The sequence below is a fragment of the Scyliorhinus torazame genome, chromosome 17, assembly GCF_047496885.1.
Source record: "Scyliorhinus torazame isolate Kashiwa2021f chromosome 17, sScyTor2.1, whole genome shotgun sequence".
In the NCBI taxonomy this organism is placed as follows: domain Eukaryota; kingdom Metazoa; phylum Chordata; class Chondrichthyes; order Carcharhiniformes; family Scyliorhinidae; genus Scyliorhinus; species Scyliorhinus torazame.
In genome coordinates this window covers 157,581,373-157,725,096 of record NC_092723.1, presented here as the reverse complement: position 1 = coordinate 157,725,096, position 143,724 = coordinate 157,581,373, and the positions used below count along the sequence as shown (strand labels likewise).

The window sequence follows — 143,724 nt, the reverse complement described above, 5'->3', positions numbered from 1 at the left end:
CCCTTATTTAATTGTAATACCGTTACATCTGGTTGCAGCTTCTCCCTCTCAAACTGCAGGATAAATTCTATCATATTGTGGTCACTGCTCCCTAAGGGTTCCTTCACCTTAAGTTCCCTAATCAAGTCTGCCTCATTACACATCACCAAATTCAGAATTCCCTGTTCCCGAGTAGGCTCTTCACAAGCTGCTCCAAAAAAAACATCTTTTAGACATTCCACAAATTCCTTTTCTTGGGATCCACTACCAACCTGATTTTCCCAGTCCACCTGCATATTAAAGTCCCCCATGATTTTTGTAAAAGTGCCTTTTTTACATGCCTTTTCTATCTCCTGATTTATTTTCTGCCCCCCATCCTGACTACTGCTAGGGGGGCTGTACATAACTCCCATCAGGGTCGTTTTACCTTTGCGATTCCTCAACTCTACCAACAGAGATTCCATGCCTTCTGATCCTGTATCGTTCCTTGCTATCGATTTAACTTCATTCCTTATTAACAATGCAACCCACCCCCTTTGCCCATCTGCCTGTCCTTTCGATAGGACATATATCCTTGGATATTTAGATCCCAGCCCTGATCCCCTTGTAGCCACATCTCTGTGATGCCCACAACATCGTACCGGCCAATTTCAATGTGCGCAACAAGCTCACGTACCTTGTTCCGTATACTGCGCGAATTTAGGTACAACACCCTCAATCCTGCATTGACCACCTCCCATTTCACACTCTCCCCTGTCACTGTACCTTGTACTGTGGCCCTTTTTGATTTTTAACTATGGCTTCTCTGCCTTACACTTTCCCCTGACTGCTTTTTGTTTCTTGCCCCGTTTACTTCCCTCCGAATTCCTGCATCGGTTCCCATCCCCCTGGCACATTAGTTCAAACCCTCCCCAACAGCACTAGCAAACAACCCCCCGAGGATATTGGTTCCAGTCCTGCCCAGGTGCAGACCGTCTAGTTTGTACTGGTCCCACCTCCCCCCGAACCGGTTCCAAAGCCCCAGGAATTTGAATCCCTCCCTCTTGCACCATCTCTCGAGCCTTCATCCTATCTATTCTGACATTTCTACTCTGACTAGCTCGTGGCACTGGTAGCAATCCTGAGATTACTATCTTTTGAGGTCCTTTTTAGTTTAACTCCTAACTCTCTGAATTCAGCTCGTAGGACCTCATCCTGTTTTTTACCAATATCGTTGGTGCCTATGTGCACTACGAAAGCTGGCTGTTCACACCCGCCCCCTCCCCCCAGAATGCCCTGCAGCCGCTCCGAGACATCCTTGACCCTTGCACCAGTGAGACAACATATTATCCTGGAGTCTCGATTGCATCCGCAGAACCACCTGTCTATTCCCCTTACGATTGAGTCCCCTATCACTATAGCCCTGCCATTCGTCTTCCTGCCCTCCTGCGCAACAGAGCCAGCCACGGTCCCTGATCCTGGCTGCTGCTGCCTTACCCTGGTGAGCCATCTCCCTCAACAGTATCCAAATTGGTATATCTGTTTTGCAGGGAGATTACCGCAGGGGATACCTGCACTGCCTGCCTTCCTATTCTTGCCCTGTCTTTTGGTCACCCATTTTCTATCTCTCTCAGTAATTTTCACCTGCGGTGTGACCACCTCGCTAAACGTGCTATCCACGACGTCCTCAGCATTGCGGATGCTCCAAAGTGAGTCCATCCGCAGCTCCAGAGCCGTCAGGCGGTCTAACAGGAGCTGCAGTTGGACACACTTCTTGTACATGAAGGACCCAGGGTCAGTGGACATCTCCCTGAACTCCCACATCGTACACGAGGAGCATGACAACGGTTTGGGATCTCCTGCCATGTCTTAACCCTTAGGTTAACTTATACAACTACAATGCCAAAAAACAAAGAATACAAAAAAACAGACAATGAAAAGAAAAACTTCTTACCGGTTACCACTACTTACCAGCAGGTCCTCTCTTGGCCAATCCAATCACAGCCCTCCTGTGGCATCACTCTTCAGTTTCTCTCTGCTCTTTACTGAACTCCCGCTCTTTTCAATCTCTGGCTCCTCTCCCACTTTTAAATCTCCGGCTCCCCTCCCACTTTTAAATCTCCAGCTCCTCTCCCGCTCTTAAATCTCCGGCTCCTCTCCCGCTTTTAAATCTCCGGCTCCTCTCCCGCTTTTAAATCTCCGGCTCCTCTCCCGCTTTTAAATCTCCGGCTCCTCTCCCACTTTTAAATCTCCGGCTCCTCTCCTGCTTTTAAATCTCCGGCTCCTCGCCTGCTTTTAAATCTCCGGCTCCCCTCCCACTTTTAAATCTCCAGCTCCTCTCCCGCTCTTAAATCTCCAGCTCCTCTCCCGTTTTTAAATCTCCGGCTCCTCTCCCGCTTTTAAATCTCCGGCTCCTCTCCCGCTTTTAAATCTCCGGCTCCTCTCCCGCTTTTAAATCTCCGGCTCCTCTCCCGCTTTTAAATCTCCGGCTCCTCTCCCGCTTTTAAATCTCCGGCTCCTCGCCTGCTTTTAAATCTCCGGCTCCCCTCCCACTTTTAAATCTCCAGCTCCTCTCCCGCTCTTAATTCTCCGGCTCCTCTCCCGTTTTTATATCTCCGGTTCCTCTCCCGCTTTTAAATCTCCGGCTCCTCTCCCGCTTTTAAATCTCCGGCTCCTCTCCCGCTTTTAAATCTCCGGCTCCTCGCCTGCTTTTAAATCTCCGGCTCCTCGCCCGCTTTTAAATCTCCGGCTCCTCGCCTGCTTTTAAATCTCCGGCTCCCCTCCCACTTTTAAATCTCCAGCTCCTCTCCCGCTCTTAATTCTCCGGCTCCTCTCCCGTTTTTATATCTCCGGTTCCTCTCCCGCTTTTAAATCTCCGGCTCCTCTCCCGCTTTTAAATCTCCGGCTCCTCTCCCGCTTTTAAATCTCCGGCTCCTCTCCCGCTTTTAAATCTCCGGCTCCTCGCCTGCTTTTAAATCTCCGGCTCCTCTCCCGCTTTTAAATATCCGGCTCCTCTCCCGCTTTTAAATCTCCGGCTCCTCTCCCGCTTTTAAATCTCCGGCTCCTCTCCCGCTTTTAAATCTCCGGCTCCTCTCCCGCTTTTAAATCTCCGGCTCCTCGCCTGCTTTTAAATCTCCGGCTCCTCGCCCGCTTTTAAATCTCCAGCTCCTCTCCCGCTTTTAAATCTCCGGCTCCTCGCCCGCTTTTAAATATCCGGCTCCTCTCCCGCTTTTAAATCTCCGGCTCCTCTCGCGCATTTAAACCTCCGGCTCCTCTCCCGCTTTTAAACCTCCGGCTCCTCTCCCGCTTTTAAACCTCCGGCTCCTCTCCCGCTTTTAAACCTCCGGCTCCTCTCCCGCTTTTAAATCTCCGGCTCCTCCCTCGCCCGCTTTTAAATCTCCGGTTCCTCTTCCGCTTTTAAATCTCCGGCTCCTCTCTCGCTCTTTTAAATCTCCGGCTCCTCTCGCGCTCTTTTAAATCTCCGGCTCCTCTCGCGCTCTTTTAAATCTCCGGCTCCTCTCCCAATTTTAAACCTCCGGCTCCTCTCCCACTTTTAAATCTCCGGCTCCTCTCGCGCTCTTTTAAATCTCCGTCTCCTCTCCCACTTTTAAATCTCCGGCTCCTCTCCCGCTTTTAAATCTCTGGCTCCTCTCCCGCTTTTATATCTCCAGCTCCTCTCCCGCTTTTAAATCTCCGGCTCCTCTCCCGCTTTTAAATCTCCGGCTCCTCTCCTGCACCTTATATACCAGTTAAGTGACTGGGCAAAATGGTGACAGTCTAATGTCAAGATGTCTGAGGTTTTTGACTTTGGTAATGGGAACAGAAAAGCAGAATATTTGTTAAAAGGCATGACACTTTTAAATGTTGATGTTTAGAGAGGTTTGGGTGTACTTGTACAAGGATCGCAGAAAGTTGGCATACTGGTTCAGCAAGCAATTAACGCAGGTGACATGCTGGCCTTTCTTAAAAGGGGACTGGAATACACATGGAGAACTTTCTACAATTGCATAGGACTTCAACAAGACCACACCTAGAGTACCAAGCACAGTTTTGGACTCCATATTTTAAAAAGTACAGCAAAGATTGACTCGATTGGCTCCTGGAATTCTCGATGTTGTCCTATGAAGAGAGACGGAGTAAATTTGGCTTATAAACTGTGGAGTTTAGAAGAATGAGAGGTGGTCTTACTGAAGCATACAAGATTCTGAAGGAGCTTTCCAGGATAGATACTGAGAGTTTGTTTTCCCTGTCTTTCTAGGATTATTTAGGATTGAGATGAGAAATCTATTTACAGAGGATATTTATGAATCTTTGGAATTCTGTACCATAGATGATTGTGTATTGACTGTATTCAATAAGAAGTCTTACAACACCAGGTTAAAGTCCAACAGGTTTGTTTCGAATCACTTAGCTTTCAGGGCACTGCTCCTTCCTCAGGTGAATGAAGAGGTAGGTTCCAGAAACATATATATAGACAGAGTCAAAGATGCAAGATGATACTTTGAATGTGAGTCTTTGCAGGTAATTAAGTCTTTACAGGTCCAAACGGAGCAACTGGAGAGAGGGATAATCACAGGTTAAAGAGATGTGAATTGTCTCAAGCCAGGACAGTTGGTAGGATTTTGCAAGCCCAGGCCAGATGGTGGGGTGTGAATGTAATGCAACGTGAATCCAAGGTCCCGGTTGAGGCCGTACTCGTGTGCGGAACTTGGCTATAAGTTTCTGCTCTGCAATTCTGCGTTGTCGCGCGTCCTGAAGGCCGCCTTGGAGAACGCTTACCCGGAGATCAGAGGCTGAATGCCCTTGACTGCTGAAGTGTTCCCCGACTGGAGGGGAACAATCCTGCCTGGCGATTGTCGTACGATGTCCGTTCATCCGTTGTCGCAGCGTCTGCATGGTCTCGCCAATGTACCACGCTTCGGGACATCCTTTTGTGCAGCATATGAGGTAGACAACGTTGGACAAGTCACACGATTATGTACCTGGCGGGTGGTGTTCTCACGTGTAACGGTGGTACCCATGTCGATCTGGCATGTCTTGCAGAGATTGCCATGGCAGGGTTGTGTGGTGTCATGGTCGTTGTTCTGAAGGCTGGGTAGTTTGCTGCAAACAATGGTTTGTTTGAGGTTGCGCGGTTGTTTGAAGGCAAGTAGTGGAGGTGTGGGGATTACCTTGGCAAGATGCTCGGCTTCATCGATGACGTGTTGAAGGCTGCGAAGAAGATGTCGTAGTTTCTCTGCTCTGGGGAAGTACTGGACGACGAAGAGTACTCTGTCGGCTGTGTCCCGTGTTTGTCTTATCATAGAATTTACAGTGCAGAAGGAGGCCATTCGGCCCATCGAGTCTGCACCGGCTCTTTTTTGGAAGAGCACCCTACCCAAGCCCACACTTCTACCCCATCCCCATAACCCAGTAACCCAACCCAACACTAAGGGCAATTTTGGACACTATGGGCAATTTAGCATGACCAATCCACCTAACCACATCTTTGGACTGTGGGAGGAAACCGGAGCACCCGGAGGAAACCCACGCACACACGGGGAGAACGTGCAGACTCCGCACAGACAGTGACCCAAGCCGGGAATTGAACCTGGGACCCTGGAGCTGTGAAGCAATTGTGCTAACCATGCTACCGTGCTGCCCTAAGGATCTTCTGAGGAGATCGGTGCAGTTTTTTGCTGTGGCGCATTGGAACTGTTGATCGATGAGTCGAGCGCCATATCCCGTTCGTACGAGGGCACCTTTCAGCGTCTGTAGATGTCTGTTACGCTCCTCCTCGTGTGAGCAGATCCTGTGTATACGGAGGGCTTGTCCATAGGGGATGGCTTCTTTAATGTGATTAGGGTGGAAGCTGGAGAAGTAGAGCATCGTGAGGTTATCCATGGGTTTGCGGTAAAGTGAAGTGCTGAGGTGACCGTCCTTGATGGAGATGAGTGTGTCCATGAATGCAACCGATTCTGGAGAGTAGTCCATGGTGAGTCTGATTGTGGGATGGAACTTATTGATGTCATCGTGTAGTTGTTTCAGTGATTCTTCGCCGTGGGTCCAAAGAAAAAAATGTCATCAATGTATCTGGTGTATAATGTTGATTAAAGGTCCTGTGCGGTGAGGAGGTCTTGTTCAAACTTGTGCATGAAGATGTTGGCATATTGAGGTGCAAATTTGGTCCTCATGGCTGTTCCATGTGTCTGGATGAAGAACTTGTTGTCGAAGGTGAAGGCGTGATCCAGAATGAAGCAGATGAGTTGCAGAATTGCGTCTGGAGATTGGAAGTTGTCGGCGTTAGGTACAGAGGCTGTTGCAGCAATGCCGTCGTCATGGGGGATGCTGGTGTAGAGTACTGAGACGTCCATTGTGACGAGGAATGTTCCTGGTTCAACTGGTCCATGGGTGCTGAGTTTCTGTAAGACGTCCGTCGTATCGCGACAGAAGCTGGGCATACCTTGTACGATGGGTTTCAAGATGCCCTCGATGTAGCCAGAGAGGTTCTCACACACAGTCCCATTGCCTGATACGATAGGACAGCCTGGTGTGTTGGCCTAGTGTATTTTCGGGAGGCAGTAGAGATCTCCAATGTGGGGAGTACGTGGGATGAGAGGACTGAGTGTCTGGATCCAAGGTCTTGATCTGTCTGTTGAATTGGCAGGTATGTTCCTTGGTCGGATCTGCGGGTAACTCTCTGTAGTGTTCCTGGCTTGAGACAATTCACACCTCGTTAACCTGTGATTATCCCTCTCTCCAGTTGCTCCGTTTGGAGTTTGGACCTGTAAAGACTTAATTACCTGCAAAGACTCTCATTCAAAGTATCGTTTTGCATCTTTGACTCTGTCAATATATATATATATATTTCTGGAACCTACCTCTTCATTCAGTGAAGAGCAGTGCTCCGAAAGCTAGTGATTCGAAACAAACCTGTTGGACTTTAACCTGGTGTTGTCAGACTTCTTACTGTGCTCACCCCAGTCCAATGCCGGCATCTCCACATCATGACTATATTCAAGGCTGAGAGACCCCCTTGTAAGAATCAAGGGAGTGGACATGGAAATGCGGTTGAGGTAGTTCAGCTATGAGTCAGCCATGACTTAATGGGCCATATGGTTTGCTACTCCTTTTTCTTATGTTCTCGGCTCTATTTACTGTGACAAGAAAGTCTGCAGTTAACTAGAATTCAAGCACAAATACCTAGCATCTATATTTATGTGATAGAAATAAAGCCGTACGGAAAATTGTTACTTTTGGAAGGTCAGTCGTAGTGAATTACTACTCAATATTAGGCATCTAAAATAGTTTAAATATCCTTTTAAACCTATTCTAGGGAAAGAAAGGAGACAGCAAAAATGCGAAGAAAAAGAACAACAAGAAAACAAATAAGAATAAAAGCAGCATTAGCCGAGCCAACAAGAAAAAGCCTGGAATGCCGAATGTAGCTAACGACTTGTCGCAGAAGCTGTATGCCACCATGGAAAAGCACAAAGAGGTACTGAGGACAGTTTTAAATTCTACCTACCAGAACACCATTTTATTTTCCCCAGTACCCTGGTCTTTTGTGAATAGTGACTGATCGTTTTTTTAAGTGCGTGTTTTATTTTTAAAGCTAGAACCCCTTAAGGTCGAAGGGGGAGATGAATAGCGAGGATTCATTTTTTTTTTTTTTTTTTTAAGTATTTTTTGGGGAATATGCAAACTCCACACAGACGGTGACCCGGGGCTGCGATCGTACCTGGGTCCTCAGCGCTGTAGACAGCACTGCGCCACATACCGCCCATTTTCATTTGTATTTATATCAAAAAGAAAAGATGCTGGTCTCAAACAAGTCTTCAAAGAAGCTGGTGAATTGCCTCCAATTCTCTGATGACGAATTTTATTTTCTACAATTTGAGGAATTCCGCCAAGTCTGACAGCCAGCTTGCAGCCTTGGGTGGCGCTGCTGATCTCCAGCTGGGGTCTCCAGTGGGCGTCAGGGAGGCAAAGGCTAGGGCATCTGTCCTTCCAACCGTTAAGTGTTCTGGCTGTTCCTACACCCTAAAGAGCGGCACTAGCAGGCATGGTTCCACCCTCACATCCCTGGACATGACTTCGAAGGAGGCGTTCCAGTACCCGAGAAGAGGTTGGTCGGGCCTCGCTGGCACCGCTCACATTTGTACTCCACCTCTGGGAAGAACCCGCTCATGCGCTCATCCCCCCCCCCCCCCCCCCCCCCATCGCCATGCCCAGCACCTCCCCCACCTTTTCTGTGTTTCATCCAGAGGGGCCTTTACCTCCTCTAACATTCGTCCATACATGTTGGCACAGTCACCGTCCCCTAATTCGCCCGCTGCCAGTAGTCTGTCCAGTAGGATGTGTCCAGGTAACTGGGGGAATGTCTCTGCGGAAGAAGTCCCTCAGTTGTAGGTATTGGAGCTCATTCCCTTTCGGGAGTTGGAGCTTTTCTGTTAGTCCCCCCAGGGCACTACTCTGCCATCTACGTACAGGTCAACCACTAACAGTACCCCTTCGTCCTGTTTTGACATTTTGAAGGTGTCAATTTTTGCCGGGATGAATTTATGGGTTTTGCAGACGGGTGCCGCAGCAGAAATGGTGCCTGAGCTGGTTCCATGTCCATAGCGTGGCCACCACCACTGGGATTCTCGAGCATTTGGCTGGGGGAAATGGGAGTGGGGCCATGGCCAGTGCTTGGTGGAATGTCCCCATACAGGAGGTCTCCATTCACATCCATTCTGCCTCCGGCTCTCTCCCTCTCCCGTACCCTTCTGCGTTTGCTGCCCAGTGGTAGAATAGGAGATGCAGCAGCACCAGGCCCCCCATATTCTTCCTTCTTTGTGAGACGCTCTTATGTATTCTGGGGGGGGGTTCCACGTACACAAACGGCATAATTAATTTATCTACTTTGGTGAAGAAGGCCTTGGAGGTGAAGATCAGGAGGGATCTGAATAGGAAGAGGAATCTCGGCTGCACGTTCAGTTTTATTGTCTGCACCCTTCCCACCAGGGAGAGCGGGAACGAATCACACGTCCGCAGGTCTCTGTTCACCTCTTCCACTAGGATTGACATGTGCCACCTATGGATCCGTGTCCAGTTGTGGGCTGTCTGGATCCTCCAGACATCAGAACTTGGATTGAGCTAGCATCCCCAGCTCTGGTTCTCCCCCTGGGGATTCACAGGGAAGATTTTGCTCTTGCTCAGGTTACGTTTGTAATCCGAGAAGGCTCCGAACTCCCTTAGGAGTTCCTCCCATGCTGCCATGGGGGTTTGGGACATTGAGGAGCAGATCATCCACATAGAGTGGGACTCTGTGCTCTATGTTTCCCCTTTGGATGTCTTTCCACCCCTTCGACGACATGAGGGCGACAGCCAGTGGTTCGATTGCCAGGGCAAACACGAGCGGGGACCATGGGCATCCCTGCCTAGTGCCGCTCTGCAGCTGGAAGTATTCGGAGCTGGTGACGTTTGTTCATGTGCTCACCATGGGAGCACTGTACAGTAATTTCACCCATCAGGTGAACCCTGGCCCAAACCCAAACCATTGCAGCACCTCCATTCGACTCTGTCAAAGGCCTTCTCTGCGTCCAGGGAGATGATCACTTCTGGTGTCGTCTCCCTGGGTGGTGTCATAATCATGTTCAGAAGACGTCTGATATTTGCCATTAGCTGTTTGCCTTTGACAATACCGTCTGATCTTTCGCGACTACTTCTGGCAAGCAACTTTCCATCCGCCTCACCAGAGCCTTCGCCAGAACTTTGACATCAGTGTTCAGGAGTGAGATGGGTCTATATGACCACTCCATCGGGTCCTTGTCCTTTTAAGGGATCAGTGATGTAGAGGCCCGTGCCAGCATTGGCAGCAGGGCCCCTCTCGACAGCGAATCATTAAACATCTCCTGCAGGTGCGGTGCCAGTTGAACATCTAGAAGTCCACCGGGAATCCGTCCAGACTTGTCCCCCCTGTCTGGCGGAGTTGGTTCACTGTTTTCCCACTGGAGAGCAGATCAAATTCCATTTGTAGTTTTTTCCTGTCCACCAGCAGCTCCACGATCAGGGCCGTGGAGGATTGCCGATCCACCTCCAATATGGAGTCGAGTGCCTAGCCACCCTTTCCTTCCTATCCTTGAGAGCTCTGTATACTATTATTTCCCCAATTGCCCGAGCATCCTTGAGACATATTACGTCCTCTGGCAGGCTAACAATTCTCAGGTCCTGTCGACGGACCCTGTTTTCCTGATCGTCAACTTTCCCCTTTTCTAGATCATTACCAACCTTGCTACCTCGGCTTCGAGCAAGGCGATCTGCTCGTCCTGGTCAGTGGCCAATTTCTCCAGGTCCCGCATCGTCGCTTCCTGGGTCTCCAGTCTCCGCTGTGCCCTGTGTATCACTTCTTTATAGGGTCCAATGTGGTTTCTGTTGCTGACCTCATGGCTGACAATTTTTCTTTTTTTTTCATAGATTTAGAGTGCCCAATTCTTTTTTTCCCAATTAAGGAGCAATATAGCATGGTCAGTCCACCTAATCTGCACATCTTTGGGTTGTGGGGGTGAGATCCACGCAGACATGGGGAAAATGTGCAAACTCCACACGAAAAGTGGCCCGGAGCCGGGATCAAACTCTTTTATTGTGGCTCTGGAGCTCTATCGAGAGAAGCTCCACCAGTTGCTCCATCAACAAGTGGGCCAGCATTTGTGTCCCGCTCCGATCTGTTTTGCCCAATGTCTCCCCTTGTTCTGAGGTTGGGGTTTTTCCTGTTCCGACATTGCTGGTTTTGCAGCTCTGCAGCTGGTTTGACCCCATTTTGGTCAGTTGGGTATTAATTGGGGTGAGGCTGAGTGGATTACGTGATAGTTTTGTGTCCATTTGACGGGTTAAAAGGCCTGGTAAGAAGTTCTCGAGTGAGCCATTTTTCGTGTGACCGCTTAGCTCAAGGCCGCCACCGGAAGTCAGGATTGGTTAAGGCCAAGATCGAGCTCAGGTGAAAACCATCCCAGGGGGCCAAACAACCTACAAATGCTCAAACATGAATAATGCCCTTGAGAGACATAACAAAATACAGCACACACCCGTCAAACTGTAGCCTGGCAAGAAATCAGCATTCACTGGAAAGGCCGGGAGAAATTTGGTGAGGTAGATGGGGGAGAACAAAAATAAATAGATTTCCGATTCCAGAATAACCTTTCTTAATCATATTATGCCTTGAGGTATTAATTAATCTTTTATACCCGTAGATTTGTAGCTGTTTTGTTAGCTGCTGCAGTTCAGCAGTGGCATTGCCAGGTAACAAGGTTTTGGAACATTGGCCATCCTTCGTTTCAGTCTCTTCACTGTTGAGACTTCCTGGCTACATTAGAAAGCAAATTTTCCAGTTTGAAGTGTGTGCGCATGAGAAAGAGCAACGGACACAGACACAGAGGAAATATAACTGGCAGAGTGGAAGTGAGAAGGATCTATCTCCTTCTAGGCTAACCAAATTGTGCCAGAAATAGTCTGGAGAGTTTTGTAAGCTGCACCATTTCCACCACCTGATCGAAGCAGACTGGGAAAGGTGCGAGTACGTAACAGCCACAAAAAAGTGCTTCACAGTTACTCCTTCAAAGTTCAGTTAGATGGTGAGTCACTTGTTATTCAGATATTTTTTGTGGATAAAATGGCAATGCTAAAATAAGCTTGCCAGGGAACCATTTTGGCCCTGTTTTGACTGTTTAAACTCTCTTGCCTCTTTTTGATAAATTTAGTTGATGTTTTGCCAGGATTTTTTTAATGAATCCTTGTGCACTGTTATTAGGATGGGATATATTGGGAGAACTCTGGTGGAAGACAGGTACCTATAATAAGACTAATCCCCAGCTCCCCATAATCTTACTCTGTGTCCCCTCGGCAAACCAAGACCTAAGGTGACCATCATCTACCTCAGGAACCCATACTCCTTGTATAAGCTCTAGGTTTGGTCCAAGTTTGTTCTTAAGGATAATTAATTACTTAAGTTCACTTTATCCTCAATTTATAATTGCAATTTAGAAGTGATGATTTATTGGATCATAGGAGATATCAGTTGTGGGGTTGTTCCATTCCTGTGAAACAACTGTGGACAAATTTTGACTTTACTGGTTCAGTTATATTTATTTTTAAATAGAATTTCCAAGTTGACATTAATGTTCAAGAAATGCATCAATTTCTGCAATCTTTGCTGTTCTCTTCTAATAGCACTACTTTTTCAGGTATTTTTTGTGATCCACTTCCATGCTGGACCAGTGGTGAACACCTTGCCTTCCGTTGTGGACCCTGACTCCTTACTGAGCTGTGATTTGATGGATGGCCGTGATGCTTTTCTTACACTGGCCAGGGACAAGCATTTGGAGTTTTCTTCATTGCGCCGTGCAAAGTGGTCCACCATGTGCATGCTGGTGGAGTTGCACAATCAAGGCCAGGACCGATTTGTCTACACATGCAATGAGTGCAAGCACCACGTAGAAACACGGTGGCACTGCACCGTCTGTGAGGTAAGATTGGCTATATCCTGCCATTCCTCTGTTAACAAAGTGTTTCAATTGAGTGATCATTGTAAATGAACCACCTGTGCCATTTGAGAAGAGGTCTCGGAAAAATAAAAAGCATTAACCGACTTCAGTTGGTGAAGTCAAAGTACAGAAATCGCTAGTTTGTGCTGGGTTGAGATCAGTTAACCCAGCACAACAAGAATCACAAAAATAAAAGCAAAATACTGCAGATGCTGGATATCTGAAATAAAGACAGAAAATGCTTTGAGTTCTGAAGAAGTTTTATTGGATTCAAAAGTTAATTTTGTTTCTCTATCCACAGATGATGCAGACATGCTGAATTTTTCCAGCATTTTCTGTTTTTATTACAAGGATCACTGCCCTTGCCTACAGAATTACTGGGAATGGGAGGGGGCAATCACCATCTAGTGTAAAGTGTGTGTCCATGATTGGATGGATACGGAAGGGTGCTAGACAATAATGTCCCCTCTAAGTTCATTTTACCTGCCAATGCTTACTGCGCAGTTCAGACGTGGAGAATGCCCACGAGAGTGAGGTACTAAATAGAGTCCTGAGACGATAACCCAACAGGAATGAGCATCTTCTTTTAAAAAATTTTATTAATATATTTTATTCGAGTTTTTTGGCCAAACATAACAATACGTAGTGTTTCTTTTACACAACAATAAAGCAATATAAATAGCCGTGGCCAGTTTTAAACAAATAAATAAATAATATATAAACAAAAACAAAAGAAAAACAAAACTAAATGGCAACTGCCTTGTCCAAAATAAATACTCTCCCAAATTACAGTCCAATATACAATTACATATACCAAATACCTATACATGTACAATAACATCCCTGAGAGTCCGTCCGATTCCTCCCCCCACCCCCACCCCCCCTCTGGGTTGCTGCTGTTATCTACTTCTTTTCCGTTCCCTCTATCTTTCTGTGAGGTAGTCGACGAACGGTTGCCACCGCCTGGTGAACCCCTGAGCCGAACCCCTTAACACGAACTTAATCCGTTCTAACTTTATGAACCCTGCCATATCGTTTATCCAGGTCTCCACCCCCGGGGGCTTAGCTTCCTTCCACATTAACAATATCCTGCGCCGGGCTACAAGGGACGCAAAGGCCAACACGTCAGCCTCTCTCGCCTCCTGCACTCCCGGCTCTTCTGCAACCCCAAATATAGCCAACCCCCAGCTTGGTTCGACCCGGACCCCCACCACCTTCGAAAGCACCTTTGCCACCCCCACCCAGAACCCCTGTAGTACCGGGCATGACCAGAACATGTGGGTGTGATTCGCTGGGCCTCTCGAGCATCTCGCACACCTATCCTCTACCCCAAAAAATTTACTAAGCCGTGCTCCAGTCATATGCGCCCTGTGTAGCACCTTAAATTGTATCAGGCTTAGCCTGGCACACGAGGACGATGAGTTTACCCTACGTAGGGCATCCGCCCACAGCCCCTCCTCAATCTCCTCCCCCAGTTCTTCTTCCCATTTCCCTTTCAGCTCATCTCCCATGACCTCCCCCTCGTCCCTCATCTCCCTGTATATGTCTGCTACCTTACCGTCCCCCACCCATGTCTCTGAGATCACTCTATCCTGCACTTCCTGCGTCGGGAGCTGCGGGAATTCCTTCACCTGTTGCCTCACAAACGCCCTCAATTGCATATACCGAAATGCATTCCCTTGGGGCAACCCATATTTCTCCGTCAGCGCTCCCAAACTCGCAAACGTCCCATCTACAAATAGATCTCTTAATTGTACTACCCCAGCTCTTTGCCATGCTCCAAATCCCCCATCCATTCTCCCCGGAACGAACCTATAATTGTTTCTTATCGGGGACCGCACCGAAGCTCCCGTCCCTCCCCTATGCCGTCTCCACTGCCCCCAAATTCTCAATGTAGCCACCACCACCGGGCTTGTGTATTTCTTTGGTGAGAACGGCAACGGTGCCGTCACCATTGCTTGCAGGCTAGTCCCCTTGCAGGACGCTCTCTCCATTCTCTTCCACGCCGCTCCCTCCCCTTCTCCCATCCACGTACACATCATTGAAACATTGGCAGCCCAGTAGTACTCACTTAGACTCGGTAGTGCCAGCCCCCCCCCCCCCTGTCCCTACTACTAGAATTCATTTTGAGGAGAAGTGGAATGACCAATTGAATCTTGCTGAGCCAGGGTTACAGGAGAATGCATTAGGCAGTAAGAAAGCGCTAACTTGCCCACTGGTACTTCCTTACACTTTTTCAAGAATCCCCGCCTCACTCTCGGGGTCTTCCCAGCCCACACAAAACTCATAATGCTCTTCTCAATTCTTTTGAAAAAAGCCTTCGTGATCACCACCGGGAGGCACTGGAACACAAAAAGGAATCTTGGGAGGACCACCATTTTAACCGCCTGCACCCTACCTGCCAATGACAAGGACACCATGCCCCATCTCTTGAAATCCTCCTCCATCTGTTCCACCAACCGTGTTAAATTAAGCCTATATAATGTACCCCAATTCTTGGCTATCTGGATCCCCAGGTACCGGACGTCCCTTGTTACCTTCCTCAACGGTAACTCCTCTATCTCTCTGCTCTGCTCCCCCGGGTGCACCACAAGTAACTCACTTTTCCCCATGTTCAGTTTATACCCTGAAAAATCCCCAAACTCCCCAAGTATCCGCATTATCTCTGGCATCCCCTCTGCCGGGTCCGCCACATATAGCAACAAATCGTCCGCATATAGAGATACCCGGTGTTCTTCTCCCCCCCCCTAAGTACTCCCCTCCACTTCCTGGAACCCCTCAGTGCCATGGCCAGGGGTTCAATCGCCAGTGCAAACAATAACGGGGACAGAGGACATCCCTGCCTCGTCCCTCTATGGAGCCGAAAATAGTCAGACCCCCGTCCATTCGTGACCACGCTCGCCATCGGGGCCCTATACAGCAACTGTACCCACCTGATATACCCGTCCCCAAAGCCAAATCTCCTCAACACTTCCCACAAATAATCCCACTCCACTCTATCAAATGCTTTCTCGGCATCCATCGCCACCACTATCTCCGCTTCCCCCTCTGGTGGGGGCATCATCATTACCCCTAGCAGCCTCCGTATATTTGTATTTAGCTGTCTCCCCTTCACAAACCCAGTTTGGTCCTCATGGACCACCCCCGGGACACAATCCTCTATCCTCATTGCCATTACCTTGGCCAGGATCTTAGCATCCACATTCAGGAGGGAAATGGGCCTGTATGACCCGCATTGCAGCGGGTCTTTTTCCTTCTTTAGGAGGAGCGATATCGTTGCCTCTGACATAGTCGGGGGCAGCTGCCCCCTTTCCCTCGCCTCATTAAAGGTTCTCATCAGTAGCGGGGCCAGCAAGTCCAAATATTTCTTAGAAAATTCAACTGGGAATCCGTCTGGTCCCGGGGCCTTACCCGCCTGCATGCTTCCAATCCCTTTCACTACTTCCTCCATCTCAATCTGTGCTCCCAGCCCCACCCTCTCCTGTTCCTCCACCTTAGGAAATTCCAGCTGATCCAGAAAGCACATCATTCTCTCCTTCCCGTCCGGGGGCTGCGCTTCATATAATCTTTCATAAAATGCCTTGAACACTCCATTCACTCTCTCCGCTCCCCGCTCCATCTCCCCCTCCTCATCTCTCACCCCCCCTATCTCCCTCGCTGCTCCCCTTTTCCTCAGTTGGTGGGCCAACAACCTACTCGTCTTCTCCCCATATTCGTACTGTACACCCTGTGCCTTCCTCCATTGTGCCTCTGCCTTACCCGTAGTCAACAAGTCAAACTCTATATGTAGCCTTTGCCTTTCCCTGTATAGTCCCTCCTCCGGTGCCTCCGCGTATTGTCTGTCCCCCCTCAGCAGTTCTTTCAACAACCGCTCCCTTTCCCTACCCTCCTGCTTTCCTTTATGTGCCCTATCAGATATCAGCTCCCCTCTAACCACTGCCTTCAGTGCCTCCCAGACCACTCCCACCTGTACCTCCCCATTATCATTAAGTTCCAAGTACCTTTCAATACACCCCCTCACCCTTAAACACACACCCTCATCTGCCAATAATCCCATGTCCATTCTCCAGGGTGGAAGCTGTTGTTTTTCTTCCCCTATCTCCAGGTCCACCCAGTGTGGAGCATGATCCGAGATGGCTATAGCCGTGTACTCCGTCCCCGTCACCTTTGGGATCAGTGCCCTTCCCAAAACAAAAAAATCTATTAGGAATGAGCATCTTCTGGGAAGAAGGGGATAATAAATGCTAGAAACTATCTCCGAAACCCACCTGTTCTCTCTCTCACAATTTTTTAATTAAATTATTTTCTACTCTTAAGCTAAAATGTTTTGAATATTGATCTTCTCAACCTCAAAATTCTAAATGCTATAAAGTTAAATTGATGCATAGTAAGACAAACATGTTCATATTTGTGCCATGATAAATAGTTGTGAAATACACACTTCTGTCGGCTACTGGTAAATTTTCATCTGTTTGCTCAAATACAATGGTTCTCACTTTTAATTCTTCTTCTGATCCAGGACTACGACCTGTGTGTTAACTGCCACAACATTAAAGGCCACGAGCACAAAATGGTTAAATGGGGCTTGGGGCTAGATGACGAGAGCAGTAACCAACCAGATCCACTTTCCAAGAGCCCGCAAGAGTCTCGTCGCCTCAGCATCCAGCGCTGCATCCAGTCTTTGGTCCACGCATGCCAGTGCCGCAATGCCAACTGCTCGTTGCCATCCTGCCAGAAGATGAAGCGAGTTGTCCAGCACACCAAGGGTTGCAAACGCAAGACCAATGGAGGCTGCCCTGTCTGCAAGCAACTTATTGCCCTCTGCTGTTATCATGCAAAACACTGCCAAGAGAACAAATGCCCGGTGCCATTCTGCCTCAACATAAAACACAAGCTACGTCAGCAGCAGCTGCAGCACCGACTGCAGCAAGCGCAAATGCTACGCAGAAGGATGGCCACCATGCAGCGTGGAAATGTGCCTCAGCCAAGTTTGCCTTCTCCTACCTCAACCGCCCCTGTTACACCTACTGGACAACAGCAGCCCAGCACTCCTCAGACGCCGCAGCCTCAGCCCCCACCTCAGACCCCGCCATCCAACAGCTTGCCAAGTGGCTTCCCCAATCCACCGAGGACTCAAACCCCCACCACTGTCTCACAAGGAAAACCTACAAACCAGGTTGCACCACTTCCCCAAGCCCCTCCTGCTCAACCTCCACCGGCCGCGGCATTGGAAGTGGCCAGGCAGATTGAGCTGGAGGCCCAGCAGCAGCAGCAGCTTTACCAAATGGCAAACATGAACAATGGTCTAGGGATGGCACGGCAAAACATGATTGGGCAGCAGATTGGGCCTGTCAACCAGATGCCGGCCGTGGGTATGAAGGTTGCCCGGCCGCCAGTGGGTCAGGTGATTCCTGGCATGCAACCAGGGCAGTGGCCACAAGGAACGACACTATCACAATCACAACCTCTGCAAGCTGGTATGAGGAGCAGCATGCAGATGACATCTCCACAGACATCAGCAGGGCAGAGGATGCCAGGGGTCCAGCAACCTCCACGGAGCAATATCCCCCCAAATGCTCTCCAGGATCTCTTACGAACACTGAAATCACCCAGTTCTCCTCAGCAGCAACAACAGGTGCTTAATATTTTGAAGTCCAACCCACAACTAATGGCAGCATTCATAAAGCAACGAACAGCTAAGTACCAGGCTAATCAACCTGGCATGCAACCTCAACCTGGCATGCAACCTCAACCCCAGCCCCGAATGCAGCAAGCGGGCATGCACACTCAAGCAAGCATGCAGAATCCACTGCAGAATCAGAATCTGAACCCCATGCAGGCAGGTACCCAGCGGCCTACCTTATCTCCACAGCAGCAAGGCTTGGGCAGCATGAATGCTCAGGGTCAAACCATGAACATGATGAATCCCGGACATAGCCCTACCTTGGCAACTATTAACCCACAGTTTAGGCAGCTGCTGATCAGGCGCCAGCTTATTCAACAACAACAACAACAACAACAACAACAACAGCAACAGCAGCAGCAGCAACAACAAGGCACTGGCATGGCTGGAGGAATGGCAGGTCACACCCAGTTCCAGCAGCCACCTGGAGCAGCTTACCCACAAACTATTCCACAGCAACGCATACAGCAGCACATGTCCATGCAAGGTGTGTCTATGGGACAACTTACCCAGATGGGACAGATAAACCAGCTGAGTCAGCCAGGGATGGGAGCTGACGGAACTCCAACCATCCAACAGGCGCTACAGCAACGGATTCTGCAGCAGCAGCAGATGAAGCAGCAAATGGGCTCACCAGGTCAGCCCAATCCAATGAGCCCCCAACAGCACATGCTCTCAGGACAGCCGCAATCATCTCACCTTCAGAGCCAACAGATTGCCACTTCCCTTAGCAACCAGGTGCGGTCGCCACAGCCTGTTCCCTCACCACGGCCCCAGTCCCAACCTCCACATTCCAGCCCATCACCAAGGATACAGCCACAACCTTCTCCCCACCATGTCTCTCCCCAGACCGGCTCCCCACACCCAGGACTAGCAGGGCCCCAGGCTAACCCCATGGATCAGGGACACTTTAGCACCCCGGAACAGAGTGCGATGCTTCCACAACTGACTAATCCTGGCATTAGTGCTATACATAGTGGCACTGCCGACTTAGGACTGGGTGCTGACAGTTCCAGCCTATCGAGCTCCACTATTACATGTGACACACTAGAAAAATTTGTGGAAGAAAACTTGTAGCATTTGGGAGCAATTTTTCCTGAGACTTTTTGTACTGAAAATTTCAGCTGTCTGGGGATGATCAATCCCTAGAAGGAACTGCAACTTCCTTAGACATTGAGGGATGACTTGCTGTTAAAACACAAAGAATATATTTTTTGTTCAGACTGGTTGCACATTCTGGTTGTGTTTTGTTTTTTTCCCCTTTTTTGTTTCCTGTTTGCTTTTGTTGCTAATAACTCATTGCCTAATTTTTTTTTAATGGAGAAAGAGCAAGTTCGTTATATTATTCATATTTTTTATTTTGTATTTTTCAGACTTTCAGCATTTTTGTGTTTAAAAACCAGGAAAAAAAATCCTGAAAAATGCAACATATAATGTATACCAATAATTTTCTGACGTGTTCTGGGAAGGTTTTTCTATAGTGAAGTCTGTGGGGGCGTTTCAAGTATTAAATTTGTATAGATAGGAATAGACCATTGCACACATATACTGGCAAATGCCAAACTTTGTCTTGCAGATGTAGAAATTGTTGCTTTGTTTCATGATAAACTGGTTTTAGTGAACCTAGGATGATCACTGATAGATTGTGCTGATTTTAATAGAAGAAATATCCTTTCCTTTCCTCCTTTATTCTCTGTGAAACTTGAAATGAGAAGAAAGCAATTATAGTGTAAATCATGCAAGTTATATAATTACTATAAATAAGGAAACAAAACTCTCAATCACTGTATAAACTGGTTAAAACTCATTTCTTACTTATATACCATATTGTTAAATAAACTGTGTGCAACAGAAAACAGGTTTGTACTTCTTTAGTATTTAAAGAGGTGTTTATAAAAATAAAAGGGAATACGTGTTTAGGTTCTCCCCCCACCCCCACCCCCCTGCCAAACACCCCTTATTAAAGGTCTTGGTGAGTCTTATTAAAGGTGTTAGGCTCCAAAATTCAGTTTCCAGAATTGAAAGAACTTATTAAAAAGGTATTTTTAAATGGAAACCAGTGAAGACTGAACTTTTGAGACTGTGTTTATGCCACTGACCTCTGTTGATTGTCCATTCACTAATCCCCTTGTACCCTGCCCCCTTATACACATACACCTCCCTTCCTCCTGTCAGTCAGAGTACCCAGGAGAAAGGGGAGAGTAGCGACCAGAGACCTGCATCCATGATGGGAGAGCCAGTGCATGCTGCCATGCTCTCCCTTCATGCAGTTTTCAGTAAGTCATCTTGTTTTTATTCTGAAGTTTTATTTTTTTTAAGAAAACAGAAAATTGAATTCTGGATTGCTGCAATTTTTATCGGGTGTGTAAAATTTTGGAAACTTGATTTCTATGCAGCCTCAATCTATTGTCACCAACTGTGTAACTTGTGTATACAAGGGTATAGAATGATGGTTGCTGACAGCCCTTTACTGCCTTCGTTGGATTTGCTGAACATTTCTTGAATTCTTTGAAGGTTAATATGAGCTGCCTGCATGCAGGTGTTGATGTATATGTTTATGAATTGCACAAAATCGATTAAGTACGTAACTGTGGAAGGTTAAAACCTCGTGCCCTAATACTGGGCACATCGACTGCAGACAGTTGGTGTGTGTTTGGGATTTTTTTTTTGGTTGTTTTTGTTTTAAGTATGTATTTCTGTTTGTGTTTAATTTTATGTAGCAATGTTACTGTGTACACGTAGGAGGGGTAGACAGTACTTGCCTTCTGTGGGATCCTTGCAAGCTTGTTTTTTTTAAAGTTACAAGATTCCATTCATCTGACCTATTTAGACTACAGTTAAAATCGGTTAAAATAAAATCTGCATTATTGTAACATGTATAAAGTACTGCAGCAACTGTGTATTTGTTTCTTCCTCTTCTCCCTGCTGTGCAGCTCAACTTCCGTAAAGGTTTTTGTTTTTAAAAAGTAGTTTGCAATCATTGGTGTCTGTGTAATGTGCATTGTTTCTCATTCCTCCGTTCCTTTACCTTGAACAATTTGCCAGTGTTTCACTTTACTTTTAATCTCTCTTTTTGTGTTTCATGTATCTCTACAAATATTTATTTTAGAATTAACATGGAAAAAACTGTATGTGCTCAATTAATATGAACTATACAGAAAGTATGTTTAAAACCTGACAAAATGCAGCCCCAGAAGCAGACCTAGTGCCCTGTTGCACCGGGACCTGCTCCCTGATGCTGCATACGTACATAGAAAATAGAAGCAGGAGGAGCTGATCATCAAGTTCAATACCCTGATCCTGATCCTGCCCCCCCCCCCCCCCCCCCGCCCGCATCCCTTGATTCCTTTAGCCCCAAGAGCTGTATCTAACTCCTATGTTTTGGCCTCAACTACTTTTTGTGGTAGTGAATTCCACAGACTCTCTGGTGGAGGCAATTTCTCCTCACCTCAGTCCCTAGTTCTGGACTCCCCCATCATTGGGAACATTCTTTCTGAATCTACTTGGTCTAATCCAAACATACTGATTTCCATAGCAAAATACTGCAGATGTTAGAAAAACTCAGCAGATCTGGCAGCATCTGTAGGTAGAGAAAACATATTTCCATGCTTTGTGTGGGGAAAACGTTAAATTTGATTTTGGGTGAGTATGAGGAGACTGCGTAAGACAGGTTTCAGACTTGGATGCCAGTGGTTGCGCTTTTTGTCTTCCATTGATCTCAAGGGGTCTGTATGTTAAATTAATTCCGACGGATATATTGACCTGCCATTTAAGTCAGTTTTCCTTGAGTAGTCTTCTATTCTTCATTTCTGGGACCTGGATTAAGCCTAAACAGATAGAATAATTTATGGTCTCAGCAGAATCCCAAATAAAATAATCTCAATCATATCCTAATACATGCATTTATATATCGTCTCTTGTGACCGCAGGACATCGCAAAGTGCTTTAATAACAATGAAGTAGTTTTTTAAAATAAATTTAAAGTATCCAATTCATTTTTTCCAATTAAGGGGCAATTTAGCGTGGCCAATCCACCTAGCCTGCACATCTTTGGGCTGTGGGGTCGAAACCCACGCAAACACGGGAAAAATCTGCAAACTCCACGCAGACAGTGACCGAGAGCCGGGATCGAACCTGGGACGTCGGCGCAGTGAGGCTGCAGTGCTAACCCACTGCGTCACCGTGCTGCCCTACGATTTTTTTTTGTAAAATATTTTTATTCTCCATTTTCACTTTCTTCAGACTTTACACCCCACCAGCAAGCAGTAAACGGTAACAAATACAAAGTCAATCCCCTTATCAACAACAACGATCCCATCCTCCCACCACCCCAAACAATACCCCACCTGACTATATAAGCATCAAATAAAACAAACCCTCCCACGGTGGGAAAAACAAAGGGAAAAAAAAAGGAATCAGGAATCGCCTATGGTCACCATTGACTGGAGAGTCCACCCCTCCCCCAACATTCAATGCCATCCAATCCCCGAAAGAGTACCGTAAATGACACCCATGAATTGTAAACACCCCCCCCCCTCCCCGACTCCTCCCTTCCACTTCCTCTTATAAAACTCCCCCCCCCCCCCCCCCCCCCCCCCCCGGGCTAGACTCATCGCAACCTATTCTGCCAGGCTCCGATGGCCGCAGCCCCTCCCCCCCCCCCCCCCCCCCCCCCCACTCACTCCCATTCACTGGCCGGCTTAAACCGGCCAGCGTGGAGGCCCCCGCCCGGGTCTCTTTCCCCCTTGCCCGGTCCCAGGAAAACAAAGAAATCCCCTTTAGCACACAAGCCCCGCATACACACCCAAGCCCCAAAGAACCATCATTGCAAGTGAAAGTCCCAACTCTTCCCTTGTCCAAATATATACAACGTTGGCTCATTTAGCACATACACCAGCACGCAGTGAAAAAATACAGTTACATGAGGCTACATCGGCACATGACCATTTCTCAATTCAGCCACAGTCCTGCCTTCGCAAACTCCTCCGCTGCTTCCGCCGTCCCAAAATAAAAGTCCTTGGATTTGTAGGACACCCTCAACTTAGCTGGGTATACTATGCCGCACTGCACCTTACTGATGTACAGTGCCCTCTTCACACAGCTGAAGGCAGCCCGCCTCCTCGCCAGCTCCACCGTAAAGTCCTGATATATGCGTATACCAACTCCAGCCCACTGCACCACCCGCTTCTGCTTTGCCCAGCACAGGATCTTCTCCTTCACACTGTACCTACGAAAACACAGAGTCACTACTCTTGGTGGCTCACTCTCCTTTGGTACAGGCCTCCACCACCGATGAGCCCGATCCAGTTCATATCGGGAGGGATCATCCCCCTCCCCCAATAGCTTTGCCAACATAGGCAAAATACTCAGTCGGCCTCGAGCCTTCCACTCCTTCGGGCAGACCCACAATCCTCAGATTCTGTCGCCTGGATCTGTTTTCCAAGTCGTCCATTTTGGCTCGCAGACCCTTGTTGATCTCTATCACCTTCCACATCTCCTTCCCCATCGAGCTAAGTTGATCACTGTGCTGCAATAATGTCTCTTCCACTTCCTTCAGCGCCTCACCTTGCTCCCGCACCTCCGCCACTGCGCTCAATACCGCCGCCCTCACAGGGGCAATCGCCTCCTCCACCAGCACTTTCAATACCGCCCCCATCTCCTTCCTCATCGCCTCCATGTGTTTTGTGAACTGCCTTTCGAGTTCCACGGCCATCACCGTAGTCATTTCTTCAGCCGTGGGCAATGCGGCCTCCCCTGGTGCCCCAGCCTCCATTTTTCTTGCTGTCCCCGCGGTGACTTTTCCACTTCCCGACAGACTTTCAGCCGCTCTTTTCACGGCTGTTTTTTTACTTATTTGCGACATTTCCCTTCTCCCTGCTTTTGCCGCCTCCATTCCCCTGGGACCGGGCGTTAAACCTCCAAAATGCCGTTCCTGAACGGGAGCCCTCCAATGTTCGGCTGCCTCCCGTCCGCCGTCACCGGAAGTCCGTGCAGCCCTACGATGAAGTAGTTTTGAGTGTGGACATTGTTGTAATTGGCACAGCAGGAAATCCATGGCACAGAACTGAACATAAAGTGTAATTTGGCACAACTGATTAGAAAGGGAACAAGGAGGCAGATGTCCAACATGGCAGTCTAATACTGCTACAATGGAAAAAGTCCTTAGGTTGAAGGCATGTTGGTCAGACAGTATTTGGAACGATTCTGTGATGCCCTTGGAAGAAAAAAGAAATTCCCGTCACTGCTACTCTTCATCTGGGTGAGTTTTCTCTGTCAAACTGACAGGAGGATGGGAGGAGACGGCAACCACTGACATGTACCCACGGTCAAATTGCCTGTGTCTAGGGCAGCACTGTGGCGCAGTGGTTAGCATTGCTGCCTCATGGCGCCGAGGTCCCAGGTTCGATCCCAGCTCTGGGTCACTGTCTGTGTGGAATTTGCACATTCTCCCTGTGTTTGCGTGGGTTTCACCCCCACGACCCAAAGATGTGCAGGGCAGGTGGATTGGACATGTTAAAGTGCCCCTTAATTGGAGAAAAAATGAATTGGGTAATCTAAATTTTTATATATATATATATATATATATTTTTTTTTTTTAAATGTTTTTAAATTGCCTGTGTCTGTATTGGAAATACTACTTAAAAGCTGTTTCAACCAGTGGGTGGTCCAAAAGACAGGTCTGCATGTTGAGGTACGAGTGTGCAGTCTCCTTGTAAATGTCTTGCCAATAAGACTATTCATGAGAGATTTGGGACTTTGAATATTGACTGAGAGGGAGGTGGGGGAGGTCTAATGTTTGAAACTCTCATCTGTCCTCAACTAACATCCTCCTCCCGCATTGAAGTTAGCCAAGATTTCTCAACGGACAATATACTTGATTTAGAAGCTTGTTTTGAGATTTTCTAGAGTCTGGCTTTGCAACTACTATTTCACCTGCATGAAAACACACGACAGCAGAAAAACAGTGGAGTGTCAACACAGTCACTTACAGATGAACTTCCATTTCTGGAGTGGGGAGTAGTATAAAGATGGAATTATCCCAGTGGTTGTGTGGTGTAATGTTCAGATATCTGCCATCCCACCATTCTGACACCAGGCTCACTAATATAATCCATGCTCATATACCAGATCAAAAAGCCTGACAAGGTATGACATTTTATTTGGTAAAAATGATCATGAAACCGGATGGATTATTATTAAAAAGCCAGCTAGTTTGCAAGTTCTTCAGGAACCTGCCATCCCTGACTGGCATACATGTGACAGCCCAGTGCTGCACATGTGGCTGACATCTAATGCTCTCAAACCAACAAGAGATGGGCACTAATCCAGTGTCATTCAACATCCAGGAGTAAATATTGTATATCATCTGATGCTGTCTTACATATTGGGCTGTGGGCTTCTGTGGCTGGTGGGAGGGTTGTGATTATTGAGTGTCTGTTTTGTTATGTTTTTAATCCTCCCCATATCTCTTTTTAAAATTTCCCCAGTTCTAAACCCAACTTCAGAGGCGTGTGAAGAGTCACAGCTCTTTGTGTGCAATCAAAACTTTAAAAACTGGTACAATATTCCACATACTTGAGCTGAGAAACATGTAGTACTGCCAAGACAGTGTGGTGTTCTGAGACTTAGCTCCCTATTGGCAAGAAACTTCAAACTTCTACAGTCTACTCCGATTGGGTGCCCAGATACACCAAGTACAAGCCCTTGTGTGTGATCTTCAAAAAAGCTGCAATCCCATCCCATTTAATTCTATAGAAGCTCTTTATAACAGGAATCATACTGTACCACTGTCTTAGATAAAGGGACTGATTTGTAACAATTTGCATTCAGAGAGTGCCTTTAATGTAAATAACACACGGCAAGAGTTTTCTCAGGAGCCTACTCAAATTGGTTGTCCAGGTCAAACATGGTCATATAAACCTGCTGGCAAGCTACTGCCCCCTCTCAATCAATATTCTTCCATGTTGAACATAGCTTGAAAGAAGCGCTAAGGGTAGCAAGGGCCCAGAATGTACTCTGGGTGGTCCATCACCAAGAAAGGTTTGGTAGCACCAATACCAAGCAAATTGGCTGAATCCTGGAGGATATATCTGCCATTCTGGACTATGACAGGTGGTGAAAGAAACAACACAACAGAAGTCCACGACTTCATCAATCTGCTTGGCCCAGTTACATTTGTCACTGACAGTATTGGTAGGATTGACCACCACACAGTTCTTGTGGAGGCCAAGTATCAACTTAAGACTGAGGACACCTTACATTATGTTGTGTCATCCTACTACCATAAATTAGACACAGAAAAGATCTAGCAGCTTGAAACTGGGTATCCTTGAAGCGCTGTGGGCCAGCAACAGCAGCAAAATTGTATTCCAATATGATTTGTAACCTCATGGCCTTGTCCTGACAATCAACATTTAAGTCCCTCACCAGAGTACATGTTGTGCTCTAGATACCCTCAATGCTTCTTTCCAGCATATTAAACGTGGAGGAATACTGATTGAGAGGGGGCAAGAGCTTGCCAGCAGGTTTACATGCCCACATCTGATTTGGACAATCAATTTCAACATTCTCCTCACTTCATCACTACCATCAAACCTGGTTCAATCAGAAGTTTAAAAGAGGAGCATTAGGTATACCGAAGAATGAGGTACCAACCTGGTGAAGCTATAACATGTGTAATCATAGTGTTTTTATTGTTCCCTCATAAGCAGCTTTGTAGCTGTTAACGGGCACAAGAGAATGATTGTGTGACTTCATCAGCCATCAGCAAGGGCAAATGAGCAGTCTTAACATCGCAGCCTGTAGTGTTGACATCTCCTAAACAAAACAGCCTCTGACACCAGCTAGACAGCTGCCCCAGTGTCCACATCCATCTTTACCAGCTGACCATTGGCAGATTTGTCCTTGCACATGGCCAAAGCAAATTATCTGGCACTAATGGAAGAACTCAACGGGAAATGATCAGATTAAATTGGGTCGAGACAAATCTCATGACAGATTCCAAATCAGGCCCACCCAAAATCTTGAAGAATCATGCCATTGTCTTCAACGGTGAGCTGGGAATCAGGAAGTATATCTAATTTAGCTGAAGATCATGAAAGCAAATCAGGTGAGTTGCTTAAAGGCTCTGTCAGTGCTGTCATAGTCAGACCTAAGGTAAAAGCAGAATTAGAAAGACGAGTCAGAACAGGCGTGCTAGAACCCGTTAATGTGAGTGATCGGGCTATGCCGTGATGAAAAAAAGACTGATCTGTATGCATTTGTGGCAATATCAAAGTCACTATTTATTCAACTGTGTAGAGCAATACCCTCTACCCCTGGAGGCCAACACCAGTAAAATCCATCTCCGTCAAGCATATCTTCAAATTAATGTGGATTAGGATTGTTACGACCACCTGGGCTAATGCACGGTCAATTAAAGCCCCACTTGACCCGGAGTCGCAATACAATTGTAATTAATAAATAATTCTTAGAAAAACACGTGAAGGTTGGCCAAAAATTTTGAATAAAATATATTTTTTTTAAAAAGAAAAACACGTTAAGTCTTTGGCCGTTGGCTGCCCAATAACTACAGTCACCAGGTTTGTAAATTTAAACAATCAATCTTATTAATAATAACTAATTAAATATGCAGCAAATACAGCAGGTTATCTATTATTAATTTATACCCCCCCCCCCACCCTTTATATACACACACAAAGACACATATACAGGGGAAAATAAGGATGAAAAATAATAAGTAAAAGGATAACAGTCTCTGTTTCAGATGGTGGTCTTCCAGCACATCTTCCTTCAATTTAAGCTTTCAGTTCAAAATTTCTGCCTTTAATCAGTAATTATTTTTACTGTAGATTCAATCAGGTCTCAGCAATTTCAGAAATTCAGCAGCCAAGCAGCTTTTCTGAAGAAAACAAGAGAGCAGGTCCTTTCCTCTGAGTGTCCAAGAACCAACTGTGCTTTCCTTAGTTCTCTGAAAAATCATCCCACTTGGGTAGGGCCAATCACCGCCTGTTACCGGGCAGAATACAGCCTTTTGGCAAATTCATTAACAACCAGCAACCCCCAATTCAAACCAAGTCCCGATCTCTTGGGTGCCGGAAAGTCTGAGTACTATTTTGTAACTTTTGAGTTCCTCACTTTACCTGATTGACTTACAGCACCCATGGATCAAAATGACAACAGCAAAAATAAAGGGGGGGGGAAAGGAATCAACAAGAAGGGCCCTTACAAGATTCACAACAGTTATTGATGATTGTGACATAAAGGGTTATTTTGATACAATTGGCATCACTCCAGCGCCAATCTTGTTCCAATGAGCTATGGACTAAATCTTATGCTGATTAGATTGAGCCCAGTGTTACCATGATGACATCTTGGTTACTGGAAAGAAGGAGGAAGAACATCTCCGCCACCGAGATGCCACACTACAGAAATTAGAAGATTATGGATTAAGAGTCCGAAAAGACAAGTGAGTTTTTCCGATCTTCAGTTGAATATCTGGGTCATGTCTTCAAAGCCAAGGGATTGCATAAGTCACCTTCAAAAGTCAAAGCCATTACTGAGGCACCAGGGCCTCAAAATGTCAACTAACTTCAGTCTTTCTTAGGCTTACTAAATTATTATGGAAGGTTAGTCCCTAACCTAGTGACTGTGCAAGTGTTTTAGAATCTCCTGTCAATAAAAAGGGGATCAATGTGAGAGAGCATTCATGCAAGCCAAAGATGTGCATGAGTCAAAGCGTCAGAAGCCCTGACACATCTTTGATCCAAATCTACTCCTGCATCTGCAACTGGCATGTGATTGGGGCGGTGGTTTCCCATATAATGCCCACACGTGAAGAGAAGCCGATAACCTTCATGTCCAAGACTTTGAATAAAGCCGAAAGCAATTATGGGCAGATAGAGAAAGAAGCCCTAGGAATCATTTTTGGAATAAAATTGTTTCGCCAATTCCTGTATGGGGGGAAATTCACTTTATTGACAGATTTCTAGGCCTCCATCACTCGCAGCGAGCAGAATGCAGAGGTGTGCATTGCTCTTGTCAGCACACATATATACGATCAAGTATCATCAGTCAAACCTTCATGGGAATGCAGATGGACTCCCTACTACCCTTACCAAATAGTTTGTCGATAAGTGGTTCATGTGGAAATGTTTTCTACTTTAATCAAGTAGATAACATTCTTGTAACCACAGGACAGGTGAAGAAGCATATCTGTCAGAGGTTATGGACGTGCTTCGAGGCAAGACTTCAAGAACAAACCCGGAGTTCAAACCATATTCCACCCAAAGACATGAGTTATCCGTACAGACAGGTTGTCTCCTCTGGCGAATGAGCCATCATTCCAGCATTATTAAGAAAATATGCATTGAACCAATTACACAAAGGCGACTATGGTATTGTAAGGATGAAGGAGCTAGCCAGGGGCTTTTGTTGGTGGCCGGGGCTAGATGCCGAAATTGAGGAGAAGGCGGGAATGTGTTTGTCTTGTGCAAAATATAGCACCTGCTGCCATTAGCCCGATTAGGGAATGGCCAGAAGAGGCCTGGCAATGGGTACATGTTGATTACGCCAGACTGTTTAAAGGGTGCATGTAATGATGATCTTTATTAGTGTCAAATGGAGGCTTACATTAACACTGCAATTAAGTTACTGTGAAAGTCCCCTATTCGCCTCACTCCAGCACCTGGTCAGGTACACTGAGAGGGGAATTCAGAATATCCAATTCACCTAACAAGCACGCCTTTCGGGATTTGTGGGAGGAAACCGGAGCACCCGGAGGAAACCCACGTAGATGGGAGAACGTGCAGACTCTGCTCAGACAGTGACACAAGCCAGGAATCAAACCCGGGTCCCTGGCGCTGTGAAGCAACAGTGCAAACCATTGTGCTACCGTGCCGCCCTTATGTTCATATCTCAAGAGTTCATAAACTACTTGAAGGAGAACAGAATTCAACACATCCAGCCTGCTCGTTATCACCGTGTCACAAATGGGCAGAACGTTTGGACAAACATCCAAGGTTCGTTGTCTAAACCTTCGAATCAATTCCTCGCTCACGTAAAGTGCTTTTAGAATTCCGGTGGTAATGAAAGGCACTATCATAGAATTTATAGTGCAGAATGAACACAAGTGTTTCTTTTTGTCTGAAGATGCACTGTAGCAATTTGCCACAGTTCCTTTTGGTGAATTGTACATTCTCAATTCTCCCTCTGTGTACCTGAACAGGCGCCAGAGTGTGGCGACTAGGGGATTTTCACAGTAACTTAATTGCAGTGTAATGTAAGCCTACTTGTGACAGTAATAAAGATTATTATTATAAAGATGCAAGCTCAAGGGTAGCATGCACACGAGAGCACTACCACCTCCAAGAGACACACAATCCTGACTCGGAACTATGTTCCTTCATCAAATATCTTGGCAATCCCTCTCTAACAGCTCTGGGAGTACCTTCGTCACACAAACTTCAATGATTCAAGAAGACACCATCACTTTTGCAAGGATAATTAGAAATGTACTGTAAATGCTGGCCTTGCCAGTGGCAATCACCTCTTGGGGATACATTTTTAAAAATCCAACTAAGCAGAAAGCAGTAATTGAACCAGGGACATTCCCAGTCTTTAAGACAAGAGGGTACTAGCCTGAGACACTGAAGGACTTTGTATTATTTAAACAATAACTGTCCTGCACCTACCCTGTGGGTACTTGATGGGACATTGCAGAGATTACTTTATTCTGTATCTAACCTGTGATATATTGAGGAGCTGGTTTAGCACAGTGGGTGAAACAGCTGGCTTGTAATGCAGATCAAGGCAAGCAGCGCGGGTTCAATTCCCGTACCAGCTGCAGGCGCCGGAATGTGGTGACTAGGGGTTTTTCACAGTAACTTCATTGAAGCCTACTTGTGACAATAAGCGATTATTATTATTACTTGCCATGGGAGTGTTTGATCAGTCAGTGTAGACTAGAGGATACTTTACTACATGTCTAACCCATGTTGTAAGTGCCCTAGGAGTGTTTGATGGGACAGTGTAATGTTAGAATCATAGAATCACCAAAGTGCAGGAGGAAGCCATTTGGCCCATCGAGTCTGCACTTGACCCTCTGAAAGAGCACCCTATCATGGCCCACGTCCCCACCCCATCTCAGTAACCCCACCTAACCTTTGGACACTAAGGGACAATTTAGCATGGCCAATCCATCTAACCTGTACATCTTTGGACTGTGGGAGGAAACCGGAGCACCCAGAGGAAACCCATGCAGACACGTGGGTAACGTTCAAACTCCACAGAATGACCCAAGATTGGGATTGAACGTGGGTCCTTGGCATGTCAGGCAGCAGTGCTAATCACTGTGCCACCGTGCTGCCCATGTTCTAATTTTTAATTCTGTAATGAATGTAGAAATGGTTATATATCTGTGGCAGTACTGTTATTAAAAAACCCTGGTTTGAAATACGGGCAGTGTGTCTACTAAAGTTGTAATTAAGTCATAAAAGATGGGTAATCATTCATTCCAACCACTTACTGGTTACAGATAAAGGGCTAATGGAACATTGTTTATATTTTGGATGGTTCCCTGGAGTGTTGATAATTTATGAGGGATTGTATTTAGCTGATCAGATCATGGAACTTAGTGGGATACAGATGATGTAATTAATGGGAGAAGACAGGGCAGCATGGTGGCACAGTGGTGAGCACTGCTGCCTCATGGCGCCGAGGTCCCAGGTTCGATTCCGGCTCTCGGTCACTGTCCGTGTGGAGTTAGCACATTCTCCCCGTGTTTGCGTGGGTTTCGCCCCCACAACCCAAAAGATGTGCAGGGTAGGTGGATTGGCCATGCTAAATTGCCCCTTAATTGGAAAAATTGAATTGGGTACTCTAAAACAAATTTGTAATTAATGGGAGAGGACAGGTCTGTCTGTGTTTTGCAGTCTGCTAGAATATTTTAAATTGAACTTAAATTAGTTTGCCATAGGATTTGTGTCTGACAAGACAAAAGTGTACCAGATCTACTCTTGAAAGGAACTCTCCAAACATTTCTGCGCAGCTAAGCAAGTAACCTGTTTTGTTAACTTGCTTAATTGGAATCAGCAGCAGATGTAGATGGTAAGTCAAATTTTTATTTTTATTTAAGAACTTTAACTGATAATTGTAAAGCTATTTCTTTGATAATGTAGATTCCATGTTGTGATTGACATTTGTTTTAACATCAAAGGTACCTATTGGTCAGAGTCATCCCTCCTGGGGTGAAGGATTCTTTCCTCACAGTTTTACAAATAGATGAAGTTGGAAAAAATAAAAAAAAGTTGGGGTCTGGTCTGTCAGCATAACAGTTGTATGGGTCTGTTTCATGCACTGAGCAATTCATTTAAAGTTGCTGTGTGGCCACAGACATGTGCGTCTTAAAAGGAACTTTGGTTGTGCGCAGATTTGTTGCATGTGTTCTGCGTTTCAAATGGCTACACAACCGCAGTTTGTAGGGAGAGCTTTACATTGCATCTAAACTTTGCCAACTGTGGATGCATTTCATATGGTTTCAACCTCCCACCCCACATCTAAGTTAGTGGTTGCCTGATACACACATCTAAGTTAGTGGTTGCCTGATACACTGTTCCTCTGGTACCTGCCTGGCCTTAATTATCTTCCAATTGGAAATGGAACATGTACTTTGTTACCTCATTGGATGATCTTAATTGTCAGTCAAAAATCCAACCCCAACTTTTTTATGATTACGTTTTAAGGGGTTTTGCTTTCACTTCACAATAGAGATAAAGGATAACCAGGTTGCCACACCATAGGTTACTTAATCAGTTGTCAGAGTTTATTGCAGAGGTGTTGCTACCTCTGGTGATGTCACGTCATGTCACGTGACATACTATACAGAAAGACATTAGTTACAATACATGACATCCCTCCCCTTACACTCCCAGCGGGACAACAAATTTTATCAAATATTAACTTTTACTCACGGTGAACGGTGATTATTTAACCACAATTATATATCTATATTATATATACACCAGTACAAGAGTCTTTTAGAAAGACAAGAAAGAATGAAATGGTAAAAGACAGTCAAAATGAAATGGGATGAAAATGAATGGGTCGAGATGGGGTACAGCTAATCATCTGAAGTTGTTGAATTCGATGTTGAGACCGGAAGGCTGTAGCGTGCCTAACCGTAAGATGAGACGTTGTTCCTCCAGTTTGTGTTGAGCTTCACTGGAACATTGCAGCAGGCCAAGGACAAACATGTGGGCATGGGAGCAGGGTCTTGTGTTAAAATTGGAAGCAACGGGAAGGTCAGGGTCCTGAATGCGCACAGACCGAAGGTACTCAGCAAAGCGATCACCCAGTCTGCGTTTGGTCTCTCCAACATAGAGGAGACCACATTGGGAGCAGTGAATGCAATAGACCAGATTGAAAGCGGTGCAAGTGAAATGCTGTATGGAAGAGGTAAAGGGGCAGGTGTTACACCACCTGCAATTGCATGGGAAGGTGCCATGGGTGTTGGGAGAGGAGTTTGGTATGGTGGAGGACTAGATTATCTCAGAGGGAACGTTCTCTGCGGAATGCTGACAGAGGGAGTGAAGGGAAGATGTGTTTGGTGAAGGCATCACGCTGGAGTTGGTGAAAATGGTGGAGGATTATGTTTTGCATACGGAGGCTGGTGGGGTGAAATGTGAGAACGAGGGGGACTTTATCCTTGTTCTGGGAGGGAGGGGAGTGGGTGATGCACTATCAATTACGACGAGACGAGAGTAGAGTAATCGAGGCTTTATTACACAGATGTGTGGCCTCCTACAGCTGCTGCCGAAATGGCTGCAGTTCGGAGAGCACACACATTTATACTCTGCCTACTGGGCCGATCCAGCAGGCAGGGATCTACCCCCGTACCTGTAGTACAGGGGCCTTACCGTAATACCCTCGTATGCAGTGCAGTATATACAATATAATACAACAGTGGTGACTACCACATTCACATACTGTTACAAATGAGTCCAGCGGGGGGGTGGAAAACTCTTTACATACAGGTTGTCATTAAAATTTCAGAGGTTACAAATTTAGACGGTCGGGCGCCTTGATCCGTCGTTGAGAGCGCCGCAGTGGCGAGTCGGGCGTCGGCTCGGTCGTCAGTGACTCCGGGAGCGTGTCGACATCCCCAGACATGCAACAAACAGTAAGTAACATAAGTAAGAACAGTATGTGCAATGTAATACAGGGGTTCACCACACAAACTCCACATCGTCCAAAGATCTGTGGGTTAGGTGGATTGCCCTTTAGTGACCACGGATGTGCAAGTTAGGCTATGGGGTTACGGGATAGGGTGGGGTGACGGGGAGTGGACATAGATAGCTCATTCATTCGAAGGGCCACTGCAGACACGATTTGCCAAATGGCCTCCTGCACTGAAGGGATTCTATCTTTCAATTTAAAATTGATGCATTCTGTAAAGTGAGGTATCCCCTATCTCTGCGTTTCTGACCTGTTCCTGCAAGGTTTCCCATGAGCCCTATTGCCAGTCACAATCTTGCTATGTATAAATATGTGCAGCTTGATATATCCAATCTTGTTTACATGGCCTTGTTCTCTCTCTCCCCCATTTTCTGATTGATCCAGTGTTAAAATTGGAGGCACTAGTTAAGGACAACTGTTCTGAATTTATCTAATATTGCTTATTTGTTCTGTACTGTACCAGGTGTGCTTTGAAAATTTTGTTGCGATACTTGTTAAAAAAAAAATGTAAAATCATTTATTAAAAAAGAGGATATGTAGCTGAGTGAACTTTAGGATTTACTGTGAGCAGCAAACAGTTCGTCTCAGAGACACAGTTTGTTTTTCATTTAGATGAATTGAAGAAATATTTTCGAAAATAACTCTCTGATCCGATTAAGTTAAAATGTCTTCTCCGTGAGAATGAGGGAGATGATCAGTTTTGTTTTTCTCTTTCTGGTTCTACTTGCAATCAGGCGTTCAGCGAGGCAGCCGGGCCGCTAGGCAGCCAAGGAAGGCCCCTTCTGTCGCTCTGACGTCACAGGCGCGACTGTCATGGCGCTGGTTGGCGGAACTCGCGGCTTCTCCGTCCTTCAGGCCCTGTCTCGAGCCCGGGCCGCCTGCTCGCGTCGGGCCTGGGACCCAGCTCGGGCCTGCAGTCGGGGGCTGGGGAACAGCGTGGCGTCAGGTAAGGGGGCGGTTGGAGGACAGGGGAAGGTGAGAAGGCAGGACAGGGAAGGTGAGGGGCAGGGCATGGAGAAGGTGAGAGGGCAAGGGGCGGGTGGAGGACAGGGGTAGGTGAGGGGCAGGGGGAAGGTGAGGGGTAGGTCGGGGGGCAGGGCAGGGGGAAGGTATGGGGTAGGTCAGAGGGCAGGACGGGGGGAGGTGGGGGGCAGGGCATGGAGAGGAAACTGAGGGAAAGGTGGGAGGGCCGGAATAGGGAGAGAGAGATGGGCATTGATAACTTCAGCTGGGCTCTGTGTCGCTGTATCAATTGTATGAGAGGTGATTGAGTTGATCAGTAAGGCAGCATTACTTAATCATGAACGTTGCAGACTGCAGCCTTGATTGAGGAGCTGAGCGAGCAGATTGAGTGAGTGGAGGAGAAATCCCAGTTAGAATGTGTTCCCAATGTAACAAAGGAATGTGATGGAGGTCTCTCCATAAGCAGAACTTCTCTTTTTTTGCTGACGTCTTCTTGCTGGTCATCTTTACAGAGAGAGAGACTTCCAGGCTCCGGTGTTCCATCTTTTTGAATCACCATTGGGTCCGTATTGCCACCACAAGTTCTTTCTCCTGCCACCCTTACAGCACACAGACAGCACAGAGTCAGGAGGAAGAGTCGTTACATAACATCATTACTGACTCGGAGAATGTGGAAGGTAGGTGGAGCCGACATCGCCTAGGAGTTACAATGAATATCAGCTTGTCTCCTGTGGCTTATACGGCAGAGGAGGGGGTCAGTTGGCCAATTGTATGTGTGCTGGTGCTTTTGTTGAGCTACCCAATTAGCCACACTCCACTTCTGTCTTCATAACCCAAAAAACCTTTAATTTCAAGTATTTATCCAAGTAATTCAAGTAATCTCAATTTCATTGGTTCATCAGTGACCTTTCTTCAATCATAAGGTTGAAAGTAGGGATGTTACCTGATGTTTGCAGATTGCACAATGTTCCCCATTTGCTGAAGCAATGTATGCCAATAGCAGCAAGACCTGGACAACATTCAGGCTTGATTTGATAACAGGCAAGTAACATTCATGCTGCACAAATGCCAGCCAATGACAACCTCCAACAGGAGAGAATCTGAGCATCGCCCTTTGACGTTCTATGGCAGTGCCATCATTGAATCCCCCACTATCAACATCCTCAGGATTACCATTGACCAGAAACTGAACTAGACCAACCATATAAATACTGTGTCTGGAAGAACAGGTCAGAGGCTGAGAATTTTGGGGCAAATAACTCGGCTCCTGACTCTACAGAGCCTATCCACAATCTACAAGGCACAGGTGAAGAGTGCAATGTAATACTATCCATTTGCCTGGGTCAGTGCGGCTTGAACAGCGTCCAAGAAGCTCTGCACCATCCAGGAAAAAGCAGCCTGATTGATTGGCACCCCATCCATCACCTTCAGCATTCACTCCCTTCCACCACTGACAGGAGTGTGTACCATATACAAAAGGCACTGCAGCAACTCCCCAAGGTTCCTTCAACATCACCTTCCAAACCCACAGCTTCTACCATCTAGAAGGACAAGGGCAGCAGATCCAGGGGAACACCACCACCTGCAAGTTCCCCTCCAAGCCACACACCATCCTGACTTGGAAATATATCGCCGTTCCTTCTCTGTTGCTGGGTTAAAATCTTGAAACTCCTTCCCTTGGCGCACAGTGGGTTACCTAAACCACCTTCAGGCCAATTGGGGATGGGCTGGTTTTGCCAGGGACACCTACATCCCAAGATAGATTGGGGGGGGGGGGGGGGGGATATCCTGTTTGAAAGTAACCATTGAATCTGCTTCCACTGCATCTTCAGGCAGCACAATCAAGATCGTCATCATTTATTCTGTGTAAAAGCCTCTTTGTTTCTCCTGCCCGTGGTTCTTTTTTCAATTATCTTAAATCTGTGCTTTGCCAATCCGCCTCCCAGTAATAACAGTTTCTCCTTATTTACTCCATTAAAACCTCTCATACTTTTGGACATCTCTCCTAAATCTCCCTTTAACCTTCGCTGCTCTAAGTAGAACAAATCCAATTTCTCCAGTCTCTCCACTTGTAATCCATTTGTTGATCGATTTTTCTTAAACATTTTTTTTTTGCGCAGGGTCTTTTTCCAAGTATGAGTTTCAAGCAGAGACTAAGAAGCTTCTGGATATTGTGGCTCGGTCCTTGTACTCTGAGAAGGAGGTATGAAATGAAAAATCTCCCATTTTTTAAAAATCCGCAAGAAACCGTGCCTGGCTGGCTTTATTGATACAACTTCAGCTTGCCTCTGGTCTTGGGCCTGTTGTGGGTCATAGTGTTTGCCTCAACATAAATGGTTCTGAATCTGATTACTTGCTCCATAACTTAGGTATTTATTCGTGAGCTGATATCCAATGGAAGTGATGCCCTTGAAAAGCTCCGTCACAAACTTGTAAGCAGTGCTCAGGACCAGGGTCCTCTGGAAATTCACTTGCAGAGCGACACCGAGAAGGGAAGCCTCACCATCCAGGTAAGGATGCTAATCGCTTTCTGTTATTTAAAGTAATGCTTTAGTTTGAGACCCCCATCTGAAGTGCAGCTTTTGGCTCTGGGCACTAACCTTCGGAAACATGTATTAGTACAAAAACAAAATACTGTGGATTCTGGAAATCTGAATAAATATAGAAAATACTGGGAATGCTCAGTACATTTGTCAGCGTCAGGGGAGCAAGAAACAGAGTTAATGTTTCAGGTCAATGATCTTACAGTTCTGATGACTAGTTCTAATGACATATCATTGACCTGAAACATTAACTCTATTTTTCTCTCTCCACAGATGCTGCCAGGCCTGCTGAGTATTTCCAACACTTTCTGTTATTATTGAAGGAGATGTTGGTCCTGGAGAAGGTGAAATGCAGATCCACCAAAATTGCACCAGGGCTAAAGGGGTTAAATTACCAGGAAGCACAGTATAAACTAGGTGTGTATTTCATTGTGTTTAGAAGGTTGAGGAGTGTCTAATCGAGGTTTTTAAAATGTTAAAAAAGATTGGATAATGTTGACATGGAGAAAGTATTTCCTGGGATGGGAATGCAGCACTCAGTCTTTGCTAATGGATTCTGTACAACCCAGTTCCTAATACAAAGTAATCCTGAAACAAGCAATCCTGACCTCAAACCCCTGGTTTTAACAATGTTCTTAATGTATCTCCTCGCAGGATACTGGCATAGGGATGACCAGGGAAGAACTCATTCAGAATCTGGGAACCATCGCACGTTCTGGATCCAAGGTTGGAAAATCATAGAAATGGTTTATCCCCCCCCAAACACACACACACCCATGCTACCCAGTAGTGGCGGGGATCATTCCAGCTGACCCCTACAACCATGCCCAATTGGCCACTCACAGGCCTGCCAGACTGAGTTTGCTATTTGATCTTGGGGGTTTCACTCTCTGTTCTGGGCTTGTTTCACATGTATTACCTTGGGATGTTTGAACAGGATAGGGACCGGGGGCAGGAATCTAGGCAGCTACCCCACAACCATCCAGGCCCCAGGACTTTAAAGACAGAATAGCCCCCCTCCCTGCTACTGACAACGGCTCCATAAGCAGAGCCCAGAATTTGGGCAGGAATTTTGACGCAACCCGTCGCGTGTTTCGCCGCGGCGGAGGTGGCTGGCCATTGGCCCGTGTTGGGATCTTCTGGTCCCACTGATGTCCACGCGGTTTCCTGTTGAATGCATCACTTTCCACCACAAAAGGCGGGGGTGCGCAGTTGGAAGGACTGGAAGATCCTGTCGGCATGAATGGCCAGAAAGGTCCAGCCATTGAATCTGAGGCCTTTCTGATCATGACTGAGCTTTTGAATGTCACATTGTAGCTTCCATATCGTTAACTGTCTAATGACAGGCTAGGGGTCCCTCAGCTTGTACTTTCCACGTATTTGAATTTATTCTGCACCAAGTTCTGTATGAAACATTTGAAAAGAGCAGCAAGGACACTTATGCAACATGTTGTTATGATGTGGCATGCACGACCCAAAATGGCAGTGATTCAATAATAACATTCAAAAAATTAGATATTTACTTAAAATGGAACAGTTGGTCTTGGGGGGAAAAGTAGTGGATTGGGGCTAATTGAGGTCTTTCAAAGAGCCCGAACAAGCACACTGGGCCAAATGTGATTGTTCAGCTTGTCTGTTCAACTATAGCTACAAAACTTTGAATGTATTTGTTTGATTTTCCTCCTTTGCCTTTCAAATGAAAGATTCTGTTTCCTTTCTTGATGCTAGGCTTTTCTGGAGGCTTTGCAGAGCCAGGCCGAGGCCGGAGCTGGGATCATCGGGCAGTTTGGGGTTGGATTTTACTCTGTGTTCATGGTGGCTGATAAAGTGGAGGTGTACACACAGGCAGCAGAGAGTGGCAGCACAGCGTATAAATGGGCGTCCGATGGGTGAGGAGACTGCATCCACGCACCTCCACGGTTTATACAATGGGGCCAGGGAAGAAGCTGGCGACGAGTTGGGGGAACACGTGAAATTCATTAATTCGCAGAGTGTGACCATTGCTGGCAATAACATCACTTATAATGTGTCCGGATTGTCCTTGAGATAGTGGTGGTGAGCTGTCGACTTGAACCGTTGCAGTCAGTGTGGTATAGGTACATCCACAGTGCTGTGGCTGTTGGATTGGAGAGACAGTTTCAGAATTTGGATTCTGATCTTATAAGGGAACATTAGCGACGAATGTCTCTTAAGGGGGTCCGAGAATTGGCCTAGTAGTGGTGGGGGTTTTGGAGGGAATGTGGGGGTCGGTGAGGGGAGACTCTGGGCAGTGAGACAAGTGCCAAAGGAGGGCCCCCTAGAGAGCTGTGGGGGGCCGGCGGGGGGCTGCAAGGGAAAGTGGTTGGGGCCTCGAGGGGCGTTCTTGAGCAGTTGGTAATGATGCTGTGTTCTTGATTGTCCAATCTCTGTGCCTCCAGTTCTGGGATGTATGAAATTGCTGAAGCCACTGGAGTGAGACCGGGAACCAAGATTGTCATCCAGTTGAAGGAAGATTGCAAGGAGTTTGTAAATGAAGATCGGATTAGAGGTAAGAAATGAAACAATACCTCAGCAGGTAAACATGTTTGCAGGGTCAGGCCTGGTGTCATTTCTGCTACCATCTCTCCTGTTGCTCTTGCGGGACATAATTTGAACATACGGCTGTTCTTTATGAGTAAATTATGAGATCTTTATGATCTAATAGAAGATTTCAAAATGGTGAGCGGTTTCGGCAATAACCAGAGGTCTTGAGCTGTTGGAATTGGGAGTGGTCAACCTCAGGTGGTGGAAACCGTCAATCATTTGAAAAGGGAGTTGAACAGCCAGCTGAGGGTGACTAGCTTACAGGGTTACAGATAAATAGGAGAGATGTTAAGAGCCAGCAGATCACAAAAAGCAGAATGGCCTCTTATGCTCTAAATTTCTGATATTTTGTCGTAGGGTTATTGCATTGAAGTGTTATCCTGTCACTGGTCAACACCTGGCTGGATGGAATAACCAGGGAACCGGTGAAGAAAGTGTGATCACAGGGACAGGGAAGTTCCTGCCTGCTGTCTAACTGTGTTCAAGCTGGCAAACAGGCTTAACTCTGCATTTGGTTTGTATTCCAGAGGTGGTGAACAAATACAGCAACTTTGTCAGCTTCCCGATCTACTTGAATGGGCGCCGGTTGAACACACTCCAGGTGAGTAGGTGTCGAGCACTCTTCACCCCATTGGAATAGAAATTGGACCGAGCAGCTACTAACAGTCTTGTGAAGCAGAGTTGCGCTGTGGAAACAGATGGCAGAATATTGGGGCCTGAGTTACAAGGTGACAGTAACAAAAAAAAAAAAAAAAAAAAATTTAGAGGGCCCAATTAAGGGGCAATTTTGTGTGGCCAATCCACCTACCCTGCACATCTTTGGGTTGTGGGGGTGAAACCCACGCAGACACGGGGAGAATATGCAAACGCCACCCGGACAGTGACCCAGGGCCGGGATTTAAACTTGCGTCCTCAGCGCCGCAGTCCCAGTGCTATCCACTGTGCCACATGCTGCCCCAGGTGGCAGTAACACTGAGGATGAAATTATTAACTCCAGTGGGAATGGGAGAGAGGTTGGCTGGTGGGTTGGTGTCAGTGAGTAATTGGCAGGGTTAATTTGGGGGGTGTATTGTGTGGGATCTATACCCAGAGGATCAACCTGATTGGCCGATTTACTTGGACTCATTCAAGGAAGAGTTTCTATTTTATTCAGGCTTTGTGGATGATGGATCCGAAGGAGATCAGCGAGTGGCAACATGAGGAATTCTACCGCTATGTCGCAAAGGCTTATGACAAACCACGCTACATCCTTCATTACCGCACCGATGCCCCACTCAATATTCGCAGTGTCTTCTATGTGCCAGACGTGGTGAGTGTTGTTGGTCAGGGTCACAACAGCTCCTAAATTCACTTCTACACTGGGCAGTAATGTAGTAATGACCGATGGTGGCTTGTAATCCTCTGTTGCTCTTAGAGGGTTGGGAAGACTTCTGTTTATTGCAGAACTTTCTGCATTTCCTGGAAACTTACGGGGGGTGGGGGAAGAAATAGCTACATTAATGTAGCACCTTAAAGAGCAACAGGGCTCACCAGCCAACAATGCACTTTCTGAAAGTTTCTGAAGTGTAATCGCTGTTATAATTTAGGAACCATAGCAGCCAATTTCCACACAGCAAGCTCCCACAAACAGCAGAGTGATAATGACCAGACAATAAAGGATGGTGGTTGAGGACAAATTGCTGAGGGCACCAGGAGAATTCCTCCTGTTCTTCCAATGGTGCCACAGGAGCTTATGTACCTTGAACAGTGCAGCTCTGTTTCTACTGCACTGGAGTCAGCCTGTATAATGGGTGTTTTTATGTAAAATGTAACATTAAATAATCTGAGCATATTTCCACTACCCCGGAAAACTGGCATGAAGAAATCAGACCAGCGTCTGCAATGGAAGCGGGGGGGGGGGGGGGGGGATTTTACTCAGTCCCAGGCCCTTCACTGGGGATTTTACTCAGTCCCAGGCCCCTCATTGGGGATTTTACCCAGTCCCTGGCCCCTCACTGGGGATTTTACTCAGTCCCAGGCCACTCACTGGGGATTTTACCCAGTCCCAGACTTCACACTGGGGATTTTACCCAGTCCCAGGCCCCACACTGGGGATTTTACTCAGTCCGAGGCCCCACACTGGGGATTTTACAGTCCCAGGCCCTTCACTGGGAATTTTACTCAGTCCGAGGCCCCTCACTGGGGATTTTACCCAGGCTCCTCACTGGGGATTTTGCCCAGACCCTCACTGGGGATTTTACCCAGTCCCAGGCCCCTCACTAAGGATTTTACCCAATCCCAGGCCCCTCACTGGGGATTTTACTCAGTCCCAGGCCCCTCACTGGGGATTTTACTCAGTCCCAGGCCCCTCACTGGGGATTTTACCCAGTCCCAGGCCCTTCACTGGGGATTTTACTCAGTCCCAGGCCTCTCACTGGGGATTTTACCCAGTCCCAGGCCCCTCACTGGGGATTTCATCCAGTCCCAGGCCCCTCACTGGGGATTTTACTCACTCCCAGGCCCCTCACTGGGGATTTTACTCACTCACAGGCCCCTCACTGGGGATTTCACTCAGGCCCCGCACTGGTGATTTTACTCTTTCCCAGGCCCCTCACTGCGGATTTTACTCACTCCCAGGCCCCTCACTGGGGATTTTACTCAGTCCCAGGCCCCTCACTGGGGATTTCACTCAGGCCCCTAACTGCGGATTTTACTCAGTCCCAGGCCCCTCACTGGGGATTTTACTCACTCCCAGGCCCCTCACTGGGGATTTTACTCAGTCCCAGGCCCCTCACTGGGGATTTCACTCAGGCCCCTAACTGCGGATTTTACTCACTCCCAGGCCCCTCACTGGGGATTTTACTCACTCCCAGGCCCCTCACTGGGGATTTTACTCACTCCTAGGCCGCTCACTGGGGATTTTACTCACTCCCAGGCCCCTCACTGGGGATTTCACTCAGGCCCCTAACTGCGGATTTTACTCACTCCCAGGCTCCTCACTGGGGATTTTACTCCCTCCCAGGCCTCTCACTGGGGATTTTACTCACTCCCAGGCCCCACACTGGGGATTTTACTGAGTCCCAGGCAAAACACTGGGGATTTTACTCCCTCCCAGGCCCCTCACTGGGGATTTCACTCAGGCCCCTAACTGCGGATTTTACTCACGCCCAGGCTCCTCACTGGGGATTTTACTCCCTCCCAGGCCTCTCACTGGGGATTTTACTCACTCCCAGGCCCCACACTGGGGATTTTACTGAGTCCCAGGCACAACACTGGGGATTTTACTCCCTCCCAGGCCCCTCACTGGGGATTTTACTCAGGCCCCTCACTGGGGATTTTACTCAGGCCCCTCACTGGGGATTTTACTCAGTCCCAGGCCCCTCACTGGGGATTTTACTCACTCCCAGGCCCCTCACAGTTGATTTTACTCACTCCCAGGCCCCTCACTGGGGATTTTACTCACTCCCAGACCCCTCACTGGGGATTTCATTCAGGCCCCTAACTGCACATTTAACTCACTCCCCGGCCCCTCACTGGGGGTTTTACTCACTCCCAGGCCCCTCACTGGGGATTTCACTCAGGCCCCTAACTGCAGATTTTACTCACTCCCAGGCCCCTCACTGGGGATTTTACTCATGCCCAGGCCCCTCACTGGGGATTTTACTCAGTCCCAGACCCCTCACTGGGGATTTTACTCAGTCACAGGCCCCACACTGGGGATTTTACTCAGTCCCAGGCCCCTCACTGGGGATTTTACTCAGTCCCCGGCCTCTCACTGGGGATTTTACTCAGTCCCAGGCCTCTCACTGGGGATTTTACTCACTCCCAGGCCCCACACTGGGGATTTTACTCAGTCCCCGGCCCCACACTGGGGATTTTACTCACTCCCAGGCCCCACACTGGGGATTTTACTCACTCCCAGGCCCCACACTGGGGATTTTACTCCGTCCCCGGCCCCACACTGGGGATTTTACTCACTCCCAGGCCCCACACTGGGGATTTTACTCACTCCCAGGCCCCTCACTGGCGATTTTACTCAGTCCCAGGCCTCTCATTGAGGATTTTACTCCCTCCCAGGCCCTTCACTGGGGATTTTACTCAGTCCCAGTCTCCACACTGGGGATTTTACTCACTCCCAGGCCCCTCACTGGGGATTTTACTAACTCCCAGGCCCCTCACTGGGGATTTTTCTCACTCCCAGGCCCCTCACTGGGGATTTTACTCAGTCCCAGGCCCCACACTGGGGATTCTACTCACTCCCAGGCCCCTCACTGGGGATTTTACTCACTCCCAGGCCCCACATTGGGGATTTTACTCACTCCCAGGCCCCTCACTGGAATTTTTCTCACTCCCAGGCCCCTCGCTGGGGATTTTACTCAGTCCCAGGCCCCACACTGGGGATTTTACTCAGTCCCCGGCCCCACACTGGGGATTTTACTCACTCCCAGGCCCCACACTGGGGATTTTACTCAGTCCCAGGCCCCACACTGGGGATTTTACTCTCTCCCAGGCCTCTCACTGGGGATTTTACTCACTCCCAGGCCCCTCACTGGGGATTTTACTCAGTCCCAGGCTCCACACTGGGGATTTTACTCACTCCCAGGCCCCTCACTGGGTATTTTACTCACTCCCAGGCCCCTCGCTGGGGATTTTTCTCACTCCCAGGCCCCACACTGGGGATTTTACTCAGTCCCAGGCCCCACACTGGAGATTTTACTCAGTCCCAGGCCCCTCACTGGGGATTTTACTCACTCTCAGGCTCCTCACTGGGGATTTTACTCAGTCCCAGGCCCCACACTGGGGATTTTACTCAGTCCCAGGCTCCACACTGGGTATTTTACTCAGGCCCCTCACTGGGGATTTTACTCACTCCCAGGCTGCCACAGCCTGTGTGGGGATTTTACTCACTCCCACACTGTGACTCAGTGTGAATCTGTTACTCTGGAATTTGTTTTATTCCCTTTGACTCACTAGAAACCGAGTATGTTCGATGTGAGCAGGGAGATGGGCTCCAGTGTGGCATTGTACAGCCGGAAGGTGTTGATTCAAACTAAAGCCAGCGACATCTTACCCAAGTGGCTCCGATTTTTACGTGGTGAGTATCCAGCATCTGATTCCTTGTCAGCCCATAAGCAGAGTCTGACTTTCAAATGCTGTTTATTGAATACACATGTTGGGTAAACAGTATAACCTCCGCTCCATTGGCCTCTTGCTCCCATAACCAACCATCCTGTTTGCTACCTTTTTCGTCTCAAGGCTCTGCAACAACAGCAGCATGGTAGCACAGTGGTTAGCACTGATGCTTCACAGCGCCAGGGGCCCAGGTTCGATTCCCGGCTTGGGTCACTGTCTGTACGGAGTCTGCACGTTCTCCTTGTGTCTGTGGGTTTCCTCCGGGTGCTCCAGTTTCCTCCCACAAGCCCTGAAAGACGTGCTGTGAGATGAATTGGACAATCTGAGTTCTCCCTCCTTGTACCCGGACAGGTGCCGGAATGTGGCGACTAGGGGCTTTTCACAGTAACTTCATTGCAGTGTTAATGTAAGCCTCCTTGTGACAATAAAGATTATTAAAACAAAAGGTGGGTCCCTCACTGGAGCTTTCTCCAGTGTCGGAGGGTCCCTCACTGGGGCTTTCCCCAGTGTTGGAGGGTCCCTCACTGGGGCTTTCCCCAGTGTCGGAGGGTCCCTCACTGGGGCTTTCCCCAGTGTCGGAGGGTCCCTCACTGGGGCTTTCCCCAGTGTCGGAGGGTCCCTCACTGGGGCTTTCCCCAGTGTCGGAGGGTCCCTCACTGGAGCTTTCCCCAGTGTCGGAGGGTCCCTCACTGGGGCTTTCCCCAGTGTCAGAGGGTCACTCACTGGGGCTTTCCCCAGTGTTGGAGGGTCCCTCACTGGGGCTTTCCCCAGTGTCGGAGGGTCACTCACTGGGGCTTTTCCCAGTGTTGGAGGGTCCCTCACTGGGCCTTTCCCCAGTGTCAGAGGGTCCCTCACTGGGGCTTTCCCCAGTGTCAGAGGTCCCTCACTGGGGCTTTCCCCAGTGTCAGAGGGTCCCTCACTGGGGCTTTCCCCAATGTCGGAGGGTCACTCACTGGGGCTTTCCCCAGTGTCGGAGGGTCACTCACTGGGGCTTTCCCCAGTGTCGGAGGATCCCTCACTGGGGCTTTCCCCAGTGTCGGAGGGTCCCTCACTGGGGCTTTCCCCAGTGTCAGAGGGTCCCTCACTGGGGCTTTCCCCAGTGTCGGAGGGTCACTCACTGGGGCTTTCCCCAGTGTCGGAGGATCCCTCACTGGGGCTTTCCCCAGTGTCGGAGGATCCCTCACTGGGGCTTTCCCCAGTGTCGGAGGGTCCCTCACTGGGGCTTTCCCCAGTGTCGGAGGGTCCCTCACTGGGGCTTTCCCCAGTGTCGGAGGGTCACTCACTGGGGCTTTTCCCAGTGTCGGAGGATCCCTCACTGGAGCTTTCCCCAGTGTCGGAGGGTCCCTCACTGGGGCATTCCCCAATGTCGGAGGGTCGCTCACTGGGGCTTTCCCCAGTGTCGGAGGGTCCCTCACTGGAGCGTTTTCCCAGTGTCGGGCGGTCCCTCACTGGGGCTTTTCCCAGTGTCGGGCGGTCCCTCACTGGGGCTTTTCCCAGTGTCGGGCGGTCCCTCACTGGGGCTTTTCCCAGTGTCGGGCGGTCCCTCACTGGGGCTTTTCCCAGTGTCGGAGGGTCCCTCACTGGAGCTTTTTCCCAGTGTCGGGCGGTCCCTCACTGGGGCTTTTCCCAGTGTCGGAGGGTCCCTCACTGGGGCTTTTCCCTGTGTCGGGCGGTCTCTCAATGGGGCTTTTCCCGGTGTCGGAGGGTCCCTCTCTGGAGATTTTCAAAGTCGGAGGATCCCTCACTGGGGCTTTTCCCATTGTCAGAGGGTCCCTCACTAGGGCTTTTCCCAGTGTATGAGGGTCCCTCACTGGAGCTTTTTGAAGTGTCGGAGAGTCCCTCATTGGGACTTTCCCCAGTGTCGGATGGAGGGTCCCTCACTGGGGGATTTCCCAGTGTCAGAGGGTCCCTTACTTGGGTTTATCCAATTCCAGGGCCATAAGTACTAGTAGAGAAGTTTAGTTTATCTTTTATCAGTATCACAGTCACCACGGACCTAGTTTAGTTTAGTTGGCTAGCTAGCTGATTAGCTAGCTGGTTTGTGTTGCAAAACGAGGCCAGCAGCGCAGGTTCAATTCCTGTACCAGCTGTGGTTATTCATGAAGGCCCCGCCTAAGGCAGCGCGGTGGTGCAGTGGTTAGCACTGCTGCGTCACGGCACCGAGGTCCCAGGTTCGATCCCGGCTCTGGGTCACTGTCCGTGTGGAGTTTGCACATTCGCACCCACAACCCAAAGCTGTGCAGGCTAGATGGATTGGCCATGCTAAATTGCCCCTTAATTAGAAAAAAATTAGGTATTCTAAATTTTAAAAAAGTGAAGGCCCTGCCTTCTCAACCTTGCCCCTCACCAGAGGCGTGGTGATCCTCGGGTTAAATCACCACCAGCCAGCTCTTCCCCTGAGAGGAAGAGCCTATGGTCACCTGGGACTATGGCGACTTTACATATCACAGCTGCTGATGATTTTCCCTACTTCTGAAAATGCCATCCATCAGGTTTCTCCTGTGTCCTTGCTTAGTCCTTTAAGTAATCCTGGTGCCAGTAGTGCTTAAAACCAACAAGTGAACAGTCCAGAGAATTTTATAGTGACTACAAGAAATGTAAATCCACACAGTCTATGGGCCCCAACTGCAGGGATTAAACTTCGACTCCACTCTAGTATCTTTGAATGATCAGTAACACTAAATGTGTTTTTCATATCACTTACTTTGCTTTTGTGCTTGTTTCAGGTGTTGTTGACAGTGAGGATATCCCCCTGAACCTCAGTAGAGAGTTACTGCAGGAGAGTGTGCTCATCAGGTATGCAGGCTTAGAATGTCAAGCTGGAGCCAGGTGCTGAGTGACTCCTTTAGATTCCAGCCTCTAACGCGTTCCTGGTTTCCCTATAAACCAACCTTCGATTCCCTCAATTAAATTCCAGCCTCTAAGTTGCCCCTGAGTATCTGTTATTCTACATATAAATCCCCTCAACTCAATTTCATGCTAGCGGTTAACGTTTTAATCATTCACAGGATGTGAGCGTTGCTGGCAAGGCCTACCCCTAAGTGCCCTTGTGAATGTGGTGGTGAGTTGCCGCCTTGAACCCCTGCAGTCCATGTACACCCACTGTGCAACTAAGAAGGGAGTTCCAATATTCTGACCCAGCGGCAGTGAAAGAATTGCCATACAGTTCCAAGTCAGGACAAGGATTAAGGCCTGTAACTTCCTCAGAGTGGCAATCTCTCGCAGATTTCCACTCTTGACTGACTTAACCACGCTTTAATTGCAAAGCCCCTGTCTTGCCCAACCTTCCTCACTCAGGCTGGGTGAGACTGGAGCAACGAGGTGCGCCCTTGGCTGCATCGGCGAGGAGTAACTGGGGAGCAGAGGAGAAAGAAACAGCTGCTTTTTACTGCACCGCCTGCCTAAAGGTGGTGTTTAAAGGTACAATTAGAAGGGAGACAATACTCACGGCGCCGAGGTCCCAGGTTCGATCCCGGCTCTGGGTCACTGTCCATGTGGAATTTGCACATTCTCCCCGTGTTCACCCCCACAACCCAAAGATGTGCAGGGTAGGAGGATTGGCCACATTAAATTGCCCCTTAATTGAAAAAATTAATTGGGTACTCTAAATTGTTTTTAATAAGGGAGACAGTAAGTTTAAAACATAAGTGGTTCAGGAAACGCGGGGTGATGGGTCCCCTGGGGACTCGTGTGTGTTGCGGGGGGGGGGGTGGCGTGCAGGTCTGGGTGTTTAAATAGTTACTCTAGAATTAGAAGTGTTTTTTCCCTCTAACTCTTTCAGAGTAACTTATCAGGGTAAAACTGGCAGAACCATCCAAAGTTAGCAGTTTAAATCACTTCTGTCGGATGGTTCCCAGTACAGTGCAGTTGACCAGAGGAAGTTACCACTTTTGGGCAATTACCGGGTAAATCCTTACATGGTGGGAACTCCCAGAGGGATTCCCTTGCACATCATTGGGATACCCCCTAAATGTGACCCTGGGGAACTGGGTCTAAGTATCTATTAGGCTCATCAGCTTGCAGAACTCAAAAGTAATTGTAGACCTCTCACTGCTGCCCCCTGCTGGGTTCAACTAAATCATCCTGAGCTGGAGGTTCGACTCGAGACCTCCCTCACTGCCTGGTTCAGTATGGCACAGGTCCGTTCATTTACCCAAGAGAGGGGCAGCAGTTTGGTAAACATTCTGGACCACTGTCCTGCCAGGTCCGGTGTAACCTGTCCCCTCCCCTTCCTGGGCCAATGTGACTCACGGATCTTTGTTGCTGTCCGCAGGAAGCTGAGAGATGTTCTGCAGCAACGACTGATCAAATTCTTTCTGGACCAGGGGAAAAAGGAGCCCGAAAAGTTCATCAAGTTTTATGAGGATTACGGACTGTTCATGCGCGAGGGGATTGTGACGACTGTCGAACAGGACGTGAAGGTTTGCTGGCTTGGAATCTTGATGTAATGGCAGTGAGGAAATGAGTGAGAATCCTGATTGTGTTCTCTATGGGACAGGGGTGTGTATGTCTTTCTGCAAGTTTTCAGCTCTCCCTCCCTGAGCAGCTCATGCTCTCTGTGTGTATGGATGATTTGCACTTGGATACAGGGACTGAAATCTCAGAGTTGACTGATTACATGGGATTTATCAGTGAGAAGGGCTCAGTAAAGACACACAAACCTGTGGGTCAGGCAGACCATGGTTAAAAAGGGATGAACGTGAAGCAAACACTTGATGGAAAGATGCTGAAGGATATGGATAGTCAAATTCCCAATTCCCTGAATGCCCAAGTGTAGCTAGTTAATGGGAAAAGGAGGCTGGTGGGATTGGGGGATGGTGTTAAAGTGTAAAAAGAGTATTATTAAAGTCTGGAATGCGCAGCCTGAAAGAATGGTGACAGCAGATTGATAACTGTGAATAAGGAATTGAATAAATATGTGGAAGGGGAAAGCTTTCAGACAATGGGGTGCGGGCCCGGCGCGGTAGCACAGAGGTTAGCACAGTTGCTTCACAGCGCCAGGGTCCTAGGTTCGATTCCCGGCTTGGGTCACTGTCTGTGCGGAGTCTGCACGTTCTCCCCGTCTCTGCGTAGGTTTCCTCCGGGTGCTCTGGTTTCCTCGCACGGGTCCAGAAAGACGTGCTTTTAGGTGAATTGGACATTCTGAATTCTCCCTCTGTATGCCCAAACAGGCGCCGGAGTGTGGCGACTGGGGGCTTTTCACAGTAACTTCATTGCAGTATTAATGTAAGCCTACTTGTGACAATAAAGATTATTATTGAGGAAGGCGAGGGCTGGAACTAATTGACAGCTCTGAGTGTGAGCATAGACATTTGGACCGCATGCCTACCGTCAGTGCTGTGCAATTCAGTGAAATGGTAAATTGGACAAAACATTTGTGGGATCACAATTAGAGACTACTGTTTTGTGCTCAGTTAGGGCACTAAATCCATGGAGAATGTACATTGCTGATTCAGCAGGTTAACACCAAAGACTGGTAACTAATTCTGAGAAACGGTGGCACAGTGTAGCAGTGGTTAGCACTGCTGTCTACGCCACTGAGGACCCAGGTTTGATCCCGGCCCCAGGTCACCGTCCGTGTGGAGTTTGCGCATTCTCCCCGTGTTTGCGTGGGTCTCACCCCCACAATCCAAAGATGAGCAGGGTAGGTGGATTGGCTCTTAATTGGAAAAAATAAATGGGTACACCAAATTTATAACAAAAACTAATTCTGAGAAGAAGCTTGAAATACTGCAACGGTTTCCACTGGAGCAGAGACGGTGAAGGAAAAATTAAATTGATATTTTTTAAATGAAGAGTTTTGATATAGTGAGCAGGGAAAGGCTGGTTCCTCCAGTTAGTGAATACATATCGGAGAAAATGAGGCAGTGGCTAAGAATGTGATATAAGAAATCAGTGCAGGAATAGACCATACACCCCCTCGAATCCGCTCCGCTATTCCATACAATCACAGCTGATCTCATGTCTCAAGTCCACTTTTCCGCCTGCTCTCCCTATCTTGTGTTTCCCTGAGGTTAAAAGTCTATCTCAGCCTTAAAAATACTCGATGGAGCATTCACAATCCTCTGGGATGGAGAATTCCAAGGATTTACAACCCTTTGAGCAAAGAAATTGCCCCTCATCTTGTGGCTCCCCCTCCCCCAGTTGATCCCCCCACCCCCCGCCAAGACAGGAAATACAAATTCTCTGACTATCCTGTTGAGCCCCTTCACAATCTTGTATCTTTCAATGAGATCACCTTTCATTCATCTAAATTCCAGAGAGAGTCGCCCCAGCTTACTCCTCTCATTCTAGGTTCCGAAACTTCACTGTACCCACTCCAATGCAAGTATATCCTTGAATATGGAGACTAAAACCGTGCGCAGTGCTGGTGTGGTCTCACCATAGCACTCAGCGAGACTTCCTTATTCTTGTACTCCAATCACAAAGTCCAACATGCCATTTGCCTTCCCAGTTGCTTCCTGTACCAGCATGCTGACACTGTGTTCTCAGGACGAGTACACCAAGACCTTACTGAACATCAACATTTACATGTTTCACACCCTTTTTAAAAAAAAAAAAAAAAAAAATCTGTTATTAGGGGAGGGAGTAAGAGTTGTTTGAGATAAACTGTTTGCCGGTCACTGTCCATGTGGAGTTTGCACATTCTCCCCGTCTCTGCGTGGGTCTCACCACACAACCTAAAGATGCATAGGATAGGTGCATTGGCCACTCTAAGTTGTACCTTAATTGGGAGGGAAAAAAGAATTGGGTTCCCTAGATTTATATTTAAAAAAAGAATGGACTGTTTGCCACCTGGAATGGTTGAAGCAGTGACCATTTTACTGGAAAATTGAACAAATATTTGAAGCCGGAAGATACTGGGTGGTGACGAAAGAGGGGTGATGGGGGAAGAGGATTGAAATTAGTTTTGGTTTGCTATAGTCTCCTGTGAAATTAAGACCTGGTTTTACAGATTGAGACCCTATGCCCACTTTGACACCACAAGGTGCAAGAACCAACTCAGTTGAGGGCATGAGGGAGGCACCTCCAAGTGCCCCAGCCGCTGCTTGAGGTCACAACGAAACACAGACTGGGATTTCAAGCTGGAGTCTCGGGCCTGGATGCTCCAGCTCTGCGTCCTGCTGTTTGTGTAATCGGAGTTGCTGAGTTCAGTGGTGAACGAGGCCATTGAGTATCTCTCAAGCCCTGATTGAGACTGAGCTACGACCTTTAACTAAGTTTCTTGTGTGTTTAGGAAGATATTGGAAAACTGTTGCGGTTTGAATCGTCAGCTCTGCCAGCAGGTCAGGTGACCAGCCTAGCTGAGTACGGCAGCCGGATGAAAGCAGGAAGCCGGAATATTTATTATTTGTGTTCCCCAAACCGTCACCTGGCAGAATATTCACCGTACTTTGAAGCCATGAAGAAGAAGGAAATGGAGGTGAGAAGGAGCAGGGCGTATTTCCAAAACACTCTATAATCCTGCCTCCCTTAATGTGCCTGAAGGTGGGAGTGGTGTGTACCCGGGTGTCTGAAGGTGGGAATGGTGTGTACCCGGGTGTCTGAAGGTGGGAATGGTGTGTACCCGGGTATCTGAAGGTGGGAATGCTGTGTACCCGGGTGACTGAAGGTGGGACTGGTGTGTACCCGGGTATCTGAAGGTGGGAATGGTGTGTACTCGGGTGTCTGAAGGTGGGAATGGTGTGTACTCGGGTATCTGAAGGTGGGAGTGGTGTGTACCCGGGTATCTGAAGGTGGGAATGGTGTGTACCCGGGTACCTGAAGGTGGGAATTGTGTGTACACGGGTATCTGAATGTGGGAATGGTGTGTACCCGGGTATCTGAAGTAGGGAATGGTGTGTATCCGGGTATCTGAAGTAGGGAATGGTGTGTACCCGGGTATCTGAAGGTGGGAGTGGTGTGTACCCGGGTATCTGAAGTAGGGAATGGTGTGTACCCGGGTATCTGAAGGTGGGAGTGGTGTGTACCCGGGTACCTGAAGGTGGGAATTGTGTGTACCCGGGTATCTGAATGTGGGAATGGTGTGTACCCGGGTATCTGAAGTAGGGAATGGTGTGTACCCGGGTACCTGAAGGTGGGAATTGTGTGTACACGGGTATCTGAATGTGGGAATGGTGTGTACCCGGGTATCTGAAGTAGGGAATGGTGTGTATCCGGGTATCTGAAGTAGGGAATGGTGTGTACCCGGGTATCTGAAGGTGGGAGTGGTGTGTACCCGGGTATCTGAAGTAGGGAATGGTGTGTACCCGGGTATCTGAAGGTGGGAGTGGTGTGTACCCGGGTACCTGAAGGTGGGAATTGTGTGTACCCGGGTATCTGAATGTGGGAATGGTGTGTACCCGGGTATCTGAAGTAGGGAATGGTGTGTACCCGGGTACCTGAAGGTGGGAGTGGTGTGTACCCGGGTATCTGAAGTAGGGAATGGTGTGTACCCGGGTATCTGAAGGTGGGAATGGTGTGTACACGGGTATCTGAAGTAGGGAATGGTGTGTACCCGGGTATCTGAAGGTGGGAGTGGTGTGTACCCGGGTATCTGAAGTAGGGAATGGTGTGTACCCCGGTATCTGAAGGTGGGAGTGGTGTGTACCCGGGTACCTGAAGGTGGGAATTGTGTGTACCCGGGTATCTGAATGTGGGAATGGTGTGTACCCGGGTATCTGAAGTAGGGAATGGTGTGTACCCGGGTATCTGAAGGTGGGAATGGTGTGTACACGGGTATCTGAAGGTGGGAATTGTGTGTACCCGGGTATCTGAATGTGGGAATGGTGTGTACCCGGGTATCTGAAGTAGGGAATGGTGTGTACCCGGGTATCTGAAGGTGTGAGTGATGTGTACCCGGGTATCTGAAGGTGGGAATTGTGTGTACCCGGGTGTCTGAATGTGGGAATGGTGTGTACCCGGGTATCTGAAGGTGGGAATGGTGTGTACCCGGGTGCCTGAAGGTGGGAATGGTGTACCCGGGTATCTGAAGGTGGGAATTGTGTGTACCCGGGTGTCTGAATGTGGGAATGGTGTGTACCCGGGTGTCTGAATGTGGTAATGGTGCGTACCCGGGTGTCTGAAGGTGGGAATGGTGTGTACCCGGGTGCCTGAAGGTGGGAATGGTGTGTACCCGGGTACCTGAAGGTGGGAATGGTGTGTACCCGGGTATCTGAACGTAGGAATGGTGTGTACCCGGGTATCTGAAGGTGGGAATGGTGTTTACCCGGGTACCTGAAGGTGGGAATGGTATGTACCCGGGTATCTGAAGGTGGGAATGGTGTGTACCCGGGTATCTGAAGGTGGGGAATGGTGTGTACCCGGGTATCTGAAGGTGGGAGTGGTGTGTACCCGGGTATCTGAAGGTGGGAGTGGTGTGTACCCGGGTGTCTGAAGGTGGGAATGGTGTGTACCCGGGTATCTGAAGTAGGGAATGGTGTGTACCCGGGTATCTGAAGGTGGGAATGGTGTGTACCCGGGTATCTGAAGGTGGGAGTGGTGTGTACCCGGGTGCCTGAAGGTGGGAATGGTGTACACCCGGGTGTCTGAATGTGGGAATGGCGTGTACCCGGGTATCTGAAGGTGGGAATGGTGTGTACCCGGGTATCTGAAGGTGGGAATGGTGTGTATCCGGGTGCCTGAAGGTGGGAATGGTGTGTACCCGGGTATCTGAAGGTGGGAGTGGTGTGTACCCGGGTACCTGAAGGTGGGAATGGTGTACCCGGGTATCTGAAGGTGGGAATTGTGTGTACCCGAGTGTCTGAATGTGGGAATGGTGTGTACCCGGGTGTCTGAAGGTGGGAATGGTGTGTACCCGGGTGTCTGAAGGTGGGAATGGTGTGTACCCGGGTACCTGAAGGTGGGAATGGTGTGTACCCGGGTATCTGAACGTAGGAATGGTGTGTACCCGGGTATCTGAAGGTGGGAATGGTGTGTACCCGGGTACCTGAAGGTGGGAATGGTATGTACCCGGGTGTCTGAAGGTGGGAATGGTGTGTACCTGGGTGTCTGAAGGTGGGAATGGTGTGTACCCGGGTACCTGAAGGTGGGAATGGTGTGTACCCGGGTACCTGAAGGTGGGAATGGTGTGTACCCGGGTATCTGAACGTAGGAATGGTGTGTACCCGGGTATCTGAAGTAGGGAATGGTGTGTACCCGGGTATCTGAAGGTGGGAGTGGTGTGTACCCAGGTGTCTGAAGGTGGGAATGGAGTGTACCCGGGTATCTGAAGGTGGGAATGGTGTGTACCCGGGTATCTGAAGGTGGGAGTGGTGTGTACCCGGGTGCCTGAAGGTGGGAATGGTGTGTACCCGGGTGTCTGAAGGTGGGAATGGTGTGTACCCGGGTGTCTGAAGGTGGGAATGGTGTGTACCCGGGTGTCTGAAGGTGGGAATGGTGTGTACCCGGGTACCTGAAGGTGGGAATGGTGTACCCGGGTATCTGAAGGTGGGAATGGTGTGTACCCGGGTATCTGAAGGTGGGAATGGTGTGTACCCGGGTACCTGAAGGTGGGAATGGCGTGTACCCGGGTATCTGAACGTAGAAATGGTGTGTACCCGGGTATCTGAAGGTGGGAATGGTGTGTACCCGGGTACCTGAAGGTGGGAATGGTGTGTACCCGGGTATCTGAAGGTGGGAATGGTGTGTACCCGGGTATCTGAAGGTGGGAATGGTGTGTACCCGGGTGTCTGAAGGTGGGAATGGTGTGTACCCGGGTACCTGAGGGTGGGAATGGTGTGTACCTGGGTACCTGAAGGTGGGAATGGCGTGTACCCGGGTATCTGAACGTAGGAATGGTGTGTACCCGGGTATCTGAAGGTGGGAATGGTGTGTACCCGGGTACCTGAAGGTGGGAATGGTGTGTACCCGGGTATCTGAAGGTGGGAATGGTGTGTACCCGGGTATCTGAAGGTGGGAATGGTGTGTACCTGGGTGTCTGAAGGTGGGAATGGTGTGTACTCGGGTATCTGAAGGTGGGAATGGTGTGCACTCGGGTATCTGAAGGTGGGAATGGTGTGTACCCAGCTATCTGATGGTGGGAATGGTGTGTACCTGGGTACCTGAAGGTGGGATTGGTGTGTACCTGGGTACCTGAAGGTGGGAATGGTGTGTACCCAAGTTTCAGTTTTACTAATTGATTTTCTTTACCCAGGCCCCTGCTCCCTCAGATATCCCTTGTTCCAATAGGTTCCTGTTAGTTATATCCCCCCTCCTCCTGGCCCCTCCTCCTATCCATGGAGAGATCAGCAAATGTTCCCAACCCATATGAATCATTCACTCTCTATGTGACTTTACTCACTGGACCAGCCAGAGGACGGATCTTCATTTTGGATTTTGACTCTGTGCTTTTGTGTGTGGACAGGTTTTAAACTAACCTATATCCTCCTTATTTGATTCTGATAGGTTCTCTTTTGCTATGACCAGTTTGATGAACTGACTCTCCTTCACCTCCGGGAATTTGACAAGAAGAAGCTGATTTCTGTGGAGACTGACATTGTGGTGGATCATTATAAGGAGGAGAAGTATGAGGACAGCAAGCCAGGTATGGTGCCCTGAATGAAAGTACAGACTGACTATGTCTCAGACCCCCCCAACTGGTTGATTGTTGCCCAGGGGAGGGAACAACAAAATGTTATTACTTTGTGTGTCTCTGTCACTCTGGGTCTGTGTGTGACTGTCTCATTTACCCGTGTGGCTGTTTTTCTCATCATAATTCTCAGCAGGTAGCAGAATCAAGCTCGATGAGAAATGGGTGTGACTTTAAAAAATAGACACTAAACTACAAAAATCTACAATGTTTCATTAATCACCTTACATCAGTAGTTTCATCAGCATGGGTGATTGCACTAACACTAGGATTAATTATTTCACAGTGACTGCGCGCCTGAATGAGTCGGAGGCTGAGGGCCTCGTAGCGTGGATGCGGAACGCACTTGGAGAACGAGTGGCAAATATTAAGGTAATAATGACGCTGCCATTCAATTCCTGTCCATCTGCTCAGCAGCACCAATGGCAGCATTGTAGCACAGTGGTTAGCACTGTTGCTTCACAGTGGCAGGAACCCGGGTTTGATTCCCGGCTTGGGTCACTGTCTGTGCGGAGTCTGTACGTTCTTCCCGTGTCTGCGTGGGTTTCCTCCGGGTGCTCCAGTTTCCTCCAACAAGTACTGAAAGACGTGCTGTTAGGTGAATTGGACAATCTGAATTCTCCCTCAGTGTACCCAAACAGGCGGCGTGGTGTGGCAACTAGGGGATTTACACAGGAACTTCATTGCACTCCGGCGCCTGTTCACATACACTGAGGGAGAATTCAGATTGTCCAATTCACCTAACAAGATCGTCTTTCGGGACTTGTGGGAGGAAACCGGAGCACCCGGAGAAGACCCACGCAGACACGGGCGAACATGCAGGCTCCGCACCGCCAGTGACCAAGCCAGGAATCAAACCCGGGTCCCTGGCGCTGTGAAGCAACAGTGCTAACCACTGTGCTACCGAAATGGTAAGAAACAGACTCATGAAATTGTAAAGATTCAAAAAACTCCATAACAGCTGATAACCACAATGTGCTCTCCCCCAGACCATTCTTCCCCACTAAGTAATTTGCCTCCTCCGACGTGTTGAAGTAATGATCTATGTCCTTAAACGTAACCCACAGTTTTGTCCGGTACAGCATTCCGAACCGTATTTGGCCTTGTTAAACCCAGCTTGACATTTAGCCAGATTAGCGCTGATATCCTGATACATTCAAATGGAGCGTCCTTCCCAGCTACACTCGTGTGGCCTTCACCCACTTTAAAATTCGCTCCTTGCCAAAATACGGGCGTAGACAGGTGGCCAAAAACCAAGTCTCCAAGCGCTCGCCTCAATGGTCGCTCCCGGAAGTCAGATATTAGCTCTGTTACAACTTAAAATCTGAAATTGAGCATGCTTTACTAGGTATTAAGGGATTATGGAGCTAAGATGCACATCAGCCATGATCTTATTGAATGGCAGAATGGACTTGAGGGCAGAATAGTCTCATTTTCCTATGTTTGAAACATCAGAGTGGTTCCTGGATTTTCAGTAGAAGCGTTTCATATACAAATCATGTTCTTTACCACCCCTCGTTTCTCTGCAGATGATCAGTATTCCTCGCAACCGACTTTGTTTTGCTGTTTTTCACAGCTCCCATTCTCTGACACTAACCCACCAAGGTGTACACATTTAACCACCTGTTCAAACAGTATCCCCTACCTTCCTGTGATGGTGATAGAACAATAAGCCGTTTTCACAATGCAGACTGCTCTAGTTCAACATTGAGCGCAGACTAAAGAACACAGTGTAAGTGTAAATGCCATTGTTCCTGAGCAGTGTTACCATTCAAAAATCTTGATCAAGTGGTTCTTCTGAGCCTGGACAGCAAGTTTGTCAAGCTGCGCAAACATTGAAAATTAGCACCACAGAAGGAGATTATTTGGCCCATTCTGGCCATGCTGATTGGAAAGGAGCTAGTCAGCCTAACTCTGCGACCTAGCTCTTGTTCCGCTGTCCTGTCGGCAATTCAGGTGCATATCCACAATTATTATAATGTGATTGGGGTTCCTCCATCTACCATCCTTTCAGACAGTGAGTTCTAGACCCCCATCTCCATGTGGCGGGCAAAGTAACTTCCCCTCAACTCCTGTCTAATCCTTCTGCCAATTATCTTAAACCTACCTCCCCTTGTTATTGACCCCACTCTTCAGAGAATTAAATTCTTCCTATCCACTTCATCCAGGTCCCTCATAATTTTATACACCCCTCCCTTCAAAAAACCCCGAGACTATCCAATCTTTCTTCATTGCTATAATTCTCCACTCTTGACATTATTTTTATCAATCTCTTCTGAGCACTCTAGTGCAATCCTTTTTGTTATAATTTTAAAAAATAAATTTAGGGTACCAAATTAAGGGGCAATTTAGCCTGGCCAATCCACCTACCCTGCACATCTTTGGGTTGTGGGGGCGAAACCCACGCAAACACGGGGAGAATGTGCAAACTCCACCAGGCAGTGACCCAGAGCCAGGATCGAACCTGGGAACTTGGCGGCATGAGACAGCTGTGCTAACCACTGTGCCGCCGTGCTGCCCAACTCTAGTGCAATCCTTCCTGTAAAGCTATATTCTGTACTTGGGCTGATAAAACGAAAGTTTCTCCCTCTGCTTAATTTTGTTATTTTAAAAAATAAATTTAGAGTACCCGATTATTTTTTTTTTCCAATTAAGGGGCAATTTAGCCTGACCAATCCACCTACCCTGCACATCTTTTTGGATTGTGGGGGTGAGACTCACGTAGACACAGGGAGAATGTGCAAACTCCATACGGACAGTGACCCGGGATCGAACCTGGGTCCTTGGTGCCGTGAGGCTAACCACTGTGCTGCCCTCTCCCTGTGCTTTTTGAACCCATTTATCTGCCTCTCCCCCTACCTTCAGGTAACTGTGGGACGGCACTCCAAGGTTCCTCTACACTTCCCAGTGTCCCAGCATTTATCATGTTCCCTTGCTTAGTTTGCTCTTCCCAAATGAATTAACTCTCACTCCTCTGGATTATTACCATTTTGCCACTTTTCTGATGGCCTGACCAGCCCTTTGACATCTTCATGCTTTCTTCCTCACTATCCGCCACAGGACCAACTTTTGTATCTTCCCCAAACTTATAAATCATGAATCACATTTAGCTCTGAATCATCAAGTTATACTCATGTTTGTTCCGAGCTGGAACAGGGTCCCTTTAAGAGTTTGATCACGTGACATACTGATGACGCCAGCGGTTTAGGTGGGCTAGCAGCCTGTGTGACAGTACCTTCCCAATAAAGCTCTTGTTTGTTTTGTACTTTTGTGGCCTTTAAGCTTCTCTTTTAAAATGCCACAAATCACATACAGCAGAGGCCGTTGTTCTGAGTCTTGTGGGACTCCACCAGAAACAGCCTTCCAGTCTCAAAAACACCCTTTGCTTTTGCCACTGAGTCAATTTTGGATCTGGCTTGCCTTCTTGTCCTTAGACCCCATGGGCATTTATTTTTCTGACCAGTTTTCCATGTGGGTCAAAAGCCTTGCTGAAATTTATGTCGACTACATCAAATGTGGTGCCCTAATCCTCCTCGTTACCCCATCAAAAACTCCAAGTTAGCCAGACATGACCTTCACTTCACAAATCCCTGCTGACTGTCCTTTTGTCCTTTACTGGAGTGTAGTCACTGTTGTGACGTCGGAAACGCTGCGACCAATTTGTACACAGCAAGATCCCACAAACAGCAATGTGATAACCAGAGAGTTGTTTTTTTAGTGATGTTGGTTGAAGGATAGATATTAATGAGAACGCTGTTGAAACTCCCCTACTCATCTTCGCAATAGCACGGTGAGATCTTTAACATCCATCCTGGGGAATTGGGGCCTCAGTTTAACATCTCATGCAGCATTGGCACCTCTGACTGTGCAGCATTCTCGCAGTACTGCACTGGGGAGTGTCAGACTAGACTTGATGCTCAGACTAGACTTGATGCTCAGGTGTCTGGAGTGGGACCTGAACTCGCAACCTCTGGGTTACAGCTGATATCAATGCATAACCACCTGGGGAAAACACCACATCACCATTCCTCCCTTACACAGTTCCAATGTCAACCAGGAAGATCCCACGGAAAAATATCACAGAATAATACTAATAGATTGGCCGATATTTAACAAATGTTATGCATTTCTAATTGGATAATTGACTCGACCCTCGTGTATTAGTGATGTTGGTTTAGGGAGAGTGTTGTCTGAGACACCAGATAGACACTGTTCTTGAGTTAAGTGTGTGAATATTTTGACGGCGCCTAAGTTTGTGTCATCAAAAGAATTCAGATTTGCTTTCTGCCCCATGTGTTAACCAGTTGACGCCACGGTTGGACACCCATCCTGCCATGGTAACCCTGCTAGAGATGGGCGCTGCGCGGCACTTCCTGCGTACACAGCAGCTTGCCAAGACCAGTGAGGAGCGGGCACAGATTCTGCAGCCTACCCTGGAAATCAATGCGAGGTAAGGTGCTGCTGGCTCCAGCCTGGGGCAGGAGTGTTGAGTGGGAAAAGAAGGAGGCACTCTTTCTGCACAAGTAATCACTCTGAAAAAGGTGGTGAAGGGACATCTCTCTCTCTGTCACTCCCCCCCCCCCCCCCCCACCGTCTCTGTCTCTACCCCTTGTCAGTCTGTATCTCCATGCACCCCTTTCTTCCTCCCGTTCTTCCCTGACGCTTTCTCTACTGTCAACCGCAGCTCCCCACCGCCCACTCTTCCTCCACTCCAGCACTCTTTCTCCGCTCCCCAATGGTCAGCACGGTATCACAGTGGTTAGCACCATGGCTTCACAGCGTCAGGGTCCCAAGCTCGATTCCCGGTTGGGGTCATTGTCTGTGTGGAGTCTGCACGTACACCCCGTGCCTGCGTGGGTTTCCTCCGGGTGTTGCGGTTTCCTCCCACAAGTCCCGAAAGACATGCTTGTTAGATAATTTGGACATTCCGAATTCTCCCTCCGTGTACCTGAAAAGGTGCCGGAGTGTGGCAAATGTGCCCCGCTCCACCCGGGCCCCCGCTCCACCCGGGCCCGGGCCCCGCTCCACCCGGGCCCGGCCCCCGCTCCACCCGGGCCCCGCTCCACCCGGGCCCCGCTTCACCCCTGCCCCGCTCCACTCGGGCCCCACCCCGTCTCCGCCCCCTGCCCCGTCTCCGCCCATGCTCTCTCCTCACTCATTCACTTTCTCGCTTCCTCCTCTCTCGCTTCCTCGCTCTCTCACTTCCCCCTCTCTCTCGCTCTCTCTCGTTTCCTTCTCTCTCTCGCTTCCCCCTCTCTCTCGTTTCCTTCTCTCTCTCGCTTCCCCCTCTCTCTCGTTTCCCCCTCTCTCTCTCGTTTCCCCCTCTCTCTCTCTCGTTTCCCCCTCTCTCTCTCTCGTTTCCCCCTCTCTCTCTCTCGTTTCCCCCTCTCTCTCTCTCGCTTCCCCCTCTCTCTCTCGTTTCCCCCTCTCTCTCGTTTCCCCCTCTCTCGCTTCCCCCTCTCTCTCTCTCTCTCTCTCTCTCTCGCTCTCGCTTCCCCCTCTCTCTCTCTCTCGCTTCCCCCTCTCTCTCTCTCGCTTCCCCCTCTCTCTCTCTCACTTCCCCCACTCTCTCTCGCTTCCCCCCTCTCCCTCTCGCTTCCCCCTCTCTCTCGCTTCCCCCTCTCTCTCTCTCGTTTCCCCCTCTCTCTCTCTCGTTTCCCCCTCTCTCTCTCTCGTTTCCCCCTCTCTCTCTCTCTCTCGTTTCCCCCTCTCTCTCTCTCTCTCGTTTCCCCCTCTCTCTCTCGCTTCCCCCTCTCTCTCTCTCGCTTCCCCCTCTCTCACTTTCCCCTCTCTCTCGCTTCCCCTCTCTCTCTCTCTCTCTCTCTCTCTCTCGCTTCCCCCCTCTCTCTCGCTTCCCCCTCTCTCTCTCTCTCTCTCTCTCTCTCTCGCTTCCCCCTCTCTCTCTCTCTCGCTTCCCCCTCTCTCGCTTCCCCCTCTCTCTCTCTCACTTCCCCCACTCTCTCTCGCTTCCCCCCTCTCCCTCTCGCTTCCCCCTCTCTCTCTCGCTTCCCCCTCTCTCTCTCGCTTCCCTCTCTCGCTCTCTCTCTCACTTCCCTCTCTCTCTCTCTCTCTCTCTCTCGCTTCCCACTCTCTCACTTCCCCCTCTCTCTCTCGCTTCCCCCACTCTCTCTCTCTCTCACTTCCCCCACACTCTCTCTCTCGCTTCCCCCACTCTCTCTCTCTCTCGCTTCCCCCACTCACTCTCTCTCGCTTCCCCCTCTCTCTCTCGCTTCCCCCTCTCTCTCTCTCGCTTCCCCCTCTCTCACTTTCCCCTCTCTCTCGCTTCCCCCTCTCTCTCTCTCTCTCTCTCTCTCGCTTCCCCCTCTCTCTCTCTCTCTCTCTCGCTTCCCCCCTCTCTCTCGCTTCCCCCCTCTCTCTCTCGCTTCCCCCCTCTCGCTTCCCCCCTCTCGCTTCCCCCCCCTCGCTTCCCCCCCCCCTCGCTTCCCCCCCCTCTCGCTTCCCCCCCCTCTCGCTTCCCCCCCCTCGCTTCCCCCCCTCTCTCGCTTCCCCCCTCTCTCGCTTCCCCCCTCTCTCGCTTCCCTCTCTCTCTCTCTCTCTCTCTCTCTCTCGCTTCCCTCTCTCTCTCTCTCGCTTCCCTCTCTCTCTCTCGCTTCCCTCTCTCTCTCTCGCTTCCCTCTCTCTCTCTCGCTTCCCCCTCTCTCTCGCTTCCCCCTCTCTCTCTCACTTCCCCCTCTCTCTCTCTCTCGCTTCCCCCTCTCTCTCTCTCGCTTCCCCCTCTCTCTCTCTCGCTTCCCCCTCTCTCTCTCGCTTCCCCCTCTCCCTCTCGCTTCCCCCTCTCTCTCTCGCTTCCCCCTCTCTCTCTCGTTTCCCCCTCTCTCTCTCTCTCGCTTCCCCCTCTCTCTCTCTCGCTTCCCTCTCTCTCTCTCTCGCTTCCCCCTCTCTCTCTCGCTTCCCCCTCTCTCTCTCTCGCTTCCCCCTCTCTCTCTCTCGCTTCCCCCTCTCTCTCTCTCGCTTCCCCCTCTCTCTCGCTTCCCCCTCTCTCTCTCTCTCGCTTCCCCCTCTCTCTCTCGCTTCCCCCTCTCTCTCTCGCTTCCCCCTCTCTCTCTCGCTTCCCTCTCTCGCTCTCTCTCTCACTTCCCTCTCTCTCTCTCTCGCTTCCCCCTCTCTCTCTCGCTTCCCCCACTCTCTCTCTCTCTCGCTTCCCCCACTCACTCTCTCTCGCTTCCCCCTCTCTCTCTCGCTTCCCTCTCTCTCTCTCTCTCTCTCGCTTCCCCCTCTCTCTCTCTCTCGCTTCCCCCCTCTCTCTCGCTTCCCCCCTCTCTCTCGCTTCCCCCCTCTCGCTTCCCCCCCCTCTCGCTTCCCCCCCCTCTCGCTTCCCCCCCCCTCTCTCGCTTCCCCCCTCTCTCGCTTCCCCCCTCTCTCGCTTCCCTCTCTCTCTCTCTCTCGCTTCCCTCTCTCTCTCTCTCTCGCTTCCCTCTCTCTCTCTCTCGCTTCCCTCTCTCTCTCTCGCTTCCCTCTCTCTCTCTCTCTCGCTTCCCTCTCTCTCCCCTCTCTCTCTCTCTCGCTTCCCCCTCTCTCTCGCTTCCCCCTCTCTCTCTCACTTCCCCCTCTCTCTCTCTCGCTTCCCCCTCTCTCTCTCTCTCGCTTCCCCCCTCTCTCTCTCGCTTCCCCCTCTCTCTCTCGCTTCCCCCTCTCTCTCTCTCTCGCTTCCCCCTCTCTCTCTCTCTCGCTTCCCCCTCTCTCTCTCTCGCTTCCCCCTCTCTCTCTCTCTCGCTTCCCCCTCTCTCTCTCTCTCGCTTCCCCCTCTCTCTCTCTCGCTTCCCCCTCTCTCTCTCTCGCTTCCCCCTCTCTCTCTCGCTCCCCCCTCTCTCTCTCTCGCTTCCCCCTCTCTCGCTTCCCCCTCTCTCTCTCTCGCTTCCCCCTCTCTCTCTCTCGCTTCCCCCCCCTCTCTCTCTCGCTTCCCCCCCTCTCTCTCTCGCTTCTCTCTCTCGCTTCCCCCTCTCTCACTCGCTTCCCCCCTCTCTCTTTCTCGCTTCCCCCTCTCTCTCTCTCTCTCTCGCTTCCCCCTCTCTCTCTCTCGCTTCCCCCTCTCTCTCTCTCTCGCTTCCCACTCTCTCTCTCTCTCTCTCTCGCTTCCCCCTCTCTCTCGCTTCCCCCTCTCTCTCTCGCTTCCCCCCTCTCTCGCTTCCCCCCTCTCTCTCTCTCTCTCTCACTTCCCCCTCTCTCCCTCGCTTCCCCCTCTCTTTCTCGCTTCCCCCTCTCTCTCGCACCTTCAGTCTCTCACTCTTCCCACCCCACCTCTCTGGCCAGATCCCTCTACAGCACAGTAGGTTTGTATGTGCACATTGTGGTCATTTTGGCATTGTGGAGGATACATTCACTCATTGACTGGTACCCTGTCTTTCAGTCACACTCTGATAAAGAAGCTGAATGAATTGCGAGACAAGAATCCGGATCTAGCTCAGCTACTGCTTGACCAGGTGAGTGCAGCTACCCAGTCAACTGTGCATTGATCTGCCCTGAGCCTGTGACAGTGATGCTGCTGGTGACAACCAGGTAACAGCTTAAGGCATGAAACAGTGCAGCTCTCCTTCATGCTGCTCCTCCGCCAGTGCAGCTCCCTCAGGACTGACCCTCTGACAGTGCAGCGCCCTCGGGACTGACCCTCTCTGACAGTGCAGCCCTCCTTCAGGGCTGACCCTCTCTGACAGTGCAGTGCTCCCTCATGCTGCTGCTCCGCCAGTGCAACTCCCTCCGTACTGACCCTCCGACAGTGCAGCTCTCCCTCAGGGCTGACCCTCTCTGACAGTGCAGCGCTCCCTCATGCTGCTCCTCCGCCAGTGCAGCTCCCTCAGAGCTGACCCTCTCTGACAGTGCAGCCCTCCCTTGGACTGACCCTCTCTGACAGTGCAGCGTACCCTCAAGGATGACCCTCTCTGACAGTGCAGCTCTCCCTCGGGACTGACCCTCTCTGACAGTGCAACTCCCTCCGTACTGACCCTCCGACAGTGCAGCTCTCCCTCAGGGCTGACCCTCTCTGACAGTGCAGCTCTCCCTCGGGACTGACCCTCTCTGACAGTGCAGCTCTCCCTCAGGACTGACCCTCTCTGACAGTGCAGCTCTCCCTCAGGGCTGACCCTCTCTGACAGAGCAGCCCTCCCTCAGGACTGACCCTCTCTGACACTGCAGCCCTCCCTCAGGACTGACCCTCTCTGACAGTGCAGCCCTCCCTCAGCACTGACCCTCTCTGACAGTGCAGCACTCCCTCAGCACTGACCCTCTCTGACAGTGCAGCGCTCCCTCAGGGCTAGCCTTCCAACAGTGCAGGTCTCCCTCAGGACTGACCCTCTCTGACAGTGCAGCGCTCCCTCAGGACTGACCTTCCGAAGGTGCAGCGCTCCCTCAGGACTGACCTTCCGACAGTGCAGGTCTCCCTCAGGACTGACCCTCTCCGACAGTGCAGCTCTCCCTCAGGACTGACCCTCACTGACATTGCAGCGCTCCCTCAGGGCTGACCCTCTCTGGCAGTGCAGCCCTCCCTCAGGGCTGACCCTCTCTGACAGTGCAGCTCTCCCTCAGGACTGACCCTCTCTGACAGTGCAGCGCCCCCTCAGGGCTGACCCTCTCTGACAGTGCAGCTCTCCCTCAGGGCTGACCCTCTCTGACACTGCAGCGCTCCCTCAGGGCTGACCCTCTCTGACAGTGCAGCTCTCCCTCAGGACTGACCCTCTCTGACAGTGCAGCGCTCCCTCAGGACTGACCCTCTCTGACAGTGCAGCGCTCCCTCAGGACTGACCCTCTCTGACAGTGCAGCTCTCCCTCAGGACTGACCCTCTCTGACACTGCAGCGCTCCCTCAGGACTGACCCTCTCTGACAGTCAGCTCTCCCTCAGGACTGACCCTCTCTGACAGTGCAGCTCTCCCTCAGGACTGACCCTCTCTGACAGTGCAGCGCCCCCTCAGGACTGACCCTCTCTGACACTGCAGCGCTCCCTCAGGACTGACCCTCTCTGACAGTCAGCTCTCCCTCAGGACTGACCCTCTCTGACAGTGCAGCGCCCCCTCAGGACTGACCCTCTCTGACAGTGCAGCGCCCCCTCAGGGCTGACCCTCTCTGACAGTGCAGCTCTCCCTCAGGACTGACCCTCTCTGACAGCGCAGCTCTCCCTCAGGGCTGACCCTCTCTGACATTGCAGCGCTCCCTCAGGGCTGACCCTCTCTGACAGTGCAGCCCTCCCTCAGGACTGACCCTCTCTGACAGTGCAGGGCTCCCTCAGGACTGACCCTCTCTGACACTGCAGCCCAACCTCAGGGCTGACCCTCTCTGACAGTGCAGCGCTCCCTCAGGACTACCCTTCCAAGAATGCAGCCCTCCCTCAGTCACAGGATTAGGGGAGCAGCCTCTAATCTGCAGCCCAGGTCAATGGAGTGAGTTTCAAACCCTGACCACCTGACTCGGGTCAGAGTGGTATGGCTGAGACCGGAAAGAACAATAGAAGAAGCAGACCGTCTTCCATCCTCGGACAGGTGGCATTGTGACTTCCTCTGCTCCCTCGAAGGTCTATCAGTGCAGTGGGGAATCTAAACCTCCAATAACTTAAATGTTTAATCATTCTGTGTAATGCATCCCGCCTTTGTATTCAAACTGAGAATTGGGAACAAAGAAAACTGTTCTGTGGCTTCCATGAAAAGTGTCTCGATTTATGAAGGAGTTTAGGGCATGTCAGACTGCTGCCATGTTCACTGTTCCATTATTGCAGCCCCTGACACTGTCATCACCCTGAATGATGACAAAATGTCTCCTTTTGGTGCAGATCTTGCTGTATTGCAGTTGCTGCAGTGCTGACTGCCTGCCACATGGTGGTGAAAGTGAGCTGTGTAAAGTAGTGATGCAGCGCCTTTGCTGGTAGAGGTTGGGACTGCAGCAACTAAAAGCTTCAGGAAGCAAATGACCAGACATTTTGAGTTGCCAATTTTTTTTTATTCTTGAGGAATAAGGCTTGCTGTTTCTGTAGTAAAGCCAGCTGCGCGGAGATGGACCAGTGCTGTTTGAGTGGGAGGAGAGGGGCAATGGGGTGCTGGAGTTTTGGGGGATTTGATTGGTCCTCTCTCTGCAGGACACTGAGCATTGGGTTAAAGCAGTTCTGGGCAACTTCGGCTAATGAGTGGGCCTCCTTCATCTCGGTGGGCCGCAAGATTGAAATCAGGCATGTTCACTCACTGTGACCCTTGAATAAGATTGAATACATTTAATACACGCTGAACAGTTCATAATGAGTGAATGGAACTGTCATCAACTTCAAGTGGTAAAAAAGAAAATACTTTGGACATAGGAGCGCACGGCTCTCACAGTCAGTGTTGTGAGCAATCAGCACATACCACACTTCGCTTGCCCTTGTTTCACGTGTCTATCGCTTCAGCCATACCCGTAGGAAACAAACCTACGCGGATGGAAACCAGTGGAATGCTGCAACCCTGCAACGGTCAACAAAATGCCTCACGGGCTGCACTCGGACCCCCGGACCGCACATTTCCCACCGCTGGCTAAAAGGCTTTTATGTGTGTGCTGCACTCTGATCCTGTTATGGAAAGCTAGTCGACCTAAAGGCTGACAAATCCTCATGACCAGATGGTCTACACCCATAGGTCTCAAAAGATATGGCAATTTGGATTTACTTATTATCACCTGTACCGAGGTACAGTGAAAAGTATTGTTCTGCGTACAGTTCAGACAGATCGTTCCATACATGAAAAGAAAATACCTCCGGGTAAACATAAATACACAATGTAAATACAGAGACACCGGCATCGGGTGAAGCATACAGGAACGTAGTATTAATCGGGTAAGTCCCTAAGAGGGTCGTTTAGAAGTTAGGAAGAAGCTGTTTTTGAATCTGCTAGTGTGTGTTCTCACTTTTTTAAAATATAAATTTAGAGTACCCAATTATTTTTTTCCAAAAAAGGGGCAATTTAGTGTGGCTAATCCACCTACCCTGCACATCTTTGGGTTGTGGGAGCGAAACCCACGCAAACACGGGGAGAATGTGCAAACTCCACACGGACAGTGACCCAGAGCCGGGATCGAACCTGGGACCTCGGCGCCGTGAGGCAGCAGGGCTAACCCACTGCGCCACCGTGCTGCCGCACATGTTCTCAGACGTTTGTATCTCCTGCCGGATGGAAAAAGTTGGAAGAGTAAATAAGCCGGGTGGGAGGGACTTTTGATTATGCTGCCCGCTTTCCCCAGGCAGCGGGAGGTGTAGAGTCAATGGATGGGAGGAGGGTTCGTGTGATGGATTGGGTGCTGTTCACGACTGTAGTTTTGGGCCGAGCAGTTGCCACACCGGGCTGAAATGCAGCCAGGTAGGATGCTTTCTATGGTGCATCTGTAAAAGTTGGTAAGAGTCGATGTGGACATGCCAAATTTCTTTAGTTTCCTGAGAAAGTAGAAAGTATAGGTGCTGTTGTGCTTTCTTGGTCATATCGTCAATGTGGGTGGACCAGGACAGATTGGTGTTGAGGTGCACACCTAGGAATTTGAAGCTGTCAACCATCTCCACCTCGGCCCCATTGATAAAGACAGGGGTGTGTACGATACTTTGCTTCCAGAGGTCAATGATCAGTTCTTTTGTTTTGCTGGCATTGAGGGAGAGATTGTTGTCGTTACACCACTCCACTGGGTTCTCTATCTCCCTCCTGTATTCTGACTCGTCATTATTCGAGATCCAACCCACTTTGGAGCCAACTTTTGCCACGCAGTTGTGTCTGTCTAGCAAGTATAGTAGGGGGCTAACTACGCAGCCTTGCGGGGCCCGGTATTGAGGACTATCGTGGAGGAGGTGTTATTTATCCTTGCTGATTGTAGGCTATGGGTTAGGAAGTCGAGCATCTAGTTGCAGAGGGAAGAACCAAGTCCTAGGTTTTGGAGTTTTGACATGAGATTGACTGGGATTATGGTGTTGAATGCAGAGCTGTAGTCAATGAATAGGAGTCCTTGTTGTCGAGATGCTCCAAGGTTGAGTGTAGGGCCAGGGAGATGGCATCTGCTATGGACCGGTTGTGGCAGTATGCAAATTGCAGTGGATCTCGGCATTCTGGGAAGATGGAGTTGATGTGTCTCATGACCAACCTCTCAAAGCACTTCACAATGATAGATGTCAAGGCTGACGAAAAGTAGTTTCTTCTCCATCCTGCCTTCGAACAATGTCAATCACTCTTTCTTCACCTCCCAAAGGGAAGTTAGAGATGGGTGATAAATGCTAGCCTTGCCAGCTACATACACATCCTTGAGTTTTAAAATGTGTTATTTTGTCAGTGTAGCACCGGACCCCTTACAAAAAGCTGGTGCTGCCGAAGCTCAAGGGACAGGGTGGTCCCCTGGACTATAATCATCAAATCTTTACAGCACAGGAGACCATTTGGCCCATAATGCAGTGCTGGCAATTGTGTTTGGTCCCACATTTTTGTCCAAAATCCTGTAAGTTACTCATTGTTAAGGACCCATCCAATTCCCTTTTCAAATTATTTATAGAATCGCCATCTTTGCAAGTTGGCATTCCAGTTTCCAACAGCTAGTTTCAATCACCTAGACACCGATTCCCTGTGTATTTTGCCCAAACCGGCCTGTCCCGGGAAATTCCGTGGCTTTCGATCATGAGCAGATTGTACATTCTGATGTACAACTGTGTGGACCTTGCGAGATGTCCCTGCTCTTGTTAGGGTAGCGGGATCATTTGGGATCTCTGGGTGATTGCTCCTTCCTCTAGAGAGTCATCCCAGGCCTGGATTAGGGTCCGTCTCAGGGTTACGAACCATGACAACAGCAGAACCAGCAAATGTTCGGTGATAATGGTGGAGGAACTAGAAGCTCGAGGGACCGAGGTTGTTTACAGGCGAGGATCCATTCTTGACTAATGGTATTCGGGGTTATGGGGAGAAAGCAGGAGAATGGGGATGAGAAAATATCAGCCATGATTGAATGGCGGAGCAGACTCGATGGGCCAAGTGGACTAATTCTGCTCCTGTGTCTTGTGGTCATTGGGTTGGGATGAGGCTTGTGTTTCCTTTTTTTAAAAATAAATTTAGAGTGCCCAATTCATTTTTCCAATTAAGGGGCAATTTAGCGTGGCCAATCCACCTACCTTGCACATCTTTTGGGTTGTGGGGCCGAAACCCACGCATACACAGGGAGAATGTGCAAACTCCACACGGACATTGCCCAGAGCCGGGATCGAACCTGGGACCTCAGCGCCGTGAGGCTGCAATGCTAACCACTGCGCCACTGTGCTGCCCTTGACTTGTGTTTCCTTTAAGCTCACATGAGGAAGACAACAGGAAACCACCCCATGTGTATTCCCTAGTCACATTTCTCATTGAACTTGAAAATGGCAGCAAATGGAAAGGTGTGCATGGGACGGTGAGAGTAGGCAGGTTATTATTACTTTGTTCCTGTATCATTGCACTGCTTTTTCGGTTTATTGTTCTGTTCTATGTTGCCTTGCTTCTCTCACTTCTCTATGCCCCCCCCCCCCCCCCTCCCTTCCCATGTTGATGTAGGTGAAGTGCTAACCTTAGCGTAGATCAGCCAGGAGCGATTTTCCCACAGCCATACGATCTCATTGCATTTGAAAGCTGCTGGTTAGCAGGGGGATGTTAGACTGGAGTGATTATTTGGGCTTTGACCTAACCATGATCCTGTATTTTTCCTTTCAGATTTATGATAACGCCATGATCGCTGCGGGGCTGAATGATGACCCCCGACCTATGGTCAGCAGATTGAACGAGCTTCTGACCAGAGCACTGGAAAACCACTGAAGACTATGGGGCCCCTAATGCCTCTGGTCACCACGTGTGGAGTCCGAGGACCATTAAGAAAGACAATCCGTCGCCACTGACCCGTGTTTGCATTGTACTATGTGCAACAGCATGACTATAACGTTCTCCAATCACAAACACTGTTGACACAAATTATATATCTTGAGATGAAAAATCCTGCAAGTAAAATTTTTGGGAGTGATGGAGCTGCAGTTCTTTGTGATGTTCCCTGTCGATGACCTGGATTTTAAAGTCCTGTTTTACTCAGTTGCCACGAGGAGACACTATTCCTTTTTTCTGTAAATCTGTTTTTTTGGCAAAATAATTAATTGCTGAATACCCAATTACTTTGGGGGGGGGGGGGTGAATTTGTTTAGAAATAAAACGTGCTGACTGCTTTTGATGTTGGGATTCAAAAGCTGCTGCGTGTAGGTGGAGAGGTGTTGATATGTTCATGGGTGTTGCAAATAATTGACCTATTTATGGAGCTGTGTCTGCTGCAGAATGCTAGGCAGCTGCTTCACTCTGAGGTTTAGAAAGAAATCGCTGAATATTAAAGAGGGATTTTGGTGTGTTTTTCAGAATATTTTGTCACCTGCACAAAGCCTGCGAATGATATTGTTTGCTAAGTATATTGGTGACACCAGTCTTTTAGACAAAATAGTCTGCAATATTCTCCTTCCTGAGCTCTGATTTCACAGGGACCAAGCCCTGGCTGAGATCCTGTGCACGCTTACCCCTAGGAGGTTGAGGGCAGCAATGAGGGAAGAACTTTGATGTGCAAGAGATGATTCTGCACAGACTGGGATCTTCAGAATTTGTGTGAGGTTTGTGACGCTGGATGTGAAGATTATGAATCGATTATACTCACCCTTTTACACAGGAAAACACTGAGGCCAATGAATGTCTTTGTATTAACAACTTCTAGAACAGGATTTTAATAAACCTCTGTTGGTGTAACAGTTGTCAGTTGTCCTATAGGCTGCGAAACATTGAAAAGATAACGAGACATCCGAGTGCAGGAAATTCTGCCCTGGCTCGAAACGTTGCATTAATCAGTTTTAGAAGCTGAGGGCAGGAACCAAGCAGACAAATTGCCAAAGGGCCACAAACTGGCAGCAACTGTGATGACCTGGCTTTTCTCTTCACGGTTCCCAAACCCCAAAGATGCTCCTTGCTGGGATGTAGTTTGCAATCACACCAAGACTGTCAACCATGCAGTGCATTGCAGCAGATCACCAATGCAAGATTCCTGTCCCTGCTGAAAATCCCAGCCTTGTGACCCTTAACCTTCACGGTTTGGGTGACTTTTACTTCTCTCTTTCTTTCTTTCCCCCCCCCCCCCCCCAAAAAAAAATCATTAAGGGTCTGGGGACCTTTGCATTTTCCTTTTCTCCACTTTTACAAAAAGGCTGCATGCAGGCTATCTGAATACAAGCAGCACTGAGACTCAGCTAAGTGTGAAAATCAAATCAGCAAAGTGTTCATTTGAGAAAACTTCGACTAAAAGCAGGAAATTGCCTTTTTTTAAATGCATTCTTGGGATGTGGGTTCTCTGAAATCTATCGTCCATCCTTGGTAACCCATGACTTAAGCCACTTTAAAGTGGTCAATGATGGTGAGATTGGATTTGCCAACGAGCCCGGAATGGGGAGGATGGTAGGTTTCTACTCCATAACATGAGTCAATGGGTTTTCACATTTCAGCAACTTCACAGTCACTCTGATCCAGCGTAATTCCAGAATTAAAGCAAAATACTTTGGATGCTGGAAATCTGAAATAAAAACAGAAAATGCTGGAAAAGCCCTGTGGAGAGAGAAACCGAGTTAACGTTTCGGGTTTGTATGGCTCCTTGACACACCTCCTATGGCTGACTTCAGACACACATGCTGTCAGACCTGCTGAGATTTTCCAGCATTTTCTGTTTTTCTCTATTCCAGATTTTTAAAAACTGAATTCAAATCCTCATTGTCTTGTTGTGGTTTGGTCTTGGTGTGATTGCAGAGTGTCGCTCCCTCTACCTAGCCCCTCAGTCTCAATAACGAGTAGTAGCGTCAATTATACTACTGTGAAGTGATAGTGTTTCAATTCCGAAATCACTCTTCGGAGTTCAAATTAATTCTAAAGTGCAGACATCGGACTAGAACACAAACCCATGTTACCCACAACAGAGTGTTTCTTCCATCAGTCTGACCTGGATTTGAATCTTGGTCCCAGGATGGCTATGCTGGTATCTGCCCCACTGTGTCACTCTTTGAATCACTGTACAATCCCTTCTGATGTTCTATTGGACAAGTCAGGTGCCAGAGTGGAACCCAACTCAATAGACCCAACGTTTTATTTTTTGTTTAGAGATGTAGATTAAACAGAGTCACAGAACTGCAGATGAACTTGTAACAAAATAATACATTCATTAAACAAGAAAAGGTTGACTATAATGCACTACTTTTTCACCCCAGCAAAACCTTTACAGACATGTACAGATTTGTAAGGATAACAGACAAGTTACAAAATCTATTTTATGTTCTTAGTCCATGTGAACCAATAGGCAAATGGTGGTCAGGCACCCCACACTCTAAAACCAAGTGACAAATGCCACCCAAACCAACTTCAGGTTTCTCATCAAATGCCCCACATGCATGTCAAGATTGAGCCAAGTGGACTCATTGTGGACGCTTGGCTTTCACACTAGGGTTTCCACTCTTGAAGGACACGCCTTGGAATCTTCTCCCAAACAATTCGTGCTCTCGATGTCTTCACCAAGAATCCACTGCCAGGGCTTCAACTTTTTTCAGTTTTTCTCTGCCCTGGATCGTCAATTGCAATTCACACAATCTCTCAGGTACCCAGCCATGCCAATAAAACACCACTGCTTCACGGGCTGTATAAGTTGCAACCAATCCACTACTGCTTCACAGCACCGAGGACCCAGCCCCGGATCACTGTCTTGTGTGGAATTTGCACATTAACCTCCTGTCTGCATAAGTCTCACTCCCACAACCCAAAGATATGCAGCAGGCCACGCTAAATTGCCCCTTTTAGAATTTTTTTTTTTTTTTTAAGTTGTCACCAATCTTTTGGGACCTTGGATATCTGGCTTCTCCACAGCCAAATTAAAATCTGGTTCCTGAAGCTGTCTCGTCAGTTCAGTCCCTTTTCTCTGCTTTTTACTTGAATTCCCCTGAAAAGGACCCTGTTCAAATTACAATTTTTTTTAACTTTAAGGATACCCAAATTTTTTTTCCAATTTAGCGTGGCCAATTCACCTGGGGCCGGGATCGAACCCGGGTCCTCGGTGCCCTGAGGCAGCAGCGCTAACCACTGCACCACCTTGCTGCCTATTCAAATTACAATTTTATGCCCCTTTTGACTTCAATCTTCCTGGGAATCTCTTGTTGCATTCCCTGGATTCTGGGGCTTCTGGAAAACCTGCTCTGTGCAGTTCCCTGTCTTGTGTTCAGCTCCTTCTGGCACTAAGTTCTTCCAGCCTCAGTGTGGCCCCTGATTGCAATGCGAACAGCCTAGTTTTCTAAACTCTTGTATTTGCTTTAACGTCATATACCCTCATTACCATGTGGACATCTGAACCAACTTGAAGTTAAACTTACTTGAAGTTCTACTTTATTTCTAATGCCCACAAATATAAATTACTTAAAACTGCCTTTATTTCCTGACAATCACCCTGTACTCATTGGCTCCCAGCGATGCTTCGATTTTAAAATTCTCATATCACTGTGGCATCTCCCCTCCCTATCTCTGCTAACCACCTTCAATCCTACAATCCCCAAGAGATATCTGAACTCCCAGAAGCTCACTGCCTCTCTAACCCCTCTTTTACAATTTTCCTTAAATTTTCTACATCTTGTGGTCATCTGGGCTAATATCTCCTTACATGGCTGGGTGTCAGGTTTTGTTTGATAATTCTGTGAAATACCTAAGGACATTACTGTGTGAAAGGTGCTATCGAAATGCAAGTTACTGTTACTCTGAGATGTTAAGGAAATATTGACAACCTCTGTCCTTGCTGGTTCTAAACTCTATCCCATCCCCACCATAGATGTACAGCTTTGTTTCTGCAGGAGTTATTTGCAGGGTTAGCTGCCTGCGCTGAGTCTGATTTGAGTCATTCGTGTTAATTACTCTGCACCAGATACTGTGTGCACTGGTTGTAATTGGTCCAGTTTGTGTTACAAATCACATTCCTTTCTATTCCATAAGCTCAGATCAATGAATGACAGCAAAATCAAGGTCAGTATCAGTACTAACCCTGGGGGCACACAGGCCACCGCCTCGTACTGTGTTACACAACTGGGAGAAGGCCTCTAATCTGAGTCCTTGTGTCGTGGCTCTGTCCTACACATGCAAACAAGGAACAGGAGTAGACCATTCAGCCTCTTCCACCATTGAATAAGATAATGGCTGATCTGATCGTAACCTCAAATCTGTACGCCGCCCACCCCCAATAACTTATCACCCTCCCTTGCTTAGCAAAAATCTACACACCTCTCTGCCTTACAAATATTCAAAGACTCTTTTCATCACATTTTCAGGAAGCGTGTTCCAAAGACTCATGATCCTCAGAGAAAATATTTTGCCTCATCTCCGTTTTAAATTGCCGACCCCTTATTTTTAAAAACAGTGACCCTTAGATTGAGATTCTCCTGCAAGAGGAAACATCCTCTCCACATCCACCCTGTAAAGACCCTTCATAGAATTTACAGTGCAGATGGAGGCCATTCTGCCCAAGGTCAACACCTCCACCATATCCCCATAACCCAGTAACCCCACCCAACACTAAGGGCAATTTTGGACACTATGGGCAATTTAGCATAGCCAATCCACCTAACCTGCACATCTTTGGACTGTGGGAGGAAACCCACGCACACACGGGGAGGATGTGCAGACTCCGCACAGACAGTGACCCAAGCCGGAATCGAACCTGGGACCCTGGAGCTGTGAAGCAATTGTGCTATGTACAATGCTACCATGCTGCCCATTTGTCAAATCGTCTCTTACTCTTCTAAACTCCAGCAAATACCAGTCTGGCCTGTCTAACCTTCCTCATAAGACAGCCCACCCAATCCAGGTAGTCGTCTAGAAAACCTTCTCTGAACTGCTTCCATCGCATTTACATCCTTAAATAAGGAGACCAATACTGTACATAGAACTCCACAAATCTGGTCTCACCAACGCCCTGCACACCTGAAGCATAACCTCCCTACTTTTGTCTCTAATTCCCCTCACAATAAATGATAACATTCTATTAACTTAGCTAATTACTTGCTGTACCTGCATACTAACCTTTGTGATTCATGCACTAGGACATCCAGATTCCTCTGCACCTCAGACTCTGCAATCCCACTATTTAGATAAGCTTTCTTATTCTTCCTGCCAAAACCAAGAGGCACTGTGGGTCAGAATATTGAAACAATAATTATCCACTCATTATTTACATTGATCATTTGTCATTTTTTTGAATTAAGCTGAAATTTGTTGACTGGGAAGGAAATTAATTTTAACAAATGGTATGGGCAGCACGGAGGGGCAGTGGTTAGCACTAATGCCTCACAGCATGTAGACCCTGGTTCGATTCTGGCCTTGGGTGTCTGTGAAGTTAGCACATTCTCCCTGTGTCTGCGTGGGTTTCCTCCTACAGTGCAAGGATGTGCAGGTTGGCTTGGGGGGGGGGAGGGGGAGAATGAGGATATGGGGGGGGGGAGAATGAGGATATGGGGGGGGGGGGAAGAGGGAGAATGAGGATATGGGGGGGGGAAGAGGGAGAATGAGGATATGGAGGGGAAGAATGAGGATATGGGGGGGGGAGGGAGAGAATGAGAATATGGCGGGGGGGAGTGAATGAGGATATGGCGGGGGGGGAGAGAGAATGAGGATATGGCAGGGGGGGAGAGAATGAGGATATGGCGGGGGGGGAGTGAATGAGGATATGGCGGGGGGGAGAGGGAATGAGGATATGGCGGGGGGGGAAAGGATATGGCAGGGGGGGAGAGAATGAGGATATGGCAGGGGGGGAGAGAATGAGGATATGGCGGGGGGGGAGAATGAGGATATGGGGAGGGAGGGAGAGAATGAGGATATGGCGGGGGGGGGAGAATGAGGATATGGGGGGGGAGGGTGAGAATGAGGATATGGGGGGAGGGGGAGAATGAGGATATGGGGGCAGGGGGAGAATGAGGATATGGCGAGGGGGAGTGAATGAGGATATGGCGGGGGTGGGAGTGAATGGGGATATGGCGGGGGGGGAGAGAGAATGAGGATATGGCGGGGGGGAGAGAATGAGAATATGGCAGGGGGAGAGAGAATGAGGATATGGCGGGGGGGGAGAATGAGGATATGGGGGAGGGGGAGAATGAGGATATGGGGGGAGGGGGAGAATGAGGATATGGCGGGGGGTGGGAGTGAATGAGGATATGGCGGGGGGGAGTGAATGAGGATATTGCGGGGGGGGAGAGAGAATGAGGATATGGCGGGGGAGAGAATGAGGATATGGCGGGGGAGAAGGAGGATATGGCGGGGGGGGAGAGAATGAGGATATGGCAGGGGGGAGAGAGAATGAGGATATGGCGGGGGGAGAGAGAATGAGGATATGGCGGGGGGGGGAGTGAATGAGGATATGGCGGGGGGAGAGAGAATGAGGATATGGCGGGGGGGAGAGAGAATGAGGATATGGCGGGGGGGAGAGAGAATGAGGATATGGCGGGGGGGAGAGAGAATGAGGATATGGCGGGGGAGGAAGAGAATGAGGATATGGCAGGGGGGATAGAGAATGAGGATATGGCGGGGGGGAGAGAGAATGAGGATATGGCGGGGGGGAGAGAGAATGAGGATATGGCAGGGGGGAGAGAGAATGAGGATATGGCGGGGGGGGAGAGAATGAGGATATGGCGGGGGGGAGAATGAGGATATGGCGGGGGGGGAGAAGGAGGATATGGCAGGGGGGAGAGAGAATGAGGATATGGCGGGGGGGAGAGAGAATGAGGATATGGCAGGGGGGAGAGAGAATGAGGATATGGCGGGGGGGGGGAGAGAATGAGGATATGGCGGGGGAGAATGAGGATATGGCGGGGGGGAGAGAGAAAGGATATGGCGGGGGGGAGAATGAGGATATGGCGGGGGGGGAGAAGGAGGATATGGCAGGGGGGAGAGAGAATGAGGATATGGCGGGGGAGGAAGAGAGTGAGGATATGGCGGGGGGGAGAGAATGAGGATATGGCAGGGGGGAGAGAGAATGAGGATATGGCGGGGGAGGAAGAGAGTGAGGATATGGCGGGGAGCGGGCCTAGGTATGGTGCTCATTAGGAGGGTAGGTGTGAACTCAATGGGCCAAATGGCCTCCTGCTGCACTGTAGGAATTCCCTGGATTGTGACCTTGTTGCCTGAGAAAAACAGGACATGAGAAGGACACTCAGCTCCAATTGGATTGAATGACCTCTTCCGAATTGAAGTTTCGCACAGTAATTCCTGGATGACTCCAGAGGCTGTGTCTGACTCCGTTAGAGGCATGGGGCCAGGAACGTGCAATGGTATCAGCTATGGCCCACTGGATTACACTCACCTCTAAGTCAGAAGGTTGTGTGTTCACAGCTCCATTCCCAAACCAGAACACAACAATCTATGTTGACCCTCCAGTACGGCACTGAGGGAGTCCTGCACTGTTGTAGGTGCAGTCTTTCAGATGAGACGTTAAACAAAGGTGCTGTTTGCCAGGGGCAGCATGTGGTGCAGAGGTTAGCACTGCAGCCTATGGCACTGAGGACCCAGGTTCGAATCCCTGCCCTGGGTCACTGTCTGTGTGGAGTTTGCACATTCTCCCCATGTCTGCATGGGTCTCACCCCCACAACCCAAAGACGTGCAGGTTAGGTGGAATGACCAGAACCGGGATTGAACCTGGGACCTCGGCGCCATGTGGCAGCAGTGCTAACCACTGTGCCACCGTGCCAACCGGAAGGCAATCTTTTCTACTTACATTGCTACAGACAGTCAGTAAGTCACATTATTCCTGAGTGCCCTAGTCAGTTCGCAAATTCCTTTGTCAGCATTGCTGGGTGGGGGAAGTAAATTAAAAACCAGGAAAACCAACCAACCATTCTAACCCAGGCTCCCTGCAGGAGACTGCAGAGAGAACAAACTCATTCGAAGGACTTCACTCACTGCAGTTGGTGGTGACTTCTGCGTTTTCAACCACAACCTGGTCTGGATTAGAATTGGACAAATGGAATATTTAACAAATTGTATCTACACAGCCTCAACACTGATTTTGCCTGTTCTTGAATGATTCAGTGACTCCTCAACACTTTAATCTACTGCATAAACAATATATAGAGTGCAGGTCAGTATCATTATTCATCTCAATGGTATTTACCAGCCTTCATAATCATTACAACAAAAATGTTCAGTAAATCCAGTCTAATCCTCCGCTTAACCAATTAACCAATGAAAATCAGAACATGCATTTATATAACACCTTTCAGAATTTCCCACTTTCACAGCTAGTCAAATACTTTTTGAATGTCATCACTTTTGCAGAAAACATGGCAGCAATTTGCATGCAGCAAGATTCCCACAAACACCAATCTGAGGACAAAAAGATCTGCTTAAGTCCTGTTGGTTGAGAAAGAAATATTGAACAGGGCACCGAGCGAACATTGGTGTCAGGTATAGAATATTCTGAACTTTTACTGGGTACAAGAGTTGTGTTTTTAACTTTATTGTCGGGATGTGGGTGTTGCTGACAATACCGGTATCTATTACCCATTTTTAGTTTCCCTAAAAGATTGAATATGCTAGATCACTTCACATGCTAGAATCAGATCAGATAACACATTCTGTTATCTTACCTTTATTCCAGCATCAGCTCACACACCATCATTCATACTCTCTTTGTCTTTTGTCCAACCTGGTTCCCATCTATTCCTACCTTTTACTCTGCTCCGTACCCTCTTACACAGTATACAATCCACAGTGTTTCCCCTCTCTTTAGCTCTAAAGAAAGACTCAAACAGACTTGTAACGTTAACTGTTTCTCTGGGGTATTTCTGCTTGTTCAATGTAAGGGAAGCACAAGTGGTATTTATCCCGATGATCCTTTTTGCAAGTTCTTTCTTAATTGTTAGGATAGCGGATGGGAACCAATCCGTAAAACTGAGGAAATGTAACAGCAGCACAGGAGTGATAACACTGGCCCACAGGTATCTTTTATGTTAAAACAAATTTTAATTTAAATACAGAATCAGTCACCAGTCACATCAGCAACAAACAAATAACTTTACAGTTAACAATTCTTTTTTTAAAAAAAAATTTAGAGCACCTAGTTAATTTTTTCCAATTAAGGGGCAATTTAGCGTGGCCAATTCACCTACCCTGTGCATCTTTTGAGTTGTGGGGGCGAAACCCACGCAAACACGGGGAGAATGTGCAAACTCCACACGGACAGTGACCCAGAGCCGGGATCGAACCTGGGACCTTGGCGCCGTGAGGCAGGAGCACTAACCACTGCACCACCGTGCTGCCCTACAGTTTAAAGTTTTTAACTAAAAGGAAAACTTTAACTTACTCCCTACACCTGCAACTATATATTCCAATTACACAAACAAATATAATTCAAAGACCACTTAACTTTTTAAAAATAAATTGAGTACCCAATTGTTTTTTTCCGATTAAGGGGCAATTTAGCGTGGCCAATCCACCTACCTTGCATATCTTTGGGTTGTGGGGGTGAGACCCACAGAGACACGGGGAGAATGTGCAAACTCCACACAAACAATGATCCAGAGCCAGGATCGAACCCAGCTCCTCGGTGCCGTGAGGCAGCAGTGCTAACCACTGCGCCGCCACCACCACCTTCTCAAGGGCAATTATGATTGGGCAATAAATATTAGGCTAGCTTGCGATGTCCACGTCACATGAAAGGATATATTTTTTTAAATGTGAAATTCTCAAACTGCCCTTGTAGGGTTTGAATTGAGGTTGTCTGGATTATCAGTCCAGTAACATAGCCACCACAGTACAGTTGAATGCCTCATTAAGGAAAGCAGATGAATGGTGATATCTCAAGTAACCAGATTTGACAGTGCACAGTAAGTATCTCAGTCGTGTGGAAAACGTGACACTGCTCACTCCCTTTGTCAGCCTTCTCCCAGGCAACAGCAAAAAGACACTAATCGTGCATCACAATCTGTGAGTCAGCCCAGCAATGCTGGTATCACAAATAGCCTTTCTCACTTCACTGGTGAATATGTTAAAATCACGGGGACAGCAAGAGATGTGGGCAAGAGGTATGTAACTCCATGGACCTGTGGACCAACTACTGTAAGGACTAGGTAAACAGTGAGAAGGCCAGAAAGTTGGCCAAAGCAGCATGTCAGCAGACTGGAGCGAGGCTACTGCGAAATAGATCGTCTGCAAGAATAGAAACAGGAACAGAATCGAAATGTTGGTTGAGTTATGATTGGGCGCAATTACATTCAGAAGTATCCTGGATCGTGGCAGAGAGAGTTGAAGCAGTTAGCCACCACGTAGGAAAACAGGGTCGCGAAGGAGGTAACCTCCAGATTGTTGCTTGTGCCACGAGCTGGCAGTTTGAGGAAAGAAGACCCAAAAGGAGTCACACGCCTGGGGCATCAGAGTTATCCCTGGAATAAGGGTAGGCAACATGTAGGGAATTGTCTTCATCTGGACCACAACTGAGCACAGTCTTTATTGAGAGTTACAGGGAGGATTTAAATGAATGCAGAGCTCCAGCCAGAAAACGAGAGGGAGAACAGAATTAATTAAACTGTTTGGATAGAAACAGAAGGCTTATCTGAAATTAATAGTGAGTATCAAAGGAGAAAGAGACTTACTTAATCACTGTTAATCCTGCAATTAAAAGTATTAATCTGAGTTTTAATCTCATTTAATTAAAACTAAATTGATTTGAGCTACAGATAAACACACTGAGGAGCTGGACTTATGCTTAGAAAGTGCTGGCAATTTAATATTACTGGTTCCAATATTTTAAAGGAAAATAGGAAGAAGTAAAGAGAGTGGGATATCAGTGAAGAATTCTTTCACAACGGCAGCACGGTGGTGCAGTGGTTAGCACTGCTGCCTATGGCGCTGAGGACCCAGGTTCGATCCTGGCTCTGGGTCACTGTCCGTGTGGAGTTTGCACATTCTCCCCGTGTTTGCGTGGGTTTCGCCCCCACAACCCAAAGGTGTGCAAGGTAGGTGGATTGACCAGGCTAAATTGTCCCTTCATTGGAAAAAATGAATTGGGTACTCTTTTTAAAAAAAAAAAAAAAATTCTTTTTGATGCTTTCACAACACTAGCCTTAGGGAAAGTAGTGGCCTGGGTGAATTTGCATTTTTCTTCTTTAAAAAAAAAAAAAATTAGAGTACCCAATTATTTTTTTTCCAATTAAGGGGCAATTTAGCGTGGTCAATTCACCTAACCTGAACTTGCATTTTGATGGTCTCCATTTTATTTTATATATGTCGAGCTATTAGTGAAAAAAACTCCATTTAGAAATATCAAAATCCTCTGACCTTTGTTAAAAACACAAAGTCAACCTGCTAATCGATTTGCATTCCCTAACCAAATTTCACTCAGATTAACAGTAAATGGAGATACTCACTCCCTATCCTAAATAAAATAGGGTTATATTTGCTAACATTCCCATCTCTTGAACAACGCCCAGTAAAAGTTGGTGCGTTAAATGTGTTTATTCGTTTGCTGGATCAATCGGTTTATTTCAAAGCCTGCCTGAACTCATTTGGAATCCACCACCCTTATTATCTGTGGGTCTACTTGGCATTCCTGGTGCTGCTCCGGGATCCTGTGCACACCCTGCCCTAGGGTGGGACAGCACACCCTACATCGTCCACGTGGTAACCACACTCAATCTTACTTCTCATCTCAGACCAAGTTCACCACCAGCCACCTCTCAGTCGTTTACTTGTTTAATGCACTTTTCCATTGAGAATGTTGATTAACTTTTGATCATGGGCAGAAGAACCAAACTCGAAGCCCACTCTTGATACTCACTGTTGAAGAGTAGTTGGGCAGAAGCGGGGAGGTACTGTTCCTTCTGGTTGAAGAGCAACTCACTGCTTGAACTGTAACTTTTAAAATGTAATGTGCCAATTCTCTTTTTCAATTAAGGGGCAATTTAGCGTGGCCAATCCACCTACCCTGCACATCTTTGGGTTGTGGGGGTGAAACCCACGCAGACCCAGGGGGAATGTGCAAACTCCACACGGACAGTGACCCAGGGCCAGGATCGAACCCGGGTCCTCAGCGCCGTGAGACAGCAGTGCTAACCACTGCGCCACTGTTGAACTGTAACTTAAAGATTGTTATTGCATCAATTTTTTTTTTTAAGTAGTGTTTCAGAATTTCCAGCCATTTCATCTTTCTCTGTATCCCCACCACTACAGAGGTTACCACCCTAGGTAGTGTGTAATCATGCCCTGGGGTTATGTTAAGACAACAGTTTTCATTTTTGAAATTAGGAAAAGTGTCCTAACGTGTTTCACAGAGGATTAAGCAAAAATAAAGACTCCAAGTCAAAGGAGGAGACAATAGGAAATGTGACCAAAAGCTTGATTAAACAGGTGAATGTTGAAGAAGCAGAATATAAGAGAGGTGGCGGGGTTTAGGGTACAAATACTAGGGCATGGGTTTGTGATGTTCGTTGTTTATTTAAATTATTATTAAGGTTTTGCTACAAAGAACATGCAGACTTTGTACTCAATCAAAGTCAATTTATTTACACTATGCTATAAATTGTGAATTCTTAAGTATGCTGAAAAAGCTAAATATTAGATCAAATAACCACAATACACAGAACTACATAAAAACACCACGGTATCCAACCCTCTCGACTAACTCACTCCCAAATCACGTGGACCACCGTGTGGGTTGTGAGGTGTCGCTTATTCCATCTAGTGGCCGGATGCTGTAATTACACACTACTCTACATGATCATTCATAGATACAAAGATTATATACTATATATACAAAAATGATATACTAGATATCATCAGAGGATTAACTGTTTTAGGTATACAGTAGAATTGTGGTTATGTTACTGAATGAGTCAGCCAGACATCCAGGTTAATGATCCAGAGCCATGAATACAGTTTCAGCCTTCTCTGTACTTCAGATTGAGAGGTTACTTGTGAGCCTTTATGTGTGTTTGTGAGTTTTTATTTGGAGATTCATTTCTTTGAGCTTGCAGTTGGAATGTTGCGTTAAAAAAGTGTAAACTTATAGGGAAGGACTGGATATCAAGCACTTTTGTCTATGATGAATGAGGACAAACCAGGGATATTACTTCAAGCTTAGTCTGGCCATAACACAGAGGGTAGTGGGTACCTGGAACTCGCTGCCGGAGGAGGTGGTGGAAGCAGGGACGATAGTGACATTTAAGGGGCATCTTTTAAAAATATATATATATTTATTAAAGTTTTTTAACAAAACAAAACAAATCGCCCTGAGCAAGATATATACATGGTAAGATGATTGTGGCGCACAAAGACTCCGTGAGACGAATAGAGTGAAGTCGATGAGGCTTTATTTTTTTTTTTTTTAAATAATATTTTATTGAAAATTTTTGGTCAACCAACACAGTACATTGTGCATCCTTTACACAACATTATAACAATACAGATAATAATGACCTTTTTTATTTAAACAAGAACAAAAGAAAACAACAACAAATAAATAAATATTAAATAACAAAAATAAAAACTAGCCCTAATTGGCAACTGCCTTGTCTCAGGCCACACCCCCCCCCCCCCCCCCCCCCACCCCCCACACCCCAAGTTCTGGGCTGCTGCTGCTGCCTTCTTTGTTCTCCCCTATCTATCTTTCCGCAAGATATTCGACGAACGGTTGCCACCGCCTTGTAAACCCTTGAGCCGACCCCCTTAGGACGAACTTAATCCGCTCTAACTTTATGAACCCCGCCATATCATTTATCCAGGTCTCCACCCCCGGGGGCTTGGCTTCTTTCTACATTAGCAATATTCTGCGCCGGGCTACTAGGGACGCAAAGGCCAAAACATCGGCCTCTTTCGCCTCCTGCACTCCCGGCTCTTGTGCAACCCCAAATATAGCCAACCCCCAGCTTGGTTCGACCCGGACTCCTACTACTTTCGAAAGCACCTTTGTCACCCCCATCCAAAACCCCTGTAGTGCCGGGCATGACCAAAACATATGGGTATGATTCGCTGGGCTTCTCGAGCACCTCGCACACCTATCCTCCACCCCAAAAAATTTACTGAGCCGTGTTCCAGTCATATGTGCCCTGTGTAATACCTTAAACTGAATCAGGCTTAGCCTGGCGCACGAGGACGACGAGTTTACCCTGTTTAGGGCATCTGCCCACATCCCCTCCTCAATCTCCTCCCCTAGCTCTTCTTCCCATTTCCCTTTTAGTTCGTCCATCATAGTCTCCCCTTCGTCTCTCATTTCCCTATATATATCCGACACCTTACCGTCCCCCACCCATTTCTTTGAGATGACTCTGTCCTGCACCTCTTGTGTCGGGAGCTGTGGGAATTCCCTCACCTGCTGCCTCGCAAAAGCCCTCAATTGCATGTACCTGAATGCATTCCCTTGGGGCAACCCATATTTCTCGGTCAGCGCTCCCAGACTCGCAAACTTCCCATCCACAAATAGATCTTTCAATTGCGTTATACCTGCTCTTTGCCACATTCCATATCGCCCATCCATTCCCCCCGGGGCAAACCTATGGTTGTTTCTTATCGGGGACCCCCCCAGTGCTCCGGTCTTTCCCCTATGTCGTCTCCACTGTCCCCAAATCTTCAGTGTAGCTACCACCACCGGACTCGTGGTATAGTTCCTTGGTGAGAACGGCAATGGGGCTGTCACCATAGCCTGCAGGCTGGTCCCCCTACAGGACGCCCTCTCTAATCTCTTCCACGCCGCTCCTTCCTCCTCTCCCATCCACTTACTCACCATTGAAATATTAGCGGCCCAATAATACTCACTTAGGCTCGGTAGTGCCAGCCCCCCCCTATCCCTACTACGCTGTAAGAATCCCTTCCTCACTCTCGGAGTCTTCCCGGCCCAAACAAAACCCATAATACTCTTTTCTATCCTTTTGAAAAAAGCCTTCGTGATCACCACCGGGAGACACTGAAACACAAAAAGGAATCTCGGGAGGACCACCATCTTAACTGCCTGCACCCTCCCTGCCATTGACAATGCTACCATGTCCCATCTCTTGAAATCTTCCTCCATCTGTTCCACCAACCGCGTCAAATTTAGCCTGTGCAATGTGCCCCAATTCTTAGCTATCTGGATCCCCAGGTAACGAAAGTCTCTTGTTACCTTCCTCAACGGTAGGTCTTCTATTTCTCTACTCTGCTCCCCTGGATGCACCACAAACAGCTCACTCTTTCCCATGTTCAATTTATACCCTGAAAAATCCCCAAACTCCCCAAGTATCCGCATTATTTCTGGCATCCCCTCCGCTGGATCCGCCACATATAGTAGCAGATCATCCGCATATAAAGATACCCGGTGTTCTTCTCCTCCCCTAAGTATTCCCCTCCATCCCTTGGAACCTCTCAGCGCTATCGCCAGGGGCTCAATCGCCAGTGCAAACAGTAATGGGGACAGAGGACATCCCTGCCTTGTCCCTCTGTGGAGCCGAAAATATGCCGATCCCCGTCCATTCGTGACCACACTCGCCACTGGGGCCCTATACAACAGCTGCACCCATCTAACATACCCCTCTCCGAACCCAAATCTCCTCAACACCTCCCACAGATAATCCCACTCCACTCTATCAAATGCTTTCTCGGCATCCATCGCCACTACTATCTCCGTTTCACCCTCTGGTGGGGCCATCATCATTACGCCTAACAACCTCCGTATGTTCGTGTTCAGCTGTCTCCCCTTCACAAACCCAGTTTGGTCCTCATGAACCACCCCCGGGACACATTCCTCTATTCTCATTGCCATTACCTTGGCCAAGACCTTGGCATCTACATTGAGGAGGGAGATTGGTCTGTAGGACCCGCATTGTAGCGGATCCTTTTCCTTCTTTAAAAGAAGCGATATCGTTGCTTCTGACATAGTCGGGGGCAGTTGTCCCCTTTCCTTTGCCTCGTTGAAGGTCCTCGTCAGTAGCGGGGCGAGCAAGTCCAAATATTTTCTGTAAAATTCAACTGGGAATCCGTCCGGTCCCGGGGCCTTTCCCGTCTGCATGTTCCTAATTCCTTTCACCACTTCTTCTACCGTGATCTGTGCTCCCAATCCCATCCTTTCCTGCTCTTCCACCTTGGGAATTTCCAGCCGATCCAAAAACTCCATCATTCTCTCCCTCCCATCTGGGGGTTGAGCTTCATACAATTTTTTATAAAATGTCTTGAACACTTCATTCACTCTCTCCGCTCCCCGCTCCGTCTCTCCATCTTCGTCTCTCACCCCCCCTATTTCCCTCGCTGCTCCCCTTTTCCTCAATTGGTGTGCCAGCAATCTGCTCGCCTTCTCTCCATATTCATACTGTACACCCTGCGCCTTCCTCCATTGTGCCTCTGCAGTGCCTGTGGTCAGCAAGTCAAATTCCACATGCAGCCTTTGCCTTTCCCTATACAGTCCCTCCTCCGGTGCTTCCGCATACTGTCTGTCCACCCTCAAAAGTTCTTGCAACAACCGCTCCCGTTCCTTACTCTCCTGCTTCCCTTTATGTGTCCTTATTGATATCAGCTCCCCCCTAACCACCGCCTTCAACGCCTCCCAGACCACTCCCACCTGAACCTCCCCATTGTCATTGAGTTCCAAGTACTTTTCAATGCATCCCCTCACCCTTAAGCACACCCCCTCATCCGCCATTAGTCCCATATCCATTCTCCAGGGTGGACGCCCTCTTGTTTCCTCCCCTATCTCCAAGTCTACCCAGTGTGGGGCATGATCCGAAATGGCTATAGCCGTATATTCCGTTCCCCTCACCCTCGGGATCAATGCCCTACCCAACACAAAAAAGTCTATGCGTGAATAGACTTTATGGACATAGGAGAAAAACGAGAACTCCTTACTCCTAGGTCTACTGAATCTCCACGGGTCCACCCCTCCCATCTGCTCCATAAAATCCTTAAGCACCTTGGCTGCTGCCGGCCTCCTACCAGTCCTGGACTTCGACCTATCCAGCCTTGGTTCCAACACCGTGTTAAAGTCTCCCCCCATTATCAGCTTTCCGGTCTCTAGGTCTGGGATGCGTCCTAGCATTCGCCTCATAAAATTGGCATCGTCCCAATTCGGGGCATACACGTTTACCAACACCACCATCTCTCCCTGTAATTTGCCACTCACCATCACGTATCTGCCCCCGTTATCCGCCACTATAGTCTTTGCCTCGAACATTACCCGCTTCCCCACTAATATAGCCACCCCCCTGTTTTTCGCATCCAGCCCCGAATGGAACACCTGCCCTACCCATCCTTTGCGCAACCTAACCTGATCTATCAGTTTCAGGTGCGTTTCCTGTAACATGACCACATCTGCTTTAAGTTTCTTAAGGTGTGCGAGTACTCGTGCCCTCTTTATCGGCCCGTTAAGCCCCCTCACGTTCCACGTGATCAGCCGAGTTGGGGGGCTTCCCCCCCCCCCCCTTGCCGGTTAGCCATCATCTTTTTCCAGCTTCTCGCCCAGTTCCCACGCGGCTGTATTTCTCCCAGACGGTGCCCCCCGCCCATCCTTTCCCGCACCCACTCCCCCCTTTCCCCAGCAGCAGAAACCCAGTAATTCCCCCCTCCCCCCCCCCCCCGCTAGACCCCCCGCTAGCGTAATTACTCCCCCCATGTTGCTCCCAGAAGTCAGCAAACTCTGGCTGACCTCGGCTTCCCCCCGTGATCACGGCTCGCCCCGTGCGGTGCCCCCTCCTTCCTGCTTCTCTATTCCCGCCATAATTATCATAGCGCGGGAACCAAGCCCGCGCCTCTCCCTCGGCCCCGCCTCCCATGGCCAACGCCCCATCTCCTCTCCCTCCCCACCTCCCCCCATCACCACCTGTGGGAGAAAGAAAAGTTACCATACCGCAGGATTAATCATACAATCCCTCTTCGCCCCCCCCCCCCCCCCCACTCGTCCCACCACTTTGTCCAAACGTTCATTTTCGTAGTCCAATCATTCCAATTTTTCTTCTACAATAAAAGTCCACGCTTCATCCGCCGTCTCAAAGTAGTGGTGCCTCCCTTGATATGTGACCCACAGTCTTGCCGGTTGCAGCATTCCAAACTTTATCTTTTTTTTGTGAAGTACCGCTTTGGCCCGATTAAAGCTCGCCCTCCTTCTCGCCACCTCCGCACTCCAATCTTGATAGACGCGGATCACCGCGTTCTCCCATTTACTACACCGAGTTTTCTTCGCCCATCTAAGGACCATTTCTCTATCCTTAAAACGGAGAAATCTCACCACTATGGCTCTGGGAGCTTCTCCTGCTCTCGGTCCTCGCACCATAACTCGGTATGCTCCCTCCACCTCCAACGGACCCGTCGGGGCCTCCACTCCCATTAACTTTTTTTTTTTTTTTTTTTTTTTTTTATAAATGTTTTATTGAAAATTTTTTCCCAAACAACAATTTTTCCCCTCTTACAAAGCAAACGCAACAATAACAATACAGAAATTTTAAACAATACACAAGTAACAAAACCCCTTTATCTTTGACCTAAACTAAACCCCCCCTCCCCCCCCCCCCCCCCTCCCCCTGGGTTGCTGCTGCTGGTCATCTGTCTTCCCTCTAACGTTCCCCTAGGTAGTCGAGAAATGGCTGCCACCGCCTGGTGAACCCTTGAGCCGATCCTCTCAGGGCAAACTTTATCTGCTCCAGTTTAATGAACCCCGCCATATCATTTACCCAGGCCTCCAGTCCGGGGGGTTTCGCCTCCTTCCACATGAGTAGGATCCTGCGCCGGGCTACTAGGGACGCAAAGGCCACAACGTCGGCCTCTTTCGCCTCCTGCACTCCCGGCTCTTCCGCAACTCCAAATAGAGCTAACCCCCAGCCTGGTTTGACCCGGGCCTTCACTACCCGCGAAATCACTCCCGTCACTCCCTTCCAATACCCTTCCAGTGCCGGGCATTCCACTCCCATTAACGAGTGCAGCATCGTGCTCACATATGCCCCGACGTCCGCCCCCTCCACACCTTCAGGAAGGCCAAGAATCCTCAAGTTGTTCCTCCTTGCGTTATTTTCCAGTGCCTCCAACCTCTCCACAGATCGTTTCTGGTGTGCCTCCTGTATCTCCGACTTCACCACCAGGCCCTGTATGTCGTTTTCATTCTCTGCTGCTTTCGCCTTCACGACCCGAAGCTCCTGCTCCTGGGTCTTTTGTTCCTCTTTCAGCCCTTCAATCGCCTGTAATATCGGGGCCAACAACTCTTTCTTCATTTCCTTTTTTATCTCCTCCACGCAGCGTTTCAAAAACTCTTGTTGTTCAGGGCCCCATATGAAACTGCCACCTTCCGACGCCATCTTGGTTTCTGCTTGCCTTCCTTGCCGTTGTTCCAAAGGATCCGCTGCAATCCGGCCACTTTCCTCTCCTTTTTCCATCCGTGTCCAGGGGGAACACCCTTCTGGTTTACCGCACGGTGTTTTCAGCCGTTAAAATTGCCGTTGGGGCTCCTATCAAGAGCCCAAAAGTCCGTTTCACAGGGAGCTGCCGAAACGTGCGACTCAGCTGGTCATCGCCGCACCCGGAAGTCCCGATGAGGCTTTATTAAGCGTGTCTGTTCCCCAGCAGCCCGATAGTAAACTGGCCTGCGGGGGAAGGCACCGGCTTCTTATACTTCGCCTTCAGGGCGGAGTATGAGGTCAACAGCCAACCAGGACCCGGGATCTGTCAGCCAATGACATTAGGGCTTCCAGTCCCACATGACCCCCAATACATACTACCACATTCACCCCTTGTCAAAAATGAACCCGGCGGGGTGATGCTTCGTATGGTGGTAAGGGTTTACAGTACTGGTCCTGGGAGGATAGAACAGTTACATGGTAGTACAGTATTGGACAGTATCGTCCTGTTACAACTATTTACAGAGGATATAGGAAAAACAAAATGTTCATTGGACAGTCCATCTTTGTTTTACATCGACGCCACGAGTCGGTCGGGCGGTCTGGTCGTCCGTGTCGATCGCCTCGTCCCCGGCGGTGGTAGTGGTGCTTGTACCAGCGTTGTCGCCTCCGGGAGCCGCACGGTTTCAGCTGTCGGTGCAAAGGGGAGGGGGACTGATCCTCCTGGGAAGGGGGCGGTCGCGGGGTGCGGCGGTGGCAGGAAGGGGGGCGGTTGGGTTGATGGTGCCGGGGGGGTGTGCGTGGTGCCGGCGGGCGCCAGATCCCGCAGGGAGACCGTGTCCTGTCAGCCGTCGGGGTACTCCACGTAGGCGTACTGGGGGTTTGCATGGAGGAGGTGAACCCTTTCGACCAACGGTCCGCCTTATGTGCCCGCACGTGCTTTCGGAGCAGGATGGGTCCTGGGGCCGCCAGCCAGGTCGGCAGCGACGTTCCAGAGGAGGACCTCCTAGGGAAGACAAGGAGACGCTCGTGAGGCGTTTGATTAGTGCTCGTACATAATAACGACCGGATGGAATGGAGAGCGTCCGGGAGGACCTCCTGCCACCGTGAAACTGGGAGATCCCTGGACTGTAGGGCCAGTAGGACAGCCTTCCAGACCGTGCCGTTCTCCCTTTCTACTTGCCCGTTCCCCCGGGGGTTGTAGCTGGTCGTCCTGCTTGAAGCTATGCCCTTGCTGAGCAGGAACTGGCGCAGCTCGTCACTCATGAAAGAGGACCCCCTGTCGCTGTGGACGTATGCGGGGTAACCGAACAGCGTGAAGATGCTGTTCAGGGCTTTAATGACTGTGGCCGCGGTCATGTCCGAGCAGGGGAATGGCAAAAGGGAAGTGGGAGTATTCGTCCACTACATTAAGGAAATACGCGTTGCCGTCGGTGGAGGGGAGGGGCCCTTTGAAATCGAGACTGAGGCGTTCAAAGGGACGAGAAGCCTTAATCAGGTGCGCTCCATCTGGCCTGAAAAAATGCGGTTTGCATTCTGCGCAGATGTGGCAGTCTCTTGTGACTGTACGGACCTCCTCTAAGGAGTATGGGAGATTGCGGGACTTGATGAAGTGGTAAAACCGAGTGACCCCCGGGTGGCAGAGGTCCTCGTGGAGGGCTTGGAGGCGGTCAATTTGTGCGTTGGCACATGTCCCGCGGGATAGGGCATCAGACGGCTCGTTCAGCTTTCCGGGCCGGTACAAGATCTCATAGTTGAAGGTGGAGAGTTCGATCCTCCACCGCAAGATCTTGTCGTTCTTGATCTTGCCCCGCTGTGCATTATCGAACATGAAGGCTACCGACCGTTGGTCAGTGAGGAGAGTGAATCTCCTGCCGGCTAGGTAATGCCTCCAATGTCGCACAGCTTCCACTATGGCTTGGGCTTCCTTTTCCACTGAGGAGTGGCGGATTTCTGAGGCGTGGAGGGTTCGGGAGAAGAAGGCCACGGGTCTGCCCGCTTGGTTAAGGGTAGCCGCTAGAGCTACGTCAGAGGCGTCGCTCTCGACCTGGAAGGGGAGGGACTCGTCGATGGCGCGCATCGTGGCCTTTGCGATGTCCGCTTTGATGCGGCTGAAAGCCTGGCAAGCCTCTGTCGACAGCGGGAAAGTCGTGGTCTGTATTAGGGGGCGGGCCTTGTCTGCGTACTGGGGGACCCACTGGGCGTAGTATGAAAAGAACCCCAGGCAGCGTTTCAGGGCTTTTGGGCAGTGCGGGAGGGGAAATTCCATGAGTGCGCGCATACGTTCAGGGTCGGGGCCTATTATCCCATTGCGCACTATGTAGCCCAGAATGGCTAGCCGATCGGTGCTAAAAACGCACTTGTCCTCGTTGTACGTGAGGTTCAAGACTTTGGCAGTCTGGAGGAATTTTTGGAGGTTGGCGTCGTGGTCCTGCTGATCGTGGCCGCAGATGGTTACATTGTCGAGGTACGGGAACGTGGCCCGTAACCCATGTTGATCAACCATTCGGTCCATTTCCCGTTGGAAGACCAAGACGCCGTTTGTGACGCCAAAAGGGACCCGTAGGAAATGGTATAACCGCCCGTCTGCCTCGAAGGCTGTGTACTTGCGGTCACTTGGGCGGATGGGGAGCTGATGGTAGGCGGACTTGAGGTCCACGGTGGAGAAGACTTTATACTGGGCAATCCGATTGACCATGTCGGATATGCGGGGGAGAGGGTACGCGTCTAGTTGTGTGTACCTGTTGATGGTCTGGCTATAGTCAATGACCATCCTTTGTTTCTCCCCTGTCTTCACTACTACCACCTGCGCTCTCCAGGGACTATTGCTGGCCTGGATTATGCCCTCCTTTAGTAGCCGCTGGACTTCGGAGCGAATGAAGGTCCGGTCCTGGGCGCTGTACCGTCTGCTCCTAGTGGCGACGGGTTTGCAATCCGGGGTGAGGTTCGCAAACAAGGACGGGGGTTGCACCTTGAGGGTGGCGAGGCCGCAGATAGTGAGTGGGGGTATGGGGCCGCCGAATTTAAACGTAAGGCTCTGTAGGTTACATTGAAAATCTAAGCCCAGCAAGGTGGGGAAGGACGTTAAGTTTGTAGTTTTTGAATTCCCTCCCCTGTACCGTTAGGGTAACTATGCAGAATCCCTGGATCTGTACGGAGTGGGATCCTGCAGCTAGGCAAATCTTTTGTGCACTGGGGAAGGTAGTTAAGGAACAGCGTCTTACCGTGTCGGGATGTATAAAACTTTCCGTGCTCCCGGAGTCGACTAGGCATGGCGTCTCGTGGCCGTTAATTAGGACCGTTGTCGTCGTCGTCTGGAGAGTCCGGGGCCGAGCCTGATCGAGTGTAACCGAAGCGAGCCGTGGTTGTAGTAGTGGGGTGGGGTCCGTTGTTGCCGTCCAAGATGGCGTCGGGGATGGACAAAATGGCTGCCCCCATACATCGCACGTGGCTGGGGGGTCACAAGATGGCGTCGGGGGTGGACAAAATGGCCGCCCCCATGCGTCGTACAGGTCGGGGGCGGTCCAAGATGGCGGGGCCCCTCCTCCCCTCGTGGTGGTCGGGACCCAAAATGGCGGCGTCTGCGGGTCGCACATTGAGTGCTGGGGGGTCTGGGGGGCGCTAGGACCGCGCGGAGTTCCTGCATTGCGAGCGCCCGGGCTGCGGGCGCTAGGACCGCGCGGAGTTCCTTGACTGCGAGCGCCAGGGCCGCGGGCGCTAGGACCGCGCGGAGCTCCCTCGCCGGGGACAGCGGTGGTCGGGGCCCAGGCCGGCGGGTCAGTACTGCGAGCGCTGGGACCGTGAGGAGCTCCCTCGCCGGGGACGGAGGTGATCGGGGTCCAGGTAAGTTGTATTGCCGGCGGGTCAGGCGTGGGGCGCGGGACGGGGGTGAGGGCCCAGGTCGGCGGCGCCGGCGGGTCAGGCGTGGGGCGCGGGACGGGGGTGAGGGCCCAGGTCGGCGGCGCCGGCGGGTCAGGCGTGGGGCCGCAAGCGCTGGTACCGCGCGGAGCTCCCTCGCCGGGGACAACGGTGGTCGGGGCCCAGGCCGGCGGGTCAGGCGTGGGGCGCGGGACGGGGGTGAGGGCCCAGGTCGGCGGCTCCGGCGGGTCAGTCGTGGGGCCGCGAGCGCTGGCACCGTGCAGAGCTCCCTCGCCGGGGACAGCGGTGGTCGGGGTCAAGGTAGGTGGCGCCGGCGGGTCAGGCGTGGGGCGCGGGACGGGAGTGAGGGTGGCGTTCGGGATGCGAAAAACCCCCTCCTCTCCGTGGAGAGTGTTGGCCGGCACCCAAATCGGGAGCGCCGGCGGCGGGTCGTACATGGACTGCGGGGAGGGGGGTTGGGGAGCGTAGGCGGCGTGCAGGGCTCCCAGTTCTCCCGGGACCGCGGTGGTCGGGACCCAAAATGGCGGCGCCTGCGGGTCGCACATGGCGTGCTGGGGGGGTTGGGAGGCATAGACTGCCTGTAGGGCTCCCTGTTCTCCCGGGACGGCGGCGACCACGCGGGATCGGCACACCACCGCATAGTGCCCCTTTTTCCCGCAGCTTTTGCAGATGGCTGCGCGGGCCGGACAGCGTTGTCGGGGGTGCTTCGCCTGGCCGCAGAAATAACAGCGGGCGCCCCCGGTGCGACTCGGCGTTTGGACTGCGCAAGTCTGTGGGGTGTCCGGGGGGGGGGGGGTAGGGGGTTTGGCGCGACGGGTACGTACGGGGCCCAATGGCCTGCCGCGCGGTCGGGGCCGTAGGCGCGGGTATTACGCGCGGCTACGTCCAGCGAGGCTGCCAGGGCCCGTGCCTCTGAGAGTCCTAGCGACTCTTTTTCTAGAAGTCTTTGGCGGATTTGGGAGGATTGCATACCTGCAACAAAAGCATCGCGCATTAACATGTCCGTATGTTCGTTTGCATTCACCGACGGGCAGCTGCAGGCTCGTCCCAAAATCAGCAGCGCGGCGTAGAACTCGTCCATCGATTCTCCGGGAGCTTGCCGTCTTGTCGCGAGCTGGTAGCGAGCGTAGATTTGGTTAACTGGGCGAACGTAGAGACTTCTCAGTGCTGTGAACGCCGTCTGGAAATCGCGGGTGTCTTCAATGAGGGTGAAAATCTCCGTGCTCACCCTCGAGTGCAGGACCTGCAGTTTTTGTTCGTCTGAGACTCGGCCTGTGGTCGATGTGATGTAGGCCTCAAAGCAAGTCTGCCGGTGTTTGAAGGCTGCTGCTGCATTCACTGCGTGTCGGCTGATCCTCAGGCATTCTGGAATGATCCTGAGCTCCATAGTCCTTTTTAGGCACGCTTAATAAATAGTGGCGCACAAAGACTCCGTGAGACGAATAGAGTGAAGTCGATGAGGCTTTATTAAGCGTGTCTGTTCCCCAGCAGCCCGATGGTAAACTGGCCTGCGGGGGAAGGCACCGGCTTCTTATACTTCGCCTTCAGGGCGGAGTATGAGGTCAACGGCCAACCAGGACCCGGGATCTGTCAGCCAATGACATTAGGGCTTCCAGTCCCACATGACCCCCAATACATACTACCACAATGATATATTTACATAGCTTTATACACTGGCTCTCGCCCATTCGTGCCAGTTTCCCCCATCCTCCATGTTATCCCCCGCTCGTCCGTCCCCTCAAGCAATCTCTCGTTCCCCCCCCCCCCCCCCCCCCAGGGTTGCTGCTGCTGCTGACCGACCTTCCTCTAACGCTCCGCGAGTTAGTCTAGGAACGGTTGCCACCGCCTGTAGAACCCCTGCGCAGACCCCCTTAAGGCAAATTTAATCCTTTCCAACTTTATGAATCCAGCCATGTTGTTTGTCCAGGCCTCCACGCTAGGGGGCTTCGCCTCCTTCCACATTAGCAAGATCCTTCCCCGGGCTACCAGGGACGCAAAGGCCAGAATGCCGGCCTCTTTTGCCTCCTGCACTCCCGGCTCGTCCACTACTCCGAATATTGCTAGCCCCCAGCTTGGCTTGACCCGGACTTTCACCACCTGAGATATTGCTCCCGCCACTCCCCTCCAGAACCCCTCCAGTGCCGGGCATGACCAAAACATATGGACATGGTTCGCCGGACTCCCTGAACACCTTCCACATCTGTCCTCTACCCCAAAGAACCTACTCAACCTCGCCCCCGTCAGGTGCGCTCTGTGAACCACCTTAAATTGTATCAGGCTGAGCCTGGCACATGAGGAGGAGGAATTGACCCTACCCAGGGCGTCAGCCCACAAACCTTCCTCGATCTCCTCCCCCAGCTCCTCCTCCCATTTACCTTTCAACTCTTCTGCAAGCGCTTCCCCCTCTTCTTTCATCTCTTGGTGTATTGCCGAAACCTTGCCCTCCCCGACCCATACACCCGAGATCACCCTGTCTTGAATTTCCTGTGTCGGGAGCAACGGGAATTCCCTGACCTGTTGCCTCACAAAAGCCCTCACCTGCATATATCTGAATGCATTTCCCGGGGGTAGCTCAAATTTCTCCTCCAGTGCCCCTAGGCTCGCAAATGTCCCATCGATGAACAGGTCCCCCATTCTTCTAATCCCCGCCCGGTGCCAACTCTGAAACCCCCCGTCCATCTTCCCCGGGACAAACCGGTGGTTACCCCTGATCGGGGACCACACCGAGGCTCCCACTGCACCCCTGTGCCGTCTCCACTGGCCCCAGATCCTTAGCGTTGCCGCCACCACCGGGCTTGTGGTGTACTTTGTCGGCGAGAGCGGCAACGGTGCCGTCAACAGCGCCCCCAAGCTCGTTCCTTTGCAGGACGCCATCTCCATCCTCTTCCATGCTGCCCCCTCTCCCTCCATAACCCACTTACGGATCATCGCCGCGTTTGCTGCCCAGTAGTAGCTCCCTAGGTTTGGCAGCGCCAGCCCTCCTCGGTCCCTACTGCGCTCCAGGTTTTGTTCGCCCACACAAACCCCATAATACTCCTACCTACTCTCTTAAAAAAAGGCCTTAGTGATCACGATGGGGAGGCACTGAAACACAAACAAAAACCTCGGAAGGACCACCATTTTTACCGACTGCACTCTACCCGCCAACGAGAGCGGCAACATGTCCCATCTTTTAAAGTCCACCTCCATTTGGTCCACCAACCTCGTCAGATTCAGTTTGTGTAGGGCCCCCCAGCTCCTGGCTATCTGGATCCCTAGATACCGAAAACTCCCCTAGCCCTCCTCAGCGGTAGGTCCCCTATCCCTCTTTCTTGGTCCCCTGCCTGTAGTACAAAAAGCTCGCTCTTCCCTACATTGAGCTTATAGCCCGAGAACTCCCTCAAAGTCTGCATGACCTCCACCATCCCCTCCATTGGGTCCGCCACGTACAGCAGCAGGTCGTCCGCGTATAGCGACACCCGATGCTCTTCTCCCCGCGGACCATCCCCCTCCATTTATTAGACTCCCTCAGTGATATGGCCAAGGGTTCGATCGCCAATGCAAACAACAGGGGGGACAGGGGGCACCCCTGCCTCGTTCCTCGGTACAGTCGAAAGTACTCCGACCTCCGCCGGTTCGTCACCACACTTGCCACCGGGGCGCTGTAAAGGATCTTAACCCAGCTAATAAACCCTCCCCCGAACCCAAACCTACGCAACACCTCCCAGAGGTACCCCCACTCTACTCGGTCAAAGGCCTTTTCCGCATCCATGGCTGCCACTATCTCCCCCCTCCGATGGCATCATTATCACGTTTAAGAGCCGCCGCACATTAGTATTTAATTGCCTGCCCTTTACAAATCCCGTCTGGTCCTCATGTATCACCCCCGGGACACAGTCCTCAATCCTCGTGGCCAGCACTTTTGCCAATAGCTTAGCATCCACATTAAGGAGCGAAATCGGCCTGTACGATCCACATTGCTGTGGGTCCTTGTCTCGCTTCAGAATCAAGGAAATTGTCGCCTCCGACATTGTCGGGGGTCCCTTCCTCTCTTGCCTCGTTAAAGGTCCTCACTAGTAGCGGGGCCAACAGGTCCGCATACGTTCTCTTGAATTCCACCGGGAACCCATCCGGCCCCGGGGCCTTCCCCGCCTGCATGCTCCCCAAACCCTTACTCAGCTCCTCCAACCCGATTGGTGCCCCCAAACCAGCCACCTCTTGCTCCTCCACCCTCGGGAACCGCAGTTGGTCCAGGAATCTTCCCATCCCCTCTTCCCCCCCCTGGGGGCTGGGACCTGTACAGCTCTTCATAGAAGGCCTTGAATACCTTGTTTATTTCCGTTGCACTCTGGGCCATGGCTCCCCCACCATCTTTGACTCCCCTTATTTCCCTCACTGCCGCCCTCTTACGGAGCTGGTGTGCCAGCATCCGACTGGCCTTTTCCCTGTACTCGTAGGTCGCCCCCTGCGCCTTCCTCCACTGTGCTTTCGCCTTCCCCGTGGTCAACAGGTCAAACTCCGTCTGGAGCCTTCGCCTTTCCCCAAGTAATCTTTCCTCCGGGGCCTCTGCGTATCTCCTGTCCACTCGCAAAATCTCCCCCACTAACCTCTCCCTTTCCCTGCCCTCTGTCTTCTCCCTATGAGCCCTGATGGAGATTAGCTCTCCCCTGATCACCGCCTTCAACGCCTCCCATACCTCCCCCACTCGCACCTGCCCGTTGTCGTTGGCCTCCAAGTACCTTTCAATACACCCCCTTACCTTACCACACACCACCTCATCTGCCAACAGTCCCACATCCAACCGCCACAGCGGGTGTTGGTCCCTCTCCTCACCCAGCCCCACTTCCACCCAGTGCGGGGCATGGTCCGAAATGGCTATGGCCGAATACTCCGTCCCCTCCACCCTCGGGATGAGCGCCCTGCCCAGCACAAAGAAGTCTATCCGGGAGTATGCCTTGTGCACGTGGGAGAAGAAAGAAAATTCCCTGGCCTGCGGTCTTGCAAACCTCCATGGGTCCATAAACCCCCTGAGCACCCTGGCCGCCGCCGGCCTCTTTCCCGTCCTTGATCTGGAGCGGTCCAGTGCTGGATCCAGCACTGTGTTGAAGTCCCCTCCCATTATCAGTCCTCCTACCTCCAGGTCCGGGATGCACCCCAACATGCGCTTCATAAATCCAGCATCATCCCAGTTCGGGGCGTATGCATTTATCAACACCACCCACGTCCCTTGCAACCTACCGCTCACCATCACGTATCTCCCTCCATTGTCCGCTAAGGTAGTCTTGGCCTCAAATGACACATGTTTTCCCACCAGAATTGCCACTCCTCTGTTTTTCGCGTCCAGTCCCGAGTGAAATACCTGTCCTACCCATCCCCTTCTTAACCTAACCTGGTCCGCCACCTTCAGGTGTGTCTCTTGGAGCATGGCCACGTCTGCCTTCAGTCCCTTCAAGTGCGCGAACACTCGAGCCCTCTTCACCGGTCCGTTCAGGCCCCTCATGTTCCACGTTATCAGCCGGATTGGAGGGGCTCTCCCCCCCCCCCCCCCCCCCCTGCTAGATCCCTGTCTAGCTTTTTTGCTCCCCTTTTCCGCTCCACTCTCACCGCCAGGCCCAAGAGCTCGTCCTCATTCTCACTCACTTTGTCCTGGATCTTCACCTCGTTGGCTTTCTGGGTTGCCCCAAGTCCTTCAATTATTGCCAACATAGGCGCCACCATCTCCTTGCGCAGCTCCTCGAAGCAGCGCTTGATGAATTCCTGCATCTCCTCTTTGTCCCCGGCCGCCGCCATTTTGTTTATTTTACCCTTCTTCTCCCGCTGCTCCAGTGCCGTTTGTTTGGCCGTTTCGCTGCGGGTCCGGTCCATACAGGTTAGTGGGGGACCTCTCTCCTCTCTTCCCCACGGGTTGGCTGTGTGAAAAGTCCCGTTGGGGCTCTTCTATCGAGCCCGAAAGTCCCTCTTCGCGGGAGCTGCTGATACGTGCGGCTTAGCTCCGCATAGCCGCAACCGGAAGTCTTTAAGGGGCATCTCGACAAATACATGAATAGGATGGGATACGGACCCCGGAAGTGTAGAAGATTTTAGTTTAGACGGGCAGCCTGGTGGACGGCACGGGCTTGGAGGGCCGAAGGGCCTGTTTTTGTGCTGTGCTTTTCTTTGTTTAAAACTACTGGATATAAATTTAATAATTCTAAACCGATACTGAGCAAAAAATAATATTTAAAGGATGAAAACATTTATTTTAATCTAATATGCACTGTACTTGAGTCAAATTCATTTGGGGATTAAAAGTGCTAACTTAATTAAACACCTCAATTTTGGGGGGACAGAGCAGGCCATTCTCATTAGTGGAAGGATCAAAAACCAAAAGGACACAGATGTGTGATGATCAATAAGAGCAACAGCAACATGAGGAAACATTTTACTGTATAACCAGGCCCTTCGGCCCATCCCGTCCATGCCGGCCATCAAGCACCTATCTATTCTAAAACCATTTTCCAATTTTCCAAGGGCAGCATGGTGGTTCAGTGGTTAGCACTGCTGCCTCACGGCGCCAAAGACCTGTGCTCAATACCGGCCCCGGGTCACTGTCTGTGTGGAGTTTGCACATTCTCCCCGTGTGTGCATGGGTCTCATCCCCAAAACCCAAAAAGATGTGCAGGGTAGATGGATTGGCCGTGCTAAATTGCACCTTAATTGGAAAAAAAAGAATTGGGTACTCTAATTTTTTTTAAAAGGGGGGAAAAATACCATTTTCCAGCACTTGGTGCGTGGCCTTGCCTGCGATGGTGTTTCAAGTGCTCAGCTAAATGCCTCTTAAATGTTGCGAGGGTTCCTATTTATGGAGTGCCTGGGGGGGGGGGGGGGGGGGGATTGATCCGTGGAGGTTTGGTAAGCCAAGAGCCAAGGAATTCTCGTTTCCCCCCATGAGCGGGCAACGGCCGCAGTGGAGGTTGGATGTGGGGCTGTTGGCAAATGAGGTTTGTGAGTGGGTGAGGGCTGCTATTCGGGGATATGTGGAGCTGAATGGCATGGGTGAGGTTTCGGCTGCGGAAGCATTGAACGCATAGTAAGGTGGGGGGGGGGGGGAGTTTATTTCGATAAGACGGAGCGGGCATAGATGGCGAGGCTAGTTGACGAGATTTTGCAGGTGATTAAGAGGTATCCAGAGGCCCCAGAGAGCGGGGTTGTTGAGGGAGCGACAGAAACTTCAGATGGCGTTTGGGCTGATATCCACGGGTAAGGCGGTAGGGCAGTTGAGGAGAACTAACGGGGCAGTCTATGAGTACGGGGAAATACGGGAAAAAGGCAAGTAGGATGTTGCCTCACCAATTGAGGAAGCAGGAGGCGGCGAGGGAGATCGGAAAGGTGAAGGATGGGGGTGGACACACACACACACGATCTTGGACCCGGTGGAGGTGAAAGGGGTGCGCGGGAACTTTTATAAGAGGTTGTATGAGTCGGAGTCCCTGGCCAGGGTGGAGGGAACGAGGTGATTTTTGGAGGGGTTGGAGTTCCCTAGGGTGAAGGAGGACCTGGTGGAGGGATTGGGAGCCCCCATTGAGCTGGTGGAGGTTGTGGACGGTATGGGGGCGATGCAGGCGGGGAAGGCAGGTTCCCGGTGGAATTCTACAAAACGTTTTCGGGGGACGTGGGGTCCCTGCTGGTGAGGGCGTTTAATGAGGTGAGGGAGCAGGGGCTACTCCACCCCGACGTTATCGCAGGCCTCGATCTCCTTAATTTTAAAAAGGGACAAGGATTCAGAGCATTGTGGGTCCGATAGGCCAATTTCGCTGTTAGATGTGGACTCCAAGTTGCTGGCTAAGATTTTGGCCTCAAGGATTGAGGATGTGTGCTGGGAGTGATAGGGGAGGGCCAGAAGGGGATTGTTAAGGGGAGGCATTGGTCAGCCAACATCAGACGGCTATTAAATGTGAAGTGAGGAGGTTGCCATGGATGTGGAGAAGGCCTCCGACCCGGTGGAGTGGGACTATCTGTGGGAGGTGCTGGGGCGGTTTGGGTTTGGGTAGGGATTTGTGGCTTGGTTCCAGTTGTTGTATCGGGTGCCGGTAGCGAGTGTGCGGACAAACCGGGTGAGTTCGGAATATTTCAGGCTGCACCGGGGAACGAGGCAGGAATGCCCACTCTCCGCACTGCTCTTTGCCTTGGCTATAGAGCCATTGGCAATGGCCCTGAGAGCGTCGAGGGACTGGCGGGGGATAATGGGGGGAGGGGAAGCATAGGATTTCGCTGTAAGCAGACAATCTGCTGCTCTACATTTCAAACCCTTTGGAAGGTATTGGGGGGGATTATGGGTACATTGGAGGAGTTTGGTGGGTTTTTGGGATATAAACTGAATATGGGGAAGAGCGAGGTTTATCCGATTCAAGCGAGGGGGGGCAGGAGAAGAGGCTGGGGGAGTTACTGTTTAGAGTAGGGGGGTGAGTTTTTGGTACTTGGGCATTCAGGTGGCATGGGGGTGGGTGCAGTTGCCCAAGTTGAACCTGGCTCGGTTGGCGGAACAGCTGAAATGGGATTTCAGGAGGTGGGATGTGCTCCCGCTGACGCTGGCAGGACAGGTGAAATTGGTGATGACGGTCCTCCCGGGGTTCTTGTTTGTGTTCCAGAATCTCCTGATCTTCATTCTTAAGCCTTTTTTTCAGGAAGGTGAATGCACCGATTTTGGGGTTTTGTCTGTGTGGGGTGTGGATGAAGGAGGTGCTGCTGGAACGGGGTTGGGGGCGGATTAGCTCTCCCAAACTTAATGAACTATTGGGCAGCGAATGTAGCTATGGTTAGGAAGTGGGTAGTGGGGGGGGGGGGGGGGGGGGGGGTCCGGTGTGGGAACGGATGGAGACAGCCTCTTGTAAAGACACGAGTTTGGGGGTGCAGTTGACGGCACCTTTACCGTTCTCACTGGCCAGGTACTCCACAAGCCAGGTTGTGGGGGCGGGCCTGAGGGTGTGGGGACAGTGGCCAGCACCTGAGGCTGGAGGGGGCCTCGGTGTGGGCACCGATATGTGGGAATCATAGGTTTGCTCCGGGGCGGGGGTTCCGGTATTTGTAGGTGATTTTGTCCGGAAGCAGGTACCATCCTTTCCTCACCTGCCGCCCCAGGGGCTACAGGACAAGGCGGTGTCAAAAGCAGGGGTAGGTGAAGGTGAAGTGTTGGAAATTTATAAAGAGTTGATGGATTGGGAGGGAGCCCTGATAGGGGTAGTTAAGCATAAGTGGAAGAGTTGGGGAGGGTGGTGGATGCTGGGGTGTGGGAGGAAGCTTTGAGGAGCTTCTTCAGCTGGAGATAAAGTTCACCTTGAGAGGGTCTGTCCGGAAGTGGCAGCCACTCATCGATCTATTGATCTCAATCTCCAAAGTTTCAACCTTCTTTGGTTGAGAGCATCAGCCTTGGGGGGTGGTGGTGGTTTCAGGGGATGGTTCCAGTAACTTTCCTGTGAAGTGCGTCCTGATTTCACACTGCTAGCCAAGAGTTTGACAAAACAGCAGACTGGGATCTGATGGCACCAGCTATTGAAACCACAGGGACCGTCAGAGCTGAAATACAGGATTCACATCTCCCAGCTTAAAGATTAGTTGATAAGGCTGACGCTGACATTTTATTGCTCATTCCTAGTTGAATATAGAATTTACAGTGCAGAAGGAGGCCATTCTGCCCATCAAGTCTGCACCGGCTCTTGGAAAGAGCACCCTACCCAAGGTCACACCTCCACCCTATCCCCATAACCCTGTAATCCCACCCAACACTAAGGACAATTTTGGACACAAAGGGCAATTTATCATGGCCAATCCACCTAACCTGCACATCTTTGGACTGTGGGAGGAAACCGGAGCACCCGGAGGAAACCCACGCACACACGGGGAGGATGTGCAGACTCTGCACAGACAGTGACCCAAGCCGGAATTGAACCTAGGACCCTGGAGCTGTGAAGCAATTGAGCTGTCCACATTGCTACCGTGCTGCTGTTTTATAAAAGTCAGGAAAAACAGCCAAGCAAAAAATGAAATGAATGAAAATCGCTTATCGTCACAAGTAGGCTTCAAATGAAGTTACTGTGAAAAGCCCCTAGTCACCACATTCCAGCGCCTGTTCAGGAAGGCTGTTACAGGAATTGAACCATGCTGCTGGCCTACCTTGATCTACTTTCAAAGCCAGCGATTTAGCTCTGTGCTAAACAGCAACTACTCAGAACAAAGAATTCTTATTATGGTAAATAACAAATTACCGAGTTAATAACTGGAAATGCTTGCCTATTACTACTTGTTGCTATCTAATAACTAACAAGGGGGAGTAGATAGCATTGGCTGTCGCTATATGCAGACGACCTGTTACTGTACGAGTCAGGCCCTCTGGAGAGCATGGAGGATGATTATGGGCTAACGAGGGAAGTTCAGGGCATTCTCAGATTAGGTTGAACGTGGGGAAAAGTGAAGTGTTCCTGGTGAACGAGCTGGGTCACAGAACCAACCTGGGGACGGGTGGGTTACCATTTAAAGTAGCCAGCGACAGGTTTAGATATCTGAGGATTCAGGTAACAGGAGAGTGGGCGACACTGCACAAATGGAATCTAACAAAAGCTGGTGGGGGAGGTTAGGATCAATCTAAAGAGGTGGGATACGCTTGAATCGAACACTGGCAGGGAAGGTCCAAGTGGTGAAAATGAATGTCCTGGCAAGGTTCCTATTCATATTCCAGACGCTTCTGATTTTTGTACCAAAGACCTTTTTCCAGAAGCTGGATGCAATTCTCAGACTCTCTTGGGCAGGGAAAGTGCCAGGGTAAAGAGGACCCTGTTAGAAGCAGAGTTGGCATTGCCAAACCAGCTGCATTGCTACTGGGCAGTAAATGTGGAGACAATGAGGTGGTGGGAAGGAGAGGGCGCAGAATGTGTTAGGATGGAGGAAGAATTCTATAGGGGTTCCAGCTTGCAGGCTATGGTGACAGCAGCAGTGCCACTGGCACCAAGGAAAGGGTGACACAATAGCACAGTGGTTAGCACTGTTACTTCACAGCTTCAGGGTCCCAGGTTCAATTTCCAGCTTGGGTCACTGTCTGTGTGGAGTCTGCACATTCTCAGTGCTGCATGGCTTCCTCCAGGTGCTCCGGTTTCCTCCCACAACGCCCGAAAGACATGCTTGTTAGGTGAATTGGACATTCTGAATTCTCCCCAACATGTACCCCAACAGGAACCAGAATGTGGGGACTCGGAGCTTTTCACAGCAACTTCATTGCAGTGTTAATGTAAGCCTACTTGTGACATTGAAGATTTTTAAAAATAAATATATTTTATTAAAGTTTTCAAACACAATTTTTCCACCTTACAAATCAACATAAAAGATAACACAATAACTAATAAGTAACATTATTTAAATAAAATAGTGAACTGGCAAAGGAACAAAAAATAGTGCTCCCCCCCCCCTGGGCTGCTGCTGCTGACGATCTATTTTCCCTTAACGTTCCGCGAGATAGTCAAGGAACGGTTGCCACCGCCTGGAGAACCCCTGAACCGATCCTCTCAACGCAAACTTCATCCGTTCCAGTTTCATGAACCCTGCCATGTCGTTTGTCCAGGCCTCCACACCGGGGTTTTCGCTTCCTTCCACATAAGTAAGATCCTTCGCCGGGCTACCAGGGACGCAAAGGCCAGAATATCGGCCTCTTTCGCCTCCTGCACTCCCGGCTCTTCCGCTACCCCAAATATAGCTAACCCCCAGCCTGGCTTGACCTGGACCTTCACCACCTTTGAAATCACTCTTGCCACTCCCCTCCAGTACTCATCCAGTGCCGGACACGACCAGAACATACGTGTGTGGTTCGCCGGGCTTCCCAAGCACCTCCCGCACCTGTCCTCCACTCCGAAGAACCTGCTCAGCCTTGCTCCCATCATGTGTGCTCTGTGTAGAACCTTGAATTGTATCAGGCTAAGCCTGGCACACGAGGAAGAGGAATTTACCCAACTTAGGGCATCAGCCCACAGCCCCTCCTCAATCTCCTCCCCCAGCTCTTCCCATCAGCTCCTCGACCAGCGCCTCCCCCTCGTCTCTCATCTCCTGATATATTTCGGACACTTTGCCCCCCCCGACCCATACCCCGGAAATCACTCTATCCTGGATCCCCTCTGTCGGGAGCAGCAGAAATTCCCTCACCTAGTGCCTCGTAAACGCCCTCACTTGCATGTATCTAAAGATATTCCCCGGGGGCAACTCATACTTTTCCTCCAGCGCTCCCAGGCTCGCAAACTCCCCGTCAATAAACAAGTCTCTCAATCTCCTAATTCCTGCCCGATGCCAGCTCTGGAACCCTCCGTCCGTCCTTCCTGGGACAAACCTATGGTTATTCCTGATCGGGGACCACACCGAGGCAACCGTCACCCCCCTATGTCGCCTCCATTGCTCCCAGATCCTTAAGGTTGCCACCACCACTGGGTTTGTGGTATACCTTTTCGGGGAGAGCGGTAGCGGCGCCGTCACCAGCGCCTTTAGGCTCGTTCTTTTACAGGACGCCATCTCCAGCCTCTTCCACGCCGCCCCCTCTCCCTCCCTCATCCACTTGCAAACCATCGGCACATTGGCGGCCCAGTAATAATCGTCCAGATTCGGCAACGCCAGTCCCCCTCTATCCCTGCTGCGCTGCAGGAACCCCCTCCTTACCCTCGGGGTCTTCCCTGCCCACACAAAACTCATAACACTCCTATCTATTTTCTTAAAAAAGGACTTAGTGATCAAAATGGGGAGACATTGAAACACAAAAAGAAACCTTGGGAGGACCATCATCTTGACCGCCTGCACTCTGCCCGCCAGTGAGAGCGGCAGCATATCCCACCTCTTGAAATCCTCCTCCATCTGCTCCACCAGCCGCGTCAGATTGAGTTTGTGTAGAGTTCCCCAGCTCCTGGCTACCTGAATCTCCTTTACAAACCCTGTCTGGTCTTCCTGCACCACCCCCGGGACACAATCCTCGATCCTTGTCGCTAGCACTTTTGCCAGCAACTTGGCGTCTACATTCAGGAGCGAGATAGGCCTACATGACCCGCATTGCAGCGGATCTTTATCTCGCTTCAGGATTAGTGATATCGTCGCCTTCGACATTGTCGGGGGTAGAGTCCCCCCTTCTCTGGCCTCATTAAAGGTTCTCGCCAGCAGCGGGGCCAACAAGTCCACATATTTGCTGTAAAATCCCACCGGGAACCCGTCTGGTCCCGGGGCCTTCCCAGCCTGCATGTTCCCCAGCCCTTTAGTCACCTCATCCACCCCGATTGGCGCCCCCAGACCTGCCACCTCCTGCTCCTCCACCCTTGGGAACCTTAGTTGGTCCAAAAATTGTTGCATCGCCTCTTTTCCCTCCGGGGGTTGGGACCTATATAGCCTCTCATAAAAGGTCTTAAACACCTCATTTACCTTCCCCACACTCCGCTCAGTAGTTCCCGTTTCATCCCTAACTCCCCCTATTTCCCTCGCCGCTATCCTCTTACGAAGCTGGTGGGCCAGCAGCCGGCTCGCCTTTTCCCCATATTCGTATCTCCTCCACTGTGCCTCTGCCTTCCCTGTGGTCAGCAGGTCAAACTCCATCTGAAGTCTTCGCCTCTTCTATATAGTCCTTCGTCCGGGGCCTCCACATATCTTTTATCCACACTCAATATCTCCCCCACTAATCTCTCCCTTTCTTTGCCCTCTTTTTTCTCCTTGTCAACTCTCCCCTAACCACCACCTTCAGCGCTTCCCATACTACCCCCACCTGGACCTCACCATCATCATTGGCCTCCAGGTACCTCTCAATACATCCCCGCACCCTTCCACAGACCCCCTCATCCGCCAATAGTCCCACATCCAGTCGCCAGAGTGGGCGCTGTTCCCTCTCCTCTCCTAGTTCCAGATCCACCCAGTGCGGGGCATGGTCTGAAACGGCTATGGCCGAATACTCAGTTCCTGCCACCCTCTATATCAGTGCCCTGCTCAAAACAAAGAAATCTATCCGGGAGTATACCTTGTGAACATGGGAGCAAAAGGAAAACTCTTTGGCCAACGGCTTGGCAAATCTCCACGGATCCACACCCCCCATTTGCTCCATAAACCCAGAGCACCTGCCGGCCTTCTTCCGGTCCTGGATCTAGACCGATCTAACCCTGGATCCGGCACAGTATTGAAATCCCCCCCCCCCCCATTACCAGGCTTCCTACCTCCTGGTCCAGGATGTGTCCCAGCATCCGCTTCATAAATCCCGCGTCGTCCCAGTTCAGGGCATATACATTTCCCAGCACTACCTCCTTTCCCTGCAATCTACCACTCACCATCACATATCTACCACCGTTGTCCACCACTATATTCCTAGCCTCAAACGACACCCATTTCCCCACCAATATCGCCACCCCTCTATTTTTCACGTCCAACCCGGAGTGGAACACCTGTCCCACTCATCCTTTCCTTAACCTAACCTGATCCGCCACCTTCAGATGCGTCTCCTGACGCATGACCACGTCTGCCTTCAATCCTTTTAAGTGCGCGAACACTCGGGCCCTCTTGATCAGCCCATTTAGGCCTCTCGCATTCCACGTGATCAGCCGGATTGGGGTGGCTGCCTGCACCCCCTCCCCCCCGCCGACTAGCCATCCCCTATTCTAGGCCAGTCCCACGTCCCTCGCACCCACCCGTTTCCCCCAGGCGGCGCACTCCCATCCCGACCACCTCTTCCCTTGCCAGCTCCCTCGCTCCCAGCAGCAGCAACCCAGTTGACCCCCCTCCACCACGAGATCCCCATCTAGCATGCTCACTCCCCCCATGCTTCCGAAAGTCAGCTGACTCCAACTGACCCTGGCTTCCTCCGCTCTCTCCTTGGACCCCCCCCCCCCCCTCGTGTGTGGAACTTGCATCCTCCTTGCGCCTATCTTCCCGCCATCATCTCCCTAGCGCGGGAAAAAACCCGCGCTTTCCTGGATCGGCCCTGCCCCCTATGGCGCAGCTCCCCCATTCCCCACAGTCCCTTTTTCTACCGGCGCCCACATTTCACAGTGTCACCCCGTCAAGAGGAGAAAAAACCCCGTCTATCGTCCCGATACTGTGAACCTCCCATTCCCCAATTTACATTTCTGTACATCAACATAGTCATCTCCCCCTCAGCATCAGTCCCTCAGTTCTGGTCCAATTTCTCTTCTTGGATGAAGGTCTATGCCTCGTCCGACGTTTCAAAGTAGTAGTGTCTATCTTGGTGCGTGACCCACAATCGCGCCGGCTGCAGCATCCCAAACTTTATTTTCTTCTTGCGAAGCACCGCCTTGGCCAGATTAAAACTCTCTCCCTCGCCACCTCCACGCTCCAGTCCTGATTACACTCGTATCACCGCATTCTCCCACCTGCTACTCAGTACCTTCTTGGCCCAGCTCAAAACAGCCAGTCGGTGAAGCGGTGAAATCACACCACTATCGCCCTTGGTGGTTCTCCAGCCTTTGGTCTCCTCGCAAGGACCCAGTAAGCCCCTTCCACCTCCAGGGGGCCCAAGACCGGTGTGGAGTGAGGCACTACACAGGGTAAGCAAGACTTCCTGGTGCGCAAGAATGAGCCAGATACAATTCTAGGTGGTACACCGGGTGCACATACTTTGGCGAGAATGAGTGGGTTCTTCCAGGGAGTGGCAATCATGAGCAGGGACCAGCAAACCACACATATTCTGGAGCTGAGAAGCTAGGTATTCAGGGCAGGAGTGTTCATGACACTAATGAAGATTGTAGTGGGAGAGGTTGGGCCGAACCCTTTGGTGACGATATCAGAAGCTGGAACTGATGGAGGGACGAAAGGCCGATGTTGTGGCCTTCGCCTCTGGTTTCCCAAAGATCTTACTGGAATAGCAGTTGGCAACGTCACTGGGGGCGGTGGCCTGGCTGGGAAACTTCTGTGACTGTCTCAGTTTGGAAAAGATTTAATAGAGGGGCTCAGCAGAGGATTTTGAGGCAGGGTGGGGAATGTTCGTGACTGTTTAAAGATTTGTTCATCACTGGGGTGGGGAAATGCGTTGGGTAGTATGTTCCCTGGGCTGTTTATGTTTTGTAACTGTTTGAATAAAATACTTTTTTTTCTAAAAATTCCATAGTAATCATAATAATGTTTTGACCATCTTTGTGCAGCTTTTAAAAACCCGAATCAGAACATCTCTAAAACGGAATTATAACAAGCCACTTATGTCCTTGCATTACCTAAGAGTATTGTCAGCATTAAGCCTGTGATCATTGGACCCCTATCTCGATGTTCAGGACTTTGGCAAGCCAGTAAGTGAATCATATGCATTGAAAGTACACACAGGAAAGTTTAAAAAATGATAAGCAAATTCAATTTAGTTGAGGAAATTTTTATTTGGAAACATCAGAAATGTGACACCCAACTGGGTGCACATCTTTATGAATAGGCATACATCTTACTACTGGAAACATTTACATGTGCCTCAGGATGTTAAAAACACAAGTAGAACTCACTCCCAATACCAGTACACAAAAGTAGGATTATGATCAGATCCAATCTTTAACCAATTATTACATCCAGGGAGATCTGAGCAAATACAATTACTGACAGTGCAATAATCTACTATATCATGGGGACTCCAGAAATCTTGCTCCATAATAACAATGTATGAACATTTTTAAATCTTTTATAAATAAAATTAAGTGGAAGAAATGAAAACATTACAATCCTAATTGAATCAGAGTGCTCCTCAACAATAATATGGATTGGAAATTGCACATGTGTTTAGGAGCCACTGAACCCGGCTCTTAAAACCAATACAATTCAATACCTAAATACACACAGGACAGACAATCACTAACATACATTGCGCATTTACAAGAGATTGACTACCAAAGTGATACAACTGTACACATTCTGGAGTTAAGACCATTAGAATGACGGAGCTTAATGCTGTATTTGCAGGCTTTATTTTGTGGAAAGGATCAGAGCAACAATCAGGCCATAAAGCCCCAACACTTCGGCAAAAATGAGGATCAGGATCATCCCAACAAATAACCTTGGCTGCTGTGCAGTTCCTCGTACACCAGCATCACCTACTATGCCAATAGCAAAGCCAGCAGCAAGACCACTCAGACCCACGCTCAAACCAGCACCCAGCTGAAGGAAGCTCCTGAAACACAAAAAAGCAGTTTGAGACACTTATGCCAAAAAAAGCTCCAATCCTTTATGGATTTTTATTATGCTGCTCCAACTGCAATTAAACATCTAGGTATTAAAACAGTATTTCACAACAAATATCTCCACACCCCATCCTGGAATCCTCTATATACAAACAAACATAGTCTAATCTAAACAAAATAATCTTTATTGTCACAAGTAGTCTTACATTAACACTGCAATGATGGTACTGTAAGACTTCAGGAGCTAAGTCTGTACTGAAGATCAGATAGTAAAATATTTAACTATAAATTGCATAGTTAGAAAGAGAACGTCACTCATTTATATACGAGAATGAAGGGCAATGTTCTAAACCTAGACATTAATCATGTACACAGCTAGTACACACTAGAATACAAACCACACAGATCAGTTACTACATTATCCACCAAAATGAACAAGAGAATTCCAGCTCAGAGCCTGGTGCAGAAATATTTATCTCAATCACCTGCTGGCTTAATGCAGACACAGAAGGGATTTTACCTTCTCATGACCTTTTCATACAGGTCAGTAACGGAAAAGGGAAAATGTAAATGCTGCTGTGCTTAGCTGTCCCAACCCTGGTCAATTTTAAGCGGAAGCATCATTAAGCAACATGGTCACCAAGATTTTCAGTCTGCAAGTCTGCTTACATTGAGAGATAGACCGCAGGTGAAAATTTGAGGGCCCAAAAGGCAGAGCAAGAGGAGGAAGGCAGGTGTCCACTGCAAAACAGATATACCGCATTGAGGGAGATGGTTCACCAGGGGAAGGCAGCAACAGCCAGGTTCATGGCACTGTGGCTGTCTCTTCTGCGCAGGAGGGCAGGATGAAGAATGGCAGGGCTCTAGTGATAGGGAACTCAATCGTAAGGGGAATAGACAGGCGGTTCTGCAGGCAATCGAGACTCCAGGATGGTGTTGCCTCCCTGGTGCAAGGGTCAAGGATGTCTCGGAGCGGCTGAAGGACATTCTGGGGGGTTGAACATCCAGCTGTCGTGGTGCATATAGGCACCAACGATAACAGGATGAGGTCCTACAAGCTGAATTCAGGGAGTTCGGAGTTAAACTAAAATCTAGGACCTCAAAGGCAAAGGTAGTAATCTGAGAATTGCTACCAGTGCCACAAGCTAGTCAGAGTAGGAATGTCGGGTTAGATAGGATGAATGTGTGACACGAGAGATGGTGCAAGAGGGAGGGATTCAAATTCCTGAGGCACTGGAACTGGTTGTGGGAGAGGAGAGACCAGTACAAACCTGACTTATCTAAATCTGAGCAGGACTGGAACCAATATCCTGGGAGGGTGGGGGTGGTGGTGTTTGTCAGTGCTGTGTGGCAGGGGGATGGGAACCAATGCAGGAAGTCAGAGGGAAGTAAAACGGGGACAGAAACAAAAGGCAGTAAGGGGGAAAAGTGTACGGTAGAGAAGCCAGTCAAAAATCAAAAAGGGCCACAGTACAGGTACAATGACTGAGGAGGCCCAATAATACTAAAAGGAATAAAACAGGAAGTAAAAACAGGAAGTAAAAACAGGAAAGCAAAGCAGCAGGTTATTACATGAAAATATGGGTTCAACAACAAGGAAAATTAGGAGAAGAGTCAAGGAAAAATAACTTAAGGAGGTTACTGATCAAGGTATTAAGATTCAAAACAGGTATAGAAGCCAACACGAGGGTACTTTACCTGAATGCTCGTAGTTTTCGGAATAAGGTAAACGAGTTGATGGCGCAATCATAGTGAATGACTGATTTAGTGGCCATTACTGAAACATGGTTAAGGATGGTCACGACAGGGAGTTGAATATCCAAGGGTATCAAACTATTCAGAAGGTAAAGACATTCGGGAAGTAGTGAGGGATGACATTGGTGCTATGGAGGATAAGGTTGAACCATTTGAGTGGAAATCAGGAATAGTAAGGTGAAAAAGACACTGATAGGAGTAGTCAGGCCACCAAATAGTAACATTATGGTGGGGCAGGCAATAAACAAAGAACTAACTGATGCATGTAGAAATGGTACAGCAGTTATCATGGGGGATTTTAATCTACATGTCAATTGGTTTAACCAGGTCGGTCAAGGCAGCCTTGAGGAGGAGTTTATAGAATGTATCCGCGATAGTTTCCTAGAACAGTACGTGATGGAACCTACGAGGAACAAGCAATCCTAGATCTGGTCCTGTGTAATGAGACAGGATTGATTAATGATCTCAGTTAGGGATCCTCTCAGAAGGAGCGATCACAATATGGTGGAATTTAAAATACAGATGGAGCATGAGCAGGTAAAGTCAAACACTGAGGAACAGTGGAACACCTTCCAAGTGATTTTTCAGTGCTCAGCAAAAAAAAGTTTATACCAACATGGCAACACTTGTGGCACAGTGGTTAGCACTGCTGCCTCACAGCACCGAGGTCCAAGGTTTGATGCCGGCACTGGGTCATTGTCCGTGTGGAGTTTGCACATTCTCCCCATGTCTGCGTGGGTTTCACCCCCACAACCCAAAGATGTGCAGGTTAGGTGGATTGGCTATGCTAAATTGCCCCTCAATTGGAAAAATGACTTGGGTACTTATAAAAAAAAAAAAGAAGAGACAAGTTTATATCTACAAAAAGGACAGTAGAAAGTGAAAATCAAATGTGGATATCGAAGGAAATAAAGAGAAAATTAAATTGAGGGAAAAAGCATACAAAGTGGCAAAGATTAGAGAGAGACTAGAGGATTGGGAAACCTTTGGGGGGGCAACAGAAATGACTAAAAAAGCTATAAAGAGTAAAATAGATTAAGAGTGTAAACTTGCTCAGAATATAAAAACAGATAGTAAAAAGAGTGGCTATGGTAAATATTGGTCCTTTAGAGGAAGAGAAGGGATAATGGGAGATGAGGTAATGGCTGAGAAATTGAACAGGTTTTTTGGGTGGGTCTTCAGTGGAAGACACATAACATGCTATGACAGGAGAGGACCTTGAGATGATTGTTATCACTAAGGAGGTAGTGATGGGCAAGCTAATGGGGCTAAAGGTAGACGAGTCTCCTAGCCCTGATGGAAAGCATCCCAGGGTACTAAAAGGGATGGCTAGGGAAATTGCAAATGCACTTGTGATAATTTACCAAAATTCACTAGACTGGAGTGTTTCCCCCTCCGGCAGAGTGGACATTCGCAAACGTGACACCACTGTTTAAATTGTCCCATTGGACAAAGGGCATGTCGTGCTGAACTAATTTGGTGGAATTTTGTGAGGACATTACCAGTGCAGGAGACAACGGGAAGCCAATGGATGTGGTATATCTGGATAGCCAGAAAGCTTTTGACAAGGTGCCACATAAAAAAGATAAAGATGCATGGCGTTAATGGTAAAGTAGTAGCATGGCTAGAGGATTGGTTAATTAATAGAAAGCAAAGAGTGGGGATTAATGGGTGTTTTTTTGGTTGGCAATCAGTAGCAAGTGATGTCCCTCAGGTATCAGTGTTGGGCCCACAATTGACATAGATGATTTGGAGTTGGGGACCAAGTGCAATGTGGCCAAGTTTGCAGACGACACCAAGATGAGTGGTAAAGCAAAAAGTGCAGAGGGTACTGGACGTCTGCAGAGGGATTTGGATAGTTAAATGAATGGATTTTTAGGGTCTGGCAGATGTAATACAATGCTAACAAATGAGGTTATCCATTTTGGTAGGAATAACAGCCAAAGGGATTATTTTTTAAATGATAAAATATTAAAACATGCTACCATGCAGAGGGACCTGGGTGTGCTAGTGCACGAGTCCCAAAAAGTTGGTTTACACATGTAACGGGTGATTAAGGCAGCAAATGGAGTTTGCTAGAGGGATTGAATTTAAGACTAAAGGTTAGGCGGCAACGGTATAAGATGTTAGTGAGGCCACACCTGGAATATTGTTCAGTTTTGGTCTCCTTACCAGAGAAAGGGCGTACTGGCACTGGAGGGTGTGCAGAGGAGATTTACTAGGTTAATCCCAGAGTTGAGGGGGTTGGATTACAAGGAGAGGTTGAGTAAACTGGAACTGTACTCGTTGGAAGTTAGAAGGATGCAGGGGGATCATATAAAAACATAAAATTATGAAGGGAATAGATAGGATAGATGCAGGCAGGTTGTTTCCACTGGCAGGTGAAAGCAGAATTGGGGGCATAGCCTCAAAATAAGGGGAAGTAGATGGAGGACTGAGCTCAGGGGGAACTTCTTCACCCAAAGGGTTGTGAATCTATGGAATTATCTGCCCAGTGAAGCAGTCAAGCTCCTTCATTAAATGTTTTCAAGATAAAGATATAGTTTTTTGAAGAATAATGGAATAAAGGGTTATGGTATTCAGGCAGGAAAGTGGAGCTGAGTCCACAAAAGATCAGCCATTATCTCACTGAATGGCAGAGCAGGCTTGAAGGGCCAGATGGCCTACTCTTGTTGAGTTAACACCAACAATGTACTTAAAACCATTAGCTTAATTTAAACCTCATCCACATAGCAACACAATCACAGTCTCCACACATCTGTGGAAAGCAGTGTTGCTGTAAAGTATTTTAAGGCAAAGACCAACACATGGCTAAACAGCACCAACTAACACCTCAAATTAATTATCTTTTAGTTTCTAATGTAAAGTGACAGCAGTGACATAAGACAGGCAAAAAATGGCTCAGTACTTTATTCAAGAACCTAGCAAGAATCCATGTCAAATAGAACCATTTCTAATAGGAAACTTGGGGCTGAATTTAGCCTTTATACATGGCACATTGCATCCAAATTCCCGTTGCAGCTTTCAGTATTGTAGCCATCACTCCTATCGTCACCTACAAGTGTTCTTCTGCATTTCCCCATGTCTTGTGCAAGGGAAGTGTACTTCATGGAACTGTCCTAATATTAATTCATCCCAATCATTTAGACCATACAGCAACTCCATTTTCATGTGCAGCAGTGGCTAGCACTGCTGTCGCATGGCGCCAAGGACCCAGGTTCGATCCCGGATCACTGTCAGTGTGGAGTTTGCACATTCTCCCCATGTCTGCATGGGTTTCACCCCCAGAAGCAAAGATATGAAGTGTAGGTAGATTGGCCCCCTTAATTGGAAAAAATTGGGTACTGTTAATTTTTTATTTTTTTATATAAATTAAAACCCCCATTTTCACCATAGTCATTAAAGCATTCTAAAAGCTACACCAGCTGCCTACCCTGCTGATCTTTAACAATCTATTATACAACTGCGACAAATTTCTATATTGGATAATAATTCTCATTGTTGCTTTGAGGATACTAATATTTATAATCTTTTGTTTCCAATAAGCAGTGTATTGCTGGAAGTACAAGACAACCTGGCTTTCTTCTGATACTTTGCAAGTCCAACTACATCCAACTACAATCAGTTAGTCGGAATAAGGAGCACAATGCTGCTCTGACCCGCCACATGGCCACTGGTTCAGTTCCATTGGCTCAGACACCTTGGATGTTTATGCCAGAAAAACCTCAAACTGAAAGAAAACAAAACAGCTCATTACCACTTGCATGTTACACAAGTGGCAATTGAACCTCTCCATTAGCATTGAATGAAATTTCACTAAATTGAAAAGCAGAATTTTAGCCATGTCTCAGCAGACTGCCATCTTTGCTGCATTACTCAATTATAGAAGCAGATTCATCAACAAAGCCAGCTACTTTAGCACTTGCCCTTCAGAGTTAGAATCTCATCCCATTTCCACATTCTTCTAGGGGCCTAATTTTAGTTTAAGATTGGAATGTGCCAAACTTTAAAATGAAGTCTCACACTGCCCGAAATCTTATGTCCATCAGGTGTCACCGTCTCCACAACTGCAAATACCTTATTAGGGGCAGCACGGTAGCCTTGTGGATAGCACAATTGCTTCACAGCTCCAGGGTCCCAGGTTCGATTCTGGCTTGGGTCACTGTCTGTGCGGAGTCTGCACATCCTCCCAGTGTGTGCGTGGGTTTCCTCCGGGTGCTCCGGTTTCCTCCCACAGTCCAAAGATGTGCGGGTTAGGTGGATTGGCCATGATAAATTGCCCTTAGTGTTGGGTGGGGTTACTGGGTTATGGGGATAGGGTGGCGGTGTTGACCTTGGGTAGGGTGCTCTTTCCAAGAGCCGGTGCAGACTCGATGGGCTGAATGGCCTCCTTCTGCTCTGTAAATTCTATAATTCTATGAGAGCCATTACCCCTTTCTATTGACAAAGCCCAAACACTAGTGCTCAACTAGAATCAGATCTTTCACACAAGACAAACATTAAATTGACATACTAGTTATCATGAAGTAGAGTATGTCAGAGGGATCTCAATCAGAAATGTCACTCATCATCCAACACCTCCTCCTTCAGACATGGTTATAAATCAATTCAATGTCACTTTTAAGCCATTCCAGTTTCTCAATACCTACAATGCCTTTTGCTTAAAGAAAAATCACATTTGATATGTTTTTTACTAGCTCTACATTCAAATTATTGTGCACCGTAAAAAGAAGCAACCCCTGAATAGACTGTTTTTGCAAACAAAGAAACGGCTCAGTAATTTATATTCTGATGCACTATCCTTTCCCCAATTTCACAACTTTAATCTGCTCAGTCACAGGCACAATAATTAGCACTGTTGCTTCACAGCGCCAGGGGCCCAGTTTTGATTCCCGGCTTGGGTCATTGTCTGTGTGGAGTCTGCGTGGGTCCCAAAAGACGTGCAGTTAGGTGAATTGGACATTCTGAATTCTCCCAGTGTACCCGAAAAGGCGCCAGATTGTGGCGACTAGGGGCTTTTCGGAGTAACTTCATTGCAGTGTTAATGTAAGCCTACTTGCGACACTAATAACGATGATGCAAGAGGAGAGGGGGGGGAGCAAGAGAGGGGGGGGAGCAAGAGAGGGGGGGGGAGCAAGAGAGGGGGGGGGAGCAAGAGAGGGGGGGGGAGCAAGAGAGGGGGGGGGAGCAAGAGAGGGGGGGGGAGCAAGAGAGGGGGGGGGAGCAAGAGAGGGGGGGGGAGCAAGAGAGGGGGGGGGAGCAAGAGAGGGGGGGGGAGCAAGAGAGAGGGGGGGAGCAAGAGAGGGGGGGAGCAAGAGAGGGGGGGAGCAAGAGAGGGGGGGAGCAAGAGAGGGGGGGAGCAAGAGAGGGGGGGAGCAAGAGAGGGGGGGAGCAAGAGAGGGGGGGAGCAAGAGAGGGGGGGAGCAAGAGAGGGGGGGAGCAAGAGAGGGGGGGAGCAAGAGAGGGGGGGAGCAAGAGAGGGGGGGAGCAAGAGAGGGGGGGAGCAAGAGAGGGGGGGAGCAAGAGAGGGGGGGAGCAAGAGAGGGGGGGAGCAAGAGAGGGGGGGAGCAAGAGAGGGGGGGAGCAAGAGAGGGGGGGAGCAAGAGAGGGGGGGGAGCAAGAGAGGGGGGGGAGCAAGAGAGGGGGGGGAGCAAGAGAGGGGGGGAGCAAGAGAGGGGGGGAGCAAGAGAGGGGGGGAGCAAGAGAGGGGGGGAGCAAGAGAGGGGGGGAGCAAGAGAGGGGGGGAGCAAGAGAGGGGGGGAGCAAGAGAGGGGGGGAGCAAGAGAGGGGGGGAGCAAGAGAGGGGGGGAGCAAGAGAGGGGGGGAGCAAGAGAGGGGGGGAGCAAGAGAGGGGGGGAGCAAGAGAGGGGGGGAGCAAGAGGGGGGGGGAGCAAGAGAGGGGGGGGAGCAAGAGAGGGGGGGGAGCAAGAGAGGGGGGGGAGCAAGAGAGGGGGGGGAGCAAGAGAGGGGGGGAGCAAGAGAGGGGGGGAGCAAGAGAGGGGGGGAGCAAGAGAGGGGGGGAGCAAGAGAGGGGGGGGAGCAAGAGAGGGGGGGAGCAAGAGAGGGGGGGAGCAAGAGAGGGGGGGAGCAAGAGAGGGGGGGGAGCAAGAGAGGGGGGGGAGCAAGAGAGGGGGGGGAGCAAGAGAGGGGGGGAGCAAGAGAGGGGGGGAGCAAGAGAGGGGGGGAGCAAGAGAGGGGGGGGAGCAAGAGAGGGGGGGGAGCAAGAGAGGGGGGGGAGCAAGAGAGGGGGGGGAGCAAGAGAGGGGGGGGAGCAAGAGAGGGGGGGGAGCAAGAGAGGGGGGGGAGCAAGAGAGGGGGGGGAGCAAGAGAGGGGGGGGAGCAAGAGAGGGGGGGGAGCAAGAGAGGGGGGGGAGCAAGAGAGGGGGGGGAGCAAGAGAGGGGGGGGAGCAAGAGAGGGGGGGAGCAAGAGAGGGGGGGAGCAAGAGAGGGGGGGAGCAAGAGAGGGGGGGAGCAAGAGAGGGGGGGAGCAAGAGAGGGGGGGAGCAAGAGAGGGGGGGAGCAAGAGAGGGGGGGAGCAAGAGAGGGGGGGAGCAAGAGAGGGGGGGAGCAAGAGAGGGGGGGAGCAAGAGAGGGGGGGAGCAAGAGAGGGGGGGGAGCAAGAGAGGGGGGGGAGCAAGAGAGGGGGGGGAGCAAGAGAGGGGGGGGAGCAAGAGAGGGGGGGGAGCAAGAGAGGGGGGGGAGCAAGAGAGGGGGGGGAGCAAGAGAGGGGGGGGAGCAAGAGAGGGGGGGGAGCAAGAGAGGGGGGGGAGCAAGAGAGGGGGGGGAGCAAGAGAGGGGGGGGAGCAAGAGAGGGGGGGGAGCAAGAGAGGGGGGGAGCAAGAGAGGGGGGGGAGCAAGAGAGGGGGGGGGAGCAAGAGAGGGGGGGGAGCAAGAGAGGGGGGGAGCAAGAGAGGGGGGGAGCAAGAGAGGGGGGGGAGCAAGAGAGGGGGGGGAGCAAGAGAGGGGGGGGAGCAAGAGAGGGGGGGGAGCAAGAGAGGGGGGGGAGCAAGAGAGGGGGGGGAGCAAGAGAGGGGGGGGAGCAAGAGAGGGGGGGGAGCAAGAGAGGGGGGGGAGCAAGAGAGGGGGGGGAGCAAGAGAGGGGGGGGAGCAAGAGAGGGGGGGGAGCAAGAGAGGGGGGGGAGCAAGAGAGGGGGGGGAGCAAGAGAGGGGGGGGAGCAAGAGAGGGGGGGGAGCAAGAGAGGGGGGGGAGCAAGAGAGGGGGGGGAGCAAGAGAGGGGGGGGAGCAAGAGAGGGGGGGGAGCAAGAGAGGGGGGGGGAGCAAGAGAGGGGGGGGAGCAAGAGAGGGGGGGGAGCAAGAGAGGGGGGGGAGCAAGAGAGGGGGGGGAGCAAGAGAGGGGGGGGGAATGGTCGATATTGAAGTTACCTAGACTTGTGTACAGGGAGTAGCTGAAACTTTCCAGGGTCCACATCCCTCTATTACCATTCTGTTCATGTATATGTCAAGACACCCCTTAAACGTCACTATCATACCTCTTTCCATCACCAACAAGTTCCAGGCACCCAATATCCTGTATTTAAAAAATCCCTCACATAAAAACATCCTACACATCTCTTCCAAACTTTTCCGTTTACACCATGTCCCCATGTAATTGACTCTTCCACCCTGGAAAAAAGGTTCTGACCATCCACTGTCCAGGTCTTTTCCAGTGAAAATAAACACTTGTTTATCCAATCTCTCCTCATAGTTAATGGCCTCCATACCAGGCAACATCCTGGTAAACCTCCACATCCTGTGTGGCGACCATAATTGAACACTAATTCTAATGGGAGTGCGGTGCAGGAGCAGAGGGACCTTGGAAAAGAAATCACCAAAGGCGGCAGGGTCGGTTGTGTCCCAGGGGGCTAGAGGCTGATGTTTTGGCCTTTGCTTCCCTGGTAGCCCGGAGACAGATCTTATTGGCGTGGAAGGACTCAGGACTCACAAAATCAGGGGTATGGGTTGGCAACATGGCTGGGTTTTTCAGACTCGAGATGATAATGTTCACCCTCAGGGGATCGATGCTAGGATTTGCCCAGAGGTGGCAGCAATTCATTGACTTCTTTGGGGAAAATTAAGCTGTCAGCGAGATTAGAGGAGCAAGACTGTACAAGGAGAAGAGATTTGATAGGGTAGATATGGGGAAATTGTTCCCTTTGGCAGAAGAATCAAGAACTAGAGGATAATGATTTACAGTCATTGGCAAAAGGAGAAAGGGACAAGGAAAAATCTTTTATGCACTGTGTGGAGTCAGATCCAAATCGAGGCCGAAAGAGAATTGGATCATTAACTGAAAAGAAAAAAATTGTAGAGCTACAGGAAAAAGGCAAGGAAGCCAGACTAGGTGATATGCTCTTGCAAGATGACAGACCAGTCTGCACATTCTCCCCGTGTGCGTGTGGGTTTCCTCCGGGTGCTCTGGTTTCCTCACACAGTCCAAAGATGTGCAGGTTAGGTGGATTGGCCAAGTGTCCAAAATTGTCCTTAGTGTTGGGTGGGGTTACTGGGTTATGGGGATAGGGTGGAGGTGTGGACCTTGGGTAGGGTTTTCTTCCAAAGAGCCAGTGCAGACTTGATGGGCTGAACAGCCTCCTTCTGCACTGTAAATTCTATGAAAATATGGCTGCAATCCTATTATTCTATGTTAGCAGTTAATTCTCTTAGACAAAATTTTAAATAGATGAGCTGAAAGAAAATGTTAACCACCTTCATGCATATCAGACAATAAAGCAAACTCCCAGTTAAAGAGACTTACTTGAATAATGTTATCTTTTCTGTGAGGGAGTTGGCAATTAGTACTGCCACCACCAGTCCATAGATAGCAATAATACCCGCCATCACAACAGGAATGATGGATTTCATGATTAGCTCAGGCCTCATGACAGACATAGCAGCAATGCCTGTTCCACTCTTAGCAGTACCATAAGCAGCACCTAGAGCTAAAAAAGAAAATGTTGGGAAGTCAGAACATTAAAATCAGCCAAACAATTACATTCTTTCAGAAGTAGTGACTCCCAAAATAACATCCTTATACTGTCTGCACATCACTGTTTTAAACTCCCAATGTACACATCGATCCAGAGCTTTGTAATGCACACCCTGAACAGAAATTGTTCATTCACTAAGTTACGAGAAGTCAAGAGAACAGTAGGGAAATGGAAGCAGAGCAGCATGCAAAACCATCAAGTCCATGCACAGTCTCACCTTGTAGCTTGGCAATAGGCATAGTAAGACAACAGATGGCACTGGGGTATTTTACCAGCTCATTCAGCTACTGCAAGTCACTGGCTCCAAATTACCATCTGATTTGGTCGTCAAGTCTAGTAGAGTTGCTTCACTTCATAAAATGAGTACCTGCCTAACACAGGCCAGTGAACCAAGGTGTTGATCTACTAGTTTCCAATTTCCCTCAGTTACAAATTGGTTCCTTTTGCAGACAGGAATTTACAATGATTATTTGCTCCAGGAATACTGCATTCCTACAGGCTCAAAATAATTTACTAGAGACAACAGAACACTGGAGTTTAGATTTTTCACTTGGCCCATTAAAAGATGTCTGAAAGCAGGAAGCAAAAACCCTCATTGTATTTTTTAAAAATATTTGCATATGCACTAAGGTGCCATAACCTACAGGGATACAGACCAAGAACTGGAAGAGAGTTTAGGCTGATAGCTCTCAGCCAGAACATGGCTGGCTGAGTGGTCTCATTCTGTGCTATATAATTTATGTTTAACTGTAGCCAAGATTGTCAAATTACAGCTGGCTGCATCACCAACAGCCCCAATAAGGTAATGTATCCCAACAGTAGGATGACTGAAACTACCTTGGCCATGGTGTCGCAAGTTGAGCTTATGTAATATTATTTTATCTATTTTTAAAATCTGCTTCAATGTGAGAAACCACAAGTGTCTGACCTGCAAAAGGTTACATAATATTGGATGCAGTGCAAACAAGACCAGACTGTTTAAACCAGCACTATTAATATGAATCTCAATCAGTTTAAACCAGCACTAGTAATACAAATCTCAATCTGATATCAAACCATTTACGCAACTGTTCACTAGTCACAACTCTGCACCCTGCTGAAAGTGGACACCCAGTTTCCTGTTATAACTCCACTTGGGGAGAAATTAACCAATTAGAAAACGGTTTGAAAACTCCCTATACTGAAGTTAATGCTGATACTACAGCTGGCAATGATTTGTGGATGACCCTCTGCATTAGGCCTGGGTAGTAGGATCAACTAGAAGGAACACTGCATAACAATTTCCTCCAAGTGAGAGGATGAAGGTTAATCCATATAATTAAGCATCACGAATCCCTGATTCAGTGGAAAAGTACAGATTTAACAAACATCAATGCAGAGCAAAACCAGACTCCTTCCTAGTTTTTAACTGAAGGAAACAATCCACATTAGACTTCAGACATTGTACAGTATACAATGCTTGCTTTCCCCAAAGGTCAGCGAACCAGTTTAGATTTTACACCAACCCAACAGCTTTAATGTCATTTCTGCTAGTGCTAGCCGACAAGAAACCTGAATTATTGAATTCAATTTTCTACCCTGCCATAGAATCTCTAGTGCAGGAGGGCATTTGGCCCAACGGGTCTGCAACAACCCTCCGAAAAGCACACTACCTACCCCATCCAATCCCCACAAACCATTGATCATGGCCAATTAGAGAATGGAATCAAAACATTTCATATTTGGAAAGAAACAGAACGGTCTAGGAAAGTTGTCTTACAACATCAGGTTAAAGTCCTGAAGGAGCAGTGCTCTGAAAGCTAGTGATTCGAAACAAACAAACCTGTTGGACTTTAACCTGGTGTTGCAAGACTTCTTACTGTGCTCACCCCAGTCCAACGCCAGGATATCCACATCACGTCTATGAAAGTTAATAGGTCCAGGAGTTTTTTTTTGTTTTTTTTTTGAAACTGAGGCAATCAATGTTTACAATCTTCAGGAATTGGTGTTGACTATTTTGCCCTCCAATTCAACAAGATAATGGAACTCTCAAATAACCACATACCAGCCAACTTTCTCATGTGACCTCTTAAAAAATGCATCTTCCATTAAAGTGTGCACAAACCTGGATATTGTAACCCTGCAGTAGACAACCCAAACTCAGTTGGAATGTCAACACCTGGATGCCTAGAGGTCATTTTGTAACAGAATCATTCTGCGCTACTGAACCAAATGCTCATCTCCAAAAGCTCGGATTGCAAGTACATGAGGTCAGAGAGATTAGTGGAATTATTTTACAGTTGCACCCGAGATCAGGGAATGTAGTTTTTTTTCCCCCCAAAAGCTTTGAAAATAAGAGGACAGAGAAGGATCAATGTGGTGGTATAGAAGCAGGTAAAACAAGAATGGGCCCATCCAACCTCAAGCTCACTCCACCATTCAATTAAGATCATTCACCTCCATGCCATATAACAGTCTTTTCAGCACACAAGACAAATGAACAATGAGGATTTCAGTAATACAAAAGCAAAATATTGGAGATGCTAGAAATCTGAAGTAACAGAAAATGCTGGAAAAACTCAGATCTGTGGAGAGAGAAACAGAGAATAGGAAACTATTTCACTCTCCACATATGCTGCCAGATTGTTTTTTATCTCAGTCTTTATGTTTTTACATTAAACTAGTGGTTCTCAATGCTGGATGATGTTCATCCTTCTGCTTCTCCATCACTGATTCAGCTTTTAGTTATTCCTCTCCACAGGATCACCTTAAGCATACTATCCCTCCCTTTATTTAAAAACTACATGGCATGCTTTATTCTCCCTTGGGAGATGCCCTGGGCACCATATTGGGTCCAGGTATACTTGAAAATATAAATTTAGAGTATCCAATTAAGGGGCAATTTAGCATTGACCTACCCTGCACATCTTTTTGGGTTGTGGGGGTGAGACCCACACAGACACGGGGAGAATATGCAAACTCCATATGGACAGTGACCCGGGGCCAGGATCAAACCAGGGTCCTCTGCGACGAGACAGCAGCGCTAACCACTGCCACCATATTGCCCAACTCCTGGTAATATAATTGCGTTGGAAAACATTCCTGTAAATTTGAGTTCTGGAACCTCCAGAATGCTACAAGGTAATCCAGATGAACCTTCGATTTCATCTCATTCCTATAGTTATAAATGAAAGGTGAAAGTCAATGAAGCAAATGGTATAAAGGGCCCAAGGAAATGGTACTCTCCTGGAGGAAGAATGGAGGGATGTGGCAGGGATGTAATGCATGATAAAAGGCAGGGTTGCTCAACCAATGGTCATTTCTGGTCTTGAAAATTCTGGTGTTCATTTCTCGAATTTAGGCCATTGTACCTTCAATTAGAGATAAGGGAGCAGGAATGAAAATTCAACATAAAAACAAGTTCGTGAAAATACTGCCGTTATGCCAAAGACAGCTCTTAAGCAGGATTACCCACTCAATGTATTTCAGCACACATCATGCCAACTTGTTGTAGGTGGAAATTTTCACTGACAAATTTAGTGAAGGAACAACTTGCTTCAACAAGTCACAACCTAAAGACACGCTTTGCAACCAACAGGGCCTGCTAAAACAGCTTAGGACAAGATAATTCTGATAGTTGTTTATTAACATCACCGTTGCCTTTAGAACAGTACACAGTTGTTTAGATAAACTTGCAAAGTCAAAAGGGACACCTTGCCTTTCTTTGTATAAAAGGTCAGGAGACAAATACCAGGCTAGGTGGTAACTAATACAAGGCCTATAAAGAGATCAGTGAACAATTACAGAGAGTTACACAGAATCACCATGCACTCAAAATGACCAGTGTTACAATTGAGGTTAGAGATTTTGCAGGGTAGGTAGATTAGCCATTTTTAAAATTAAAACAGCAGAAAATATATGCAAGGCCAAACGGTACAAACAATAATTTTGTGTTGGGAGAAACAGGGTACCCTCCCCTCAGTACCAGCGTACAGGGAGGGGGGGTAGGATACTCTTGATTATTAAACAGTTCACAATACAGTTGTTTCACAATACAGTTGTACTAAAAAACAAACAGCACACACTAAACTTTGCACCGGAGAGACCAGATACCCAACAGAAGGGACAGGAAGGCTAAATTGCTCCTCAATTGGAAGAACTTGGTACTCTAAATTTATAAAAAATATAAATAAAGAGCTTTTGGGGCTGTAGCTTTACATTTAGGCTAAATGAAAGGGGGAATGCCTGTGACCCCTTCTGAAGGCTTCCTGACAGTACATCAGGGTGGTTTCATTGATAGAGATCAAAGGAATGTTTGGATTGTTTTACTGAGAAGTTGGTATTATGTTTGAAGACAATGTTCTGAGTGCATGGAGTCTCCCAAAGTCCCAGAAAGGTGTTGCAAATAATTTGCAGTGGTGTTATAAACTGTTCCATTTACTTTTAGGATGGTTAAGGAGATTATTCTTGGAAGGCCCACCTTCTCAACCTTGCCCCTAGCCCGAGGTATGGTGATCCTCAGGTAAAACCACCACCAGTCAGATCTCCTCCTCAAAAGGGGAAAGCAGGTCATCTGGGACTGCTGTGGTAACTTTACAACTTTACTTTTAGGATGAAAGGAAATTGGGGGTCAAGAATAGCTCACTAGTATTTTTCCCTAGATTCAAGGTTGATGGTTTAATTTTACAATAGGGAAAGAGGACACCATTTTCGAGATCAGGTTACAGGCTTCTGCACTGATCAATGAATGTCTGACAGCAGTTCTGTATGGTCAGAGAGAAAAGGCTTTGGCTTTGTGAGCTACCACATCACTAGTCAAAGATGGCTGCAAGACATGCCTCTCAAGGATTCCAGGATCTTGGCATTCCAGGAGAAGGGACCATTGGAATAGGCTTCACTGCTGGGGGTGAATTTCAGAAGCTCTGGAAGCTGGGACCCAAAACAGGGAAAACATGAATCCACTGGAAGCAGAATGCAACTGTGAATCCACTGAAAGCAGAATGCAACTGCAGAATGCTATCACCCAACACTTCACAATAAATATATGGAGCACAACTTTCTGTAGTTTAAATTAAAAACTGCCTACAAAACAGGGTTGGGTTATTAGATTTTGGTCATTCATTACAATAAAAATCTTTAAAACATGAAAAATCTCATCTTTTTCAGCTATTAACTGAATGTTTAAGGAATTCAAATTTCGATCAGTCTCTACAAAGATAAACATCTGGCAAATGAGCATTTGTCAAATCATTCACCTTGACCAAGCTGACAATAGTTAATATATCAATGATAGTCCCATTAAACATGGGATGTAGTGTCCAGAAAGAACTTTAGTCTAAACCATTCAAGCCTTGCTTTACATATGTGCTCTGTGCACTCAACACCTTCATGTGCCAGATAATAAAGAGGCTGTATAAGTATTAACCTGTTCTTCCACAGATTCTATCAAGTTCTCCACCTGCAGTATTTGGTCTTTGTTCCAGGGTTACTACCCCCATTTCTAAATAAACCATTTTCACTGGATCCAGTGTGCATATTGTTAGTCTCAATTTGAAAAACAGACATTTATTCCTATCTGGAACGAACATATTTCAGGCAGTTGGTATTGATGTGCTTGCTACTGAACACACTAAAAGTAATACGCCATTGACAGTTTAAGATGGCTGCTTAATTTATTTCACTGTAGGAATAGTACACATTCTGAATAAACCAACAAGAGAAGAAACCAGTGGGCAGAAGGAAAAGCCTCCTCTTCCCCCCCCCCCCCCAGCTTTAACAGGGTTGGGGTGGTGGCAGTGTGCATGTGGACACAGCCACAGCAAGATGGAAAAAGGTGACCAGTTAACTCACTAGGCCAGTGAGTGCACCTGGGTTTTCCTCCCCTGCTGAACCTTGACTTTGAATGGTAATTTCCACTATCTCTGAAAATTTAAAATTCACTTTAAAAAGCAACAAGCAGTCTGTGTCAATGCATAGAATCACATTTGAACAAAGCCAAATAAACTAGGTTAAAACAAGGTTTCCAAAATATTCTAAAATAGCATTTGAGGACTATTTCATGGATGTGCAGACAGGGAGATGATGAGACAGATAAACTAGTGATAAAGGACAAGCACTACACTGCTAACATTTTGGTGCATGCCAATTAAACTTTTGATTAAAGGTGTAATTTGTCAGCCCTCAACTTGGGGTCTCTGCGAGCACAAGGAACAACCATGTTCAAATTGTATCCTTTGAATTACTCAGAAGCATGGAGTGTAGGGTGCCTTGTTGCTTTCTCTATGGCAATGACTTAGCCAACCAATTACCCCATTTCTCCCTCGTACAAATTGTTCTGATCATTTGAAATTTGGCATTCTTGCATTTATCCTGATGTGTGCAAGATGAAAAGCTTCAGCAACATTGCTTTTCAGCAATATTCAAGTTCTATGCTTAGTGGCTTGTTTCGAAATGTCATTCACACATCGCATCCAAAATGAACAAGTATTGACTAAAAATCTAAATAGAACAAGACTGCTGCCAACAGGCTGAAAATTGGCTATTGGCTATCAAACTACAACTCTCCCTAGACCAATCAGATTCCTTCCCTGCAGTTCTATTAGCTCTCACTTGAACCTGACTGAGGAATGTTTTACAGGTCTGTGCAAACCCTGCCTAGTTTAAGGTTATTTACTCATTCAAGGAATTTACATTATTGCGACATAGTGGAAGATTAAAGCAAGTCAGGTGGACATGAGACACCAGCGGCTGGTTTAGCACACTGGGCTAAATAGCTGGCTTTTAAAGCAGACCAAGGCAGGCCAGCAGCACGGTTCAATTCCCTGAACAGGCGCCAGAATGCGGCGACTATGGGCTTTTCACAGTAACTTCATTTGAAGCCTACTTGTGACAACAGATTTTCATTTCATTTTCAAATTTAAAAAAAAATGGAAATTCTCAACGAGGCGCATTATATGCCACTTGCTCAGAATGCACACCCTCATACGTTGTTCCTGCTGTAGTGGATGGAGTCCACCTGTGAAACCATACCACAGAATCAAATAAATGTTGATTAGAAAAAAAGCCCAAAAGATCGCAAAAAAAATTACCAACTATTTTCTTGCATGAATCCAAGAAAACGATCGCTAAAAATATCGCTTTAAATTACCACCAATTATTTTCCGACAGGAACAAAATCGGCCAAGATTAAAATTAGATTATAGGCTATTGGTTTGGGGAGCTATAAAGCTATATTCCACACAAGTAGTTTCAACTGGCAAAATATAATTTCATGGGGATTATGCAAACCCCCGATCCACGTTAATTTCGTGTAGTGACAGTGATAGCATTACAATAAATCAAGGGGCTGTGGCCGTTGTCCTTTTAAAAAAAACTAGAGTAAAAACTGCGGCATTTCACCATAATAACGCGACTTAAAGCGAAACAGAATGTTGCAAGCCACGTACATACAACGTTAGCACCCACACCCCAAGTCATATGATGGGCTCGGGACTGCCCGCTCCGGAAATCGCCGAACCCTCCCCCCCCCCCAACCCACGCAGAACGGCGATGCCCCAGGGAGATCACAAGGCGGAAACACCCGAACGCCCCACCTCTCTTCTTCTCCCCCCCCCCCCCCAGTGAGTGACGGAAAGGCTCGAGCGCCAGCAGCTGGTGACGGAAAGGCTCGAGCGCCAGCAGCTGGAGGGTGACCATTCACATACGCAGGCGACAGCGTCCGCTGCAGGAAACACCGTCAGCGGCGGCAGCCCGTCGCTCGGCAGAGGTGAACAGACATTTAGATATAAATAAATAAAAAGCACCCAGGCTCACTCGCTCGCGGCCATCTTATGGATAAATATACATTTTTATTTTTTTTAAAAATCGAGCCTGAAACCGAAACCATCCCCAACCCAATCCCGGCGGGGCTCGAACGTCGATTAGGCCGGACAGCAGCGACCGGCCTCCCGCCGGCGACAGGCGCGAGACTCACCGCTAAAAACCATGGCAGCTGAGGCGCCCATCACGGCGAAAAAGGGCGAGTATTCGGGAACTTCGGTGGTGGACATCTTGTCGGCTACCCGTGCAGAACTAACGCTAACTACCGGTGATTTATATAAAGCGGGTGGCTTGTCGCCTTTTTTCTTTTCTTGCTCGTCTCTTTTCTCCCCCAACTTGGTGCTTTTCGTTCTCGTTCTGTTTTTCCCCCCCAAACCTCCGGTTCCCCAACACCACCGCCGCCCGTCACACAGGGAGAAGCTCTGCTCCTGCCCGACCCTAAATACAAACTACCGACAAAATGGCGGGGAGAGGCACGTGACCGCGCCCGGGGATCCTACCACCACCGTGGGGAGGATAGGGGGGGTGATATCAGCGCACGGCCATTCAACTTAAACTGGCTCTTCGATTACCACCAAGAGGCACGAGGCTTCGCGCCTGGTCAGCATTTTGGGCAATGCCTCCTCCCAGCGTTTTCTGCCTTTTATGTGGCCAGTGCAGTGGTTATCCACGAGCCTTCTCTCCCCCTGTCACCCCTCTTGTGTTGGTTGCCGCCGCTGCGGGCGGTTCTGTGAATCAGCCTGATGACTGCACAGGGCAGAAAGGGAGGTTCAAATGAAAGGCTTTTTACTGCACTGGACAAAAGTACAACATCACTGAACCGCTCTGATCATGCAAACCCTCTACGTGTTTAGCTGGTGCTAACTTGCATTCCTTGAAAGTGTTCAGCATTTTTATTTTATCTGTACAAGAATCAAATGTGCAGGAAGGTGGTTTTTCATTCAATCATTCGCATTCAACTCTTTGGCCAACACCGGTATCTACATATATGGATGTAATCTCCAGTTGACATTCAGGATACCCAAATCACAGAAGTGGCAGAATGTGTGTTGCATTGCCTGAAGGGCTCAGGATTTTTATTGCAAACTCAAGGTCATCTGTGTAACCCAAAGAGGTAGTCTGATGACTACAGTAAATGGTTTTCTTTTGCATTGCTTCGCTTGAATTTAGTTTTAAAGTAAGGTTATCATGCAACATAATACGGCGACAGGTAGACGGACCAAATGTAATTGTGCTATGATCTGAGGAAGGCCCAGTGGTGTCCATGAAGTTCCTATCCACAATTTAGATGTAGTCATCAGGTGACGGTGATGTGCTCCTTGATGTGGTTAGTGGGCACCCTGCATGGTTCACCCTGAGTAGCTTCAAGTTGCAAATTACAGACCCTCACATGCAGTTTACCATTCGGTCACCTGGGAAGATGCTGAATCCCCTGCACAGGCTCGTGACTCTAAACAACATAACGGGCTACAAAGCGAAGCCGAGCAGTATCTCTGGCAGCAGCGCACCCCTCCCCAATGAACTCAATGCATTCTATGCTCGGTTCGAGCAGGTAACCAACAATCCACTGTCGAGTGCCCCAGCAGCCCATAATTCACCCATACCCACCATCACAGCTTCCAAAGTCAGATCGGCCTTCCTGAAAGTGAACCCTCGGAAGGTGACGGGCCCGGACGGGATCCCTGGTCGTGCCCTCAGAGCCTGCGCGGACCAGCTGGCAGAGGTATTCGCAGACATCTTTAACCTATTCCACTCCGCGGTCCCCCCTGCTTCAAGAAGACCACCATCATACCGGTACCAAAGAAGAACCAGGCAACGTGCCTCAATGACTACTGTCCGGTGGCCCTGACTTCAATCGTAATGAAGTGCTTCGAGAGGTTGATCATGAAGCACATCACCTCCATACTCCCAGAACGCCTTGATCCACTGCAATTCGCATATCGTTGGAACCGGTCCACATCAGATGCCATTTCCCTGGCCCTACACTCATCCCTAGAGCATCTCAAAAACACAGACTTCTACATCAGACTCCTATTTATTGACTACAGCTCCGCCTTCAACACCATAATCCCAGTCAAGCTCATATCAAAGCTCCAAAACCTAGGACTTTGCTCCCCACTCTGCAACTGGATCCTCGATTTTCTGACCAACAGACCACAATCAATAAGAATGAACAACAACACCTCCTCCACAATAGTCCTCAATACCGGGGCCCCACAAGGCTGCGTACTTAGCCCCCTATTCTGCTCCCTGTACACACATGACTGCGTGGCAAAACTTGGTTCCAACTCCATCTACAAGTTTGCTGATGATACGACCATAGTGGGCCGGATCTCGAATAACGATGAGTCAGAATACATGAGAGAGAGAGAGAACCTAGTGGAGTGGTGTAGCGACAACAACCCCTCCCTCAATGCCAGCAAAACTAATGAGCTGGTCATTGACTTCAGGAAGCAAAGTACAGTACACACCCCTGTCAGCATCAACGGGCCGAGGTGGAGATGGTTAGCAGTTTCAAATTCCTAGGGATGCACATCTCCAAAAATCTGTCCTGGTCCACCCACGTCGACGCTACCACCAAGAAAGCACAACAGCGCCTATACTTTCTCAGGAAACTAAGGAAATTCGGCATGTCCACATTAACCCTTACCAACTTTTACAGATGCACCATAGCATCCTATCGGGCTGCATCACAGCCTGGTACGGCAATTGCTTGGCTCAGGACCGCAAGAAACATCAGAGAGTCGTCAACACCGCCCAGTCCATCACACAAATCTGCCTCCCATCCATTGACTCCATCTACTCCTCCCGCTGCCTGGGGAAAGCGGGCAGCATAATCAAAGATCCCTCCCACCCGGCTTACTCACTCTTCCAACTTCTTCCATCGGGCAGGAGATACAGAGGTCTGCGAAGACGCACGGACAGACTCAAAAACAGCTTCTTCCCCACTCACCAGACTCCTAAATGACCCTCTTATGGACTGACCTCATTAACACTACACCCTGTATGCTTCATCCGATGCCAGTGCTTATGTAGTTACATTGTATATCTTGTGTTGCCCTATTTTGTATTTTCTTTTCTTCCCATGTACTTCATGATCTGTTGAGCTGCTCGCAGAAAAATACTTTTCATTGTACCTCGGTACACGTGACAATAAACAAATCCAATCCAATCCAATAAAAACTATTTCCCGTATCAGCCTCCCCGAATAGGCACCGGAATGTGGTGACTAGGGGCTTTTCACAGTAACTTCATTGAAGCCTACTTGTGACAATATGCGATTATTATTATATTCAACTTTATTCAAAATTATATTAGCATTTGTAAAGAGAAAAGCCTGGTTGATATCATCACCAACAAAAACAGAAAATACTGGACAATCTCAGCAGGTCTGACAGCATCTGTGATGTGGAGATGCCGGCGTTGGACTGGGGTGAGCACAGTAAGAAGTTTTACAACACCAGGTTAAAGGCCAACAGGTTTGTTTTGATGTCACTAGTTTTCGGAGCGCTGCTCCTCAGGTGAATGAAGAGGTATGTTCCAGAAACATGTATATAGACAGATTCAAGGATGCCAAACAATGCTTGGAAAGCGAGCATTAGCAGGTGATTAAATCTTTACAGATCCAGAGATGGGGTAACCCCAGGTTAAAGAGGTGTGAATTACATCAAGCCAGGACAGTTGGTAGGATTTCGCAGGCCAGATGGTGGGGGTGAATGTAATGCGACATGAATCCCAGGTCCCGGTTGAGGCCGCACTCATGTGTGCGGAACTTGGCTATAAGTTTCTGCTCGGCGATTCTGCGTTGTTGCGCGTCCTGAAGGCCGCCTTGGAGAACGCTTACCCGGAGATCAGAGGCTGAATGCCCTTGACTGCTGAAGTGTTCCCCGACTGGAAGGGAACATTCCTGCCTGGTGATTGTCGCACGATGTCCGTTCATCTGTGGAGAGAGAAGGGAGCTAACGTTTCAATCCTGGATGACTCTTTGTCAAAGCTGGGAAGAACTGGAAATAGGGTCAGATTTATACTGTTGTGGGGGGTTGTGGTGCGGTGGGGCTGGATAGGGGGCCAGCAATCGGTGGAAATAAACAAAGATGCTGTGGACAGAAAGACAAAAGGAATTTAAATGGGGGTGATTAAAGGCTAAGAAGGGTGCTGATAGTGGCACATGAAGAGATTAGAATGTGTGAATGGCAGAATAAAGGTGAGCAGTGTGTCAAAGGGCAACGTGGAACAGGGAACAGATAGCATCACCATACCGACTTCAGTGGTTCAATGCAAAGCCTTACCAACACTTCGTAAGTGCAACTAGGGATGTGCAATAAAGTGGCTTTGCTAACATCTCTCACATCCCAAGAACAAACAAATAAGAAAGTCTTGTTACAGGGAATCTATTTGATTTCATAATTACAAGTTACAATGGCAAGATCTCTACACAGCCTATTAGTAAGTTCCACATGGAAAGCTGTTGCAGAAACTTCAGGCTGTGGATGTCCTTCTTAAAATGGGAGGTAGCTTTCGTTATTACTTATGTGAATCATGATGGGAAGGACAGATGCTGTGTAGCAGGGTTGGTGCAGGACACCCTTCTGTTTCTGTATTGGCCACTTAGAAATAAATAAGTCACATTATACAGTGCTTTTCACAAACTCAGGATATCTCAAAGTGCTTTATACCCAATTAATTGTATTTGAAATGTGGTCAGTATTGTACTGTATAAAATGTCATGTGAGAGTGCCTTTAAGAAATGGATGTTTAAGCAATGTACCTTTAAGAAATGCAGTGATGTCAGAGTGTGGGTGGAGCTGGGTTTTTAGATCAGCCATTTAGCAGTTTGGTTTCAGTTTTGAGGAAAAGAGCTTGGGTGTGTCTGTGTTTGCAGTGAGCTGGATCTGCTGTGATCTCTGCCATGAAAGACTATCTCTGGATCATTTAGGTGATTTAAACTCATAAAAGTAATGCTTTTAACACGATGTGTTTCTGTTTAAAGGTGTTAAGTTTCTTGGATGTTGAAAGGAATAACTGAAGGGTTATTTAGTGTTGTATTATTTTTGGGGTTATCTTTGAAGTAAGGGGTGTTAAGTGATGCAATGTTTATTTAAAAGGTTAAGTTGAGTTCATGGAATAAACATTGTTTTGTGTTTAAAAAACCCACGTGTCCATAATTGTAATCCCACACCTGGAGAACAAGCCGTGTGCTCAGAAAAGCAACAATAGCATTAAACGGGGAGGTTAGTTGAACTCCATGATACATTTTGGGGTTCTGAAAATACCTCTCCCATAACAATTGGGGGCTCGTCCGGGATTAAAGTCTATCTATTTGATTGGCTTTTGTGAACTTAAAGACTTATTTTAGTTTAAGTGGGGAGTGTGTTGTGGACAATGGCTCTGTCAGAGGCTCAGAAGTTTTTGGGGGTGGAGACTGTCACACGCAGTACCTTATGGACAGAGACTAAAAGCAGACTGTTAGATTTGGCAAAAACATTGCAGTTAACATTACCTGACAAAATGCGAAAAGATGAGGTAATTATGGCAGTGGTTAAGCATTTAAAGTTGCCTGAGATACCGTTTGACTCATTGGAAATGGCAAAAATTCAGTTGCAAATTAAACAAATGGAACATGAGAAAAAGTTAAAGCGGCTTGAATACGAAAGAGAGAGAGGAAAAAGAAAGAGAAAGAGAGAGAGAGGAAAAAGAAAAGGAGAGAGAAGAAAGGAGAAAAGAAAGAATAGCCCTAGCAGAACAAAAAGAAAAAGAAAGGGAGATACAGATCAGGGAAAAAGATAAAGAGAGGGAGTTTAAACTTCAGAAAATGGCCATGAAACATGAAAGTCATTTAAATTTGGCAGACGTAAAGGGAAACGTACAGTTGGAGCATAGTGATGAGGATAGTGAGAAAGAGCGTCATAGTCGAAGGCTTGGTGGGAATCTATTTAAATATGTCCAAGCATTGCCAAGGTTTGACGAGAAGGAAGTGGAAGCCTTTTTCATTTCATTTGAGAAGGTAGCTAAACAAATGAAATGGTCACAGGACATGTGGGTATTACTGATTCAAACAAAGCTGGTAGGTAGAGCTAGTGAAGTGTTTGCATCACTACCGGAGGAGGTATATGGAATGTATGAGGAGGTGAAGAAATCCATCTTAAGTGCATATGAACTAGTGCCTGAAGCTTACAGACAAAGGTTTAGAAATTTAAGGAAATAATTTGGTCAATCATACATGGAGTTTGAAAGGCTCAAACAGAGTAATGTTGATAGGTGGATAAGGGCTTTGAAAATAGACCAAACGTATGAAGCTCTTAGAGAAATTATACTTTTGGAGGAGTTTAAAAATTCAATTCCTGATGTAGTGAGAACTCATGTGGAAGAACAGAGGGTTAAAACTGCGAGATTAGCAGCAGAAATGGCAGATGATTATGAATTAGTTTATAGATCAAACATTGGTTTCCGACATCAGTTTCAGCCAGTGAGGGATAGAAACTGGGGACATGAGAAATACTCAAGTGGTAAAGGTAAAGGTGATCTGATGGGAGACAATAAAGAGAGTGTACCTCAGATTAAAAAAGAAATCCAGGAGGGTAAAAAAGTTCAAATGTTTTCACTGTAATAAACTAGGCAATGTAAAGTCACAGTGTTGGTGGTTGAAGAAAAGCACTGGGAAGGCTGATGTGGTAAAACAGGATAAGACAGTGGGATTTGTAAGAGCGGTAAAGGAAAGCCCAAGGGAAGCGAAGGAGGTGCAAACCATTGTACAGCCTGTTCAAGAAGTAATTGTTAAGAAGGTGTCAGATGTCTTTAAATAATTTACTTGTGTGGGTAAAGTTTACTCATGTGTATCAGGAGGAGCAGGTAAAGAAGTCACAATTTTAAGAGATACAGGGGCTAGTCAATCTTTAATGGTAAGAGATGAGGAATTATGTAGTTTGGGAACAATGTTGCCAGAAAAGGTGGTGATATGTGGAATTCAGGGTGAGAGGAGTAGCGTTCCATTATATAAGGTCAGGTTGGAAAGTCCAATTAAGAGTGGTGAAATGGTAGTAGGAGTAATAAAGAAACTATCTTGTCCAGGAATACAGTTTATCTTGGGTAATGATTGTTGCTAACTTTTGGTTGGTTCAATTGGCTCTGTTTTATAACCTTTGCTCTAGAGTCGGCAGGTATCTTTATGATACCGCCACGAGGTTCAAGTTCAAGTAATGATCAATAACTCAACACACCAATTAGTAAGATTCAAATCAATACACATTTATTATACACAGTAAATCACTACTCATGCATAAACTCTAATTTCTAGGCTATTTCTATCACTAACAGACCTATACTTAGCTTTGGTCTGGCCCACCAGGTCAGGGGAACAAATGGCCTTTCGTTCGGGTTCTGAAACTGCGGGATTCAAAAGCTAGTAAGGACTGGTAGCTAGGAGCGCCTGTCTCGTAGCGAGCGTTGACTTGAGACTTACTTCTTTGGAGGCAGCTGGAAGGTCACTGTCAAGGGTTGCTTCACGTTGTTGAGTGACCCTGTCAAGAAGGACGATTTGAACTTGGGGGCTTTACTTTATAGTCCCCAGGTACCTGGTTCCAAGTGATTGGACTTCGTTCCAATCGCTTGGTTCGATTTCTCCAATACTGGAGCTGTTCCCTGATCGTTGGGCGGTCTTTAAGTGTCCGTTAACCTCTTTTGTGTTGGCTCCTGCTGGCACCGAGGAGTCTGGCTTGGCTTTGTTTACCTTAAATGTTTCGATTGTACTCGGGGATCGCTCATCGCTATGCAGATGGCTGCTTGTATCGATGCTGTCTGGGTTTTTGCAGAGTCTAATACACAGTAACTTGCGCCTGCTAGTTTTTGCCTGTGTTGGCTGAATTTCCCATCAGCCTTTGCAGTTCTCCATTTTAAGTCGGGAAGTGGCCAACTCAGGTGGCTACACTCCCTACTTGTGATCCTAACGCGAAGCGTGAAGGATCACATAACTGCGTTGTCTTCATTCCCTGACCCGGCGAGCACTCTTCTATGGCCTCTACACTGACCATAACTATGCAAGAAAATTTTTAACTAACAATCTAAGTGGTGCTATGTCAAAACAGGGACATGCATTACAACATTTTTTTAAACGGTACCTCTAACTATCCTCAATAAACTACACTTACTCAAACATTCAATCATATTAACTTCTTAAACAATACAAACAAAATCATAGCAGCATTATTCACATTTTTCCTGGCTTGGCAGTCAAGCTCAGGATGGTACAATCGCTCATGAAACACATTTCTTTATTCACAAAAACGAATGTTCTTTATTATAGATCGCAGGGGTCGGGGGTCTGGTCATAACCGAAAATAGGGGATCTTATCCTATATACCAGGGTGAGAGCGCGGTAGGCTCTCCTTCGCCATTTCCTCAGGCGAATAGTCTGCACGATGCAGCAGAGTATCACCAATACCAGTAGGGATTCTATTAAGTAGGACAGGGAGTACCAGGTTATAAACCTGTCACACCAAGATGGCGTGGTGTCGCTTGTGACTGGGCTCTGGGTACTATGGGGAAGTGAATCATTAACAGCTTGGGGGGGGGGGGTGGTTGGGGTCAGGGGGTTTGCGTTCGCGTGCAACCAAATGTTCATTAGGGTGATGAGCAACACGGAGGATGTCCTCATGGTTCTTCTTTCTCTTCTCTTCGTTTCATCTCTTTTCCTGGAGCTTCTGGGGTTCTGTGAGATCAAGCATAGTGTCTGTTACCACCTTGGTTTAATATCTCGTCTGTTAGTATGTCTGTCCTTCAGTGCCAATTCTCCCGTTACAATTTGTCACCATGTGTGACTCCCTCATTTTTTTTTAAACCGAATATTCCAGACAAGACACACTTAACAAATACTGAAACAGTGTGAGCCATCTCGCAGGCTGTGCAGTTTACCATCCAAATGTTTGAGGATGTAAATAGCATAGGGTTGACAACCTAAGGGTCGCCTGAAAACAAAACAAAACGTTTTTTTTTAAACGAAAATTGCCGAAATGAGGTGCATATGGGCCGCGACGGGTAAGATTTGGATGGACTCCCCGGGTAGGACGGCGACCAATGCAGGGCGGGTTCCAATGCCGTTTCTCCACTGCCCGAGCAACTGACAAGAACGGGCAAAAATGTAGTCATCGTGGGGGGTTGCCGTAGTGGTTCTACCTTCGAACCAGAAGGGCAGTTACGAATGGGGGTCTGGCAAGCTCTCAGCAGTTTCTGCCGATGAGCATGCGGGCAAGTTCTCAGAGGTTCCGGCCGATGAGTGTGCTGGCACGTTCTCAAAGGTTTCTGCAGACAAATAAGGCGTGGGGCCGTGGAAAATTTTTTCGATCGTACAAACAACATTTAACAATACCACTACAAACAACATTAAACATGCTGCAGGTTCCATCAGAAAGGACACCGTTTTTTCCCAAGCGGTTCCTTTTTAAGATATCATCTGGACAACTCAGTTATCGGTTGCGAACAGGGTCGCAAAGGGGTTCTCACTTGGGGAGTCAGACTCAAAGTCGTCATCTTCTCCCGGATGCCATACTCTCGAGTGTATAAGGGCGGATAGGGCTGCATGGTGTGATTTGGGGTCCATCCCGTCGTTCCGGACGAGTCTGAATGAGTTATCACGGTGCCAGAATGTGGTGTCTAGGTCTGTGGGGACGGAATCGGGGTCGTAATCATAGGTCGGTGGTCGGTGTTGGGGTTTATTGAGGAATGTGATGAGGAAGGGAATCACTCGAATCGTGGTCAGATTCGCTGGGTGTGGGTCCTGTTGCATGGGGATAGTAGGGAGGCGTGCTGTGGCTGCTGTCTGAGTCACAGTCGCTGTCGCTGCTGCTGCTGTCTGTGGGCGTGCCGGGGCGGAGTCTAGAGGTCGGGGGTGGAGTTGGGGTTGAGTCCGTGGCTGGGCTGGACGTGTTGGGGGAGGGTAGGGTTACGTTGGCTGTGGGTGGGGCGTGGTCTGCTGCGTCGGGCATGACGTGATGTGCGTGGTTGGACTCTGGTCCATATGCCTTAAGCTGGTTGATATGGAACCACGCAATCTTTCCGTTGGGGGAACTTAATTTTGTACACGGAGGGGCTTGCTTTGTCCGCAATGGAGTACGGACCCGAATACTTTGGTGACAGGAATGTGCTGGGGTTGTATATGGAGAGCACGACTTGCTGTCCTACACTGAACTCAGTCGCATGTACTGTCTTATCAAAACAGGCCTTGCTCTGTTTCTTTCGTGTGCCTAATCGTACCGCGGCTGCTGGCTGAGCTGTTTTAACATTCTCTACTAGTTGTTCTACTGCTTTTTCGTGTGTGAGGGCCGTCACTTCGGGGCTGGTCAAATCTAATCCCAATAAAAATTCTGTGCCTTTCATGGGGCATCCGGTTATGAGGATGTGTGGGGTGTAACTTGTAGATGTTGAAACCGTATTTCGCAAAAACATCAGTGCAAAAGGGAGGACTGAATCCCAAGTGGTGTTGTTTTGCTGGACCATTTTTCGGAGGGTAGCTTTTAGGGTCCGATTCATGCGCTCCACGATACCACTCGACTGGGGGTGGTATGCAATGTGGAATTTTGGGGTAATGCCAAATATCGTGAGGACGTTCTTCATGACACGTCCCGTAAAATGGGAACCTTGGTCGGATTCAATGCTGCGGGGGAGTCCCCATCTCGTAAAGATGTGGTGGGTTAAGATCTTGGCTGTGGTCTTTGCCGTGTTAGTTCTGGATGGGAATGCCTCTACCCATTTTGTAAACGTGTCTATCACAACGAGTACATACTTATAACCATTCCTGCAAGGGGGCAATGGTCCTATAAAATCGATCTGGAGGTTAGTCCAGGGGCCATTAATGGGGCGGGTGTGACTAAGTTGAGCTTTCTTGGCATATCTGTCCGGATTGTTCTGGGCACAGATAAGGCAATTCTCAACGTAGTGCGTTACGTCTTCTTTTAAACTGGACCACCAACAGAGTTGCCTGAGGTGGGCTGTAGTGGGATCAATTCCCTGATGTCCATGACTGTCATGGAACAAACAAATGAGCTGATTCCTGTCCTGTTCAGGAACCACATAAAGTGTGTCTTTTAACACCACACCGTCATGTGTGGCCAGTGCATTTTAAAATCTCTCATAAGGTGCTGTGAATTTTCCTTTCAAAATCTCCCTGAGATTGTTATCCTGCTTCTGGGCCTGCACTAAATCTTCGATATTAGTCTGCGAGACCTGAACTGCATTTACTGGTGCGCTTTCGGGGGGTGTCCAAAAATATCCGTGCCTGGAACCTGCTTTTGCCAGTGGGTCGGCTTTTACATTTCCAGGGGGGGAGGAACGATGGTGACTACGAACTTTAACAATTCCGAATGTCCTATCCTGTGCTTTTTCTAAGATGTGGCGGAGCAATGGGGCTGAAGGGAGGGGTTTTCCGTCTGCGGAAACAAATCCTCTTGCTTTCCACAGGGGTAGGAACTCTGTAAGGCTGTTGCAGACATAGAGGCTGTCCGAGTATATGTCTGCTGGGCTGGTGAAGGAATCTCGGTGTTCTACAATGTACGCCATGGCTGCTAGCTCTGCCGCTTGCGCGCCTAAGTGTCCTGGAAGTTTTATTGCGATTTCTTCTAGGGCGCGTCCCTGCGCGTCCTCGACATAAATGCCGCATCTTATGCGCTTCCCTTCTAATATTGTGGAAGATCCATCCACATAGATTCTTATGGGTTCACACGTGTCTGTGTGCTTGGGGCTCTGGGTTGAACTACCTATCTTTCTGGGGAGTGTTTTTGCAATAAAGGGGCCTGTGTTGTGGTGTGGTGAGATGATTTCACATTCATGGGGGGTACCTGGGTACTGAAGGTTATCGGCTAAGAAAGTGTGGGTCTTGGTCCTTTTAACAGTGATGTCCCGTCCCTGCAAAAGAAGGGTCCATCTGGCTGCTCTTATTTGACTGACTGTACCGTCCTTAAGTCGCCCGTCCAGTAAAAGTTGGGTAGGGGTGTGTTCCGTCAAGATTGTGATGGGGTTCAGTCCGGTTATATAAGAGAAATACTGAACTGCCCAATAAACTGTGAGCAGGTGCCTTTCACAGGCTGAAAATCCCTGCTCCACAGCATCTAAGACTCTGGAGGCGTAAGCCACGGGCCTTAACTGTTTGTGCCGTTCCTGGAGGAGCACGGCCGAAAGGGTGCGGTCTGTGCTTGCTACCTCTATCGCGTAGGGGGAAAGCAGGTCTGGAACTTGTAGTGCGGGGGCTGCAATGAGTGCTCTTTTCAACGAGTCCACAGCATCCGTATGCTGCAGAAGTCATTCCCAGGGGGCTCCTTTCTTTAGGAGGTCTGAGAGAGGTGCTGCCTTGCTGGCAAAACCGTCAATGTGGTTTCGGCAGTAGCCAACCAGTCCTAAAAATGACCGGAGGGCTGAAACGTTCTGGTGAAGGGGCAATTTGGCAATCGAGTCAATCCTTTTGTGCTCGATCTCGCATTTACCATGTGTGATAATTGTACCCAAATATATCACCTTGTTTTCCAAAATCTGGGCTTTTGGGGGTTTACTTTACATCCAATTGCTTCTTGGAGTTCCAGGTGTTCGGCCAGAAGCTCGATGTGCTTTGCCTTGGTGTCTGTCTGCAGTAATAGGTCGTCCACATACTGGACCAGACATTCGGGGCGAGAAAATTTCGATAAACCATTTGCCAACTGCCGGTGGAAAATGGAGGGGGTGTCGTGGAATCCTTGTGGAAGGCATGTCCACGTGTACT

General features: G+C 48.9%; 3 protein-coding genes across 17 annotated transcripts in view; 2 read left to right on the top strand and 1 right to left on the bottom strand.

Annotated features, from left to right (window-relative positions):
• The window catches only part of crebbpb (CREB binding protein b), a 279,436-nt gene extending 258,312 nt beyond the window's left edge, over positions 1–21,124 (top strand). For all 15 annotated transcript variants that reach the window (XM_072481408.1, XM_072481399.1, XM_072481406.1 and 12 more), the window contains 3 exons: positions 7,274–7,435; positions 12,162–12,443; positions 16,981–21,124. In XM_072481408.1, coding sequence (XP_072337509.1) covers positions 7,274–7,435; positions 12,162–12,443; positions 16,981–19,221 — 2,685 coding nt within the window. In that variant the 3' untranslated portion in view covers positions 19,222–21,124. The remainder of the gene's footprint in view (positions 1–7,273; positions 7,436–12,161; positions 12,444–16,980) is intronic.
• Positions 21,125–35,161: 14,037 nt separating this feature from the next.
• On the top strand, positions 35,162–72,861 carry trap1 (TNF receptor-associated protein 1). Its single transcript, XM_072481396.1, has 18 exons — positions 35,162–35,323; positions 35,853–36,017; positions 37,461–37,543; positions 37,710–37,850; positions 38,538–38,609; positions 39,612–39,772; positions 40,301–40,410; positions 40,973–41,046; positions 41,599–41,754; positions 45,399–45,519; positions 48,284–48,353; positions 49,831–49,978; positions 52,795–52,980; positions 56,943–57,081; positions 57,413–57,498; positions 61,431–61,576; positions 65,495–65,567; positions 71,800–72,861. The coding sequence occupies exons 1-18, from the start codon at positions 35,191–35,193 to the stop codon at positions 71,899–71,901; spliced, it is 2,166 nt and encodes a 721-aa protein (XP_072337497.1). The 5' UTR covers positions 35,162–35,190; the 3' UTR covers positions 71,902–72,861.
• Positions 72,862–111,639: 38,778 nt separating this feature from the next.
• On the bottom strand, positions 111,640–131,424 carry LOC140394294 (V-type proton ATPase 16 kDa proteolipid subunit c). The gene is made up of 3 exons (XM_072481395.1): positions 131,140–131,424; positions 122,957–123,140; positions 111,640–112,438 (listed from the first exon to the last, which is right to left on the bottom strand). The coding sequence occupies exons 1-3, from the start codon at positions 131,213–131,215 to the stop codon at positions 112,234–112,236; spliced, it is 465 nt and encodes a 154-aa protein (XP_072337496.1). The 5' UTR covers positions 131,216–131,424; the 3' UTR covers positions 111,640–112,233.
• Positions 131,425–143,724: the final 12,300 nt, after the last annotated feature.

Bases quoted from the DNA above. Each gene is read 5' to 3' on its own strand.
- LOC140394294 (XM_072481395.1), bottom strand. From the start codon at position 131,215: ATGTCCACCACCGAAGTTCCCGAATACTCGCCCTTTTTCGCCGTGATG. The intron at 123,141-131,139 runs GTGAGTCTCGCG...TTTCTTTTTTAG, and splicing joins AGCTGCCATGGTTTTTAGCG to CTCTAGGTGCTGCTTATGGT. The intron at 112,439-122,956 runs GTAAGTCTCTTT...TTTGTGTTTCAG, and splicing joins GAAAAGATAACATTATTCAA to GAGCTTCCTTCAGCTGGGTG.
- trap1 (XM_072481396.1), top strand. From the start codon at position 35,191: ATGGCGCTGGTTGGCGGAACTCGCGGCTTCTCCGTCCTTCAGGCCCTG. The intron at 45,520-48,283 runs GTGAGTATCCAG...TGCTTGTTTCAG, and splicing joins GTGGCTCCGATTTTTACGTG to GTGTTGTTGACAGTGAGGAT. The intron at 57,499-61,430 runs GTAATAATGACG...TGTGTTAACCAG, and splicing joins AACGAGTGGCAAATATTAAG to TTGACGCCACGGTTGGACAC.